This window comes from Homalodisca vitripennis, chromosome 4, assembly GCF_021130785.1.
Source record: "Homalodisca vitripennis isolate AUS2020 chromosome 4, UT_GWSS_2.1, whole genome shotgun sequence".
Classification (NCBI taxonomy): Eukaryota; Metazoa; Arthropoda; class Insecta; order Hemiptera; family Cicadellidae; genus Homalodisca; species Homalodisca vitripennis.
The window spans coordinates 99722599-99847343 of NC_060210.1; the positions used below are offsets into that span (position 1 = coordinate 99722599).

At 32.6% G+C, this 124745-nt stretch overlaps 4 protein-coding genes across 11 annotated transcripts; 3 read left to right on the forward strand and 1 right to left on the reverse strand.

Moving 5' to 3' along the window:
• Positions 1–213: 213 nt before the first annotated feature.
• LOC124359835 (1-acyl-sn-glycerol-3-phosphate acyltransferase beta-like) lies at positions 214–80513 on the reverse strand. Its single transcript, XM_046812910.1, has 6 exons — positions 80481–80513; positions 8377–8611; positions 7189–7322; positions 6347–6528; positions 3643–3811; positions 214–1331 (listed from the first exon to the last, which is right to left on the reverse strand). The coding sequence occupies exons 2-6, from the start codon at positions 8607–8609 to the stop codon at positions 1174–1176; spliced, it is 876 nt and encodes a 291-aa protein (XP_046668866.1). The 5' UTR covers positions 8610–8611; positions 80481–80513; the 3' UTR covers positions 214–1173.
• Positions 21259–47592, forward strand: LOC124359833 (1-acyl-sn-glycerol-3-phosphate acyltransferase alpha-like). 3 transcript variants are annotated; one of them, XM_046812909.1, is made up of 6 exons: positions 21259–21361; positions 38666–38871; positions 41288–41421; positions 44276–44457; positions 45432–45600; positions 47114–47592. In XM_046812909.1, exons 2-6 carry the CDS (start codon positions 38666–38668, stop codon positions 47278–47280), a joined length of 858 nt encoding a protein of 285 aa, XP_046668865.1. In that variant the 5' UTR covers positions 21259–21361; the 3' UTR covers positions 47281–47592. The 3 variants fall into 3 exon arrangements, with proteins under 3 accessions (XP_046668865.1, XP_046668863.1, XP_046668864.1); XM_046812907.1 differs by lacking the exon at positions 21259–21361 and adding an exon at positions 23786–24116; XM_046812908.1 differs by lacking the exon at positions 21259–21361 and adding an exon at positions 35735–35901.
• On the forward strand, positions 57405–96394 carry LOC124359831 (1-acyl-sn-glycerol-3-phosphate acyltransferase alpha-like). Of its 6 annotated transcripts, XM_046812903.1 has the most exons (6): positions 57425–57555; positions 69234–69340; positions 87042–87238; positions 89013–89328; positions 93367–93532; positions 95614–96394. In XM_046812903.1, the coding sequence occupies exons 2-6, from the start codon at positions 69332–69334 to the stop codon at positions 95760–95762; spliced, it is 837 nt and encodes a 278-aa protein (XP_046668859.1). In that variant the 5' UTR covers positions 57425–57555; positions 69234–69331; the 3' UTR covers positions 95763–96394. The 6 variants fall into 6 exon arrangements, with proteins under 6 accessions (XP_046668860.1, XP_046668859.1, XP_046668862.1 ...); XM_046812904.1 differs by lacking the exon at positions 69234–69340 and having other exon boundaries at positions 57405–57555; XM_046812906.1 differs by lacking the exons at positions 57425–57555; positions 69234–69340 and adding an exon at positions 58819–58937.
• Positions 96395–110203: 13809 nt separating this feature from the next.
• LOC124361134 lies at positions 110204–112484 on the forward strand. Its single transcript, XM_046815171.1, has 3 exons — positions 110204–110441; positions 110790–110991; positions 112308–112484. Exons 1-3 carry the CDS (start codon positions 110290–110292, stop codon positions 112482–112484), a joined length of 531 nt encoding a protein of 176 aa, XP_046671127.1. The 5' UTR covers positions 110204–110289.
• The last annotated feature ends 12261 nt before the right edge of the window (positions 112485–124745 follow it).

Genomic DNA, 124745 nt, shown 5'->3' on the forward strand with positions numbered 1-124745 from the left:
ATTTCGTTTGTGATGGCCATGGATTCAGTGGTCAATATAATTAACAGAAACAAAAGGAAAACTGTATACAAAGGCAGACTTGAGTTTTGCAGCAGATTCTCAAGTCTTTCAATCAAATTGGAAACCCAAACTAACCAGTTTACTCAAGGTTAAATAAATAATTAAGCATGTTTTATTATATTTTATACAAAATTATATATATCACAATCTGTTATTGAAATAATACTAATAAATTAATACTGTACATCAAAACCAATTATTTATAATACATTAAATGAAGTATTAATACAAATACATAATAAAAATAATTTACACTTCTATTCATTACATTTCTAAAGATTTACAAAATTGAAACATTATATGCAATGGCAAAAATTGAAGAGAAATCTATAATTTTAGAATTTAACCTATTACTAAAACACACTTATAATAGGTACTAATTTGTTATTTCTCTTAATGAGGAAATGTATCATAATTAATTAAAATATTGTTTGTGTATAAAAGGCAAGAAAAAATAATAGCATTTATTTGATTAAGTTAAAAATAAGTAGCACTACTTTGTTTCTTTTATATCTCCAATATAATTATCTTTTTAGTGCAAGTATATCCTTCCTACCAAGTATATCCTCATCATACCATCAGTGCTATGAGTAGTGTAACAGTTATAAGTATTATGTAATAATGTATAAGTATACATCCAATACCACCAAGAATGAAAACCTTCTAGAGAACATTAATAATGTTGAATAGTTTTGATTTGGCATTTCATTCTTCTCGTACTTGGGCTCCTCGTTGGACATATCTGTAAAAGTTCATGATCTTTTTTATTCTCAAATTGATCGATGAAGAAGACATTTAATTGACCAAGAGATCATTGAAAATGGCAATGACTTTATTGAGGCATCTTGTAACCAATTAATTCTTATTTTAATGTTCAATTGTATCATATTCAACTTTCACATTGTTAATTTTATTGCACAAAAGCAAATAAAAGCTATTTAACAAACATAGATGGCTCGCAACAAAATATTGATTAAGTCATAGATCATTATCAAAATGTGACTGGTGTTGTACAAATGTACTAAGTATTACATACAAAATAATGTCTACAAAATGCACATTATCTTCCCATCTTGTCGTATAATAATACATTTTAAACTGTTATGTCTGGAATCACGTTTTAAAAGGTCCATATTTGAGATCGATTTCTATTTTCAACTTTTGAAATTCTTCCTCCATAATTGCTTGTGTTTTTTCTAACAGCATGTCCAAATCAGCCATTGTTTTCCCCTTAGTGGAGATAGGCGGCAGAGTTGACATGATAATTTTACCTGAAACAAATGATACTTATGTTTAAAATTGGATTATTAACCTAATTTATATTTAAGATAGTAATCTACCAAAGAAAAATACTGATTTATTAAGAAAAAATTTAAATGTTTCTTTGTGATTATATCAAAGATGAATGGTAAAAATTTTGAAAAATATATGTAATGCATGTTCAACATTAGTTGAAGATCAGTTAGAACTTTGTATACAAGAAAATGTTAACGTAAATCGCTTAAGTAACTTACAGATTATCAAAGCATGATTTCAGTTATAAGTTCTGATAATGCAAACAGTAATAATGTTTAATGTAGTTAAGTTACTAAATGAAGTTTCATTTTCCATTTAATTCTTTTAACTGTAATCTCTTTACACTGAGCGTATGATTTTTTTAATGGAATACTTTTGATGCAGTTTAGGTACATTTGAAGACATATGATATTACAAAAAAATATGCAATAAGTGGTATAATAAAAGTTATTAAAAATCTTCACAAAGCTGTACATAATTGGAAGCCATATTAAATTTGTATCTGTATAAAAAGTTTTACCAACTAATGTTAAAAGCTGCTACAATAAAAATAAAAATTAATAACTGAATGACATAATTTAGTGAAAAACGTCATAATGTAACGGAAAAATTGAAATTCCACCATTTATATAGACTGAGATGAGACCAATGTGATGTCTGCAATATTATTACTAAGAGGTAGCAATGATATCATGGTAATGTTTTTAACAAATACATTTTAATTTTTGTGACGTGGATATTCTTGTATTGGTAAATATAGAGAGTTCTAAAGACCTAGTAGAAAAACTATGCATTGTATCAGTTTAATAAAACTTTTCTCTGAATAAACATTGTATCTGTATTTTTAAAGTACAACAGATTAGTTGTTTTCATAATTATTTAAATAATGAGTCTGAGGTGAATATTTTCCTAAACATTATACATCATTATAAAATTGAGTTTGAGGTGGCTTTTTGCCCTCTCTTAATATATGAAAGCTGGACTTCCAATACATTGGTATTTTGACTTTACCACAATCAGAATTCACATAAATTTGATAGTGCAGTATCAACTTATAGAGAATTAGATGGGCTGTAGCTCAAAAGCTATTGTAATTATATTTTTTGGAAAATATGTTATTTTGAATGGTAAGTTGAACTGTTTAATTCTCTCCCAGAGCTTTTGATAGAACTGAATCTTCCTACTTGTGTGATAATCAATATATTTACTCATAGATTTATAATATACATGGTGTTGCAGACCATGGCTACTGACTACATGTACCTGCCAAATCAAATTGAAATGGGATATTTCTTCTAACTGTAACTTCACATTTTTAACTCTGAAGAACTTAATTAAATTATTATTATTGTCATTACAGTCTGATTTTCTTTTATTTCAAGTTTTGCCACATCTCCCACTGTTTTTAAATGGAGAAAGAAAAACGGATTTTATACAGATTTTTTATAGTCTTTTTAATTATTTAAGAACATTGTTGTGACACAGAATTATATGGTGCAGTGGTTTAAATGATTTGTAACTTCAATATTATCAAAGAAATTAAAATATGACATTGTCATATTCCCACTAACAATTATAATTTAGCTTTCTTCATTTCTATTTTACCTTTTTCATTGAAACTGGTGGATACCACTAGATATATTTCCTTTGATCTCTTTGATGTATTTTTATTTTTCATCTTTATGATATGATACCAGTTTGTGTTTAAATAAATGTAAAATGCTGTTTATTGAAATTGGAATTGATAGATAACATTATCCTAAACGAAAGATATTAGAACACTTATGACTGGGTATGTTACTGTTATCATACTCAAATGACATTTTCAGTTTGTCTTTGCTTCAGTGCTCTTCATTATGTTGGGGATGCCTTATTCTAATGCTGAGACATCTGATTTGCTGATGGTGTTAAGAGAGAGTGTTTAAAACTTTTCTGCAACTGCTAAATTGTAAGCAGAATGATACCAAAAGAGAACATCACTCACTCAAGTTGTTTCAAAGGCTTGCAGATTATTTTTGAGAGACTGGGGTTGTTCATTCTGATAATAATAAATGTAATTCCACAGTAAGGACAGTTGTGGAAGAGCTACAGATACTTCAGCTACTATTGACCAAAACACAAGATTCAACCAGAAGACTAACACTGACCCTGACTAAATAACCTTGCTAATTAATTGTCTTATCTTTAATTTTTTTATGAATTGCAACAATTCTTTATCATTCAAGAAATAATAGTTCTTGCAATACATTTGTATTGTGATAACTACATTATCATTATGTAATGTACCTTTATAAAATGTTTTCTTGGCAGAGTTGATAAAGTAGTATGGAGAGTATACTACTGGAATAATGGGTATCTGAGCTTCTATTGCCATTCGAAATGCTCCTTTCTTAAATGGCAGTAGAGATTCCCCCTTCCTGTTGCGCGTCCCTTCTGGAAACATCACTATCTTCATCTGTAAGTACATTACCAAAGAATAATAAAAAATAACAATCATAAATATTATTTTATACAACTTGATACTGCTGAGTCAGAGTGTAGTTCCGTTATTACTGAGTAGAAGATGGCAGGTCAGAAGCAAACCTGTGATGTTAACCTATGTAATAAAACATTTTGTCTTTTACCTTAGTGTTGGCCTTAGCCAGAGTCAGTACTGCTGCTCCTAGAATATACAGAATGCATTATGAAAGTAATGAGCGTGTTCTGGCAAAAAACAGATTTATTCATCCGATTGTTACAAATGGTTAAAATTCTTCAAAATAGTCTCCTCCTGTATCAATATACCTGCGGAGACGATTCTACTACGCCTGGAAAGCACCCTGGAACTCCTTGACTGGAATGCCTCTCAGGAACCTTTTAACTTCATCTTGGATGTTCTCCACAGACTTCCGTGCTTCCCTTCAATTCTCTCTTCACTCGGGGGAACAAAATAAAATCACACAGACCCATGTCAAGGCTGTAAAGAGGCTGGGGCACCAAGGGGGTCTTGTTCTGGGTCAGGTAGTTAGTAATGATGAAGACCATGTGGCTGGGGGCGTTGTCTTGGTGTAGCTTGAAGATGTCTTTGATCTCAGGTTGAACACGCGTGATCTGGCATTTCAGTCTCTTTAGCACCTCCAGGTAAATGGCTACGTTGATAGTTTATTCTTGTGGTAGAAACTCAAAATGGACGATCCCTCAAACATGTACTGAAAATGTTGACAAGTTCAGGGTGTCAGCGATTACCTGGATTAACCAACGGTCTGAACTCAAAAACTTCGTGCACACACTAAATGTTTTCATCAATTCGAGCTGTTGTTGGATGTCCAGAATGAGGCTTGTCGGTGAGCTCCTTGAAGGTCTTGTGCTACTTTCTGCATTGAAATCTCAAAATGTATTCCTTCTTAAAGGCCTCTCAAAGCATTTGATAACTTTCCGTGGCATTCCTCCCAAGCCGCACACAAATAATCGTGTATTGGTGTTCAAGCAAGCGCTCCATCGTGCTGTGACACAATAAAAAAAAACAGACTTCGTGCAAAGACACGTCCTACCACTCGAGAACAAAATGAGATCGGGCGCGTTTGGAAGGGATGTGCTACAAACATTTATTTTTAACCAATATATCTTTATTGTAAGCCTCTAATACCACAATTAAAATCTGTAATAACAGTATAAAACAGACAATATAAATACAAGACATACTCAAATAATTCTTTTTTTGTACTACTTCTTGCTGTAAGTGAAAGAATGATAAGTAAAATTTTATAAACAAAGTTATAAAACTCTATATAATATGAAAATCAATAATCCATATTTTCCAATGAATATTGGAGATGCCAGAAATTAATTGTGGGCTGAGAGTTGAGGATATATCAGCCATCAACACAAGCTGCACCTGTGTGTAGTTCATTAGTGGCATTATTTATAACTCATAATTAATTTTGTCAACTTCGCTATTATAGGCTTTATCCCAAGAAACAAAAATGTTAGTACAGCCAGATGTAAGATAGAATTAAATATCAAAAGTGCAAAGCAATTACATCCCATGCATGTGTAATCATGTCAGGAATTTACATATATGTCTAGAATATTGTTTTTAATGTGCAGTGTAGAAGACTTGTATGTTATGAATTTTAATATTTTGTATACATCTACTTAAGGCACTCGTATGCTTCTTGACTATTAAATAGTCATTAATGTTTTAAAAACTTTAAAAGGGAAGAAACTAACATAAATTACCAACTCTGTATTGTACATAGTTTTGAGTGGGGGTGATCCCTGGGATCTGTCAATGATAGAGGACCTACAGCATTTGAGTTTTCCAGAATATAAATTAGTTGCTGGGGTTAAGACTTGGATTTTGCCATTTCCCTCTTAAATTTGATGTGTTTATGTACTATATATATATATATATATATATATATATATATATATATATATATATATAAAACATACATGAAACAATTTATTTTATAAAACTGTCATCTTTGATACATTAATACTAGTTTTCCAATACATCCTTGTAATATCAGAAAGAAAAACAAGTTCGCACTTTATCACTACAATCTTGAGTTTTACACTACCTACAGAAAAACTACCTATGTTGGGGCAAAATTTCTGAACAATTTACCTGACAGGATAAAGAATGAAAAGAATATTTTTTATATTTCAGAAAAACTTAAGGAATTACCTAGTTAATAGTGTACTTTATTCGATTGATGAGTTTTACAATTAATTGTTTTATGCATGCATTAATTTGTAAAACAATTATTTCAGCTTGTTAATTAAGTTACCATAGTCCTAATTTGATTGTAATAAACCATGCACAATGTGACACTACTACCTTTATAACTTTATACAATGTATGGCTAAAGAGAATTGAAATTGAAAACTGAAAATAACATTGAGAATCTCTCAGGTGACCGATCCTCTTTGTGAGTTTTGGGTTCAATTTGTTAAGGTGATAATCTTTGATAGATAACTCATATTATATCTATACCATTTTACTTACATTGTTTTTCTTTACTCTTTCGATTGACTCCATGAGCTTTGTGTTTGACTGTCTCCCATTTTTTCTGTCTATGAAGATGACACCAGAGAGCCAAAGTGTGAGTCCAAATGGCCAGTAGTAAAAAACTTCTTTCCTCGCCACGGCCCAAGCTTTCTGTAGAGTCGGCCCAATCACTAAGAGTCCTGAAAGGAAAAAGATTAACAGAATGTTAATTTATTGTTCTTTATGGTTTCATTTTTTGCATACCCTTTTATAGAAGTGTCTGATGTAAAAGTCTAGCAAACAAAATAACTTTCCAATATATATGTGGAAATATCTAATTTAAGTTACACCCGCACTTGATTCTCCATGTCTGATCTTTGATATGTAAGTGTTTAAAAGCAAGTTCAAAATAAAGGTACTTTTATTTTAGTCATTAACATTTGATACATTGAAATTGATTGAAGTTAAAGACATTAACTCCATTATTAACACATAGACTAAATTCTGAGATTATAAAGCTACTCAGATAATTAATTACTGTTTGTTAAAAAAGCAAAAAGTAACAATTAAGTCATATATTACTCTATGGTTATGATCTTGGTACAACTTAGGGTTACGAAGTGCATTAGTATGTGTCAAGATTATTGTTTTAAAGCTATTAACTACTTCCAAATTTGTTTAACGAATTTTCAATTTTCAATTACATTGAATACTCACATGCTCATAAACATTAAAATCCAGATTACTGTGTCTTTCACTATACTTCTCGGTTAGAATTCAATTTTTCAGGAACCTTGAAACGTTCTCGGTAATGTAATAAACTACATTCACTTCAAGCCATAGGAAAGCTCTGTACGTACCCATCACATCAAAAATAGATTGGTGAGTAGCTGTAATAACAGCAGCCTGATCCTTAGCGAGGTACTTGCCTCCTCGTAGCTCCCATTTGATGCCGAGCAGTCGTGCTAGCATCACAGCTGGCTGAGAGGCAAATCTAAGTGATTACAACACTCTATGAGTACAATATTGAATTATATACAGAGTGTCCCACAAAGAGGTTTAAACGTTTGATTTTATATTACTTGCCCATTTATGCACCGAACATTTTCAAACTCTACACAATTAATAAAGTAGGTTTTAAAAATATTCTCTAAAAATTAAAGCTCCCTAACAATTGTAGAAACAAATTGGTGACATACTGAAAATTTTACCATTTTCCTTCCTATAAAAATTAATTTCTTGAATTACCTGATTTGATTTGATTACAATGACTGGGAATAGTTATGAACAGGTTTGAAATAAACAAGTCTTGTCTCATTTTACGGCTCCAGAAATGGATCAAGCAATCTTCCAACAAGATGGTGCTTCTCATTTCGCAAATTCTGTCAAGTGATTACTAAATGACAGCCTTCATGGCCGTTGGATTGGTCGTGGAAGTGATTTTTTAGATTGGCCACCCCGATCCCCAGATTAAACTGTGTGTGATTTCTTTCTATGGGGTTTCTTAAAGGAACAAGTTTATACTCGTAACTTCAATAATGATGAGGAATTAAAACAAATTGAAGAGGAATTTCTCCGTGTACCGCAGAATTTCCTAGTAAGAGCTTATGATTCATTTGTTAAAGCGCTGTTATCAGTGTGTTGATGTGGATGGATTAGAGTTTGAATAATTGTGAATTGTAATTATAAGTAATAAGTAATTTTTTTAAACCAAAAACACTGGTTTTTTACTGTTTTTAAAGTATAGTTTTTTAAAATGCCACCATTTTGTTTCAGCAATTGCTAGAGAGCTGAAATTTTCACGGAATATTTTAAAAACCTATTTAACGAATTGTGTACAGTTTGAAAGTGTTCGGTGCATAAATGGGTAAGTAATATAAAATCAAACGTTTAAACCTCTTCGTGGGACACTCGGTATGTGTCATTTCCTATATTAAGTAAAAATAACACTATAATTCTTAACATTAGTTGGCCTTATCTGTTTTGGAGAAACTGTATATTCTTATTACTGAAATTCTAATTTATAACAGATTAAAATATTGTCTTACAATATGTTTGCGGGATCATGAAACCTCAGAAGCAAGAAGGGCATATAGATGACAGAAATGGTAGAAGCAGTCATGATGTAACAGAAGTAGCAACCATAGTACCGGAGTTTGGAGTTGTGGAACAGAGATACTAACAGGTCTACCACAACCACAGCAACTAGAAGCTTTAGGTACCATGACACCAGGCTGCGGCAAAAGCCCACCATGTACACGTAACATGTTTCTAACTGCATTTCTGCTGGAACAGACATGATCATGAAATTTATGATGTGTTGACAGTACTGTAGTTGATACAAATTCAAAGTAGTGTTAATATTAATATTGTAGTACTCTGAGAATACAGTAGATGTATTATATGAACGTTACTGTCCCTTCAGTTTACCAAGGTAATACTTTTCCTGCCAAGTGGTCTGGTCTCAGTAATGGTGGAGTAGAGTCAGCTTGTGCAAGCTCTGGTAATATGTGTGTTATATCAACATCTCCCTCACTACAGTATATTAAAACGTTCTGATGTATTTCTAATAATTTAATGAAAAACATCATTTTTTTTCTTTATTGGCGCTAACTATTTGTATAAACCCTTGTTTTAACGAAGAAGTGTTTCCAACTATTTTAAAACATACAAAAGTCGGCTCCATTTATAAAAACTGTCTTAGAGATAGACCTGAGAGCTATAGGCCTGTCACATTGATTCCAGTATTGTCAAAAGTATTTGAAGTTTTAGTATAAGCCAGCTAAGTCCTGGTCTTGGAAATTTATAGAATTCTTTGTCTGATTCCAGACTTATGCGTGTCACAACGCTTTGGTATGATTTCTTTATTTTAACCTAGTTTGTAATTATGTGTTAGGTTAGTTATTTACCTGAAGAAGAGATCAGATTTCAGATCTTGAAACATAGTGTTACTGATTTTTTGTATCACTGAACAATGGCAAATGTCCGGAAAAATCCTGTTTCCTTCACATTGAGTTATTGTCAAAAGAAACAGAAGTTAAGTGTTGTAGCCCAAGGCCTCTGTTTTGGACCCTTTTTTTGTTTTTAATATCAATTAACAACTTGCATTGTTAATTAAATACATTAAAAACTTTATATGCAGATGATACCACTTTTTTAATCAGCCAAAATATAAATCAACCAAAAGAAATTGTTCATAAAACTGATATTTCACAGTTTTATATCAAATGGATTCCTATTAAATAAAGAAAAATTAAAAAGTTTAGCTTAAGATGAGTTGGCGTTGAAGATGAGGGTTTAGCAAGTAAAGTAAAGTTTTTGGGGATTTTCCTTGATAATAAATTGAGTTGGGATACACATGTGGATTATATAGCTTCACAATTCTCAAGAACAACTTATTTTTTAAGACGTCTTATGGTTTTTGTCGTAAAAACTATGTAAGAACTGCCTAGTTGTCCTATTCCAGTCTATTCTGAGGTATGGTCTCATGCTATGGGATAATATTGCAGTAGGATAAATAAAATTTTAACCGCTCAAAAAAAGCTGTAAGAATTATTTCAGAGTCAAACCACTTATACCACTTTAGGCCCTTTTTCATAGCTCAGGAAATACCTACAGTAACAAATTTATATATTTTTTATTTTGTAGTGTTATAAAAAATTCAGTTAAATTAGACTTCAGATCCAATTTTATAACTATAATACCAGGAATCTAAAACATCTAGTAATTTGATTTAACTGTGTTACTTAAACCATGAACAGTCTCAAAGTAACTTCATTAAAAGTTTTAAATAAATTAATGCCATTGTTTGAAAAACAACCTGACTTAATTTTCAGAAAGAAGCTTTATAGGTTCTAGTTAATCGTTTCTACAGCCTTCAAGAGTGTCTTGCAGTTGGTAAAATTGCTTTTTGATAATGGTTTACCCTTTAATGTTATTAGTCTTCACTTTTTACTAGTTGCTTTTTTCATGTTATTTTAAATTACTCTATAAGCTCTAGTTGTTATTTTTTCATACTTATTGTTAGTTAATTTATAAATATTTATTAATTGTTGAACTTGTTGCTTTGTTCATGAATACTATTGTTTTAAATATTTTAATTACCATTTAATTCTGGTAATAATTTATTTGAACTAATTAATACTGTTGTTTCAACAACCCTCTTTATATCTTAACATATATGAAATTATATAAAGTATAAATTTTAAATGTAATAGTTTATATGTTTGTATAAACCATGAACAATCTCTAGTGCATGAAAGTTATAAGTATATCTAGACTTGGCTTTGTGTTGTAATGCTGACATTAATACTTGTAAAAAGGCTCATAACAACAAATTGATTGATTATACAATATACTAAGTTATTACTTTGTCTCCCTAGTTGCAGGGGTTCCTGTAATGAGTGATGCAGTAGAAAATAAATGTGTTTTATCCATGCTACTCTAACAATACTATACCACGTTAACACTCCCCCTCCCCCCCAGTGGTACAGGTCTCATGGTGTTACAGCAAAGTCAGCATATGCAAACTCTAGGAATGTATGTACTATAAAAATATTTGTAAGTTGTAGTATAATTAAAATATAAACGTTTAAATCTATAGTATACACATTGTGTAATTATCAATAACAATTGAAATCTTCTAGCATCTGCCTCATCACTTTGATATCTTTAAAAAAAATTTCTTTTGATGTTAAACCTAAACATTTTCTAATTCAATTTATTAACTCTGACAATTTTTGCTATGTTCAAAATGTTTGCTCGGATCTTCAGAAACAATGGGAAATAAGTCATGAAATGGAAAGAATGCAAGACACGATTTAGTCTAGTGAGTACGTTGTCTGCATTTCTCTGGTAGATACAAATAAATCTCACTTGACCTCTGGCTTTTCTCCAAAAGCCTTGACAATTTGAGGTCTACCTTCAACATTGCAACAAAAGTTCTAACTTAACTATAACACAAGATAATAACATTCAATAATACAACTAATGGTAAACCTTTTTTACAAATCTAGTACATTTTAAAACTAAATTATTCACTGTAAGATGCATATGGCAAACGCAGGACTTATTTTAAACTATCAAGTTACTACCAAACACATTCTGTTGGTCATAAATTTTCTGAGTATCATTTACAAAAATTATATTTTTGGAAATAATAAATTCTGTACTCAGAAAAAATAAAAATAAGTTTAAAGTTAAAATATTAAAAGTTAATAATTTTGAAAATAAGTTATATTTGATTTAAAGTATCATATACACATTTCAAATATTTCATTGTGAAACCACAGACTACAATTTATAAAACAACAAACAAAATGTAGGTACTTTAAATTGCTTTTTTTATTTTTCGTTTGTAAACCTCAAACCTATTGTAAAAGAAGCTGAAGAATTTAGTAAGGGGTATAAACAAAAATTACTTTAAATCAAGATGACTTTAATTAACCATTTTTATTTAATGGGTGTATTATTTATTATCATTACATAATATTTCTAACTGTTTGAATACAAAATGTTGATCTACTGCACAAGATATACTCTGCTAATGAAGAATGGTATGAAGGAGACTTGTGAAATGAATCACTGACACATCATCCACAACAGACTTAGCCGTAACCGATTGTCATTCATGCCAATATCCACATTACTTATGTAACAGTCCTGTCCTTAGCTCAGACAATCCTATTGTAGACGATCTATTAATACACTCTTGGTTCTCAATCAATTAATATGCTCTGGAAGCTGTCTCAGCCAAGGAGATCTGATGCTTGTCAAGGCGAGAGTACTTGAACCATTAAAAACTGTTTATTTGAAAGATGAGAATACCTGGAAGAACATCTTTAGAATTTAACTGACCACACTATTTTAAAATCAATATATAGGTGATTCTGATTAACATTTTCCTGATAGTTTGAAAGAATACACAAACATTAAAGTTTCGATAGATTTATAAGAAAGTTGAACTTATTGGTTAGAAGGATAGCTTAGTAAACAAACATTAAAGTCTTTCATCTATTTTTTGATGGATTTATAAAAATGAAAGCTGAACTTATTGGTTAGAAGGAGAGCTTAATACAAAAATATTAAAGTTGTTCCTCTCTTTTTTGATGGATTTATAAAAAGAAAACTGAAATTATTGGTTAGAAGGAGAGCTTAGTACACAAACATTAAAGTTGTTCCTCTCTTTTTTGATGGATTTATAAAAATGAAAGGTGAACTTATTGGTTAGAAGGAGAGCTTAGTACACAAACATTAAAGTTGTTCCTCTCTTTTTTGATGGATTTATAAAAATGAAAGCTGAACTTATTGGTTGGAAGGAGAGTTTAGTACACAAACGTTAAAGTTGTTCCTCTATTTTTTTGATGGATTTATAAAAAGAAATCTGAACTTATTGGTTAGAAGGAGAGCTTAGTGACTAAAATTAAAGTGTTCCTATCCTTTTTGATGGAAAACATTTTTACACTTCTTTTGAAGTAATATATAACTTTTTAAAATTAAAAAATGTATTTTCTTCACAATTACAATAGAATAATATATGTAGCATGTTTTCATTTTGGAAATTTGCTTATGTAATTATTTTATTTTACTCTACTTGTCCTACATACATAAACTGATCATTATTTTAGATCTGATTCTAGTGTTCTCTTGCTGATCAACAATGATTTTTTAATACTCTCTAAATATTGTTCGGCCACAGTTTATACTTTAGAAATGTGGGGTATAAAACTTGTGGGTGTACAGTAATAGTAAGATTGACTGAAAATCATAGAGAACAAAAAATGAGTAGGATTACAAAAGAATGCACAGTTGACCGGATGTGTTAGATTTCTAGCTGCAGTTGTCATTATGTGTTGATAGTATGCTATAAATGTTTTCATCCATCACTTTTATCAAAATTTAATTTATTGTAAAATTTTATAAAGGTTTTCCATTATGTAAAAAAAGTATTCATTATTATGTATTTAATCCTAAAAGAGTCTTTTAAACTCTTTCTGTATATATGTGTGTAGTTCCAAAAACCAAACAAATCTTCACATTTTTGTTAAAGTTAGCATATTATCAGTTAATTTGTTAATATATTTTATTTTATTTTAAAAATATTTAAGTTTTGAGTCATTTAATTGGTAGTGTGATGATAAACAATGGAATGTAAATTGTGCTATCCTTGAGATATATGCTACAAGGAAACCTATTTCAGACTTATTTAATGAGACTGTAGTGGCTCGAATCGTATGTGTGTGTGTGTGTATTTTTACCATTAAAACGTTTATTGTAATATTACTTTATTGAATTAAACAACATATTCATACAATTACCCTAAAAACTGGATTTTTTTAAAGTTTCAGATTACCCGTGTCATCTCTCATCAAATATTAAAAGGTACAATCATCTTTAAAAAATAATGTTCGTACAGTTTTAATCACACAAACTACACACATAATAATTATTTTTATTACCAAAAGCTAATAGTAGGAGATGCTATTTATCTCAAATAAACCCAACATAATAGAGCAGTAACATATTTGATGTTTGATCAACTTTTTAGAAATTAGATGCACATTATTTATTAACCCCAATTTCCAGTAATAAGAGCTATTAATCAAAGAGTATTAAATTTTAAATTCTTTAATCTGGCAATAGTTATCTTTGAATGAAAACCAGTGGTACCAGTTCTGCCTGTCATATTGCATATGCTGATCTTGACCTAATCTACATGACATGAAAGTAAGTAAAATGGATGTAATTGACCTGCTTTAAGAGCTTCACTGCAACAAGACTCTTGGACCGACTTTAGAGCAGACAGAGTAGTGGTGATGTACTTCCGCCACAGTTAATGTGTTGTACTATAATACACCTCTGGCTATATTATACATTGTTGACATCATCATTGTGGTACGACTCTTATTTCGACTTCTAGCAGCCGGAGTAGTGGTGATGTGCTTCGCAGTTAATGTGTTAAACAAACAGTTTGAAGCTTAAAGCAATCTCAATCCAAATTAATTCCACCATTGATTGGGTGTCTCATTAATGTAAGCACATTTCATCTTTATTCTATAACATAAAACATATAAAAGAAAGATTTTAAGAGGTTTCTGATTTTTTTAATAGAAATTAATTTTTTAAAGAAACCATACAAATTATGATTTTTTTAAATAAAAGAAAAGTAAATCAAGACCAATTATAGTAAATCAGTATATGTAGATCTATGTAGTATGTAGTAGTTTATATGGACTTATGCAGGTTAAAGTTTTTGTGTAGTAGTACATATAACCCATATATACCCTAAAGTGCTAGTAATTCAAAAGAAAGCTGTGAGAACTTTAACGGATACAACTGTGTTAGATCATTGTAAACCTTTGTTTGTAAATATTGGTGTTTTAACTGTTAAAGTATTTATGAGTTAGTAGATGTAAGAAAAATGTCACATATGGTTTTGAAAAGAAATTATATTCATCACTACAATACAGAAATAAAGATAAGTTAAATAGAGATGGAGATAGATTAACCATGAATTACTCCACAACCTTGGGTATTGAAATGTTTAATTTGTTGCCTTTTGCTTTTCAAATTTTACCATGTCAGGTTTTTAGTAATATATTGTACTGGAAAAAAATAGGCCCTTCTGTAATATTTGTTAGCTATGATATTGTTTACAAGGATTTTTAATTTTTGAATAGGCTAGTAATTTAAGCTTTAATATTTGATGAAGCCTATTGTGATTTTATTGAACATTATTAATACCCGATAGATTGTCTACTGTCTATTCTTAAATAAGTTTTATCATTTGTTCAGTTTATAATGACAAGAACATTGTACAACACATATTTATGGGAGGGGAAGGAAGTAATAATAGAAATTTTAGTAGAAGATTGAAAAATCTAAAAAAGTGATTACAACAAAGGTAGATTATTTACAACTCCAGGTCAAAGTCAAGTGTACCCATCTATATATGTAATAGATATTTTTGCTTATATCCCCAAATACCAAAAGAGATGCTTAAACAATCATAGCACCTATTTTAATGCGTAAAAAGTATTTAAAACATAAAATAAGTGTAATACCTGAGGGACATAATTATTCTAGATTCAAATTTCACTACTTTTTCCACATTTACCACTAGTAAAGTCTTTTTGGGGACATTTTAAAAGACTAAAAAGTGGAATCACCCTGCAGACCACCCTTGCGAATATATTAAACAGCTGCTAAGTAAAAATTTCAAACCAAGATCTATTTTCCTATGTTATGTTATAAAAGCAAAGTATAATCAGCATTATAAAACGAAATATATTTAGTTTTTTGTAGATGTTCCTTGTTTATTGGAATTGTCTATTTAAACAATTATAAATAAAAAGGGAATCAGCTTCTTAAACTAAAAATCAAATTTTATTTTGGTGAGGCTTTTTGCTCCCAAGGCAGTATCATCGGACCCATTCAGTTATGTGATTTCACTTCCTCGAAAGCAAAAGGCTTCACAGAAATAAAATTGAATGTAGAAGATGAAGAAACTGTTTGATTTTTTAGTTAAAGAATTATTTTTTTTATTTTTCTTTTAACACAAACCCTTCCTTTATAACTCTTAACAGAGACATAAATTTGTGGCTTAGATGCCTATTTGGACATGCTTATACGGGTTTGTTTCTTATTTTTTGACTGGCATTTTATAATTACAGTTAATATTTTTCGAAATTATAAAATAAAACATGAGTTTCTGTAAAGAGTTAAATTGGAGTTTTGATCTTGAATATCCAGAAAACAAATAAGGGTAAACAATGACCAGTTTGTGTCAAAATGTTTGTTTTTTGTTTCTTTCTCAATAAAGCATCAAACTGTAAGGAGAGGAGATTGCCGTGTGAAAAGTTCCATTTAAGGGGATGCCGTTCTTTCGAGAGACTTTCATCAAAATATTATATATGGCAAAAATTAAGTCATACTGTTTGAGATAAATGACATAGTTTTACTTGTTTAAGCTATCAGTGGAAAATTATTATCAAGAGATCGGAATTAACTTGTATACCTTTTGTGTCGGACTAACTTTTGCATGCGATGGTATATACAAAACGGCAATCTTAACTGAAAATAAATAAAAGTCTTAGAAATACAACTGAACTATTGTTGAATAGGTAAAGGAATGAATGTTTATTGGACTCTGGATTGTTTAAAGTATGTGATAAAAAATTAGGGTACGATTTTAAACATATTTAAATCAAAATCACAAAATTAGAATATGTGATATCAATGGAGTATATACAGTTTTAAACAATGATGTTATGTTGGGTTATATTTATATTTTATTTAAATTCTATTTTAACATTATTAGCAACTCTGCAGAGGAAACACATTTTTTATACTGTTCTAAACATGGCTGTCGATGATGTTTTGACACTGAAACCGGTTTGGGCATAAATAATACAAGATAATAAAAACAAGGACTGGGTAAGTTATCCTTTAATCGTATTTATCGTTGTAAAAAACTGCTTTCAATAACCAGTCTCATTGAAAATAATTTAAACATATATACAAACGCAAATAATAACATCAACGCTAAGCTAATAGTATGCCAAAAGTTAATAATGCTAATAGTATCCCGTCTCGCGGATCCGGTAGCTGGCTGGACACATTGATCCTATCAGAGTAAAGATGGTTGGTTTCTCTTGGAATAGGTGTGGTTGCCGCGGTAGGGTAATGTTTTGCTTGAATCCTGCAATTCAAGAGATGGTCGCAGGCACCTATTGGTGGTTTAAACAATATTACTTTCATTTCTACAGTGCCACGGTACGCGCTGCTTTTAAAGATTGTTGGAACTTTCTACTGAATTATACGTAACCGATTATCTTTCCGAACTGCACTCCGGCTTAGTAAGTAAGCAACAGCCGGCGGGTGTTAGTGGCGGTTTGTTTTATTATATAAATGTTACACCCAGCCCTTTTTATCGTTACCGGTACCCTAAGTAAGATAATACGTTTTCGCACTTTTGATATGTTATTTGAAATTATTATTTTTTGACAAAGTAAAGCTTGTTTATGTTCAAAGATGAACTATAAGAATAAATAGGAAAGGTTGAATCGGGTCTTTTACAAAATTGATACTCTTAGTTAGCCATAAATAAGTGCAAAATAAATAATAGAACACATTCGAAGTCAGAAATATATATATATATATCAACAAACATTGAATCGCAAAAAGTACTTGCTCCGCCGGGAGTCGAACCCGGATCTCTCACTTGCCGGGTGAATGTGCTTTTATATATATATATAAGCGACAAATATTCTAAAATTATGATATAATCGTTAGATTGCCGCTATTGTAATAATCATTCTCGTCGAGAAAACACGTAAGGGGCGTTTACCCTCTAATTCTTACGCGGGACTTTTCGTTTGGGAAAGACATCACTGCGTAGCACATTTTTTCTGAACACGTGTCGAACGTATGTTTCTTGTTCTACAGGCCAGTAAGGATTTCTTAGTAAGTTTTGTTTTGGTGTAAATTAGTTTGCACAGGACGATACTGTTGGCGGTAAATGGGATATCAGATTTTCAACAAATGCGTTCCAAATTTCTTTAGGACCCAAAAGATATTATCCAAAGAACCAATATGTCTTCCTCCTTGCTTCTGATATACTGTCACGACATTCCTCTGCTAGATATACCCTTGTGTTTGATATTTGTGTACCACATCGACGTGTAAGATGAACCCACATTTAACAGTTCTAGCTGAGAGAAAAACGTATCTGATATACTGTCACGACATTCCTCTGCTAGATATACCCTTGTGTTTGATATTTGTGTACCATATCGACGTGTAAGATGAACCCACATTTAACAGTTCTAGCTGATAGGAAAACGTATCTGATATACTGTCACGACATTCCTCTGCTAGATATACCCTTGTGTTTGATATTTGTGTACCACATCGACGTGTAAGATGAACCCACATTTAACAGTTCTAGCTGACAGGAAAACGTATCTGATATACTGTCACGACATTCCTCTGCTAGATATACCCTTGTGTTTGATATTTGTGTACCACATCGACGTGAAAGATGAACCCACATTTAACAGTTCTAGCTGATAGGAAAACGTATCTGATATCCTATTGTGTAATACTGAGCATCTAACTAATTATTTTAACTATTGAAGTCAATTTATATTAGTTTTGAATTTCTCTTCTACTTTGAGCATCATACTTCATCATAAATCCTGCTCGTGTTTAATATAAGCAGGGCAAGTCATTGAAGGTATGAAGCTTAAAATAAAGAGCGTTGCCCTTCTTGGACAAAGCAGGTTAAGTAATCATAATCATAGAGAAAAAATAAGATCATAGTGGCTCAGGGCTAAATCGGCAATACAATAATATGTTGGGTTTGTCAGACATATTTTGTAGCGACAACTGATACTGACCATCCGCGTACTTTGCTTATCAGTTGGGTTGCCTATTGCCGATTCTGATAAAAATTCTGACCATTGCATCGGTGCAAATGATATGACCTCAATTTTACTATAAAGGTAATCAACAGTTTTAGTGTTATTTTACAAGTAATATACCAGAAACTTTATTTTGTAAACAAAATGTGTTGGCAAGTGATATATTTTGTCTTAAACCTAATTTAGCATACTCTTTATTTTGGGTTTTCCCATCCATTTGTTTGTATTTTTTCTAAGGCCTTACTTTAGAACTGTGATTCTCTACTTTTAGTTTTCTTTGTTTGTAATGCGAAAAATAAATAATTCGAAAAACTTGAAGACATTGAATTACATATAAATATATCCTGTAATGTACTGGAAAAAGTGTCTAACAATACATTTTGTTCCAATAATTAATACTGTACAGGCGTTAAAATAATGATGTGCACAAATAGTCTGCCAGTACTTGATTTTCAACTGCCAGATCCAGGTTAACAACTTTAAGGTAAGTTAAGATCAATCAACACTGTTAATGAATATACAGAATTCTTGAAATAAAAACCTTTCGTAATTTGAGATTATAATCGTAATAGTAATAGTCTGGACATGTGGTATCAGAGATCAAACTAAATCAGAGAGGAAAACTACACCTGTCGGCATTACAGAGTTTTCAAGTCACTACTTTGCATTCGATCTTCAAAAAGTTAAATTTCAATGTATTTTCTAAGCTAATGCCATAAATATTTTTCTCAAACTGTGCCGGATGTGACATTTTGAAACAAAGCGTAAAAAGATAACCGGTCATGTGTTTCCCTAATATTATTTTTGTATAAACATGTTATTATAAAATACAGCCTTTGACTTTACAAGAGATATACCTTGCATCCAAGTAAAAATTATTGTGTAGCAGCAAATTTGTGCGATATAGCAAGTCCTGTGCGGTGATTTGGGAATAGAGCCAACATCCTAAATATTTTTTTTAGAATAGTAATCCGTTAGCAATGTTAGTAGTTACCTACTTTGAATGAAATAAATGTAAACATTGTACGTACTTTTTTATAGTCGGGGGTTACTCAATATTGACCTAATCCTAATAATATTATAAATGCGAAATTGCATTTGTTTGTTTGTTTTGTTTTTAGCGTAAACTACTCAACCCATTGTACTGAAATTTTACATGGACATTCTTGCGGTTCCTGGGATGAATATAGGCTTATTCTTATTTTGAAAATCCCTCCGGATTACACTCCATTGGTCTTCAAAGTAGCAAAAAGTCCTATCTTGGTCTCTTAAGTTGTGAGCCTGTTAGCCTGTCATTAATTGAATGAGCCTGTTAAATGAAATCAACTGTTCTGTGTAAACATTGTTAAATTTTGTTTATACTTTACAATGAGTACATTTTCTAATAAGTAACTATAATTTTAACGCCGTTTTGGATTTCATCGATTAGGTAACTACTAATATACCTTAGAAAATATCTTAAAACATAAGAAGGTCAGAATTTGACTCCGAAAACTCCCTTTCAAGCAGTCGACAAGAACTATGGAATATGAGATTTTTATGGACTGTACCAATTCCAGCTCTAAATGTTCTGAGACATTTAACACTTTTAATATAAATTAAAAGACTGATATAAAACCCATCTTAGTTCTCATTTGACAGAAGTAGGCTTCTCTGATTTGTTTTATTTGTTTTCTTGATCGGAAAACAAGACAAAATCAAGTATTAAACTAATCATACTAAGAACGGAGTAAATTGCAATGACCATAATGATAAAATTTTAACGTATTTTCATGATCGTGGTACCAAGGCAAACTCAAAAATTGGTGTCGGAAATATAATTCACTCGAACCAACAGTGGTCATGAACGTGCACCGAGAACTAAATTGAAAAGCAGTGGGTAACTGCTAGCAGTGCAGATATAAGAGGCAATGTGTAACTTTTATTATACAATTAAAGACTGTTATGAAACTTATCTAAGTTGTCTTTTGACAAAAGTAGGTTTCTCAGAGCTGTGTATACTCGTATATGTGTATATATATTTTTCAGCTTTGGAAGAAATAATATTAAGACCGGAATAAATTAAAATTACCATAAATACACATTTTTTAACATATTTTCTTGGTAGTGGGAAGAAGGCAAATATAACTGTTAGTTTATTATATATGTGTAATAAGTTTCTGCAATATAGTTATAAAGCCTGCTTCTATTGTTTACTTCTGTATAGCGCGTAACTAAACGTTTTATGTGACAATAGATTTTACCACTGGATGATGTATATTCTTAGACTGTACCTCCGGTATGAGATACCGAAGAAAGGGTGTTAACGCAATAACACCCCTATGGGCTTCGATTGACAGGAGTATTGATAGTGTAGGTGTAACTCGATAAAATCTAGGTAGATCTGTTTTGTCAACGAAACGACAGCGACTTACTTACCTCATTTTGTCCGAGGCGTCTCTCAATGAAAGTTCAGCAGTCACTATCACTATCTGTCAGCTGGTATGGTGGTGGCAATGGCCTCGCAACGCTACCATGTACCAGTGTAACAAGAATCTGCCTCGAGTTCACATGTGACATCAACGTTGCCACCTTTGTTTATTTGTTGTGTCGTCGCCTTTATTTAATTACAGTGAGTCATCATTTTATCGTATTTTAAGAACAAAACTGTTAGGTTCTTATTGAATTCTAATTTTAAAAATACGGTTTAGGCAAATCATAACGTCTCCTTATGTTAATCATTAATGCATGCATAGGTTATAAAAATGCCAATATGAATTACTCATGTAGTATGGTGGATACAAAACAATGCATACTCAAAATTACCAATGGAATGAATTTAATAATTTAAATTTACTTAAATTATGCACTAATATCTTAGTCAAATGTGTTATATTTCTAGAAATGATCATTTAAAAGCACAAAATCGAGTCGCAATACAGTAGTGTAAGTAAGGCTGGGGCACACTGGAGGAGCATTCTGTCTGAGACAAGCGTCGCGAGTCATTTTGTTGGAAGCATTTTGACAGTTTGTTCCTCCAGTGTGCGGTACCTCCGGACAAGCACCATTTTGACTCGAGAGTTAAATTAAAAATTAGTTGGTGCGCTACACTTTGGCGTAGCAACACGTACAACATGAGTGCTGAAGAAGTAAATGTTCTTTGTTTGAAGGTTATTTTTGACGATGGAAGGATTGTGAAGGAAACAGGATTTTTCCTAGTTTGTAATTATGTATTAGGTTAGTTCTTTACCTGAAGAAGAGATCAGATTGCAGATCTCGAAACGTAGTGTTACTGATTTATTGTTTCACTGAACGATGGCAAATGTCCAGAAAAATCCTGTTTCCTTCAAGTAAATGTTGCATTGTGCTTATGGGAGTTTGTAAAAATGTTGGATATGCCTCCGGAAAGGAAGTATTGGGTTCACCCAATTAATGAAAAGAGGGATGTGAAATCTCTTATATCAGAACTAAAGAGTTTTCCAGAAAAGTTTTACAACTATTGCAGAATGAGTGTAAAGAGTTTTGAGGAACTGTTGGACATAGTTCAAGACCACATTACGAAGAAGGATACGAACTGTCGTAAAAGTATAACAGCGGAGGAAAGACTTTTCATTACTTTAACGTACAGTACAATACAACATTTTTATTGCTTATACAAAAAATTGGATTGCAATGCTACAGACACAAAAGATTTGGAAATACTAACCTAACAATAGTAATTGAATAGCCTAATGTATCCTCTGGAATATGTTTTACGTAATAATAAAACATACCTACATATGTAGCCTATAAATATTGAATTAAATTGTGATATTATTTCCCAATTATTATTATTGATACATAAACTCATCCACACTATAAAAAGCATTTACCAACAAAAACTCTTTTAATTTCGATTTGAATTGTTTCACATGACATGTGTTTTGTAATTCATTAGGTAATTTACTGTACAAACAAATGCCTGCATGTTCAGGAAGATTTTTTAAACAAATTTAACCGGTGTTGAAGAGGACGGTATTTAGATTTGTTTCTTGTATTGTAATTGTGAGTATCATTACCCATAATCAACACACATCTGAACAGGCAACATTTTATCGTTTCTAAAATATATATACAAGGTAGGGACATTAATTCTAACTCCTTAAAAGCATTAATGTAATGTTTCTATTAATATTAATGTATACATGTGCAGTAGATATAAAAGAAATGTCATACTGAAATTCTTAAAAGTTTTTATTGAAAGAAAAATACAGTATCAGGTAATAACATTTGGTTTAAAATATCGCATTAGAGGCAATACGGTACAAGACAATTCAGTTAGCTCATTGCAATTGCTGAGTTTGATAATTAACAATGTCCATTGCCGTCTGCAAAGGCGCTAAATGCAGATTAGATCCATGATTTTGTACAGACTTCAAAAAACCACTTATACTTGAGTTTTGTTGAAAATGAGAATACAACTGTAATTTATTTTTAGCAACCGCTTCAAAAATCTTACCCATCGTATTTATAAGAGAGACAGGTCTATACGAAGATACTTCATACCCATCACCAGCCTTAAAAATAGGCACAACACACGCAATCTTAAATTTATCAGGAAATATTCCTTGCTCAAGCGACTTATTAAAGATATTACTCATTATAGGAGCAAATATGTTTAAATTTATCTTTATTGTAATTATACTCATACCATCAGTTCCGCAACTACGCTTGTCCTGCAAATTACAAATCACTTTAAGAATTTCATAATAATTTATCTTTATTTCATTCAAAAACACTTCATATTCTTGATTGTCCTCGAAAAACAAATCACTTCCAAATGATTCAGTTCTTAATTTAGCTACCAAACTACCAAAATAATTATTGAATTCATTCGCCACCACATACTCATTACCTTCCACCAAACATTCTTTACCATTCATCCTAATGCTACTCAATGACGATTTTTTATTCTTTACAATTTTCTTTATAACCCCCCAGTATTTTTTTGAATCCCCATTACAACTGTCTTATCAAATGAGAATAAAAGGTCCTTTTTGCATATTTTAGTTCTCTATTTACCCTTCCAGATAAGCGTTTGTATTGCATTTTAATATTCAAATCATTTCTGTGTGAAGCAAAACACAGATCATGCGCATGCGCGGACTCTATTGCCTGCGACGGCTGTCGCGAGGCATACAATTTCCACTAGCAGTCTGACACTGTTTCGAGTGACTCGCGACGTCACGAGGCGCCTCGCGTCATGCGCTCCCTAGCTGTGCGCCGGCCCATTGAAACGCAAGTAGAAGTAGGTGTCCGACAAATTTGTGGAGTCAAAATGACTCGCGACGCTTGTCTCAGACAGAATGCTCCTCCAGTGTGCGCCCAGCCTAATTCGTACAAGAGCGGTTAGTACCCGTTACAAGCTCAGCAACACCAGGTGATTCAAAACCGCTATTGGTGCTCATTCTATTAATCAGACTTTGTGCATTGATAAACTTTTAATTCTTTTAGCGATAGAGGACAACAAAGTTGGCATAAATGGTTGCTTTCGTTACTGCGACGAAACTAATTAATGAAACATTACGAACTTTGGTGTATAGGACATATTTATGTATACAACTAGATTTATTCAAATCCCCTTCCTACTCTCTTCCTTTGAGTGTGACTGGAAATTTTAAAACGAATAATATAATCTGTGAAATTGTTCTATATTGCGCTCAATTATGAATTAACACTATAAAATATTGTAAAGTTCAGCAAAAGAGTTTTGTGTAAACTTTTAGAGGAAGGGGATTTTAGAAGCCGATTGACATAACTCAATGAGCTGTTAGGTCGGTGAAACTCCCTAATAATAAAATAGTTTAAACATTTGACTTATTTTTAAATATTTTGACTAAGATAAAAACGCCTAATAAAAACTAGGTATCATCTTTCTAATTAAAAGAATTTCTTAATTTTCTGTCATGATTTTAGGCAGCTAAAACAATTATTTTATATAAATAATTAGACTCAAACGATAGCTATTAGATTCTAAATGTTCCTGTTGTAGATTTGGAAAATACCCGACTATGTTAGTCATCAGAAACTGTGTTAAACAGGGGACGCCACTGTGTTAAACTGTGTTTGGTTAAAGGGACGCCAGACTGGAGAATTCGTGTTCGCTCACAACAAACATCATGGCTCGGAGAACGACTCGCTATGGACCGATAGTTCCCGTTTCTTCTTTCAATATAGAGTTAGTAACAATAGAGTTCTACACATATGTGATGACTTTGAGTCATCTGTGGAGTGTTTGTGTTCGCTTACAACAAACATCATGGCCCGGAGAACGACTCGTTATGGACCGATATTTCCCGTTTCTTATTTCAATATAGAGTTAGTAGAAGTAGAGTCCTAAACATATGTAATGAGTTTGAGTCATCGTGGGAGTGTTCGTGTTCGCTCACGACAAACATCACGGCCCGGAGAACGACTCGCTATGAACCGATATTTCCCATTTTCTATTTCAGTATAGAGTTAATAGAAGTGGAGTCCTATACATATGTAATGACTTTGACTTGTGATTACCATTTTTGATGTGTGTGTGACATAGGATCAGTCGAGATAAAATGTCACACTAAATTTGAACAGACATCCAGACTCCCTATAGACAGAGGATTCACATTTTCGATATTTACATAGGGTCAGTCGAGGTACAATGCCACAATAAATGAACAGACGTCAAGACTCCCTAAAGACAGAGGATTACCATTTTCAATATTTACATAGGGTCAGTCGAGGTACAATGCCACAATAAATAAAAAGACCTCAAGGCTCCCTATAGACAGAGGATTAACATTTTCGATATTTACATAGGATCAGTCGAGATACAATGTCACGCTAAATTTGAACAGACATCGAGACTCCTCATAGACAGAGGATTGATTACCATTTCCAAAACTGATGCACAGAGATTAGAGGTCACACTAAAATTAAACCCTCTAGGTTCATTCGTTCGATAGTGTTATCCGTAGTTTATCCATAGAGTAGTAGATTGGCTCATATACATCATGCATAAAACAAAATAAAAGAAACCAGGACATTAGTGATATTGGTGTTATTGTAATTTATTGATCTATCTATATATATGTTATGGTCATTCCTATGCTTATATCTACTATTTATTGGTAGTTTCTTTTCAATAAAAAATGTTTTTTAATGTGCTTAAAAACTTCATTTTTGGTTTGTTAGGTTCTCCAAAGCTTGTTTTATATAATAAATTATACTGTTAAAACCAAAATAAATTTTAACATTAGAAATACGCGAATACTTTTTATAATATGAGTTTGACACTATAGCTTAATTTTCCGCGATATCTTTGTCGGCTCAGTGCAGTTGTAAAAATGCCTTCTTGATTTTGTACTTTTGCAGTTTTAATACTTGTCAATACCATTAACTATACATTTTATTCGTACGTGTTTACATGTTATTAATAGTACAATTAAAATAATTATATTAAAATTGTATTCAATTCAAAGCATCCGTCATGTTTAATAAAAACCACAAACAAGCCTGGAATGATTGGTATCTATGAAAAGTGTCAAAACACTTTGTTAGATTTTACATGCAAACTATATGCCTGTATAGGTTAAAGTTTTCCAGTGTTAACAGATAACAACGAGTGTTATAACATGAATGGTTGTCCATTTATACGAGCACTTTTTTGTAAGATAACTGAAGGGTTAAGGTTCATCAAATGACATAACCGGCCAAAAACTTGAGGTCAAATGAAACGTCAGTAGTAATTAACTGGGGTATTCACATCAACAGTTAGATAATTGATTGGCCTCGGTTCAACTATAGATTTCTCCTTCAATGTATATCACATATTATGTAATTGTAATTGTTTCAAACGAGACTACTGTAAATGTGTCATCCATATAACTACATAAAAATGTAATCATATTCTCATTTATTACTGTAATTTTTTATATAACAATACTAACTACTTTTTGTGTTGTTAGTGTAATGTCAATTAATAAATTTCGCAATGCACACGACGTGTAATGAAGTTTAAGGTGGAATTTGTCAATTGGTAATTTGTTACATTAAATTACGTTAGATTTTAAAGGGTGGTGTCAAATAGTAAATCTTGAATTCTATACATGTAATGAACTGCAACGTGGAGTTTGTTGGTTGATAAATCACATAATGATATCATAATATATTACATCATATTAATGATATTAGATTTGATTTGAAAAGGAGGCATAAGGACTCTTGGTTCCTAGTGCGTCAACCTAAGCTTATTGCACACCGTAGGTGCTGTTAACAAGTCAAGCCTAATCCTGTACCATCAAAGAAATCTAAGAGCTTCTTCCCGATACTGGCATCACATTTATCACCTGTCTGAGATCAGGTCTTTTCCAAACCTCACAATTCTCACAATCCATGATGATGTGTTTAGTAGTCTTTTCGGTTTTGCTGCAAGATGTACACTTGAGTCTTCAATGGTGAGTCCTAAAGGGTGCAAATGTTTCCTGAAAGATCGTCTCCTGTAATGAAATAAATTACGAGTTTCAAAGGTCTCTACTGATATTTTTAATCGGTACGTGATCAGGATATCGGTGTCTTTAATGGGCTTCTTACCAAATGTTTGTAGAAAAACTGTGCCAACAATGATCATATTTGTCTTTGAACCGTTTCTCAGTGACTGAAAGTAGATTATTTACATACTGTATGCCACAAGCAGGTTCAGGCCAAAGAAACTGCTTTTATGAGCCAAATAATAACTTGATTCTACTAAAATGTTTGACAACGCAATTCTTTATACTTTACTTAACTGAAAAGTATAATCGACTTACAATCATTATCTCTATTCTGATTATTAAAAAATCGATATAAACCATTTATCGGTTTTAAATATGTAATTTGTAGTAGCATTCCTCTGCTCTTTTTCCTATTTTTTTTTAAATTTTGATGGAATATAATCATAAAGCTAAGTTTAAATTAAGGGGCTTCCGTACAGGTTGTGACAGTGGTTATTTTTACCACAGTAAAATAGACTGATGCTGTAAACCTTCCAACAATTTGACACATTTGTCTCCTTTGAGAAACTTTTAGCCCAAGCTTCACATGTATTACAGCCCCATTAGACTTTGAAGTACTGGTACAACAAAGTTCTTACTATAACTCTACAGTGTTAATTTACAATACATAACAATGCGGTTATAGTATAATTTAAAGACAGACTGTAGAGAGATTGTTACTATTGTAATGTGATAACTACGTCTCCGATGTAGGGCTGTGTGCAACCACCGGATAGGAAATTCAACTCCGAGGCTGTGGACAGTGGTTATTGTCACCGCGCGAGACATACAGTACAATAGGAAAGTTGGAAATGGTGTACGCCTAGCTAGCCAACAACGTGCACCTTTGCATCATCATTCGTGTTTGCCAAAGTCTTTGTCACCAGTGGGGTCATTAGCTGTTATGTCAATCCCACGGTACATTCGTCCTTTATTACCAAACTTTGGAAAGGATATAAATTATGTTTCTATGACAAAGACAATATTTAATTACTAAAAATGATAGGAGAGGACCCTGTCCTCCTATCATTGAATGGTAGGGGTACCCAAAACACACACTCATTTCAGTTTACCTTATTTCCTCACGTGTGTGTTTGAACTGTCTACTTGACCCGACACTGCTTCCACCAATCGGATTGACTGTTTTGTTCCATCTAGGAAAATCCATAATACTGTCATGAACATTGGCAATTCTCTCCTCTAAGCAGTGGAAATATTATAATGCACAACATTACCTCTGAGCTTTTTGATAGTCAGATTTCTTGCAAAGGTAGTAAATGTGTAGAGCGAGAAATTATTAGCATTAACGGCACTACTGGGACAGAGTAGGCCAAAACCATTGACTGCGTCCAAGTAATGATATCCCAGCACGTATAAATAATTTGAACTACGTCATTAAAATTTTATGAGATTCTTAAAAACTTGATTCAGTGTTGAGTACCTAAAGTTCTATGCTCATTTCCAGATCTTATGGGATCATTGAACAATGTGGACAGCACTGCTCTTGTATCTTAGACCAGGCACCATCGTATAAAGCCCCAGCCACGTTTTGTCATATAACGCCACTTTTGTACTTATCACGTAGTATCATATACGTACAGTATCGTGGTAACCGGTACGTTGCTGGGCATATCTTCTCTTCTTATCGTATTTAAGAAGTTAACCATTACGATATTGCTCTGAAATCCTTGGACTGAGCCAAAGAAAGTTATGACCACCAATTTTGTTCGGATACTGACATCAGAACCGTCAAACAAGGTTTTAGTGACTCCTCCGTCAGGTACACAATAAATAGTTCTTATTTATCGTTACAAATAACCCAACATTCCGAGTCCGAGGAAGCGCAACATATAAGCATCATATTATGAATGGTAAGAAACAAAAGATGGAACACCTGGGTCACCACTTTCCATTAAAGTATATCAAAATTTAAAGGCAGATACTTGAACAGTAGCAGCCGCAGACGAACTAAAGAACGAACAGTCGATCTCAACTTTCCTAGAGCTACTTTACAGAGCACAAAGGTGTGATAACCAATATTTTGTTACATCTTCAGATATTGTGTGCATAATAAATACTTTAAAAATTCGATACATATTTTCATTATTTATACACAAAGAAAGAATATTTAGACAATATAAATTTAGACAAGATATATTGCGATGTATAGTGTTGCTTGCGTTTTACGTTAAGGTTGAATCTGCCTGTACCAGATAGCTTGGATTTGATATTCATAATTGTAAGCAGTTTACCAAGGTAAGACGTTCCATTATTTATACACAAAGAATGAATATTTAGACAATATACATTTAGACAAGATATAATGCGATGTATAGTGTAACTTGTGTTTTACGTCAAGGTTGAATCTGCCTATCATTGTAGGCAGTTTACCAAGGTAAGACGTTCCATTATTTATACACAAAGAATGAATATTTAGACAATATAAATTCAGGCAAGATGTAATGCGATGTATAGTGTTGCTTGTGTTGACGCCAAGGTTGAAACTGAATGTAGCTTGGATTTTATATTCATCGTTGTAAGTAGTTTACCAAGGTAAGACGTTCCATTATTTATACACAAAGAATGAATATTTAGACAATATAAATTTAGGCAAGATGTAATGCGATGTATAGTGTTGCTTGTGTTGACGCCAAGGTTGAAACTGAATGTAGCTTGGATTTTATATTCATCGTTGTAAGTAGTTTACCAAGGTAAGACGTCCCATTATTTATACACAAAGAATGAATATTTAGACAATATAAATTCAGGCAAGATGTAATGCGATGTATAGTGTTGCTTGTGTTGACACCAAGGTTGAAACTGAATGTAGCTTGGATTTTATATTCATCATTGTAAGCAGTTTACCAAGGTAAGACGTTCCATTATTTATACACAAAGAATGAATATTTAGACAATATACATTCAGGCAAGATGTAATGCGATGTATAGTGTAGCTTGTGTTGACACCAAGGTTGAAACTGAACGTACCAGATAGCTTGGATTTTATATTCATCATTGTAAGTAGTTTACCAAGGTAAGACGTTCCATTATTTATACACAAAGAATGAATATTTAGACAATATACATTCAGGCAAGATGTAATGCGATGTATAGTGTAGCTTGTGATGACGCCAGGGTTGAAACTGAATGTACCAGATAGCTTGGATTTTATATTCATCGTTGTAAGTAGTTTACCAAGGTAAGACGTTCCATTATTTATACACAAAGAATGAATATTTAGACAATATACATTCAGGCAAGATGTAATGCGATGTATAGTGTAGCTTGTGATGACGCCAGGGTTGAAACTGAATGTACCAGATAGCTTGGATTTTATATTCATCGTTGTAAGTAGTTTACCAAGGTAAGACGTTCCATTATTTATACACAAAGAATGAATATTTAGACAATATACATTCAGGCAAGATGTAATGCGATGTATAGTGTAGCTTGTGATGACGCCAGGGTTGAAACTGAATGTACCAGATAGCTTGGATTTTGTATTCATCATTGTAAGCATTTTACCAAGGTAAGACGTAATAACATGTTTATGTTTCGACAATCTGTGCAATTGTGCTAGCTTTAACTTGTTACGTTCAGACCAATAAATTGTTTCTAAACTTAGAACACTACCAATATTATAACCTTTCGCGACGTTATCTATCTATTTATTAACAGCGTTATTCTACTGAGGTAAATGTACTTCTATAATCGATTATAAAGGGTGTTTATATAAAATCAGCACTTAAATGGCAAATATAATATTTGATCTTTACTATTTAACTTTTTACATAATATAGAACGACCTAAATTTAAATTTCAGTTGAAATCAACATTGTAACTTCATGTTATGGATCTCAGAAAGAAATGTGATTATCCATTACGACCCCCATCCTCATGCTGCTAGACTGACGCAAGAAATAGTGAATGATGGTTTTGGGAGGCACTGCCTCATTCTTCTATAGCCCTGAGTTTGCACCATCTGATTTTAATTTGTTTTGCGCAATTTAAAAACTGCCGAGTATGTCTAAAATGAGTGGAAAATTAGCTGTTTCAAACACAACGGCTGTTTTGTACTAGGTAAATAACTAGTATTTCGTTGTGACACTTACATAAATAGATGTTGGAAGCGGTTATATAGAAACATAAAAAAGGTTTTAATTTGCAAATGTCGCATACTTTTCTTTGTACGACGTTATTTATGTAATAGTAAAATACATAGTAATAATCAAATATATCATTGAAATAATAGAGATAGACAGAGAAGAGAGTTAGTGAAAAAAGGTACGAAAGTATGAGTAAACTATTTTTTGTGGTTAAAATATTTACATCTAAAGTATGATTATTTTACATAATGGAGGTACCATACATATCACAACAAATATTTATGTTCACGATCTTGATTATTTCTCTAATTTGACTTCCGATGAAAAAGCTGAGGAAGATTATTTTGCTTCCACAATAAACTAGAAACAGTATGCACAGTAGTAAACAATAGTGACCAATAGTTCGGATACAAATTACTTAATGTTGAATGCAAACCAGGGGTTCGGACATTTGCCATAGTTCTCCATCGCTAAGAAAACCCATGCAACATTCAGGCGTTTGTTTGACGTGTAACTGTTCTCTGCTGGTAATTTTCTTGACGTTGGCAATTTTGTTTTACATGTATTAATTCTTGTTAGCCTAACCCTACGTATTGAGCTTTTAACACCTGAAGAAGAGGGCAGATTGCATTCCTCGAAATGTAGTGTTGTACCATTTTCCCCTTCAAATCAATCTTTGTAAATAACAATTTAAACACTTAATATTTTAAGAGAATTAGTAAATTATTTCCCTTCCTAATAGAATCATATTTGAAGAAGAAGCGTACTAAAGTGATAAAAATGAACATAACTCTCATTTAAGGATACTGGTCATAAACGCAGCTTGAGAGCCATAACAGCTGCTGTTTGTGTTCGTCGGTACAATCCAAGGTCTCTGGGCTGTAACAAGTCCGGAGTTCGTTTTTTATTACCTATCCTCCTTGACGGTATACCACTTCCTTTCTACCAGGTGAATGAGATAAAGTGCTAATCAAACATCATATATTTGTAAATATTATGATACTAATGGGAGTTTATCAGAGATGATCAGTGACTTACGTACGTTTAGGAATAAGAAATAAAAGAAAGCATAGTAGTATTTTTGGTGGCACAAATCAGGCAAGGGAATTTGGAAGAATTTTCAGAGAGAATTATTAAAGTTGTAATGGAAAATAATAAGTTTTGGTGCGTTCGAGAAATAAATATCAACGGTTCGTATATGCATAGAGTTAAAGTACTTTCATGACTCCAGGAAATATATATGTTGACCTTTATAGCGCTAAATAAGTACTATATAGTGACTCTAGAGGTTCGGTGTACCCCAGGTAGTCCGCTTACATAGGGTTAAACATTTTTTAATACAATTTACTTTAACGATTACACTACGTTAAATATTTGCAAAGTTTGTACAAAGCAGTTCAAACGTGTTCTCCTGAACGAAATAGTCTTAGCCTTATACGAGTAGTTTTTGAAACTAAATTTAAATAATCTAATGCAACGTAAAAAGCAAAATAGTGCCTTGACGGTATCTGAAATTTTAAATATATACACCACCTGATTATTTCATCTTGTGATAACAAAGGGAGTACCCGGTAGTATTATGCCGTATGATACTGTATACGACGCTGTGGCACATGGCGGTACGTTTACTCTATCCTGGGTTGACCACGAGGTTCAAGAGTTGTTCGACACTCATGTAGGGCACTGTCAATCTTATATGAGGCGATGACCTTTAGAGGCGTATTGTATTGTCTCTGGATATGCGTATTGTATGAGTAGCGTACGAAGAACCTAGCTCTTTGGCTGGACGTGTGATTTATGAGTGGACAATTAAAGGACAGCCTGTTGTTGGGGACGTGAATGCTAGCCTAAGGAGGGAACATTTAAGTGTGTTTTGGCGGACCTAACCGAGTGCTTAGGATGTGCTTAAGGTGGCTAGTGAAGGGACAGCTCGTGGCTGAGGGTTGATACGTGGTAACTAGGACTCCTTGAATGTGGACAGAAAGAAGGATGAAACATTGGTTTGTAAGAAGCTGAAGTCTGAGTAAGTGATGAAAATGTAAGAAGAAAGAACGGGAAAGTGGGTGAAGAGGAAGACAGTTAATTCGAATGAAGGAACAGAATAAGAATTAACAGAAGATTCCTGGTAATCCATAGCTTATTAGGGAGTTGGTGAAGGAGGACACATGCTCCTAAAATGGGGTGCCAGGCAAGAAGCCAGAACAAAAATTGAGGGGGGGGGATCCAGACAACTAATATTTTCCCGTAGTAGACATAGAGTAAGGCCCCATTTTGTTTTACAAAGTTCTTGACCCATTTCTTAGTTGTGAACGATCTTACAGCAGTACATGTCTGCAATACTGAATTATTTTAAAATTATTGAAAGTTTGGGGGGGGGGGGTCCGAACCCCTTAGACACCTCGCTGGGCTACGTCTTGGTGTCAGGGTTGCAGAAGAAAGTCGATATTGGAAAGAGGTTAGAACAGCTTTGGACCGATATTACTTTCAAATTATGACTCAAGGTAATGACTAATGATGCCGGTGAGCTTATAATAAAACAGCAAAGGAAAAAATGTTTCTTATTTTACCAGGTAAATTTAGGACTAAGAAGATCTCTATAATATTTATAAGGCAGAGACTCCCTTGCTCTCTCTATAGTCACAGGTGGCAGTGAGACCTTGGGGGTAAATCCCAAACACTGTCAAAGAGGTGAAGACCTGATGTTATTTGGCCTATTTTAATTTTATGAATTTCTTTAACGTCATTAGATAACCAAAGTTTGGTTACTATTGGTTGATTAGATTAAAAACGTAACTTTGTAAATAAAAACACATAGAGACGGATGGATAATAAACTAAAAGAGATAGACCATTACATTTATGTTTTCCATAGATCCATAGAGCAATATCCTAAAGTTTATAGAGAGAGTTCTGAATCACACTGTACATGAATGATGTAATACAAGCTATAACAGTTTTAATTGGGGTAAAGTAATAACAACAAAATTAAGTAATAGAAATTGATTTTGTTTTGAGGAGCGATAGGTCACATCGAATATTACTTGCTTGTCAAATATTTATATTGCATAAGTGATTGTAGGATATTTATGAAATTAAATATAACTGAAATGTGTAATAAGCATACGTCAACTGAAAATAAACTTAAAGTAAAAATAATCATTTAGATAACAAGGGATTTTATAGACTTGACTTAATGGTAAATTAATAATTAGTGAATTGTTTGTTGTAACCCATCTATCAAATAGATTGTTCACGCAAAGCTGGAGGATCCTTTATGCTATTGTGGTATACCATTAATTTCATTGTATCTAATAGTTTTGTATCTCTTCTTCGCTTGGAAAGTAAGACACTGAAACCAACTACAGAGAACACATAATTATATTTGGGTACTTTGGGATTATACCGACCACACCCAGACATGAATCGTTATTTCACATTTCGTTTCTACTGATTACTAGATTAGCGTAGAACAATATTTCGTCAATATAAAACAGGAATTGTCTTATCGCAAACCCCTCCCCATCCTCAGACAGAGGTCAAAGTCGAGCGTCTAGTAGATAACGTGATTGCAGTCTCGCCGCCCGTTCAGCTGGTGCATCGCTTTGTTGTACTTCCGTGTTTTACCTCTACATTTCTCCAAACACAAAAATTCAACAAAAACAATCATTTACCAAACTAAACTCTTTATTAAAAAAACACTAAAAACTTGTTTTTATTCTTGATCACATTCCGCCACCCAAAATGCGAGTGCCTCCGGCCATCAGCGCGGGGCAGCACCTTCGGTGCTGCCCCGCGCTGATGTCGACGAAAGAAAAACATCCCTCGAGATAGTACCTATCAGTAAAATATCAAATTCTAGAGGGGCTAATCAGAAATATAAATTGAATTGTAATGGAAAGGCAATTATGTACCGTGCAAATCACGTGATGCCGCGCGGCCTGCCGTAATCAGGATTCTCGAGAAAGATAAGATAACAGCGACAACAATACCGATCACAATACCTGGAAATGCTTGTAAGTTTGTAATTTTGTAATTGAAGAGTTGTTTTTTCGTTCTATCATGTTTGTTTCTATAAATTTCTATTTTTGTGTTCTTCATACTAGTGTGGTCGGTATAATCCCAAAGTACCTATATTTGAAATAATCGCAAATCTTAAGATTTATAAAATTACAAAATAAATTAACGATTAGGCAGGCCGACGTAACTTGACGCGTAGGAAACTTGACCGTACTTTGAATTTGTTACTGTAATAGCAAGCATTTTATACTAAACAAACAACTCTCAATCATAACAATACAATCCCTTCTATTTAATAAAAACGAACCTACGCTGTCACCTGTTGTATGTCTAGATATAAACACTAATGCATTTTTAACTCAGCTGTAGACTTGAATGACAAAATTTCACTGTACATTATTCAACGTATGATTTAGTTTCCAATTCATGAGTCAACATGTCAGTTAGCGATGTCTTCGAAATAGTAATCAATAAATCATAATCTCTGAAATGTCTACTACTGTAAGTGTTCACTCATTACTATTCAACTGTTAATATTAAAATTATGTATCTCAAGAAAACGCATTCCACGCAAATTTTGCTCTGTGATGAGTTATGTATTTTAGTGACTGTTGTCGATATTAAAATAATAACTTTTTGGTTGGAAAATATTTTTATTTATATTACAGTCACAGACCTTTAATTTCCTAATGATAGAAAATTAAGGGAAATTTGTTTTTATTACTCTTTGAGTAGTTTACAGGCATATACTGTAGAATATAAGTCAATTTCTTGCTGAGCCAAAATAAAAACTGCTAAAGATAAAATGTGAATCTTTTACAATGAGTATCTGAGTTTAAGCTTCAGGAAAGTTTTTAAGTAAGTAATACTTTTGCGTAATTTTTACGTATTTTAACTTGAGGAAATTACAGGTTTTTAATAAAACCTTTCAGTGATTGTTATTGTATAATCAAAACATTACATTCCATCCTTATTGAACTGAATTTTCAGAGAGTCTGGTTGGTTAGTTAGGAGACAGGGCCTCTCATAAATGACAAATAATCAAAACAACGAACCAGAATAAGATTATTAATCTTATTTATTGAACTGAAACAATGACCATTAGAAAGTGAAGTGATAGGTTGAATCCGTCACCATCCCAGTGACACGACCAGGAGACAATAGTATCAGCAGGGTAAGCAGCAGATGGTATCATTGTTTACAGTGACTCCTCGATGATTAGAAGGAGAAGTGATAGGTTGAATCCGTCACCATCCCAGTGATACGACCAAGTAACAATAATATCAGCAGGGTACGCCGCAGCTGGTATCATTGTTTCAAGTGACTCCTGGATGATTACAAAGTGAAGTGATAGGTTGAACTCGTCACTATTCCAGTGACACGTCCAGGAGACGATAGTATCAGCAGGGTACGCCGCAGCTGGTATCATTGTTTACAGTGACTCCTCGATGATTAGAAGGTGAAGTGATAGGTTGAACTCGTCACTTTTTCAGTGACATGTCCAGGAGACGATAGTATCAGCAGGGTACGCCGCAGCTGGTATCATTGTTTCCAGTGACTCCTCGATGATTAGAAGGTGAAGTGATAGGTTGAATCCGTCATCATCCCAGTGATACGACCAAGTAACAATAATATCAGCAGGGTACGCCGCAGCTGGTATCATTGTTTCAAGTGACTCCACGATGATTAGAAAGTGAAGTGATAAGTTGAACTCGTCACTATTCCAGTGACACGTCCAGGAGACAATACTATCAGCAGGAGGAGACAATAGTATCAGCAGGGAACGCCGCAACTGGTATCATTGTTTACAGTGACTCCTCGATGATTAGAAAGTGAAGTGATAAGTTGAACTCCACCGTTCATTAGCTCACAATGCCGGTCACGCTCGTATTGCTCAACAATGCCGTAACACCACTGACCGTTGCTCGCCCCATACTCACTAGAGCAATCATATTTCCGGAATATCTTGTTTCAACACCAGGAGACGTATATAGACATAGGTAAGCTTGAACTGTGGTTAAATATGAATGATTACCTATATATTACCAATTGGCGTCTGTAAGTATATAATCTTATTGTCAAACAACACGGTATTTCCGAATAACATACTAGGATAGTGGAAAAAAAGAATTTTGAAGTTGTTAAGCTCATGCATTCTCAAACGGCAAACTAATACCATCATTTATTTACAATGTCCTCTGGTGCATTGAATCCGCAATCCTCAAATTTGAGCTCAAGCTTCCCAGAACAGGTGTGATGGAATGGTAGTTGCTCTTTAAACGTAAACTTGGAGTGCTGAATCCTAACATTTCATAGATCAAGACAAAACTGAATCCTTTTAGGCAATTTCCAAATGACTCAAGCTCAAAAGTTGTATCAATTCAACGACCTTGCACAAAAGCCAGAAAATAATAATTTAAGCTAGTGAATGTCTGTATCAGCACTCAGTTGCAGCGGTTTAGCAACACTAGGGAGGTCATTGCTCTGCACCGTTCCTCTCCTGTTTAAATCAAAACAACATTGCATAAAACAGTAATGTTGACCACATAATAGCACCACACCGTCTACAGTTCCTTTCCCTCTTGTAATCATAGGTCTTACCAAGGTCGACTATATGCTGTTCAGGCATTAGTTTTGAGGAGAAAGTGGACAGACCTTCAAGCCAATTCATGCGCACAGCTTAATATTTTATAATGACATTGTTTATAGTTATATTTTGAATGTTTTCATCCAGCTAGCTCCACTCAATTCCTTGACGAACAGTCCTGCGCATTTTTCATGACTTACCAGACCAGAATAAATACTGTGACATACACGGTTCTATTCGCCAGTAACTCCAAAACTGACTGCCTTTTTAACTCGGTCTATATTTGCTGATGCGGGAGTAATATGAGCTAATTTCTGCATAATGTGTTTTATGTGACACTATTTATTCAAGATGATTTTTCCAGAGCTCATAAGAACCTTAGTATCTATGACCTTTATCGTTTTACACTAATTCCGAATTGGATGAATGTTTTCTTGCACTTGCTTGCTTGCTGAAGCGTGTGTTTAGATTATACTGTCTCTGTTCATGTTCCTCAGAAAAGAAGAAGTAAACTCGTTAAATGCTATGGCTTTTTAGCTTTAATTACTGCCTTTGATTAAAATATCTTCGTAAAAACTGCATTAGCAAGTAACTGCCATTTTGGCTGATCCTTACCACACTTAATCCAAAGGTGTATGGGTTTTGTGTTGTATAGTTCGTGTGCTCTGTGTGTTTCAGATGATACTGTCTCTACTGAACATCCTGCAGTCTGAACTACACATGGTTCCAGCTGCCATCCTGCTGATCCTAATACTTCCCCTCTCCTCAAACCAAAGGGTGCGCTACTATGGCTGCTTCATCGTTTATATCTTCATTGTGTCTGCCGCAGCTCTAGTGCTGCTGCCAATCTTCTTGCTTAGGCCGAAAAATGTCAGAAATTGTGTGTGAGTAGCGTATCCTGTAAGCCTGTCACGGTCACGTGACTTTCTCTCAGCAAATAAGTTACGTATAATTGTATATCTCTCTAGAGTCTAGACTAAAGTCAGAAACTGAATCTTGATTTCCCAGTAGTCAAATATACCTATAATATTTATTATAGGTTATTCGATCTGTCTTAACTTTACTCCTCGTCCTTCAGTGAAGTATTTTTTTAACGTATTTCGGATACCATTTATATCAGATTGGATGGATTGGCGTGAAATTTTGACTGTAACTAGGGAGTAGCACAAGAAACAAACGTGATTTAGTGGCGATGTGTGCTTTTACCCTAGAGGTGGATGTCACCCTTTCTAGGGGTTGGAAATGTTTTATGAAAAATAACTTCATCATTCGAGAGAGGGACAAATTCTAACAATGCGAACAATAAAATTACCCGTAATTCATAGCCGGTTCACTTTATTAATATAGATATCAACAATACATTTACGGAGTTTGGACATATTTAGAAGCTTGTATATGAAAATCTTTAGATTCAGTTTTTAAAGAAGAATTCATTTTTAAAAATCGACTTTGTCAAATATATTTAAAACTATGATAGTTATCAAACATATGAAAGAACACATAATTGTAGGTGTTTCTGAAGAATTTCCGTTTTTATTTTTGCAGCAACAGATTTAGCTCAAAGCTAAGTACGACGACTACTTCTCGTAAGCTTTTCAAATATTAAAAGTAAGTGCAAAAATTATTAATTATAGGACTTATAGCGCGTCACATTCCCTACAAAATGACGCGCGAGCTCATAACTTATAACTCATTTTGGGCGAGTTCATGACTTAAAAATTAATAAAGTTGCTATAAAAAACACTATACTTTTTTGGAAAAGTTTTTTGAGCAGTTAAATTACCATAATCTTTTCGTAAGCACTCGCAAATCTTTTAGCTAGTATCCTAATTACATTTAGGTAGTATCCTAATTAGAATATCCCAATTTATTCGTATATATGTATATATACAGGGTGTCCAAAAAGTCCCGGGTCGGTTAAATATTTTTCAAAAATTTCAAATAGAGCTACAAAACCTTACACAAAGTTACTGAACATAAAAATCTATTTTATCACATATTCAGTGATCCGCTACTTCCTCAGGGGGTCGGCCCGCTAGGAGTTAGAAGAAAATCTTAAATATAAGCATAGGTTGATATGCATATCAAATAAAAGGTCATAGTAGAGTACAGAGCCGCAAACCCGACCTCAAACGGATAACCGAGTCAAAAATGACAGCCGTTCAAAGATGTGTATTTTTTACATTAACCTAAGTTGCAAACTCTAGCCATCTTTGATCGGCTGTAATTTTTGAAGTTATCACAACACCTTAAGTGATAAAAGTTAACTTAATTGAAACGATATATCTGGAAAATATTCAAGGGGAAATATAAATAGTGTACCTATGGTAAACCCGTAATAACGGTAGTGAACATATATAGGGTGTCCCGTAACTCTCTAGACAAGGTATACCAAGTTATTGCTCAGGTCAAGACAAACACATTTCACTATATGAACACCATATTATTCTGATGCTTAGATTCCCATCTGTCTGTCTGTATGTGTTTTATAAAACAATTAGTCTTAAAAACTAATAGGTTCAATTAGGTCAAATTTGTTATTGATAATGAGGCCAATTACGGAAAACACTATCACGAAATTATCTTTAGTATTTTAAAATGGTGGCAATTAACACTTTTAATATTTAAATATCTTATTAACCAGCAGTTTTCCTCAAGAACTATAACAATAACAGTTTTTAGAGGATGTTATCAAAAATCTAATGGCACTAAAGTTATTTAAATCGAATAATAAATAATTAGAAAAATAAATAATTAGTCTTAGAGCAGATTTACTGTGACAAGACATGGTCCAACCTTGAGGTTCTCAGCGAATAGAGAACAATACAAAAACTAAACAAATGGCAGCTCTCAATGTGGGTCATGTCTTGTCACAGTATATCTGCTCTAATTCAATTACATATTAGTAACAGCCTTGTTATCATAAACATTTGCGAAATTTGGTATAATTTAATATATTGGTTTTTGAAATATTAAGTTTAGTTTATAAAAAACACATACAGACAGACAGATGGGAAACTAAGCATCAGAATATGGTGTTCATGTGGTGAAATGTGTTTGTCTTGACGTGAGCAATAACTTGGTATTCCTTTGTACATTGAGTTACGGGACACCCTGAAAAGATATTAATGAACTAAATAAAGTAATACATTACAATATTTTTTATTTTCTTTAAGTTCAGTTTATAAAAAACGTTCTGTCTGTTTTAATACTAGCTAGATTGTAGGTTTCCTTAGTGTTTTTACAAGATTTCACGTTTCTTAATATCCTGTAAGTTATGAGAATAATGTTTGCCTCTAGACTGACCGGATACCTGCTGAGGCACATATCCAAGCTGGTAGGTATCCAGTGGGAACTAAGAAGAAGGGATATTCTGGAGGTGGAGAGAGGAGCTGTTATTGTCGCCAACCATCAATCTATGTTTGACATTTTAGGTTAGTTCTGTACTAACTGAGCATATTATAATATTACCCAATTATGTTCTTGTCTTAAAATAACAGTTTTTGTCTAACAGCAAACTTTACACAAATGTTGTATAACAATGAGCACATTTTAGTTGTAAATAACATTAGTATATTACTATAGTGTAATTTGTTCAACGTCGATGTGTAATAAAATACACTATACACAGTCATGTCTAAGCTAAGAATTGATCACCAATTTGAATACTGCTCAAAAAATAAAGTACCAAAGCTACACATGCTGAATAAACTCAATTCAATGACTGTAAACATGAATTTAAATATTATATAACTGCTTAACGTTAAATACGAGTAAAATAGTAGTAACATTTTTGTAAATTTTAAATATTTTTAATAATTCGCTATAGATATTCGATATTGCATTTTATCATCAACCCGCAATGCCGATTTTGAGATAGTTATTAACTTTTTATTCTCCAATTAATTCTCAGATTAAAACTTTAGTTGTATCCAAATAAATGAATTGTATAGCAGCTAATAACAAAAAAGCACAAGATACCACGTTTTTTACATCCTATATACCTTAATTTTCATCACTTTGTATAGCAATAGATTCCTTTCCAATACAGCTAAAATCTGCACAAGTTTCCCTCGTAGCTAAATCAGCAGATTCCATTCCTCCAAAACATTACTTTTCCTATGTAATCAATTCTCTTCCTACGTAAACATCTCTTTTCCTGTATAAACGTCAGTGTCATTCCGATATTTGTTTTGACAGTTTTATGATCAAACAGCTGATTTTAACACCAGATTGAATGATAAAATAGTTTTAAGTTTCCTTATGGATGGATCATTACTAGGGAATGAAATGTCAGATAATCAAAGTTTCCGTGTGTTATTTTGCATCGTGATGGAAAGAATCGTTCTATACTCGTCTCGAAAGTTCTATTGTGGGGCTCGATAGCATTTTCACTCTCGGTTTCGCCTCATACGTAAATTCATACGTCATTTTAGACACTAGAAGTGATATGTACTACTTCCCTAAGATATATTAAACTGAAAAATGTATATACTGCGGACAGAAGTTGCGCAGCACTCAAGGTTCTCTTTTAAAAACTAATTAAAATTATTTTTCAACAATTATAATTTTGTAAACACATACTTATCATTAAATTCTTTAAACAAAAAAAAAGTTTCAAATTGTAAAAGTTTTTGAAAGTAGGTTAAACTATATAAAACAAAGTTTAGTGTTCAAATGATTATTCCCCAGTAAATTATCATTCGGGATTAATTAACTTGTACTCATTCGGTATATAAATTAAATGAGTATGTTTGGAACACTTTCGTTCCGAATTAAAATCTAAAACCGTTACAAAGCACTTGTTATTTATTTTGAAGTATGTGAGTACGAAATCTAAGTAATTTCTATGAGAGTTGCACTATATATTATACGAACAGTACTCAGGTTGAATAACGTGTATTGAAAAGTCTCGTTTCAGGGATAATAAATTATTTTTAACCGCCTTCGCTTTAACACATCTCTTCAATATATTTAACGGTCCACATTAACTCTATGATAATTATACAACTGCATACTAGTAACTATGTTCAACATGTATTTTTTTGTATTAACAGCACATTGCAAAAGTTTATTATATTCTGATTTCATAATGGTGATTGTGGTTTATTACAATGTCTGATTTTTATTCGTTAAGTTATTTTCAAACTATATATAATTGAAACATTTTTGTTATAGAAATAAAATACTGTAAAATTATTAATACAGTAGAGAAATTACTCAACTTCGAGTACACAATATAGAGTCCAGTCTCTGGTATTAAACGGAAGTTGTGTGGAGTAGTCATTGATATTTTATAAACCAGAAATAAGCTTTGTAAGCTCCTTCAACTCAGAAGCTGCTGTTTCATAACACAACTAGTTTGAGTACAGTATCTAGAGATTTACAGGCGTCGTTATCATTAAAGACGGTTCCGTTCAAAACGACGTTTCATAACAAAGTATAATTAAATCAAAATTCAAGGTCAAAACGCAAAGATTCATAACGCCAAGATTTAGTGTTGTTCGAAGTAAAATAAAATGGATTTACAAACGTCCAGTTTCAAATCTTAAAGGTGTTTTTTATTAATTAAGTTAAACTTCTATATGCAATATTAGACAGGCCACGTGTTGCATTACGGGTTTTGTTTTCTGTCAGTCACTATAGACATAATAAAGTTCTTAGTTCTTGTGTTACATTTAATGAAGAATATACTAAGTTATCCGAGTATAAACGTGACCAATTCAAGTTTATAAATATTCATATTATATATATATATAATATGAATATTTAGAAAATCTTTAGTAGTCTATACATTTTATAAATTTTCAACTGATGGTAAAATTTGTACAATAGCAATATTTGTACCTTTTTGTAACAGTTTAATTCAAAATATTATATATCGCTTTATATTTATAAGTATAAAAAAATGTCTTTGATAGACATGCAACGATGCGTAGTTTGCAAGTAGGCTACGTCTTTTCGAATTTTAGACAATATACAGTATAGATACCATACTGCCAAAATAACGAAATAATACTGAAATTTAAAACGATAGTATGAAAAATATTATTTTTTTATAAGATTTTGCATATGATTTCACAATATAACACTAATATTCGAGATAATAGTTTTTACTGAAAAATATATATTTTCTGTGGTTTGTGGGCAAAACTGTCAATATAAGGCCTTTAGTTTCTTACCGTACAAATAGAAACTTCACATTAGTGGGATAGGAACCTCCCATTACTGAATTGTTTACAAAGGTTGTGTGGATTGCTGGGACTTAACCATATACTTCCACAACAGGTATGTTTGACTTCTGGGATGTGATGGGTAAGTGCGCTGCAGTGGCCAGGAAAGAAGTGTTCTACGTCTGGCCGTTTGGCCTGGCAGCCTGGGCAGCTGGAGTCGTGTTCATCGACAGGAAACGTGGCCGAGTGGCCAACCATCAGCTGGACGAGGCCTCTAGTCTCATTAAACTACATAAGGTCAGCAAACAGCCCAAATGTAATAAAATATGCGAGTCAAAATTTTATTAAATTTTCTAATAATATCTATCCCAGTAATATTACTCACATCTACATTGCTAAGCCTAACACCACCTACGGAAATAGACTAGAAGCATTATCCACATTCCTGTAATTTGTCTGCAGTTATAGCATACTGATTATGTAGTGGTATTCAACCAAGAATTTGATTTAGTCCATGCATTTATTTATACATTAATTCGTTTATTCATTCGTATAAGTTACGCATCTGTTAAATAAGCGTGTCCTTTCGTGCTATTCTATTTCTTAACAATTGAATAAACATCTGACATGCTTATATTTAAAAAAATGTTTTGCTATGCAAAAGAACACAGATTGCACAAAGAGAGTCTTATACATTGCCACCATCGTCTAACTTATATTATATCAATCTACACATTTAGCTTAATGCAATTAAAACAGTTCCTTCTATGTCCATACTATATTTAGCATGCGTATATAAGTTTTATGGGTTCATGGTTTCATGGGTGTCGCTGATTGTTTAACCAGTCAAACACAATAAATAACTACTACCCATCCGAATTCCTCCCAGTAATAATCACAGAGTTAGCTTAAAATGTAAAATTTATGCGAGAGACTAGTATGCAATAAGCTGGTATAAAATAATGTACAATTGCATCCTTGTGATTTTATTAAGGAGTGGACTCTACTAACAAATCATCTCGACTTAGCAGAGAAAATGATTTATTTTTATTTTTTTGAATAAAAATTTGAATTGTAAACGTTAATTTCAATAATATCAGTTGTTTGCCGGAATGAAATGACCAACTAAGATCCTAAACACTGTAACAGTGTAACAAATTAGTTCCACATAAAGCCATCATGAAAACATTGTTACGTTCCAAAAATAATTTCCAGCAGTTTAAAATAGGAACATTACTGTCAAAAAGTGTTATTGTTGGGTTTGTTACCAGACCAAGCTGTGGTTGTTCCCGGAAGGCACCAGGAACAGAAAGGGAGACACATTGTTGCCATTCAAGAGGGGAGCCTTCCGGGTCGCCGTTGCCTGCCAAGTTCCTATCATTCCTGTTGTTTATTCGCCGTATTATTTCATGAACGCAGAAAAGAAATATTTTGGACATGGTAATGTATAATAAGTTTAATAATTGATTGCCTATCAGTGTCCTATTGCTAGTGATTTTTCTAGTAAATCCAAAAATCATTCTACATGGTACAAACAATATCTAGTAAGTTGATAAACTATGTTTGCCTATTGATTCTTTGAGGAATCAGTTAGGTCATTAGATATTTTTAATACGCTGATTTTTTTACCGTAGCGTAGGGTTAAACTGAGGTTCTTAAACCAAGTCAGTGGTTCTATTCCTGGGTAGGGTTATGAAAGTTTCAAATGCGTTTGGGCCATTTCGCTTACAAAAAGTTCAGTATTGTCAATTAAGTATTGCTATTACGTAGATTTCATAAATCATTATAATCGTGATTACCTTAAAATGAAGATATTTTTAATACTCTTGTGGACGAAACAGGATTTTTCCGGAGAACATTTTCCATCGTTCATTGAAACAAATAATAAGTAACACTACGTTTCGAGATCAGCAATCTGATTTCTTCAGGTAAATAACTAACCTAATACATAATTGCAAACTAGGTTAAAATAAAAAAAATCATACCAAAGCATTGTGACACGCCCAATTCAGGAATCACAACCACCATGTTGTGTGTCAACTTCCACAAAAAACTATACACAACACTAATCATTACAACTGAACTACAGAATACATGTCACAATACGTCTGCATTAGTCTACCAAACACCTACGACTGACTAGAGGCCAATAGCAAATGGCAATCGTCACGGCAGAAAGAAACAAGATGGCGGAAATAAAAAGGAAGGGGGCAGGAATGGGCCTTTTTTATTATTATTATTGGTTCATGCTAGATGAACTTCTCAAAACCATATTGTGACAGCGTATTGGTTTATATTTGTATTCGATCCGTTTGATACTTTTGGTTTTCTTTTTAGTTCATTTTTAGAATTGGCAACCAAAGCGGCATAATCTCGACTGATGATTGGTTGGTTGATTTTTTTGTTTCACTGAACGATGGAAAATGTCCGGAAAACCCTGTTTCCTTAACAATCCTTCCATCGTCAAAAATAAACTTCAAACGAAGAACTCTTGTGGACGTTTGTTATTCTTATTCGATTTTTGTGGTAAACGACAATAAACTTTATTATGTCCAATATTCTCATGTACACAAAAGCTACCAAATATTAGTCGTATTTAAAGGCCTAAACATTTTAATGTCAATTTTTTTTATATTCTTAATGTGGAAACAATGGACTTTGCTCTTAGTTGGGCAAGTAGAACAATTATCTACAAAGAACAATGCTATTTACTCATCATTGTTGTAGTTCCTTTTTCCTGAACGTCATAGAAAGTTAAATAAATGAACACAAATAAGATTATGGTTTTCGTACACTTCAAAGTCGTTTAATCATATATTCTATAAGAGTAGTTTAAGAATAGTATATTCTATAAGAGATTACATAATTCCAGAGTCAGAAACGATGGAAATATACACATTTATGCCAATAATGGCGTGATTTATTGTAAAGTTACTGTTTCTGGTTGTTTCAGGCCGAGTAATTGTCCATGTGCTTGATCCCATATCGACGGAAGGGAAAACAGAAAATGACATTGACGCGTTAATGGAAGAGTCTAGGGAGTTGATGGTGAAGCAATACGAGGTATTGAAGCAAGAAGTTCTCACACTTCCCAATCCGGAGAATGGGAAAATACAGTGATCTACACGCTATACGCCGTCAATAACAAAACACAAGAGTGACTGTGCTGAACATAAAAACACAATTTGGTTGTTACTAGGCTGATCCTTGAATTGCCATAAACAGTGGTTGTTAATTTTGTGAACAGTGTAAATGTTACTATTAATATTTTTAATAACATTTGTATATATTAAATTAATGTAGTTTATATGAGTGTAATTAGATTTTGCCCAGATATTTTAAACAGTGTAATGTTAATGCGAATGTACATTTAACATAATTACAACGGCTGCTATCTATAGCAAATGAATTAAAAATAAATTATTAATTTATTATGGTTAATAATTTCCCTTAACTTATCTAATAATGGTTAGATTGACACACGTGATTAGACTTCAAATCTAGTGTCATGTATAGTTGTGAATAGTTTATGAATGTGAGATTTATTTTCTTAATTAAATAAGCAACAAAATACAAGTTGGTTTAAATAAGTTTATTTTATTGTGTATAGTCCAATTAAACGTTATTTATGTAATAGATATACATTTAAATACTCAAGACGTAACTATAATTTGAATATAACTTTTTAAAGGCCAATTCCAAATATTTTTTATGTAATCAATGGATTTTTGTCTACGAAGTAATTTGAATTGGACACTGAATAATGTTGAATACGTAAATATTTCAACTTTTATCGGTTTCACCGGCTTGGTTATCTTACACATAGGTGATAATGACATAGGTTTTCCTTTTACATATTTAGCTAATGGTTGCGTGCAAACCGGAAAAAGCGTTCTCAACCAAAGTTATCTAGTTTTTTTAATTGGCCGAGAGTACAATTATAATGTTAATTTCAAAGTATCAGCTGTTACAAACGAATTAATATTGATTATCATTAATTATTCATTATTTACTATTTTTACTGTTCTTATTATTGTACTTTATCATTAATTTGCGTATTGAAACTGTGTTTTTAAGATAATGATATTATTTATCATAGTCCTTTATCTAACTAACATCATGTGTGTTTTGTAATATTTAACGAAATAGCAACAGAGAAAACAAACAAAGTTGATCACTTTGGAGCGAAATAATTTAGAAATCAAATTCAGCATAACAGTAATTATAGTCTTCTAGTGAAACCAACGCTATTGATTAATTTGAAATTGGTGTTACGAGGTTTATATTGAAATTAACGCCACCCGTGTCAGGTCAGATATGGAGTGCGAAATTGTCAAACCTTGGTATCGCCTTTTAACATTGTCTGTTCACTCTATATTTATTGTTTATTATATGGACTACGTCTACTCAAGACATATGCAGATATTTTAAATTTAATAAATTTAGTTTTACAATAATGAACATAACAACTTCTGAAGTCGTACTCCATGAATAAATCTCAGTGGTACTTTTGCCGGTTATATGTACAAATTATTTAAGCACGAAATGCACTTTCCAACTCGAAAAACTGGTAGTAAAACACTGTCCGTTTGGTCAAAACGGCAATTACCTTGTCAGCTGGTTTGTCCGACAAATAATGAATTGTTTATTGCCACTTTAACGAGCACTACCAAAGACGTCCATTGATAATTTGAATCAAAACACTAAGAATCATCTATTATCTGTATCTGTTTTCTGTTGCCAAGTTGTTTCCTAAAAGTTACATACCATGGCCAGCAACACCTAGAAGTAAAATGCAAGTGCATTTTAACAAAAAACATTATTACATTTGGCGGCTCGAGTGAAGTCCATTGATAACAGTGCGTGATTGCGAAACTTAACAGTTGTTGAATTTTATATATATATATATATATATATAATCTTGTGATTATGTTTGCGGGTCTTGATTAAAGGAGTCACGTGTTTGAATCACGGGGAGATATCAAAAAGTTACAAACACACAGGACATTTGGATTATGAGCGTATCATAAAACAAGGTACGGTAGTAATATACTATTATAATTTAGAAAAAATTCTTGTTTTTAATCGTTACATGTTTTTAATTTTTCTAGATTGGATGATAAAATGTATCTGTTTTCTTAGACTAGCAGCTACCCGCGCTTCGCACGCAACTTCCTGCCAAATAATAAGGGCGTCATCGGCATATCCTGTTAAAAATGTTTTTAAAACAATATTTTACCAAAAGTCTGCTACAAAAAACATTAAGTAAATACTTTTGTGGGTAAATTATTATATGAAATTACAAAATGTTGATAATATTGATGCACAACAGCATCACTTGTTAAATTATGCCGGTTGTTTTGATAAAAACTGGTCACGAAGGTCCAGTTTATGACATCCTTGAAGTCTAGTCTTATTCAGGCCATTGTCTAAGAAATTAACTGCCAGATGGTTAGGGTGATTATTTAATTTACCTACATATTTATTTATTTAGTGGTTTCTAGTCATACTGTTTGAACTATTAATTCTCCATGCAAAGTTTCATTTGAAGTGTACTATGAAACATCTAAATTTTGTCCTAAAACTTTTAACTGACACCTTTGAAAGATTTCTATGTTGGGGTTGCTATCAGTATGCCGTAATTCCACTTATAGGTATAGGTTTTTAAAATTTGCCTGTACAAGAGCAATTTATTTTCCACGGTCAGTTTAGATGTTTTACCAAGAAACCAATTTAACTTACGTGAATTTAGATTTAGTTGTATTTTGGTCCATATGCAATGACACTATTTCAGTCTTCTGTCAAGGTGCAGCCCTAGATATTTAACACTTTGAGCTTCTGAAATTACAACATTATCGAGGCTGATTTGTGGACACATTCTATGACAACGAGAACGTAACATAGGTTGACTTATTTTCATTGACACGTAACTTCCACTTGTTTAACCACAAGGAAATATCATCAAGAACGTTTTGTAGATTTGCAGAAGCAGATGCAGCATCTCTATGGCAAGAAAGTATAGCAGTGTCGTCGGCAAACGTAGCCATCATTGTCTTAATCGATCTTGGATTTTCCGCTGTAAGTAAACGTCCAAGAATGCTTCCTTGAGAAATGTCTGACTCAGTTGGTGCCTTTTACAATACGTAATACTTTTATAAAATTTAATTTGAAAATAACTTTTATTTAAATATGATGATTTAAATCAGAGTGGCATACAATGAGTATGGTAAACGGCGTTTCAATTGTAATAGCAGGCCATGATCCCATACCTTGTTAAAAGCTTGGCTTATGTTTAAAAAAGTTGACGAAAAAATCTCCTGTCTTAATGTGTTTGCTTGATAGTGCAACAAATTGTGAAGATTTGCTCTAAATTGGAATATTACCTTCGAAACTAGATAACTGGTATCAGAAACTAAATAATTAGTACTGACTAAGGAAAAATTCAATCTTTTAAGGAAAACTTCTCGAATAATTTTGAAAGGATTGGCAGCAAACTTATTGGTCTATACGATTACAATTGGAATTTTTCCTTGCGTACAACTAATTTTCATGCCACTTTCCATAATTTCTGAACATATTATAGTCGTAATGTTGCATTAAATATAAAGGTAAACAGAACAACACCTTTTATTTAGTACCAAAATCATGAGTTTTTAGTACATGAGTACATCACTTTTTAGTACCTGCCCTATAATCAAGTGAAACCTAGGAGGATTTTGCGGATATCTATCCCAAATTATCTCGTCTATAACTTCAGCTGGCGTAAAAGATGGAACAGGCAATATCACCTGATGAGGGGAATCTGAAAAGGTATACGCTTTATCCCATGAGCCATTTCCATTTTGCATTGATTAAAAATGTGAGTTAGTGGTCTTTTTAAATAATTGGTAGCTTTCCACTGAGAATAGTCAGTCGCTTTAGTAGCAGCAGGATTTAGTGTATTGAATTTAATTCTTTAAGTTTATAAATTTTTGAGTAAGACTTCTTGTGGCTCGGTTAAACCTTGTTTTGACTTCATGACTTCTATTAAAGGCACCTAAGCTTACGCGTTTCTGCAACAAGTTTCCTTGTAAACCGGATATATTATACATGTTAACATACATATTATATACTATAACATGTATAACCCGGTTGATTGTGAAAAATATAGGTTTTGATCCCCAAGTGGCGTTTTGAACAGTTGTGTTAAAAGCTTCTTCTAAGTCACCAGGGGATTTCAAGGGAATCTTGAGTTTAACATTAGAATTAATTTCTTCCTAAAAGATTGTTCCAGTTGGTATATCTCTTATTTAAAATAGGTATTCTTGGGTTAGTTAGTACCTCAAAAAGTAGAGAATAAATAATTAAATTGATTTGAATGGTGCAAGAAGGAGGACAATATACTGCTGTTAACGTGAGGCCCATTTTGAGTTTCAATAACAATACTGGAAGTCTGCATATATTCCTTCTGCAACTTCGGAAGTTCATAATGTTTAATTCCCTTATTGATCAGACGATGACACTCCAAGTGCTCTTTCGTTCGGATTGGTTTTTAGAACAAGTTGGGAATATTGAAATAACTTTTAGATGTAAAATGTATTTCAGAAATGGGCGAAATATCTATTCTGTGTCGAGTTAGAAATAATTTGTTAATTTGAATGTCTAATCATGCCATTAGCATTACACAAACCAATTTGTAGCATGGAATTCATGAATTGTTTAATTTAGAAATGAGTGTTGTTGATAAGTTTACAAGAGTGCATTCGTGGTGAATGCTGCACGTACACATTTTTAAATTTATCAAGACAATTACGCTTTTTGTTAGCCAAAGTGAACTGACCAGCAGAGTAAATGGATCGACAACCTTAAGTTTTGGTGAGAACAACAATTTCTGTCTTTAAGCATTATTCATAGGAACTCTAATGAGAGGGAGCCCAGAACGAACTCTAGGCAATCCATTCCTCACTAACGAAAATGTTACGAACTGTTACTTTGATGATAACGATCTGGTGTGTGGACAAAACCAACATGATTCCTATAGATAGCCTTGAGCAGCCTCAGTGTTATGTTTGTGTCCAGACATTATGATGTTAATCCCGGCTGCCCTCTGCCAGGACCAAAGCCTAGAGCTAACTAGGAACATTTTAGTTCCAAACTAGAGTATCTCATTTTTCTCAGATCTCGAGCTGGTATAGCCAGTCGGATTAACCGTTAAATCACGACTGTCTTACCTCCTAATCAAAGGACACATTTTAACATTTAACATCTATCTTTAACCCAGAAGTTAACATTTATTTCGGATGTCCCAGCCAGCAAAGTCCAACAATATACGTTACAACATGCCTTGTTGTACAGTACAAACTTGAACTCGCTTACGCGTTCCGGGTTCGAATTAAACATGTAAACAAACAAAAACATGTAACATATGCTATATTTTTTAAGTTTTAGAAAAAACAAAAATTTTAGTGAAATATGATATCAAATATATTTTACCGTTTTATCGAAATCAAAACATAATCAAGTTTTAGTTTAAAACCTGGTAATTTCCACATATTTTTTAATTATGAAATCATTAGTATTTCCAATGCATTAGATAGTTTAATCGTCACCGGTGCATCTTAAAGTAAAAATTATATAGTAACTTCGTTTCTACTATCTGGATTAATCTACTGACCAAGGACTGTATAAAAAATGTAAAAATTAAATTTAATTAAATTAAATTTAAACAAAATATATTTCTATCTTTTTGGTGAACTTCAGTTTTTTGTTCAAATTTGTTTATTCTAAAATTTGTTTGTTGCCGTAGAAGTTGCCTATAAGATCAATGTAAATATTTAAACATGTATTCCTTAAAATTTAATATTTTGTTTCTAAATGTAGAAGAGTTCTTCTTTGGATCAAGAGAAACTTATGTACCAAGTTTCAAGTCTGCAGAAACTTTTTTATCAATTGTTATCGCGCGGAAGAACAGATAAACAGGCAAGTAGATGGACAGACAACGGAAAGATTGTAGAAGGACTGTTAGGTCTTTAATACCTGAACTAAAAACTGATTTCAAAATAGCGAAACAGTTAAGTGGAACAATTGAGATTTCCTTCCAAATATTACACTTTATTCCTTAAAGCAATCAAATGTAAATATTGTTTAAAATCCTAAATTATTTTTTTTAAATGCACGTTTTCGTCAACTGTTACTATAAAATGCGGAATTTTATTTAATGCAATCATATATTCCATCTTTATGAAGAAATGAATTAATCAATACAGTCTACAAGGTATTCCTAATGCTATTTTCATTATAGGTCAAATTTCATAATACTGTTTTTTTACAATCATAATCTTCGTTGCCTTTTTTGTGAGAAAATTATTATTACTGATTACATTAACAGAGTTTTCAATCCGATTAAGCTACATTTTTAACTGTTGACTTAGACTTCTTGATGTTTAGTTTTACCAATAATATGTTTGTCTTGGAGATATTTTTTTGGACAAATCTTATTTCTAAATTTTACATAAACACCAACACCATTCAAGTCACCTGGGTAATTTGAAAAATCGGATAAGGCGTTAAACATATTAAACTAATGATATACAAAAAGAGGAAATTGTATTTTTTATATTATGAGAACATGTTTAAATAGATACTTCTAATATAGTTCTGTATGCAAACGTACATAAGTAACTAGACGCAATCTTTTTAAAACATAATTAACTTTAAGACAATGTTATTTAAATAATATACATCACTTTAACATATAATGTCCCGTTTATTTTGCATTTGCAATTTAAGTTAACAAAAAAATATATATAATTGAGTTGCTTATTTGCCACAGTGCTGGATCAGAAGTTACTTCAACACAACAATCAAGTAGTTTAAAATATGTGTTATATTAAATCAATAATAAAAAAAAAAAAAACATCTACAATAATGAATCTTTCGGCCTTTCCGACTCTTATATTCGAAGTTAATATTTAATGCCACTACATTTTATCCATCCTTCAAAATAAATCCATTATCATGTCTAGAAGAAAAACTCAAGGTCGATTAAACGTATATATAAAACAAAAAGTGAAGAATAGACTCACCCCAGGCAGTGAAGTGGAAAGGCAAAGCAAGAAAGCAAGAACAGCACCTGACACACGACAGTGAAGGCGAGATCTCGGGCGTCAGGCAGATCACCTTGCTGCTGAACTTCCTGTCACAGATAACGAACACAAGGGCGACGATAACATTTTGTAGGCAGATTTATTGCAGATTTATTCATCCCCCAAGTGTTCATTAATATTGTTTCCGTGCTGTGTCGGCTTCAGGTCTACCGACATAGAGCTGCAGTGGCGTCTTGTTATGTTGCCAATTCTTGAACAGATTTATTTATGCTTGATATTCATCTCCCAAGTGTTCATTAATATTGTTTCCGTCCTGTGTCGGCTTCAGGTCTACCGACATAGAGCTGCAGTGCCGTCTTGTTATGTTGCCAATTCTTGAACAGATTTATTGATGTATTCATCCCTGTAGTTTTCAGTAGTATATTTTCCAAAAATGTAATGAAATCTGTTTATTGCAATCACCTCAAGAATGTTTTTTGATCATGACCCACAAATCCTAAAACTGTTATAATCCTAAAACTTGTATAAACCAGCGAGCTTGTAAATAAGATAACTGCCTTAATGTAAAATGCTGTAGTTTCTAGTGTAGACCCTAAACACGTTTGAAAAAAATATTAGATAATTATAATGAAATGTATTCCAGCACATTTTCGATGTCTTTAAGGTTTCGAACTGGCGGCCGTTAAAATTAAAACAGATTTGATGGTGTATTTAAGTGTTTTATATTTTCAGGTAATTTACAAAAGTTTGTCCTTAGATGTTTTTTTATATCTCTTAAGATTTCCCACATAGCAGGCTTGCGAAATTGTTTTTGAGTAGTAAGCATACTGTAATATTGCGGAAACAATGATAAACACTATTATCTAGCCAGCTCTAATTAAACATGGTGCTAAATGCAATGCTTAGACATTGCTTGGATAAGTTCGTTAACTAATCTCACACATTTAGCATTACGAAGACTAAGTTAATTAAAACTACAGACAGGTGTATTTTTCCTACGCGTGTAAGCAAGAATACATATTGACTTCGAAGAAACTCAACTTCAGTAAAAAATATTGTTGTGATGTATCCTCTTAAGATACGTGATACCTTAACTTAAGAGTCCTGTTAGTATCCTGTATTTAAGTGTGTTCAAGTCAGTATCTCCAAATATGCCCGTTTACAAAATAATTTTATTTGTGCTTCCACAAAAAATTGTCATGTCACTGGTAATAAATAAGAACGGTGTTGGATAAAAAAATAAAACTGAACATATTAAAATACGCTAACATCTTGATAGTAAATTTACGTAGTTGTTCAAAAGAAATATTCATTGTGTTTAAAAAAAAAACTTACTTTTATATGTTTGCAGCACATAGGAAACAATCACACATAAAGTTCTAATTTAAGTCTTAGTTTGTCAAGTAACTACTCTTCTAACATTGTAATGTCGCCCATAACTAAACTTTAAAAATTATAAAAATCAATTTTGGCAAATTTATTTTAGTTCGCAATGATAACTTTGAGACAATATCAAATTTCTTTAAAAAGCGGACAGTATACACTTATGTTGTGATAAAATAATTATATTAAATAAAAAAAAAACTTTTGGAAACAAATGTGTTCCCGGATTCTAAACTTGAATATGTTTGAACAGAAATAACATTTTTCTTCAAGTATAATTGTGCTATCCCCCACATTTATAGAATATTGAGTACAAGCAATTAGTTGAAGAACTTATTTCGAGCAATATTCACAACTATGATAATAGATGGGTAGATTAGTGTAAACACTAAATATTTCACCACAATTGAGATATTAGTTCAATTGGTCGTTTCTCATCTAAAAATTAAATGGATAGAAGCCCCCATCCTTCAGTTTAGAGCTAAACTCTTGTCTGGCTAATATTTATTTTGCTCTTAAACCATATCTAAAAATAAGTAAAATTAGTTACAGAATTATATTGGTGAGTTCAATACATTATATCTTATTGCTTGCACTTACCATGTAATCGGATTGAGTTATTTTTCTTTTAATCGCCTTCATAGAAGTTTCAATTCATCGGCAAACACATAAGGCCAATTTATTGACTATTGGTCTTATTGACCCTACGCGTCCAAAATTTAAAAGGTGAAGCATAAAAATTAGTGTTTTATTATCAGTTTAATCCTTTATATAGTACGTATCTAGTTACGTGTGCAACTGCTTAAAAAACTTCCATTTTTTGCCACGTAATGTTAAGGAGTACTACTTTTTTGGCTACTTTAGTAGATTCCACGTAAGTATAAGTTTTGTGTGTGTAGAGGTATTGGAATGCAAAACAAGTACAAATATTTTTCTTTTTGTAAATTTTTATTTTTACTATTAATAATATTTTTATTCAATTTTTTGTATAGTTTCTTTTTTGAAATATGTAATTTTAATTAAGTTATAAAAAAGTAACCTTAGACACGGTCCTTGATAAAAAATACATGGTTTATGGAACCCTACAAGTTCCAGCAATACTCTAGTTATGCATTTTCCAACGATCGGCATTTCATTTTTATTTACGTATGCCATTGGGCATATTTAGGCATAAGAAACGTTTGTCACACGACATAACAAGCTCTATTAGAAATGTAATAAATACAGGAGGAAATATTTTTTAAATAAATTTCAATAGTTCCAACTCGATTAAAATGATGCTTGTGTATTGAAATATGCTTTTTATAATAACAACAAACAAATAACTATTATGATATGTGTGTAATTTGTATCAAGACACAAGGAAAATGTTTTTTAACAAGTAATAATTTTTAGTTAGAAATAGCCATATGACTATAACTATTATTATTAGAATCTGCAATAAGCTTTGTCAAGAAGACAATTAATATTATAACAATGCAATAAGATTTAATTTTGTTGAATATTTTAAATATTCCAAATATTGCTTGAGCCTTATTAATTGACCTTATTTACTTGAGTTTGGATGTTTTTACAATGTCCTTAAGCCTAATAATTATTATAATATTTATATAACTCGTTACAGTTCTTTATTGGCCAGGGTTTACTATGAAACAATGAAAAGAACCACGATTTTTCTCGAAAAGTTAACATTAACACAAGTTATGCGATTGGTAAGACTGGTAAATGAGCAGTTAACAGTGGCGACCCTGGTGGCGTTGGATCGAAACTTATGACAGACAGCTGTTCACTGATTGTCGTGGAGGGAGTTGTGTGACTTGATTTGTTTGATTTTGTGGTTAGTTTACAATTTATCAGTGTTTTAAACGTTGCGTCTGAAATCGATCTGTCATAAGTGACTGTGCTGTGTACCTCAGGAACGTAATTGGTAATTTTATTTATATATACAATTTTTATTTCTTAACTAATGTGTTTCCGAAATAATTGACTAAAGAATAACATCAGTGTTATTTGTATACACTATGGGTACAAACATCTAATTTTGACTTATTTACATTCAAACGCATAAACCAATATTTAAAACTTTTTTAATATTTTTTTAAAATTTAAATAATTACAACAATTACAATGTTTATTGCTTGTTAGTTGTGAATCGTGACCTAATATAAATGTATCTAGCTAACTTATTTAACAAAGGATAATAAGCCTCTCAGCCGAGATTCTGTAATTATAATTAAAACATTAAAAAATATAAGCTTTCCATATTTTAGAGAATTTGAACTTCGTACACCATGTCTTTATTTTAGCTCTAAAGTCAGTCTTTAATAAATAAACGTAAACTAACTAAACTATAATAGTTATGAGGAATGTGTAATGGTTTTTTTTTCTTATTTAAAATATGGGTAAAAGAAATAATTAATTAGAGCTCAGGGATTATGAACACAAAGGGACCTACAGTTTAACACAAAATTGGAACTATTAACCAATTTGGTTATTTAATTGATTGCATTAACTCATCGATAACCTAAAATTGTTTATTATAGTAAAACAAAACTGGCCAATCAACACGTTTTGCTACGCAATATCTCTTATATTAATAATTAATATCTGAAATAATCTGCAATAAGTCTACACCAAATATTTCAGGCGATTGTTATTGAAGTTTTTGCAGAAAAATTTAATGACGTAATGTTTGTATCACATGGTCACTTTATCAGTACATTGATAAACATATATTGTTTTAAACTGAAGTAATTGTTAGAGAACAGTAATTTTATCACAGATATATTATTGTGCAATAAACGTGTAGGTTTCTTATTAGTATATGAGTTTGTTCCAGTTAACCGTCGCTTTCCTTGCCTTAAAATATTTGAAAATAACAACGAAACTCAACGCCACCAAATAGCCTTGAGAGTGTGTTTGGGTAAAAAGTGCCAAGTCAGGAAGTCAAACTCACGAGGCATTATTCTTATCCGAATACGTTATTGCATTTGAGAGAACAATCAATTACACTTTTTTTCTATTTTTCAACTCAAATCAAAAAGTTGATGTACATGAAAAACCTAATTGAAAATATCTTTATTTAACGTAAGTGCTTATTGTTTGCAACTATCACAATTTTTAATATCCAAAGCATTTAATTGTACACAAAAGATCATGAATGTTAAGTTAAACGTTGCGTAACATTTCGTTGTAAGTTGCAATCGCCGCGTCAGTCAGGACAACTAGCTTATCAGTTTGGTAGATAAGCTAGAAGTAGCTGAGCAATGACAATACACGCAACAGCTGACTCACTCGCCTTACGTGACAGTAAGTACAACCACCATTGGACACTCAACCGTATACATCTCACTGACATATGTAGTTGTTTTAAATATTTTAATGTTTCCAGCAGAAGCCAGCAACCCGATGGAGTTAAGTCTTTGTCAGTCGATATTTCTAATATCATTATGTTTTAAAACATCACCACTTATGCTGATCGTTTTGTTTCAAATTATATATATATATATATATATATATATATATATATATATATACATGTATGTATGCATGTATGTATGTATGGACTCTTTGGTGGCTAAGAAATTATCTAAATACTACTATACAAGAAGTAAAATGGAGTTATTGTACTCCATATTGGATCAAGGTAATATTTAAAGATTAGTTCAAGAACGGACTAAATAATTGAAATGGTCGTACAATGATGTACAGCCATTTATATTTTTATGTACATGTTGTCTTAAATCACGATTTTGTAGATGGAAATCACGAATAACATTAACGCATATTTTACTCTAGAAGGGTATAAAATTTCACTGCAAGAAACTATAGCCAAAATACGTCACGCTCTGCTGTAATTCAATTTGTATTCACGTGCAATATAAACACATTAGGTTGTCCATATACGTGAATAAATTACTCTGCAGATATTTTGATTCCTTAGTATATACTATATCAGAGTTGGTGAATGAAGCCTTGAACTTGTACTGTAGACCAACGTCACGCCACAGTCCCATAGCTACAGTGAGTGGAACTTGAATTGCCCCTGAATGATACTGATGTAATACAGCAGACCATTATCAGCAAAGCGATGCACTCTTTGACTCTCGTCTTGATCTTGAAAGCTCTGACCTTACCTTGATTGTACGTTTAGCTTTATGAACGTTAAAGTGAAAGTTGGCACTCTCCTCTGCCAGATAATTAATTGTGTTGTTTCGCTGATGGCACTGATAAAGAAACAAAGGCCACTGTGCCATTCTGTAATTGGCTAATGCTTTCACCTTTCTGTACTGCTAAAGAAAGATTTACTATTTGAGGCAATTCTTTTAATTAGATGTCAGGGAAAAGACGTTTGAATTGTCTTGATATATCAATTCTAAAACTTACAATTAGTAAATTCACTTATTTATCTTCGAAAATTGTTGTTTAAAAGCATAAACATATGGAAGGAAGTTATTCGTGCATGAGCTTAGAATATTTCCGGGAGGGATGCTAGAAAGTATTGAAATGCACTTTATGAGTGAAAAAATACATTTTTTGAACAAAAGTCAGTGATTATTGCAAACCGAAGCAACGTTTTATTTGAAGCCTTTTTAGATAAAGTTGGGATTTTTCTTCGTTACTGTCGACTCTGTAAATTATACAGATGATTGAAGATTCCAATGGTTGACAAGGGTAATGAATAAATCATGCAGTCACCGTCGAAGGCAGTATTATGTCAATAGATCTCCAGACTTCTAGGTGTGTGAAGAGGATATTATACCGGTTAGCGTGTGTAGGGCTAGGCTCAATGAAGCAGCAGTAGCAGTGGTCAAGGCCTCTTTGTCAGGAAGTCACCTTGGTGTGAACTCGATCCTGGACCTAGACCACACTATACCGGTCTCAGGTACATTCAAATGTAAATCAACATGCACGATTTCTACTTGTATTTGGAAATAAAACTAACGCAATTCTCATTCACTCAGTTCTTATTTTTTCTAATTGGATGTTTTTGGGTGGGAGATAAAACAAAATCTACGGAAACAGTCGAAGATTTTAAAATTGGAAACTGCTATATTAAGAAGAGTTTAACTTTCTATACTAACAGTTGTTGTATAAACAAAAAAATGTAATATAATAAAAACCCCTTTACAGCATAATAAATGCTAAATGCCATAGTTAAATAATGTTGCAATGGGCTCTTATTAAAGTATAAATTTATTTATATAAACAAATGAGAAATATCCAACAGAATTTTGTAATGCGCATTGTAATGATAGTTAAATACTTAATGGCTTTAAACCAGTAAAATGTTTTAAATGCCACTTTGTATTGACATTCTGTTGGAAACATTTTGTATTTTGAAGGACTTTAAACCATGATACAATATTGAAGTAAAAACGTACAAACGTGATTCAAGAAGTACAGGTTGTTCCGTGTGTCCTAAACTTGACTAATGTTGAAATCCCAAATAGTTGGTCAGAGAGCACCACACGGTCCCAATAATTCGTGTCTTATTATACAAAACAATGTTTAAACGTGGAACGCGTGTAGACAAATTCAAATAAATACTTTCAAGAATATACTAGCTTATTTGGATGTAAAAAAATAATAAATAGTTCAATAGGCAAAACAAAACATGTTAATTTAAATGTAAAAGAGCCCCTCTTAAAAGCCTAACTAGGAAAAACATATATTAGGATATATCAGGATATCTATTAGAACTAGATGCAAAAATAATGTGTTATGACATACACGGCCTTTGAAGTTAAAGATCAGTACTTATTCTTTTTTAATTGAATTGTAATAACTCTACAGTAAATATTCAAAAATAGTTTCTAAAAATTAAAGTACGGTATATCCGCTGACTTGTGTAATATAATAATTCGAAATTGTGGGACAATTTTAATGTTTTGTGGTAGCGTTTATTCTAAAACATTGATAATATTTTTATTTAATATTCACACAATCTAATAATAAAAAAATAAAATTATACCTATAAAATAGGAGGGATATTTTTATTCCATGTTGGACATAAGATTCAAAACTGTGGGACACATGTGGTTCAATAATAATATAACTCACACATATATTGCCTGGTTTTATATAGTCTGTGCCAATTCGAAATATTGATGAATAGAAATAATTATTAAGAAATATGAAAAGTAAATTAAAAAGTACTAAATGCTTGAAACATTTGATTTAAGATAAAAATACAACTCAGAAAATTCATTTCTAATGTGCAGCCTTAGACAATTTAAGAACGTGTACACAATAATTACACTTTCTTAAGCAGTAAAAATATATTTACTCTTATATTTTTACCAAATTTTAAATAATTTTACTTGTGGCTCGATTAATATTTTGAGATTGGGCCAGTTATCATGAGACATTAAAATGATAAAATGGTAGCTCTTAAAAAAAAAAAAAAAAAAAAAATACTTTTCTTATCGTAATTAAGCCTTAGTAAGACTTAATAATATAGCTAAACTTAATTGTACCGCAATTTAATCCCTGTGTAAGTTGTGATTTTATAAGTGAATAAGCCATATATCGATAGAGAGACAAAAGCTAAACATTTCTACAGTACGTATGATTGAAGGATACTTTACGTCTGAGTGGAAATAATTTCTTAAATTAGCCCAGAGTTCTAACACACTCTGTATTTCGACCACTTGGCAAGTCAGCCAAACAAACACAGGCACTCCCTCCTCTCAGGACCTTCACTGTCAGGGACACAGGACCATCGTGTATTTTGCAAATCACATTGGTCATGACTATCATCTTAGTTTTTCCGGTTCACACCGCATCGAAACTTGACTGACGACATAACACTATCTTTCCATCGATACTCCCATTGATAGATATATACTACCATCCACAGAGAGGTTGAAATATACACGGTTCCCAGTAACTCTCTGGACAAAGGTATACCACGTTACTGCTCAGGTCAAGACAAACATATTTCATCATTAGAACATGGGTTTCCGATACTTAGTTTCCCAACTGTCTGTCTGTATCCGTTTTTATAAAACAAATTATTATCTTAAAAAGTAATAAATTAAATTATACTGAATTCGGCTCAAATGTTTATAACAACAAGGCCAGTTACTGGGAAAAATAACGACATTATCTATAGTATTTCCAAAATGGCGGCCATTAGAATTTTTAAACTGTGAATATATATTTATATTAGAACTGCCGATAATTCAGTTTTTGTATTGTTGGCTATTCGCTGAGAACGTCAATGTGGACCATGACTTGTCACAGTAAACCTGCTCAAAATCAGTGATTTATTATTCGATTTAAATAATTTTGAAATAAATAGGTTTGTGATAAAAATTTTTAAAACCTATAACAGTTTTGCAATGTTTGAGAAAAATGCCAGTTGTTAAGATATTCAAAGTTTAAAAGCTTTAATGGCCGCCATTTTGAAAATACTAAAGATAATTTCATGATATTCTTTTCAAGTAACTGGCCTTGAATTTTTTTACAACAAATGTGGTATACCTTTGTCCAAAGAGTTACGGGACACTCTGTATAGAGATTTACTATCATCCTTATGATGGAATTCCAGAAGACTGTCCATTCTCTCCGATCTTGGTCCCCATAACCCAAAATCACCATAATGCGAACAATATCCGTGTGTTTATGGTATTATGCGAGTAGCACGGGCTTGTGACTATGAAAACTGCCGTAATTCTCAAACAATTCAGACAAAATTAGTGTAGAGACAGTATTTGCAGATTGTTTGGATGGGGCCGTTAGCCAGTATTAACCGTATAATGGTTTCAAAATGACAGCGGTTTGCATCTCTACAAATTGCTTTCTCGATTGTTCCCCGTAATGGATCCCAAATAACACGTTTTTAGAAATATTAAGCAATTTTAACCGGTTAGTTATGCTGGAAGGGAGGACTCGCGCATCGGATTTCGAAACCGAGTTGTAGCCGTCCCATTAATTTGGACTCTTAGTTTATAAGGTAGGAGTGCGCCACACCCGTGTAAAAAAGGCTTTGATGAGTTGCTGTTAATGCAAAATTTCAAGTCAATATATGTACGGCTAACGATTAGATGGCATGTGTTACTACGTAACATGTTATAACATGCATTCGGTTTTTATACCAATTTTTCCATTTACGATTAAAGGTTGGGACACACATAACCGCACCGCGCCCGACACGTCAGTCGGCCGTATGCTGGCCGTCATACGGTGAAAAGAATTGCAGCGCAGTTTTCAACCTGCAAGTCCACACATGTCCGCAGCGACACCAGACCGTCGTGGCCGCACCGTGCCCGCACCGTCACCGATATGTTTAGTTTGAATTTTGACGGGCACGGTGCGGTCTACGAGCGGCATCATATGTTGTTTACTGTTACGTTCTTCTTTTTAAAAACTATTTAAGTAGTCTACACGTTCTATTTTAGTGAATTATTTAGTATAGCCTACTAACGCTAAATCCTGTGTTCGCGTACAAAATCATATTTATTATTATAAGTATTACATTTTCTTACTTTAGAGTAAAAGTCATATTTTCTTATTGTGCATATTTTCTTATTACAACAAATTTGAAAACCATGTTGTACATTAAGTGATTTTAAACAACTAAATTCGAATTATGAAAAATCTATAAACATTTTTCATTAATTAAAAAATAACAAGCATGTAATTATTTGCGCAAAAAATCTATTTTTTCTTTGATGTATTGAAGTTACTTGACAAATTTATTCCGGTATTTTGTAAGGGTCATATTTAGTATGTTTCTATGACATTTTTATTTTTGTATTCTTTTCACTTCAATAAAGTAAAAATAAAAATATTTTATTTACAATAAGATTTTCAAGCAAGAAAAACCCATGTTAAAAATAAATAATAATAAATTATTTATTTCCCCCATAATAACAAACTGAATATTACAAATAAATGTTATTGCCAGTGCTTAGTAATAAATAATACTATAACATAAACGTATTTTACAATAGCAGTAAATAAACAAATACAAAAAAATGTTTTCTACTTACTTTATTTCTTAATTTATTTACTTAGAGTAATAAAATATAAAAAAGTAGGTTACATCCTTTTAGATTTTTCTTTCTTTTTTTTTAAAACTAATAATTAGGCCAATAGATTTACAAAATAAGGGAAATTTAGGTACCCCATAAGAGGCTGTGCCTGTGTTGGGGATACTATATGCAAAAAGGGTACAAAATAAAAATGGCGGAATCGAGCAAGAATAAAAATGATAAAAATTAGTTATTGTAGCTTATGTAGTAAATAATGTAATATTTACGTTTCAAAGTTTAAATTTAGTATAAACTAGTGTGCTGTATTAAACAAAAAGGATTTATGCATGATTTACAATTAATTCAAATATTAGGCTTTACACATGTAACATTAAATATTATATTATAAATAATTATTTTATAATGCTCTAACGTGTCTATTTAAATATTATTATTAACTTAGCAGCCAAGATTAACCATACACTAATTTATTATCTTAAAACATATACTCAATATCATTTTGACCGATCAACCATACTCTAATTTTTTTAGAAAATATATTTATGTTTCTACTATTTTTGACTAATTCTGGCAATAAATTATTTGTCATCGGAGCTATGAAATAAAAGCATTTGGTAAAATCTGTTTTTTTGTATGTTCTCCAGTATATATTTTACAAAATATTTACTATGTTTTACAAATTATTATAAACGGGGCTTGCAACATGGCAAACTCTATAGCTTTTGGGTTTAATACAAAAAACACCAAATATACTGTTTTATAGTGTATTTGACCAAAAATTCACTGCAATGAAACACAATGAACAAGAATTATAGGGGATAAAACATATAACCAAGATAAAGATATTTACAAATTGTACATACTAGCTGATTGTACAAAGCTTTACTGTAGCATTGCAATAATTTCATTCACCACAGCGATTAATAAAAATAACAACAATGAAATTAACAATTATCTCCAGCAATACTTAATCTTTCCGAATATTTTTTAAGTATCTGTCACTTCGAATTCAAAAGAAACATGCTCTAGTACAAACAGTGAGATTGTTTGCGCTCGGACTGCATACGGAAATGTGTGGCCTCAACGGTAACCGAGCCGAGCCCGCACCGATACCCGGCCGACTCACGTGTCGGGCACGGTGCGGTTATGTGTGTGTCCCAACCTTTAGTCGTTGTCATCAGAGTTACGTATAAGACCAATTTAAAAATGTTCACTAATGCTCATCAAAATTCCATAGAGTGCAAGCACCACCATCGAACTCGATGTCACTCGTATAGATATTGAGCGGACAGACAGAAATTAAATTTCTCAAACCCCTCGAATGATAGACTTCACTAATGCACAGCCAATTATTCGGTTGAAACCCTCCCACTCTTTTTATAAACTTGGTTACAAATATATGAATCTGTAGAATTGAAATTATTCACCAATTTAAATGTAGGATTACTCACTCATTATCTGCTTGTTTGACTTGATAAGCTTAGAAATTGTTATTACTGTCAGAGATATTCCCAGTATCGTGTAAGATAAGGGAAAATATACATGTTGGTTATACAACGGATTCCATAGCAAAGTATTAGATAGGCACATTGTTCCATGCACTCGCTTTAAATCAAGAGGTAAAAGATTTATAGACTAGTCAAATTCTTTTATAAATTTCTTCTTTTAATCCACGCTTTTTGAAACATCTTGCTTTTAAATAAGCAAGATGTTCTGCATTAAATTGCATAGCATTAAAAAGAGACAAGGATGATCTAAATCCTAACCTCGACGAAGTATGAGTGGGATGGTTAGAACACACCATCTCAAGCTGCTGGTGCACCATTGCTTTCACATTCAGCTGTCGCATTTTTTGAGTAAACAACGGTTTTGTGTATCAGTATTAAAGTTTACTTTTTAGATTATGATTTGTTCTGATTTTGTCGCAAATGAGATAATAATAATAAATGTTGTGAAAGCACTTTTTAAAATTATTGTTAATTGAATTATAGTAAATCTTCAATGACAATGTTATAAGAATATTAATTACATCATTCCCCGTCAATGTTATAAGAATATTAATTACATCATTCCCCGTTAGCTATCAATTGTGACGAATAAGATAGTTTACGACACCTTCGTTACATATAAAGGGTGTCCCAAAAATTGGTGTAGAGTAAAAGCCCAGAGATAGAGCACCCCTAAAGGTACTGAAATAACCTAAAACATGTTAGCAGATCTTTTCGAGTTATTAATTGTTTGTGCTTTTTACTAAACTCTTGCATGTTATAACGTTCTTAGCTATAGTCACGTAAATAGTTAAGATAATATCTTGAATTCTTTCAAAACTACCTGACTCGTAAATTTATCTGATGGATATAAATTTGTCACTACACATCTATCCATGGTGTTTTGAAAAATCATTGAATGTTAGAAAAAGTGAAGTCTTCAACGACTTTAAAATCTTTGAGAGCAAATTAAACATTAAAATCTCATTACTATTTCTCAGGTATTATTAAAAGAAAACCCGAGGGTTTCAACTTTACAATGCAGTTACTGTACTTACGATATTATACACTTAACGAAAGGGGTTAATATACAGTTCCCTTAGCCTGAATTGTGCCTGAATTGAAATCATTTCCACTCGATTAATTCTGCGTGCATCACAATATTGAGTACAACCACTGACAGTCTTCAGCTAGTTGTGTGATACTGTACTGGTTGTGTGGATTAGATATTGAATACTGCTGTGAAACATTGTTACACCTATAGGTAAACCCCTTACAAAAGTACTCTGGGTGATCAGTTCACGCAGGGTGGGGTAAATAACCCTCCGCCGATGAAATAAATACCCCAAACACGCCACGTTGAACAACTGGAAATACAAATAAATATACCTTCCTGTGCAAACGGAAACAAGCTAGAATCTCGAATTATTGAACGGAAGATGCATGATTCATCTTTGGATAATTGAGTTTAAGAGTTAACCACAGACTAAACAGCAGAGTTACATTAACGAGAGTTACATGAATATTTAGCTTGTTCATTTCTTCCTTTGTAAAAAATTATTTACTAGTGTTTATGTCTTTTTGGCGTTTTAACAAAACTGCAACTTAGAACAATCATAGCTCTGAAACTTGTTATCCTATTAACACCAAATTTGCATATAAGTATGTGTTTGAGTGTGTAACTTTAGCCAGTACAGTAGCTGATTAACAGTTTACATAGCATGTATCAATTTAGATACACCATTCCGACTTTGCATACTATTATTAGCGTATCTCACTCACTAAATACTGCCATATAAAGAGTTAAATGACCATTTTACCGTTATTCTCGACCGGGTGGTTCAAAAACTTTGGAATTAGTCATGTAATGGAGCTCTCAGCTATTATATTATGCGTGTAAGTTTGTAAACCACTATTTAAAACGTTTAATTTTTAACATCGCATTAGATGCCGATTTTAACACCGCAAGATTAAAAGTTGCTTAAAATTGCTTCTCATATTTAAGAACGTGTTATGAGGGATATATTTTGTAAGTGACCTCTCCTAAAACAGCAGAGGTCTGAATTGTATCACGTTGTGATGTAACTAACTAATGCTTGTAATGGGGATTTTTGCTATATTAATTGGCTAACAAATATTGTGTGAAATATATTATACCGTATAATGCAATATTTGATATTACGATAAACAATTCATGAACGGTTTTTTACGTGGCTTAATTGAACACCCACGTCCGATATGAGTGTGGTGATTTCCGTTTAACTAAATTGGCATGTCTCAGCCAGAAAAATAATTCAAAATTAGGGGTCACTTGAGAGGGATTTAAATTTAAAATTTTTTGAGTTGCCCCCAAATTTCGCATTTAGGGAGGACATAACATTTTTTTAAATCACCACATGAAATTTCATTTTCACATTGTACCACTAACCAAAGCATATCTTCTTATATAAACTTTAGAAAACATAGAGAGAGGTCCTGACTTTTTATTCACCCTGTATATGTATAATACGTTGGTATTGTGTCACATGTGCTATACAAGGTGAACCAGTCCACCTGGAACACTGATTGTAGCGGTATAAACAAGTGAGGGTAGAAAATCCGTTTCATCTGTACTCGCCTCCCCTATTTTGTAGCCAAATAATTTGTAAAATTATTTTAACTGTAAGGAGTATTTCTGGAGTGTGGGAAATTTTTAAATGTAAAGGGGGCGTGTGGTACCTCATTTTAAAGGTCTTTTTGCGCATGTAATTTAAAAGGAAATTTTTTAATTTATTTTCCTGGAGATGTACAGGGTATTAAAAATTTTAAAAATCACCTTTAACAGGTTTTTTATCGTTACTTTATGTAACAACGTATGACACTACAAATGGTACCCAAAATAGTTAAAACAAAACTAGTGTAATTGTACGGTAAGTAACTTTCTTAAACCGATTATTAAAGCTGTTGTAAGAGTAACAAACATCAGAGATTTGTTTGTTTAGTGCTGAATTGGTAGTTTTAAAATTAGTACACAAGGTTAAGTTTTATAACGATGACAAAACCTGCATTATTGTTATTGTTTAGCAGGAGAGTAATGCTCACCTTATCATCTGAAAAAATTTGACCTTAAATTCCAGAGAAGCTGAAAATATAACAAGAACATGAAGATAAGACAAATTACCGTGCATCCTCATGGACAGACATTGAAATTGGGCTGTGGACTTTGGGTTGGAGTATGATAAGGGTGTGTGGCAACATTTTTACGAGTTTTATAAGGATATTGTTTAGATGGTGATGATTTTTTGGATAAGATTGTTTGAAAACAAATTGGAATAAATTAATTGAAATTGTTATTTTTGTCTATAGAACCAAAACTGCTTTAGATATATCAAGTTTAATTTTTTTTAATGAGTTTTACTACCTTTAATTTGGTGCAATGCAAACCATACTGTTATATTTAATAGTTTTTGTTATAAACTTGTTAAAATTTAAAAATGTAAATCATTTTTAAATGTAGAAAATTTTGAGATCTATACTTTTTTAGTTATTTTTTGGAAGGGTAGGTTCTCAAATATTTTGGGTAATATTAGGAGTTTCATAAGGTGTTTTGTTTTCTTTTTAAGTGCACTTACGGATTTAGCACCTCCTAATTGTTTAATTTATTTCAAAATATAATAGTTTTTAAGTGTACTAGTTCAGTGACTCTTAAGGTTATATATTTTTTTCATGTATGACTTATAAGTTATTATTTTAAAAATTAATAAGTTTATATTAAATGTGAAATTTACTTACTGTGAGACTAAGGCTTGTGAAAATGAATGAACGCATAGTGATGCAAATGAATGTATTACCACGGGGGCACATTTATAGTGTATTAAAAAGTTGTCAAAAATAAACAATATTTATAAGGAGTTTTTCAAAATAAATAATTCAAAATAAGGTTTTATGACTACTGACTGATTTGAAAATTGGAACGTTCATGCAAGTCAATAAGGTATTGTTTGAGCATGTTTGACAGCGGTATGTAATGATGGAATTAGGAACATAATTATCTAATTACCTTGTTTGTTGATAAATGACAGTGTCTACTATTTACTGATAACAAACACAAACAACTCTTTGTTTTTGGACTTTGATTTTGATTTAGATTGTATTGTTCTAAAATTATTAATCAATAATAACCTTATTATATAAATTGAAATATAACATTAATAAATAAATAAAAATGATTGGAGAAAATGAACACTTAGTTCCCCCCAGGGTGCAGTAGAAAGGAACTTAGGAAAAAGGCCTTAGTGCAGGAAAAATTTACGTATAGGAAAGCTCTAAAAAAAAATTATCTTAGTACATCGTAAAAAATTAGCTTCCTTTAAAAGTAGAAGATTTTAACTTTAGCTTTATTAAAAAGGCGTCTAAAGCTAATGAAGAGGTGACACAGAATCCATTAACTGGTTTTTCACGCAAGACCTCTCCAATTGCTTCTGCCCTGAATAGTTCAATATATTGTATGGTCTTTGAACAGCCCTTACGAGGGAATTTGGTAACACCAGATAAGCAACATCACATGACTATGAGTAAAATATCTGATGATAAAATTTCTTGTATTGTTTCTCTATTGGAAGGTGAATGGGTGCCAGATGATGCTATCTCGGCCTACTTCAGTAACATTAATACAGTTATTGACAAAAAATATCTCCTAGATTTCAATGTATTTAATGTTTGAAGTAAGAGATCAGAGTTGGCTTTAGCGATTTATGGAAGTCTGCAGTTTTACTTACATAAGACTGATTTCATAACTGAAATGCAAAACTCAAAACTTGTCGATACCACTGTCGAGGATTGCATTAAAAGCACAAAAGAAAATTTTAGGCAAACTATCTTTGGCTCCAAAGCTAAGAGAAAATTTATTTATGACAATACTTCAGACTATGAATTAGTTACAACAAAGATATCTCATAAGTTACACTATTCACCTTCCGAGAGAGCTGTTCCTATAGTCACAAGTTATTCTGAACTCTTTGGATAAAACCTCTCAATACAATTGTTACAATCGCAGTTGCTCGTCGTATTGCAATGAAATTACTCTGCACTGCAATAAAAAAAAGAAAAACAAAAAGATGAAATCATACAACAAAATTTGTTAACAAAAGATTATGAAACACAAAAAATTGAACTATATGCGGATATTCAAAGAAGAGATATTGGTCTGTGCAGTAAAGGAAGAGTTCTTGTAAACGGACTTGTTAAAGTCAAGCGCTGATAGTCGTGAATCGTATAGTCAAGCTACAAGAACTATCAAACACCCTCTAGTTTTATTGGCTGGGACAAACGACCTATCAAAATTTGGTAAAAAACATGTATTGCATCCAACAAATACAGGTTTGAAAACACAATTTGAACATTTTGTATGGCCGCCATTTTAAAATCTGATATATTTTTCTGACACTTTACAAAAAAGGTTTAAATAAAGAGATAAATTCAAAGATTTTTTAATACAGTCAGGTAGACCGTAAACTAAGCGATATAGGATTATAGGTTTTATGACATTTCTTACTTATTTTAACTTGATAAATGGTGAAGTTTAATAGAATAATTTATGAGTGGCCTGCCCTTTATGTAAAATAGACTGAAACTGATGTAACTGTCCAGATGTTATACATTACAACTAACAATATTACTATATTTGTTCTACAAATCCAAATTAATGTACTGTTGTAAGGTTTATATCATGTAGTAAATTGAGATACTACTTAATTTACTTTATCTAAAATGATAAGCTAATCTACAGAGCTGTCTTCTCTAGATCTACGAAATACTTGTTATTAGCGTAGTTATTCGTTAGGTAATCAATACGTTTTGGAAGTTATCTATACATTCCCACACCTCACATGCTAACTTACCAAATCATAAACTTGTGGATTCTAATATGTGTGACATGAGCATTCTAATTTCAGTCATCCCTGAGTTCTGTTATGATCATTGGTAGAAACCTCCGAAGACATTCATTCTTTTACATTTTGGCCAACGTTAGGTTATTTATAGCTTATAGAAATGTTTATTCCATAAATGTCAAAGTTAGAATGCTGATCTTCTTAGATATAAAGCAACAAAAAAAAATACCCAGCAGGGATCACTTCTGGCTGGTTTATACATACCAGTTGAACCCACCACTGGGCACAGCAAAAACCAATGTGCCACTTCAATCTGTCCAACCTTATGGATGTCCAGTAGCGGCACATCACTAACCGCAAATGTTGAGATTCTGGGGTTCGTGGGCAATTCGATAGGTCTACTCTACTGTGGAAGATGACTGTTGGAGTTGGTGGGGATTGTTCCCTTACTTCAGAGGCTCTTGTTAACCTCAACAAGGGTGTGCCACCCCTGCCTACTTTGACTGGAGAGGCTGGTTTAGAGCTGGCCTCCCCTTCTTCCGGGATGAATTTGAGATGTAGTGCCCTAATTCTTCCTCATGGATCTCGATCGGAGGCGGCCCCTACTCCCTAACCTTACCCATCCTGAATATCCTATCACTCCGGAAGCAGCGCAAAGGTTCTTACAGGGCTAAGTGCAATTTATAAGCTTCTTGTCCTAAGAGAACAACTAAAAAAATGAAATAATGGATTGTTAATTTATTTAAGAGAATACTCCTAATAAAAATAACCACTATATTTCAGTTTGATTAGGACAGGTCAATAAAAAACGCATATCAAAATTGCGTGGCATCTAAGTATAAATCAGTTTTGGATCTTACTGACTGTCTTCATGAGACAAGAGCAATCATACGAAATCAATTAAAATTATGACTTACCTAAAAAAATAAAAAGGCTATTTGAAATATTTTATATTTATGTGGTTTACGAGAAATAGTTCTATTTAAAATTTAAATTTGGTCCTAAATCTATCACTATGTTTTCGATACTGGAACAACTTCCATTTAGGGCATCATTGATGATCATTGTTTAAATTTTATTTTTGTTCGTATTTCTTCATAGAATGTCAGGTTTATTTTCTCCCCATCCACCCAAGATTACAAAAAGCGGTTTAAAGTTTTATTAATTTAAAAATATTACTTTGAAAATCAAATTTGAAAAAAACATTCACGCAAATACTAACGTGAAATGTACGCCCTTTGGTAAAAACTTTGCATTAAACTATTTCATAAACAAACGAGAACTATCATGAGAACCTTTTACAGCAAGAAACAGCAGGAGATTGCGGAAGATGAGGGCTCAACAGTCAGTTCGGAAGATTAGGGGCTATCTCATTCATGAACACCACAGTACTTAATGAGACTAAATTCCAGAGGTGTTAACTAAAGTAGTTATGATTTTTCTATTTATTTACAATGGAATACGAGCTTGTGTATGTTTTAAATGTATATTTAAAATCACATCCGTTAATCAGAAGGAAATCACACCGCCCAGTCACAATACTGATTGCCAACTCTAGACACGTAACACTACTACCGAAGGCCTCGACATCAATCAGGTGTGAAAACGTCTGCCCTTCAACCTGCTGCAACACTGTCGCCCTCGCCCTCGGCTTCATGTTTGCATCACACTTTTTGAAACCTTTCAACAAAACCTTTGTAACGGTGACAGAATGTTTACAGTACGTGTGAAAAACTATTGCCGTGACCTTTTTGAAAGAAATTTTAAAAATTGTAGAAACACATCTTTCTTATTTTTCATTAATGAGATATTTTGCACTATCGTGCTACGTTTCCAAGAAATGTAAAAGCATTATATCTATCTATATTTTAATTTGTTAATTCTCGATTTCATTAATCGAAAAATAACTATGGACAACAAGTAGGTCACAGTTCTCGCTGTGGGAGAAATGCGGAACGAAGGATGGAATACATAGCTATAATGTATTATATGATGTGGTACTCTGCGGTATAGCAGAGTAGCCAATGCCTCGAATGATGTAAGATACCCCTGAATAGTGCTGTTGGCTATCGTACAACATGAACGTTAAAATATTGGAATACACGATCCACAACTTACAGTAAACATTGTTATCTCACACAATTCTCTATTTGCTCATCTCGTGTAGGACTTTCAGTATTAGCTACAAGCTAGATTTGAAGGAGGAGGAGGGCATGCTGCATGTCTTGTTTCTCACGTAGTCAAGAGCGAAACTGGGTATGTGGTAATTTTATTCTGTAGTTTTATTTTTAAAATAGACTCACGGAGTATGTTATAATGGCGTTCAACGTGTCCTTAACATTAAAATCTACCCGATTTATTTAAATCACGAATAATATTTTAGCAGATGTCGTGACGATTTCATATTCTTGGTGTTAATTAAATATAAACATTTATAAAAAATAACGGATTTTTAGTAGGACTTTGAACGTGAATAATTTCCTGAAGAATATAGTCAAGTTGCATTTTACCTTATTATGATTTTGTAATGGCTGTTATTTTATTTGGCAATAAAACGAAGCCGACTTGACAATGAGTATTGCGAGGATATTATATCTAAGTAAAAACAGCTCATATCCCTATTATTCGGATTTTCATTTTCTGTTGTATGACAATACATTCCAAATTCATATTTATATACGAGGGCGGTTTGATAAGTCAGTGACTTTTTGAATTTTCCGCGCAGTTACTTTCAATGTAACAATGCTGCGTCAGCTGTAATCCATTAATGGACAACTCTCTAATTTTGAGTAAGCTGCGTAGTGCAGTTGGTGTTTGATAGCCGTTCAAAACAGACAACCTCGAGAATTTTTACGAAAAATGACGTGAATTTCGTGTGCTGATTAAGCATTACTTTTTACGTAAAAGTCCATCACTGATACTAAGGAAAGGCTTGATAAATACTACGGGGACTCGACATCTTCAATTTCGGTGGTTAAAAAGAGGTTTACAGAGTTCCTTTGTGGTCGTACCAGCACAAGTGATGCTGAACGTTCAGGTCACCCAAAAGAAGTGACCGCGCCGGAAATCGTCGATAAAATCCATGGAATGATATTGGACGATCGGAGAATGAAAGTGCGTGACTTGGCTTATGTTGTATCTCAAATGAACGGGTACATCATATTTTACACGAATCTTTGTATATGACAATACTCTCATCGAGATGGGTGGAGCGATTACCCACACTCGACTGTAAGCGCAACCGTGTGACCTTTTTTTAAAGAATGTTTAGCGATGTTCAGCCGTATCCGGACGATTTTGGCGCCGTTTTGTAACTGTGAATGAAACATGGATCCATCACAACACGCCAGAGACCAAGGAACAATCGAAACATTGAGTTCCTCGGGGTGAACGTGGACCAAAGAAGGCCAAGGTGAGTCTGTCAGCCAACAAGGTCATGGCCACAGTTCTTTGGGATGCACGGGGTGTCACTCACATATATTACCTTCAGAGGGGTAAAATGATCACCGGCGTATATTATTCATAGTTTTTGGATAGACTCGACGTTAATTTGAAGCAAAAACGACCGCATTTGGCGAAGAAGCAAGTGCTGTTCCATCAAGACAATGCACGTGTGCACACTTGTCTAGTCACAATGGCAAAAAACCATGAATTGGGCTACGAACTGCTATCCCATCCAGCATATTCTCCAGATCTATGGATAATAAAAAATTATAACTTAAATGGCGAAGTAATTGCAAGAGTTGATTCAATAAAAGATTTAGGTGTTGTAATTAGTAGTGATTTATCATTTTCCAGTCACATAGAAAATTGTGTCAATTCAGCTAGTCGTATGTTGGGGTTTGTAATAAGACAGGGGGTCAATTTTAAAAACATCAGGTCGTTTATCACATTGTACACATCTTTAGTCAGGTCAAGACTTGAGAACGCCGTCATTGTATGGAATCCAATGCATTTAATTCACGAAGAACTGATTGAACAAGTTCAAAAAAGATTTTTGAGATATTTATATTATAAATGCTTTAATATATATACATATTTAGTGCCATACATTGAGTTATTAGAAATGTTTGGGCTGGAGAGTCTGAGTCGGAGGAGACGGGTCCTGGCGCAGGTGTATCTCTGGGGCCTGGTCCGGGGTCGGGTGGACGACGCGAACTGTTTGGGAGTCCTCAGTTATCGAGTGCCAAACTTCAACAGCAGGAACAAATGTTTGTTTCATTTGCCCTATTCACGCACTGCGACGCGTGCATTCTTTCCTCTGTTGAGGATGATGAGGTCTTATAATACAATACTCTTGGGTGGGTCCGACATTGACATTCACCATGACAGCTTGAATGTTTTTCAAAAAAAAGATTAAGCCATTGTTGTCATGAGATCCGTAGGTCAACGTTCTCCATAGGTTTCTCCCCGGGCTGTTTTGTTCTCTATGTGGGTTGGTGTTTAGTTATTTATTTATTACTATTATATTATATTTATTGCATTGTTATTATATTATATTTATTGCATTGTTATTACATTATATTTATTACATTGTTATTATATTATATTTATTGCACTGTTATTATATTATATTTATTACATTGTTATTATAGTATATTTATGATATTACACTAGTTACTGTAAGAAAAGTAAAGTAAAGCCAAACGTGAAGAATTGTGCTATGGACTGAGCTATAACTCAAACCACTGATGTCTGTTTTGTAATTTTTCTTGAACTGCTATAATGTTATTAGGGTAAATCCTGTTTTATAGCATGTAAATAAAATAAAATAAAATAAAATAAAATCTAGCTCCCTGCGACTATTTCCTGTTTCAAACCTAAAGAAATGGCTGGATGGTAGGAGATTTAAGTCAAATGAAGAAGTCATTACTGAACCAAACGCCTATTTGGGGAGCCTTGAGAAAACTTATTTTTTGAGGGAATAAAAAATTAGAAAACGCTGGACTACATGTATAGAGCTAAAAAGAGATTATATTGTAAAATAAAATGTGTATTTGGTAAAAAAAAAATTGTTTTATTCAAAAAGTTACTAACTCATCAAACCGCCCCCGTACTTCAATCACACAAAACATAGTAAAATGATATCCGTAATATCTCGAGTATATGCAACGTAGAGAAAGCGTTGGGTAGAGGCACATGAGTTAATCCGAAAGTCGTAATATTGTCACCAGAATTATTGCATATAAATAATACAAAAATGTAATATACAAATCTCCTTTAAAATTAAATAAATAAACGGACGTCAACTTTCACGACCAGCCTACGGAAGAGGCTTATTTAACTAAATAAATAGTACCTAACAATTGTTCTATGTATACATTTCAATTTATTCACACTTTTATGAAGCTTGCTTAGGAGATTTTGACGTATTTAATTATAATGTTTCATAGACCTTCATAAAATGTCCTCATGATAGCTAATTGAGTGTAGGTATCACGAATAGATAGCACGATAGTTACTGTTATTCAAATTCAAATGACTTTATTTGTATTATATATACAAAAGGGCGAATTTAGTTATCGTATCTGAATAATATTCGATTAGTTGTCATTGTAACTTATTAACGCTCAATTATTTTCTCTTAATTGTTGTAGACCCTCAGTTTATATAATCTTAATTGGTTAACGTTTTTTGCACGAATACATTGCAAATAAACAAATCAAACTTACGGGGAAATTGAAATTGAAATTGTAATTATATTCCAAATTTCTTTTCTATAAAATCAGTTTTACTGCAACCAACATCCTAATAACATCATAAATGTGAAGGTGACTTTATTTGTTTTGCTTTCACGCGTAAACTATTCAACTGATTGTACTGAAATTATACACGGACATTCGCAGTATCCCTGGTATGAATAAAAGGTACCCTCTTATTTCGAGAACCCTTCTGGGGTGCGCTCTACTGGTATTTAAAGTAGCAAAATATCCCATCTTAATCTCTAAAGTTGCTAAATATTAATTGAAAGAGACTTTGAAATGTAATAAACTGTTCTGTGTAAACATTCTTTATGGTAGCACTACCATATGTTTAATTAATTTAACCACTATTTTAATTATACTATTTATGTTTTACAATAACTGTGAACGTTTATGTGCAAGAATGTCTAGATACTCAAGACGGGTTGGCTTCCATCATAAGTACAGTAGCTATAACTTTAGGAATTTACTTTAAAAATTACGTTTGAAGCAGTGGATAACATCTAGTGTTAAATATAAATAAAATAATATTGAATGGACATAATGTTTAAATATCAAGTTATAAAAATGTTGGTCTAATTCCATGAAGGATAACATCACTGCATAGTGAGTTTTTGGTTGTCTTTGTTTTTGTTTGCATATGCTCGGCCCATAATTGATTTAAATCGAGCCTTCTTACTCCGCTCACGCACTTGGCAACTTTAATAAGATTAAGTTTATCGCAAATGGTTCAAAATTCTAAAACCCTCGCAATTCGTAGGATTTTGTTGCCCTCAAAGTGCTACTATCGCACTGTGCGATATGTTCGTTTTTTTCATATCACAGACGAACGGTTCGCTCAATAATGATGTGGTTTATAAGGCAACATGTAGGAATAAATTCCCTATCTATTAACGTAATTAGAACTATGTAATTCAGAAGGTTGCGAGGAAGAGTAAGAATAATAGTCAGCTGATTTCGATGCGTGTTTGTTTGTTACGGTCGTCTCGCGGCCGCAGCTCTGTGACCGTGACGTTGTTTTGCTTCGTACATTTGATTTGTAAGTGACATATTATTGTTTATTGAGTAATTATTTGTGCTATGAGTGAACTTAGTAATTCAAGTGCCATTAAGCGCTGTTTTGATGACGATTTGAGTGAAAATGATAGCGATGAAAGCAGCACCCCCACCAGAGAGTGACTCAGACTAATTTTTTTAGTCTAATGTAAATATGTATATAAGCCATTTTTCTGTATTTTTAATACTTCATCTGTCATTCTTCTTACTTTTACTCATATCATTAACTAAATATGTGTTTATTTTGAGACAATACTCACTATTCAACTACCTTACTGACACTTGTTGATGTGGTAAACATTTTAGTAAAATTTGGGCGAAAAAACATTTTTTGTTTTTTTACCAATTAGTATTGTGATATGTTGTGCAAAAGGTTATGAAGTGATATTTTTCTTATTCAGCATTAAATTTTGAACATTTTGCATATTTTTTAGAATTAGGACTACTGCATTTTGTAAAAACTATACGTCAAGGATTTTGAAAAATAAAAATATAAAAAACTACACAACCGCTTAGAAGGACCAGATTTTTTTTATGATAAAAGATAAGCATTTTTATTTTTACTTGATCTTGTAGAACATATGTTTGTGAAAAAAAACCATATGTAATACATGCCATTTGAACATATATTTGTATATAAAAAGTTGTTTAAAAAAAGAAATGTTATATGCTCGAAAATGGCCTAGCACTTTGAAGTGGTTTAGTCATCACTTGGAGGGTTTAAATAACGATTTATCTAGACTAGTGTATCATTACATCAGCCCTTACGCAGTACATCCTGATCAATGCAGTACTGCCTAAGCGAATTCTGTCAAATTCGAGTCACCAATTATATAATAACAGTATTATTACAGGATGTGTCTTAAATCAGTTCGAAAGACCTCTATCGAGTTATTGTTACAAGTCGTTGTGTGGTTATCTTTCTAATGACAACCGGAAGTACTGTCAGGAAAAATACATTTTTTCGAACATGTCAAGCAATTACAATGTGGTCCCTCATTCAACATAACCGTGCAATACGTCCTCTGACCCGGGCTCTCTAAATAATCTGCTTTTGTGGATACGGTAGATCAGACCACACACACAGTTCCCCCCAATAGCTCTTTGAGTGTCCTCTTGTATAATAAATCACGTCTTTGCTTACTTTTCCTAAATCGTACGTCCTCAACCTCCACCTTAAATTGAACTTAATGGATCTAGATTATTCGCAATTGTACGACTAATTCTGTAACAAACATCTTTTACTTTTAATCCGAGTAAAACAAGAAACTTAAACTTCAGTTATTATGAATTTCATAGAACACGGGTTACTGTGTATATCTGAATGTCCTTTACTTCATTTACAGAAAGAATGATCAGCTAAGTTTAATTTGCCGATATTATCATGCTCTGGCTAAACACGTTGTACTAGGTGATGTTGGGTCTAATAAACTTATTACACCAGACGTAAGTACACGTACCATACATACATTTATAAAACTTTCCTGAAGATGGGCGATCACTAAGGGTTCAACACTGACAACCGTGTATACTTGATTCATGTAGTTATATGTCTAGGTTTAATCAGTAATAGATATCATTAAACATCAGACCAGACTCCATTCTACAGTGTACTAGTCTATTGGAAAGTAGTTTATCATTGGTTAATATATATCTGGTCACATTCATAGGACTTTCAATTAAAAAATATATACCGTGTTGCTGATAAAGCAGCGATAAGATAACGAGAACTCACCGAGCCGTGCGAGACGAGGGCGGCAACAGTCGACTGTAAACTGAGCAGAATGTCCAGTCAGAGGTGCTAATGGAAGTCAAACAGGTGCCGGTCGCAGAGCAAACATCTTGGGAAACGGTGACGTCAAGTTCGGTTTGTTTTGTGGTTTGCAGCCTCGTACTTCCTCCACTCGAGAGAAACTCCGGCTTTAAGGTGGGTACGTCTGTAGGAGTAGATGTGGGGAACATTGAGAGTTCTTGCAGGTTGCAGAGTAGTGCAGGATGTAGGGTAACTCCGAGAGGAGATATCGAAGAACTGATAATTTTCTATTCTAAGAATTAAGGCTATCGCATGGAAAATCAGTGATTATAGATTATTTTTCTGTAACAGTACAACAGATGCTACTAAAACATTTCTGCTAAGCAAAGACTTAAGATTAATACAAAATATATCAATGTAAAACTCGTATACACGCTCTTGTGTTTCACGAGCCCTTCATCGATAGAATATCTCTGGTTACCGCTATTTAGAATAGCCTTATTATTATTTGCGTGTCTTATTTTATTGGTTTGATTTAAAAATAAAGTATCTTCCTCAATACTACCAGTTAGCGCGTTGATGGAGTATTAGAAGTTTAAAAATGAGACTCTTCATATCTCGTTTTCGTGTATGTTTATCCTATAAACATTGGGTGAAAGCACCTTAACCTCACCTTTATCTGTACTTTTGCATCTGACGGGAGTTTTTACCGAAACATTATACAAACGCGATTATTTTTGTAATATTTTGAAAGTATTAGGAGTCTATATCACCGTTGCGGTAGGAGTCATATTTATGTTATAGTTTACCTTCAATTATTTACTTATTTTAGGGGATGAATGATAATGAATTTTGAGTCTTAATGAGATGAGTGTGGTAGTTCTTTATTTCTTGTGGCCTTCAAGTCACAGTTGAGTCTTGGATGTTATTGAACAGTTCAATGGGGTTGAATAACATGTTTTGAATGTACAGGTACTCTTACCATTCACGAAATTATGTTTCAAACTAAAATACTTATGAGTATGTATTACGTATAGTTTATTTTTTCGTCAGCGTATCTGGATATCGTAGATTTGTAGACATTCACCTTCATAGTGAATATATAGCTGAGGTCTGAAGTTGTTTTTATTCGGTTGGATTACACCTCGACTTGAGAAGGTTTCTCTAAGTGCACTTGCGCCACTCGACTCAGTTATCAGTGCCAAACACTGTTATCTCCCTTATCATATCAGGGTACTCCCATTCTCAGGTGATTGGGTATTGAGGCTAATTGTCTTGTTCTTTGGATGAACGCAACCAACAAAAACTAATGGAATAGTCAGTAACGCACAAGTTTCCCGCTCTTAGAAATAGCATCGAACGTTTACGAGTATGATGTAGTATGTACACACTTGCCACTACAAACGGTATACTGTAAGTACTTTTAAAGTAATGTCTAATCTTCATCATATGTCAACAATGAATGTTAACATACACACAGTAGGCCACTGGTAGGCGCGAAATCGTGGGTTGGTTAGTAGCTTCTTATAGGGGCTTCCAATTATGGGCGCAAATACGTTAAAAGTCGTAATAAATTGATAAGATTAAGCTAAAAAATGCCACTTGTTTTCTGTTTATAATTTTATATATGTAGCTAAACTATAACTATAGACTTTTAGAATTAATCACAAAGAATTAAAGTATTATTGACAGCATCCAATGATTGGATTGTGCTAATGGTATTACACTTTGGTTCAAGTAATAAATTTGAAAACTACTTAATTTTTAAATTATGTGTTTAGAAACATTTTTTTAATTATTAAGTTCTTAACACACACAAAATGGCAAGAAAACAAACGCAACATGTATGAAACAAGTTTTACAAAACAAGGCTCCGATCAAATTTTAATAATATTTCTTATTACATGCTTTCATATTTCGAGGTAATTAATAATCGCTCCATTATTAAATTGTTGACAGTCGTTGAAGAATGTAACAACACTAGTAAACAAGACCCGTAAACATTTAAATACCTGGGATTGATATAATGCACACACTCATCTTTTTACGTGTAAAATTATATATACAACCTCTCAAATGTTAGTAAAATGCTATGATTTTGTAAAACAATGACTTGTGGATTCAACTTATACTGAGGATAAATAATACTTTGAGATGAGAATAAACAATTTTGTAAATGCTGAAAACATGAGGAAAGAAACTGAAGCAAAACTCAATGTTGCAAATAGATAGACCGAGTGAGAAAAACAATCGAGGAGTAACTCAAAGTCCAAATGTTCTAAGGAGAAATAGGGTAGATACAAATATCAAGATTGTGGAGACGAAATCAATTGACAAATTTTATCTCATGCATCTAAACGAACCAGAGAACAAAACAAACCGCAAGGAGCACACAGTAGTAAAGATATTATTTCAAAAATGTGTAGTTATATATGAAAAAACAGTGCGGTTGAGTGTTTATGAAAATTCAGGAAGCACGAGATTTTAGGTTTTGAAGGGTGTTGTATAACATCTGCTCCAACTAAAACTAAGACTATACCTTACAGCTTTTGAGTTGATTAAGAAACCAGATTCCTAGAACCGAAGGAGGATTAGTGGCTCAAGCACTTACAAATATATTAACCAGCACTCGTGATATGGATTTGCAATAGTGTTGTGTGCACCATGAGGCACCTACAGTGGTTAGGGCACTTACACAAGAAAATCTTACAAAACAAACCCAAGAATTGAAATATAAATTGTCATTATTGGTAAATGTCGCAAAGGCTTAATATCGCCCTACAAGAAAGGGAAGTGTAGGTAAAAGGGACAAAACGCCTTTTAAATAGTGGGTGGTAACCCATTAGGAATGAAGCCTACAAAGGTTTGTAGTAGATTTAAGATATTCAAGGGTTGAAAGGTTCGTACTATTTCAGAGTCAGGATTTGAGACTAAGATTTCTGAGGCATACGATGGATTTGAGATTTTAAGGTCCGCTGGCCTACATGTATGATTCGAGAGATGGAACGTTATTAATCGATACCAGAGATTCAATTAATAAATGCAAGTTGTGCAATCAGATTTCAGCAGGATCGAATAATGTATGGCTCTTGGAAGTGGTGCCTTGAGAAATATTTGTGGAGAAAATACGCGAAAGAGAGATTTAGTCTTCCAAGGATTCCAAGAAAATAACCTTCTTTCTCAAACAATCCAGATTCTGGAAGATTCAGCGGAATAAAATTTCACTGTCGTGCTAGTTACAATGTTAGGTTTTATAATAACTGTTTTAATTCAAGTAACGCCTTGATCTTGTAAACTTTCAGTAGTTCTAGTAAAGTACGATATTCCACGGTAATCGTTCTGGGTGGGGGAGAAATAGAGTCAGTTTTATTGCCGAATTAAAACGTGTCTAATACAGCATGCCGCGTCTATCCTAGGACTCTATTTTCCTTGTTGCCACATCGTATCTGAATATAAAACAATAACATGATTCATTACAAGTCGAAGTCGGTGTAATCCGCACGGAGTGGTGGGGTGCCCTCTAGTCGTATCAGTCTCGGACAGTTATCAGTGTCGTGCCCGTCATCACACCGACATACCTCCGCCGCCGTAACCTAGCCTGCCGCCTGACCATGTCGCTACAACTACAACCTTGAACTATGCTGGGCAAGATTCTCTATCTCTCTCAGTTCGTCAGCGATTGTCTTTATTTGTTTGTGTTGTTCAAGGTACGTGAGTTAAGTGTGGTTGTTTTAAAGACTTACTTTGGCACTTACTAGGATTGCACCTCCTGTGAGTTTAAAAGAATGTAAGGTCTATTTTGCATTTATGAGAATCATGCTATCATTTTTCATTTGGCTTCTAATGAACATTTAATTTAAAATATTCATTCTTACTTAAAGTTGTGACAACTCTCTTTCGTGGGTAACATTGAGTAAATTTACATAAACTTTGCGTTATGGTGACTTGCTTCTTTTCCCAATATATCTAGATACCTCCACTAACTCCAGTCACAATTTGGAAGTAGCTTAAAAGTAATTTTAATTAAGTAAATCTATATTGGTTGTTGTGATTAATTTGAATAAATTCTGAATCTTTATTCGGTAATTTTGTATCTTTTCTAATCTAGTAGTTTTAAATCACGTTTTTCGTACTGTTGTAGCTTTGTTACAAACAGAAGGTGCTCAGTAAATTTTGAGTTCATGGATGTATTTGTGCCAAATTTCAGTGCCAAAATGTATTTCTTAAATATTTATACTGTATTTATAATTTCTTACTGTGAAATCAGATTTTCTAATTCTTACAGTTATATGTGGAACATAAAGTAATTCATAGGAAAGGGTATCAGGCCAAAAGTACAGAAATATCCATCAAGGAGAAAAGAATCGGTGTGTACAGGAATATCTTCAGGATTTAATCGTTTTTAATTCAGACAATAAACATTAGGTGAATGGGCTATTTTTAACCTGTCTTGCTATTTAAGTTTTCGTCTATTGCAAAGTAATGGGTGGGAGAGTGTGATTAAAGGATTGTTTTATTAATATAATGCTGCTTTGACAAATGTTTCAGTCCATGCCTTTAAGATATATTTTATACATCATATACGTTTGGTTTTATGATAAATTATAAGATATTTACTACATTATTTTGTTTTATATAATAGTATAGTATATGCCAATATTGCTTATTCATGTTATTATACTTGACTTGTTTGTGACCCTGACTAAGAATTGATACAAACAGTAGTATTGTGTTGATTGCATGCTTGTGATAAACCTAGTTCCGAGAATGCTGGTGAAAGAAGTCACAGTGCTCATTGTCTCTTGTATGCCAATCTTGCTTATGCATGTGAGTCTTGACTTGTTTGTGACCCTAACTAAGAATTGATACAAACAGTAGTATTGTGTTCGTCTTTTGATAGCACTGGCTCTGGAACTGACAAGGAAACCAGGCCTCACGTTCATCTCTGTCTCTACTCGACCAGCCTTATATGCTCATATATTTTAGAGTGACTTATGAGAAATCAATCTAGAACTGATGAGACCAATCCTTGTGTTCGTTCTGTTTCCTTTTTTGCCAGGTTATTTATATGTATGCTTTAAAGATTGCACACCTATGTGGCTGGTTCCAGAGCTACCATAAGAGTAGTTGTCATGATCATATTCTCGATCTGTTCACTGTGTTTATGTGTACTTTGAGAATGGCATATTTATAGTAAAATTAGCACTACACCTGCTAGAAACACAGTCAGTCCTTATTTTGGGAAAGGGAAGGATGATAAAGATAAAATTATCAAGCCTCTTTCGTGGTTTAGAGGTACTTTTGACTTGGAAAATGTATCCATAAGAATATTGGAGGTAATAGTAACTTTGGCTGCCCGAGAGCGTACATGTAGTACATTTTCTTGGTGCATTCCAAGAAAAGCAACCGTTTTTCGTCTGAACGAGCAATGAAACTGACATTTCTTTCTTACAACTGGAAGCTCATGAGTGCTCCACCTCCAAAAGAGGAGGAGAAACAAGCTGGGTTAGATGACAACCCAGAGGAAACAGGGGGACTGGAAGAAGGCAACGCATTGAGAGATGATAAGATCGAGTCAAGTAACAAAGACAATGTTTTCAATTTTGAAATGTAAAAGAAGAAGATCATGATAATCTAATGGACATCTGACTAGGGGTCTTAAAAAAAAGGATTGCATATTGAAAGTAAAGATGCTGTATAACCAATTAAACTTTTTTCCTTTTAGTAGTTTTAATTTGATTTTTATAACATTTTACCTATGTTTCTGGTGTTTTATTCAATCAATAATAATATTTTTGATACATATAAGAGTGATTGTATTTTATTGTATCGCACAATAACCATATAATCCAATTAATTTGAACGATTTTCCTTTAAAATGTATAGATTCCCATGAATTTTTGATTAAAATTTTATTTAAAAATGTATTTAAACTTTTTTAAATTTAATTAACCATATAATTACTACATTTACTTATTAGTTTAAAGTTTTTTAATTATCCTGGTAATTAAACATAAATTCTCTGGAATTTATGAATTTTGTGAATATTGCCGGCAATGTTCTCTGAGAATATTTCCTCGATTTAAATTCCTGAAAATTTTACATTACTACTTGTGTTAGTTATCTATCTTCCATTTGTCACCCATATTGCAGAGGAGAACAAAAATCTGCCTTCAGAAATGATAGAGGTCTTGCTCATTATATTCTGTCTCTCACATGCTAGTTATGTGTTTTTATCTTTCGGAATGGAATGCTCATGAAGATTCTGCCTATAGAACTGCTAGGAGGAAAATTTTCCATGTTTATCCTATGTTTATACTGCAGTCCTCTTTCAGAGGGGTTTGCTCTTTTGTGTCTCTCTACGGAATTGACTGTAGGAACTGTTCCAAAGTTTATCCTATGTCTTTTACATGCCAGTTACTTTATCCATTTCTATGTTTCAGAATGGAGTGCTCGTTGTAAGCCAGCCTACAAAACTACCGGGTTCCACTTTTGCCTTATGTACTTTATGTATCAGGTTCCTTATGTGTTTTCATGTTTCAGAGTGGTATGCTCGTGATGAGCCTGCCTACAGAACTGCTGGGGGGAGCAGTTCTTGTGTTTATCGTCTGCCTCTTCTCTGCCAGTCATGTTTTCCGGTATTACACCAAGTTCATTATCTTCATATTGCTCAGCATGGTATCAGCCACTGTATTCATACCTATAATGCTTCTGAGGCCAAGAGACTACAGAAATGCCTTGTGAGTAACTTTGTGAGGGATAACTCTTTAGTTATTGCTGTAATATTTACTTCAATGCCGCTAAATGTCATCACTAATTGACTGGTTAACCCATTCACTAGCCTAAAAGATTAATAATTCCAGATTTTTTCCACACTGAAAATTTGATATTCTGTTATAGTTCAGAAAACTCAAATGTAGTATTGAGTATACATTATAGGGAAAATCTGAAATCATCACTTTTTATATTGAGTCTTTTACGATAGTTAAAAGTCCCTCATATTGTAAATAAAAATATATTAGAATGTTCTAAATTAGTTATGAAATTATTAAATATATATGATAAATAGAGTAATGCATGATTTTGTATGCCTATTGAGGTTTCTTCATTATGGTACATTACTATAATTAGAACGAGGAAACTAAGCCAATGTGTTTGGTATATGAACATGAAATATTCACTTCTGTCTGGTTTATAATTTCCAGTTGAATCTATACTGGGTACAACAAACTTACATCAGGGCAACCTTGTGGATATCAGGAGCCGCATATCATTAATCACAAATGTTGAGACATTAGGATAAAAGGGTTGATTAGTAGGTCTAGTTTACTGTGGAGGATATATACAAACCTGGGAATATAAAGGGTAGATATGCTCAAACCTATGTTTTCCTTTCTTCTTTTAGAATAAGAACCTGAAAAATTGCACTTAATCCTTAAAGAACTTTTGTGCTACTTCCGGAGTAACAGGTTATTCTGGATGAGTACAATTGGGAATAGGGGCCGACTCCTATCGGATCCATGAGGAAGGATTTTGGGCATTATTCTCAGTTGTGTCTCCTTGGAAGAAGGGGAGACCAGCTCTGAACCAACCTCTCGAGTCAAAACGGGCAGGCGTGGCATGCCCTTATGTCTAGGCTAGAAACTGCCTTTAACGTAACAACTCCAACTCGATCTACCCTTGCACCCCAAAATTTCGACATTTGCGGTTACTGAGGTATTGCTACTGGATATCTATAGAGTTGCACAGATTTAATAACACATTGGTTTTTGGTGTACCCAGTGCAGGTGCAACTGGAAGGTATAAACCAGCCAGAATAGTGTACCCTTCAGATGTACATATATTCCTCAGTACAGTTTTAAACAGTAATTAGAGCATCCCTGAACAAAACAGTCCGGTGATATTTCAGGTGGTTATATACTGTCTGCTTGAATTACATCTCCTCTGTAAAGTAGACGAAATGAAATTAAACATAAATATATTTGTTTACAGTTACAACTGATGATGTTTGCTTACTACAATATTGATATTGAGACGGATCAGTAATTTTCCTTGTACATTAAACTGGCAACAGTGATGGATATGGAGTGGAGGGTAATTCATATAGACCAGACACAATCAGACTATTTTTATTTAGGCTGCTCTAGTAGTGTAATTGTAGCTACTTAGATTCCTTCCCAACAGTAAAGATCATATCCTAATCTAGGTCCTACGAAGTATGCTACACAATTACTAATAATTTTTGTGGATAAGTATTGCTTGAAAATTGTTTATGTTATATAGCTTGTTTATATTTTATATTTGAAATTTTATTCTCATGTGGATTATGGTAATGATGATAAAGTATTTCATTTTACTTACTTGATAGATTTTAATACTTTTGGCACCCACATCTCATGAGTTCATAACGTTTGGCATGAACCTTCCTTTTCAGCTTGTACTTATAATTTAGTAATGATTTTGGAACAAATTCTATTAAATTTCTAAAACTGATAGAAAAGTTGGATGTTATAGAATGCCGGCATGGGGAGCTCGACAAGTGTCTCGGTTGCTGGGACTTAAGTGGGAGATGCAGGGGAAAGACAACATCGTAAAAGATTCGGGCTGTGTGGTTGTCATAAATCATCAGAGTGGTCTGGATCTGTTGGTGTTGGCAGAAATCTGGCCAGTGATGCAGAGGTGTACAGTGATCTCCAAGCAAGAGATATTCTACTTGTGGCCATTTGGCTTAGCTGCTTGGCTGTGGGGAACCATCTTCATCAATCGCTTGAACAATGAGCAGGCTCAGTCAGCCATCAATAAGACTGGTGAAACCATTCGCACAAAACAGGTATAACCTAAGTTCCCATCCCTCTCATGTATCTTTCTTGTAATACAGTGTCAGTAATATAGTTCTAAAATGTTACCAAAATTGTAACTTTAATAAATAATATTAATCTAAGAGTTTCACACAACATTGCATTGCATACCTTACTAATAATTTTAGTGACTATAATGTAATAAACCAATATGTACTTTAGTAAATGAGATTTAACAGAAAATTGTTACTAGAAGAAACAATAAATGAGAAAACTCTTCAACAAATGGTTGTAACGTTCTGAATATTATCGTAATTTTCATCTTCAGCTATCATTTATCTTTTTATAAATGAAAATGAATCACATTTATTGATAAGCACGAATCAAGATTGGAAAAGTTACCTGGAGTATTTTGCAATTCTGAAAAACCGGTATCAATGTTTCATAATCATAATTTAACTGACACTAAACAACTGTTGACACTTTCAGCCAGTTTGACGAATTACCTGAAACATCTTTATACATTTAAACTTTATAAAGTATTAATTGTACAATGCATGATCAGTAGTGTAATGCAGATAGTAAATACAAAGTTAATATATAATTTTTACTCTAGATTGCACCAGTGCAAGGATGTAGTCAACAAGGGGGTCCAAGGGGTCTGGACTCTCCAAATTTTCAATTTTTTTCAATTACTTTTTTAGTAAACGATTATTATTATTTTAATCATTTAGTATTACTGACATGTACTGCTGAAAGATCTTTCTCAACAAAGAAACTGGCCGAAAACTTTTTTAAGGAACAAAATGGAGCCTTACTCTCTGTCCACTATGGGAAAATATCAGTTGTTTGGGGTAAAACATTATTTAAACATTGATTTAAAACCAACCTTAATAACAAAGCTGTGGATGTTTTCACATAAGGTGCTCTAAAATAATGAGCTTCCTTGACATTGTGATATGGCATTTTAACATTGGCCCTAGGTAAAATGGTGACATGAACAATAACGAGACTCAACTCGATCGATTCTTCTCAGACTACAGTCTGAAAAACAACAAGACTTCTATAACGCAAAACCTTATAAACGATTATTTTGAAATGTTACCATAACTTAATAAGTATTTTCCCTGTATAACGGAAATAGATATGTTAGTTAGGATTTTCCTCTAGACAGTAATAGACTTCTCAGTGCTACATGAATTCAATGATTACAATAACGTAACATGATATTCATCTGGTAATTTTTGCACAATAAACAATGGTATTAAACCGTCTGTTTGGTTGGTCACTACATTTAAATATATATATATTTTATATATATATATTTTTTTTATTTTATATATATATATATATATATATATATATATATATTTATTCGGCTTGTAGAACAAACATATCTAACAAAAGTAACAAAAATAAATTAGCTTTACACTTTTATATTATTTAAACTTAAAAATAAATAAAAATAACAGCAGTGTAATTTATTACTATAATTAATTCAATTGTTGTCTTTGTAAATATTTTTATTTCCTGTTGTGTACAGACTTTACTAACTAATCATTCGCACCAATAAAATCAATATACATAAAAATAAAGTACAACGAATAAACTGTGTGTAAAATTAACTTTCGATCTTGTATATTTATATGCATACTTATAAATAGCAAATATGGTAATAGTGGCAATAAAAATAAAATAATTAACAAAAAATAATTGGAATTTTTGCAAAGTTAGAGACTTTTTTGTTGACACGTATGTTTTCTACGTAGTAATATAATGTTACACAAAAATAACTAAATAAAAAAGAAATTAATAAAATAGAAATAGATTCCGTAGAAACTAAAAATTAAATTCATCAATGAGCTCCCACCTATACTTCCAAGCTAATTTCATGTATTTCCGTAAACTTTGCCAATCCATTCCATTTAAATAGTATTCATACTTTTTTTTATAATGTACATTTTCCGAGATGATATTTTCTAATATGCGATAAAATCAGGAAGACCGCAACGTATTGAAACACGTTCTCATTTTCATGCATGTTGCACAATGAACAAGCAATTTCCTTCCCGCAACCATGGCTTGTAGTTGAGGTCAAGTTTTTGATCATAGCCATAAGCAAACTCAACTGTGGTACAGTAAGTGATTCTATGCAATTAGAAAGTAGACTCCTTTTAACCAAAGTAGGTTTCTGAGATGTGTGTATTTGTATTTTTAGTTAGGGAAACAAGGCAGGCTCAGGTGAGGTGTTTAAAATAGAATTAGTTTGAACCAGAGATGCTCTTACACATGAAAAACACGATGTAAGAATTACGTTAACCTCTGATACTCTTAACCATGAACACTGAAATAATATGTACCTGATGTTTGCCTTCTTATGTTTGAAATATATCATAAGACTCGATCATATTACATCATAAGTACTTTTACTAAGAGCATCACTAGCGAAATCTATTGTCATCACAGAAAAGACAGTGCACACAAACGTCACTGAAACACAGTTCACAGTACAAATCCAACAGCCAAACCCAGGACCCACCATTGACGAGACATACAGCATCGCTAGCGAATTCTGTTGACTTATCTTTGGTTTGTTGTTATCAAGAATATCTCATTAAAATTCTGAACCATTAGGAAATCAAAAATATACCATTCGTGACAAGAAAAATATCAACATTTACACTCAAAAATTTAGTTTTAACAAAAAAGGAATTAAAAATGATAAGAAACATATGGAGTCCACTGCCAGGGGACATTGCAGTAAATTTAGACAGAACTCTAGAGGTATATAATGTCAGAAGCAGTGTCAAATTCTCTTCCTTTTGATGTCTGAAATTTTTTACTAACCCAAGAAATTTTGGGGTTTGTATGTTTATAACTCATCAGAGCAACAGGTTTTCCACAAATCTTTACCCAATTTTTATTACAATAATCTCCCACAGTCATTTTAAACTTCTTATTATAAAATATAAGGTAATAAACCCAAACAAAGGAGTATCAAAGGATCTGATAGAACATAATGAAATTCTTTTTTAAACTGACTATAACAACTGACTGGAAAGGCATCTTTGACACCCTTTTACCTTTCCACCCTCATACATTTTTGTAGGTGAGATGATAAAATGTACATAGAGATGTGCATAAATTTATGAAACAAGTAAGTTACATACGTGGCTGATCAAATTATATTTTACTAGCTGTTTCCCGCGGCTTCGCACGCGTCTCTTAAGCTTTGCCCGTATATTTCTTTGCCTTCAAATAGTGTTTGGATATTTTAATATACGTAACTACTGTGTTGTAATTGCAGTTTATAATGTGCAGGCGCTTTGATAACTTTTATATCTTGCAGTACAGCCTGGTGGTTAGTTACATCAATGGGCATTGCGTATAAACCTTCTACATAGAAAAATACAAATTTTCATAGTGATCGGTCCAATAGTTTCTGAGTCTATAAAGGACAAACACACAAACATTCATTTTTATATATTATGATTGCAGAAACAGTTTAAACAAAATTTGTCGTTTCTCTTAAGCTTACTCTATGCTTTAAAACTATAAGTGTAAAGAAATTTATATATAAATATATTTTTTGTCGCATTATATATGTTTACAAAGAACAGCTGATTAAAAATTTGAAAAGACTCTTTCACTTAATAACATATGTTTGCTGCAATGCATTTCTTACGGGTATTTCTGTAACCAGTGGGGCGGAATCCTGAATCGGGAAAGGGATAAAAAGTATCCTATAACCTTCTACAGATCAAGACGAACAAATTTAAAAAAAAATTAGGCGAATCCGTCCAGCCGTTTGTGAGTGATGCTGTTACACACGAACAGTTTCATTTTTATATTATAGATATTCCATTTCAGGCATTATAAGTACACTTCAGTGGTTGTAGACAGAAAAGTGTCAATTGTTTTTTTTTTTCATGTACAGTTCTATTTGCTTCTTTCACCTGCCATTATCTTGTGATAGCTCTTTTCCAAGATATTTTCAAATAGAATTAAATTACATATGTTTTACTATATGTACGTATTCATAAGTATATAGAAAAGTCTTTTGCTTTCAGGCAAGACTGTGTATGTTCCCTGAAGGCACAAGACATGGTGGGAAGGATCTCTTACCTTTCAAGAAAGGAGCATTTCACGTGGCTATTGCTTCACAAACTCCAGTTCAACCTGTTGTAGTATCACAGTATCATTTTCTAGATTCAGAAAATCATATATTCAACTCCGGTAAGTAATACAGACCAAATAGTTCGTCTAAAAAGCATGTTAGAAAATATTATGTGTGAAAATAAATATCAACAAACCGAACTTAGCTTGGTATTTATTCTGGTAAATCGTGTTTTGGGATTTGATAATACTTGTCCATCATAAACGACAAAATTGTAAATGCCATGGCTATTTATTGTTCTGTCATCTTCTGCATTAAAGGATGCTAGAGCAAAAGATGTTTATGTTTCTTATTTTTTATGAAACTCTTCCGAATATGGGTGACGGTTTAAAAAAAGACGTACTAATTCATTTGAAAATGTTGGTTGCTCCATTAAAATTCTTCCATGCTAACAATAGTCACCAAAAGAACTTCTATTTATGCGATTAGAAACCCGTTCCTCAGGGAAATGAAATGCACTGCAATGGTTACACAAAATTTCAAATGATATTGCATAGCTGCTGTAACGTCACATTTATATGTCGGTAAATAATTATTAACTTGTAAAGCCCTATGATGTCTTCCGTCTCAACATCTTTTTCTTCTAATCAGTATTCTCGTTGCTCATAATTTCCGGTAGCTACACGTTGTGCCACATTCTGCCGCATATCTTGCAGACGTCACTCTTGTTGTTTGTTATTTTCGTTGTGCCACATGCTGCCGCAAATCTTGTAGATGTTGAAACATTTAAATCATGAGGCCTTTCTGCTTGTATAATGTTAGTTAAGGTGTGCAGGCATTTGACTTTAGCAGTATTGTATGTGTAGGATGAAATATATGATAGATAAATAGATTAAATTTTTAAAGGAGTGAAATTATTCATCAACATATATTACAATAAAAATGTCCTTTCAGTTTGAATCTTTGTTAATTTATACAAACATTTTTATTTTTACTCTTTGGCATTTCTGATGAAACATCAGCTGTGAGGATTGGCTTATTACTCTTGATATGATAATGTCAGATGTAATTTACTATAGAATGTAAACAAAGAAATATTGACTTTGTAACAGTTTTTCATTGCTTGAAAACATGATAAAAACCACGTTTTCTAAAAATGAAACCTAGCCAGATCGATTTATCGCACCCAAAACCTCCTGCATACTAAATTTCATGAAAATTGTTGGAACCGTTTCCGAGATTCAGATTATATATATATATATACAAGAATTGCTCGTTTAAAGTTATTAGAGACAAGAGACATACGTTCAGTATCTAAATTAAACAACATACGAGGGTCATACAGAGTGTAAGGTCTGTTCGCTGTAACTATTTGAGCGGCTTGCGAACAGCGCATTGCACATGCATCAGTTATCAGGTTTTTGACAGCAAGGAACATTCTAGCAGTGGATATTCATAGACAGATAAGTGAAGTGTTCGATCCTAATGGGATGAGTGACAGCAAAGAGCAGAAGTGGGTGAGAGCTTTCAAAGATGGATGGGAAAATGTACATGATGAACCACAATCTGGCCGGCCATCAGTGATGATGGAGGATTTGATCAATATCGTTGATGAAAACATTCGTGAAGATTGGCGGAAAAGTTACTATTTCATCATTAGCATGTTGGCCATTAAATTTAAAACATGTTGAATATAAACCTTTTCATGCCTCATTTCATTGACGAACAAAAAAATATATATATATATTTCATTAAACAATATTTTTTTTTTTAATTTTAATTTAATCAAAAATATATCATTCCTTGATGTTATTTTTATATATTCTGTAGAAATTTTATTGGTTGAAAGTTGCCCAAAATTAATACTTTAAATGCCTATAAATTACTTCATGGTGTAATCATTAAAATTTCCTATTTCTCATGTCTCCAGAGAAGGCATATACGATACAGGCTGTAACAATTAAATTTTAAAACATGATACAATCTAAATCTAATTTTTTCCCCTTGCATAGGATTACTGACATCAGTTCTTACGTAAATGAAGTAACATGGAACCTTCTATTTCTGCACCTGCTATATATAGATCCATAGATCTCATAGACGCATCTGATTATATGTTTCATAAACACCACTAATCAATGTTAATTAACATTTTATTTAATTTGTTTCAAAATAATGCAATAAACCCATTTTTGTGCAGGTAAAAGTGTGATAAAAATTCTTCCGCCAATACCAACAGAAGGGCTGACCAAATCAGATTTGGAATCTCTCATTGCCAGGACACATTCAATTATGTCTGAAGAATTCACCAAACTCTCAGCTGAAGTTCTGTTACAAGCAACCAAGTGATGAATGATACAGTGTAATAAGTGTCAGTTACCTCTCCGTCGTACTGGAGTTATTATTTAGTTATAATAGTTACTGTTTTATATTTGTATTTATTACAGTTTAGAGCCATAGTAACACATGTATATAAAAAAAAACTGAAATTATAATTATTTATTTGACAAATGTTGTTGTCATATAACAATAGTCATTTATGCATGTTTGTTTAGTATGACTTTTTTACGAAATGTTTGGTTTCAATTAATTTGTGTTGTTGTCTACTAATAGAAAATTGTATTGTTGTATACCACATACACATTTCGCTTTTCGTGAAGTTCTTAATCTAATTTTGTTACAGTTGTAAGAAGTACTGTATATTTGAAAGTAAACCCAAAACCTAGATGTATAGTATTATCTATTATGTTACTTTAAGACTTGTTAACAATGAAATTGTGATATTTTATTTTTAGAAACCACAGTTGTTACATACAAAGCAGATCTTTGTCGTTTATTGATTACATTGTTTTTAGACAAGTTACCTTGTGGACCTTGTGTGATTATTTAATTTTTTCTTCAATTAATGTGGAAAAACAATTAAATTTAAATTACAAGATTTTGTAAGTATGCTTTAAATAAAATTGTCTGTCTAAAAAGCTGAAGGTGCTTTTTTAAGACTATACTGTGTGGTCTAGAGGTATTTTGAAGGACGTGATAGAGCAACATAGATTTGACTCAAATCTACAAATTTAAAAAATATATATTCCACACACTTACCTAAAGAAAATCTATTTTGATTAAAAGACTGTACAGTATTTACCCAAAGATGTAGAATTTCTGGGATATTTTGATACACCTCTAACTCAGTTTTAAACTTTGACTCTAACTTCATTCTACAATAAATTTCAAGTAAAGATGGACAGATTTTGATGTGCCTGAATCTACAGAATAACTAGTTTTAAAGTTAACATTTTCTTTTAAATGAAATAATGGATGCATTAATTAATTAAATAAATAATACATTACACACAAATTACTAAAGAGTAACAAATCTTATAAAGACTGCTTGAAAATCAGAACATAGAACCTGATAGAATATTTGATTTGTTACCATTACTTACAGTTTGCGAGTTTGAATAGTATAAAATGCGGTTCGAGAAAAATAATAAATTAACTCTATCAAACTAAAAATACACACATGAACTATAGTTTTTATTATTATAACTATGAAATAAGGGAACAAGACAAAATCATAAACATTGGATGGATCACACTAGTTTGCAACTGTATATCTGTTTATTTTCAGTGTCGTCAGTTCTATTATATGCCGTTGTTGTACTCACATATCTGTATTTAAACGGTAACAAATAAAATGTATATAGAATGCATCTTTTCTTTAAGAAGCTTAGATTAGGAAGCAGTTTCTGTAACATTTGTTTTTTGCCAACATACACTTTAACCCTCCGAGTGTCGGCCGACTTGTTTTAAGTCGACGGCACCTTTCTCTAAACGTCGCCGTCTTAAAATAAGACGGCGGGCACTTGCCAATCAAATTAATTCAACCCGCACTATTATTGGCGTAATATTATATTAATATATATATATATATATATATATATATATATATATATATATATGTATATATATATATATATATATAATATAACAAAAGAGTGTTTATTTTAGAAGAGGGCCTGTGTTAGCAGTAGGGTACAAACAAACAAAAAATCCGAAAACCAGTATACCTTTTGTCAACAGCTTGTCATGCCCAAGACCTACGGGTTCAAAAGTCACCGTGAGGCTGTAAAGCCATACATGATGCAGCAGTATAATTTATACATGGGTGGAGTGGACATGGAAGATAAATCCATCTATCACATATCGTGTTCGCAGACCACCACTCGCTATTGGAAAAAAATCTTTTATAATCTCCTTGACATGGCAATTTTTGACTCCTTCATCTTATATTCAAAAAACACATACAAGCCTATGCCCAGAAGAAAATTTGTGATAGTTCTAATTGATGAACTCACAAGAACAGCTCAGCACCAGAAGAAGTAGCCCCTAAGCCTCCTCCAACATCAGTAGAACATTTTATTGTTATGTTACTTAGCAATACCAAATGGGCAAAAATTCAAATTTGTGCATATCCATGTAAGTTTGTATAACATTATGAATATATTCACAGAACCCTATAACCCTGTATATTTATGTGTTCATGACTAAATTTGCTATAATTTGCCTATTATGAAATTGTTCTAGAAGTAATATAATAATAACATGTGGATACTTTTATATTAAAAATATATTTCTAAAATATTTTTTCCCCTTCTCAGGCTGTTGCAAAAAGAATTTTTTTTAATTTCAATTTTTATATACAGTAATCATAATCTGTGATTCTTTACAAGAAAAATGATGTATAATACTCTATATTTAAACCATTCTTAAGATTTTTTATGAATTATGCAAAAAGACTGCAAAACCTATAAAAACAGGTGGACGTTTAGGGAAATATGATGGACGCTCGAAGGGTTAAAGAATAACATTGTGTATAATAATTGTCAAGTGAATTATAACTTCACAATTGTAATAAATTTAATTAGTAATTTTGTAGATCTAGACTTGTAAAACTATCCATCCTTTTTTTAAATTTAATGTTCTTCAATGGTAGTGAGACAGTTTGAGGGATGTATCAAATTATATCCTAGAGGATCTAAATTTTCTGTGCATGTTAAAGTTATTTTTAAATCAAAAGGTTTCTCTTAAGTGGATGTGTCAAACACAATTGTATATTTGAGTCACAACTATGTTGTTCTATCACCCAAAAACTTTATGCTAGTTCTAAACCACCTTGTATAAAAATAGTGACCTTAAAACGGAATTTAAAAAATAAGTTAATAAGTTATTAATTTAAGTTGAGGTGTTAACTTTAATGTGATATACTGTGACATGAGTGTATAATAAACCAAGGACACTTAATTTGTATTCTGCCTAGTATTTATTTCCCACTAATCAAATTAAAATGTGGTAAACAAATGACATAATTCAAAAGTCTATTTAATGAACAGTATAATTGTACGACACTTGAGTTTAAGATCAGCTTTGTTATGGGTAGCAATAAAAATTTCATTAAAAATAGGTCTTTAATGGAAATATGATATAACTCTTCACTATATATTGCTGTAGAGTACAATTTAAAAATATAAAGAATCCATCCAGCTGTCTTTCAGTTTAATTATCCAGAAATTTGTCTTTATCTGTTGGATTCTTTGAACTGTGAATGTCTCACACTCTTCAATAATGTTAGACTAAAGAGATCATAGAATATCCAGATATACCATTTTGTGCAGGTTTTTATTACTGAATAGAATAATTTTCATTAAAACTTTTCACCAAAGCATTTTAAAATATATGTTGATTTGAATAGTAGTAATTTACTCTTCAGAATCAGAATCAATTTTATTGTCACTCTCTTTACAGAATGGGCAAAGTCAGCCATAAAAAATAAGTGTTAACACACATTACAATAAAGTATAAAACACAATGTACATACTAATCATAATAATCTATCTCTGAGTTGATAAATTCATTCACTGAGTAAAAGGTTAGGGAGGTGAGCCAAGTAGAGATTTGTTTTAAGTTTGAAAATCTAATACTCTCTACGTTTCAGGGAGTTTGTTAAAGAGCTTGATTTATAAATATTTACAACTCTTTATGTATTTAGTCAATCTAGTTGTAGGCAGAACTAAGTCATTGGCATGTCTTGTGTAATAATTATGTGTCATTGAAGCTTTTAAAATAATCTAAATTCTCTCGAGAGGACAAAATATACCACATACATACTCGCCAAAGGTGCCTATTTCTGCTATATAATATAATTCTGCATATATAAATAGTTTGAAAATGAAATGAGAAAAGCGAAACTAAAATAGATGTGTAAATGTTGGTGTACCGATGGCCAAGCAGTCTTAAGACGTTGGATCCAAGTTAGAGATAGCGCAGGTTCAAATTCTATCTGTGACCATAGCACTTTTTATCAGTCCCATTGACTTTGTACTGTATCGACTCTCCCCCTTATTTTGTTTTATAAGATGGTCGTTGTACAGGCCAGTGGCCCAAGAGGACAGGCAGAATAAAACTTAAAAGAGATCGGCTTCTCCTTTAAAAAGGAAAAGCTCCATTTCACCTTCCGCTTAGTGCAGCATCTGAAATCTGCATCTGTTAGAGATTTGACTTCTGAAATCTGGAGTCCTCGTGTAATGAGATAAAAAAAGTCAGTCATAAATAAATTTAAAAAATAAATTCCTTGCATCGTTTCGATATCAAAGGAAAAGAATTCTGTCTGGTTTAGAGCAGCCATCCAGTGTAATCCAGATGAAGAGGTGTTCTCATTGTTTCATCAGTTGAACTTGAGCGCACAACAATATTTTAGACATGATTCCAAACCACAGCAGACCCACAATTGGTTTTACACATAATGTAGCAATGGTGGGAAGGGTTGAAAGTTTTTTATTATTTCATAGTTGCCAACATTTTTGTATCTCATTAGACGTTGACTCCAGATTGCAAGAGTCAAGTCTCTGACAATTTCACATTTCAGAAGCTGGTGTAAGCAGTAGGTGAAAAGGAGTAAAACAGCATTCACACTGAATCAACCTTTCCCACCTTAGCTACTACGCTATTTGTAAAATAGATGTGGTTGTAATTTAAGCATAGTCAGAGATGTTACTTTTAACTTACGACTTGTGTGTCTGTAAAGTTATGGCTTTTTAAATGAAAAATACTGTTTCTTTTTCTGTCAAAATACTTTACACACAATATCTTGCATTGTTTCAACATAACAGATATCTAGGCTACAAAATGAAGTGTATTCTAGAGATTAAGAGGTATTCTTATTGTGTCACGGGTGCATACAAGTGCATACTGTATCGTGTTAGTACTAAATATCACTCAGTATAAAGCCGCAGTGAAGGTTTTAACAACATATATTATAGCTAGTCAGTTATTTTACAGTAGTTTAACAAGTTCACTGCGGCAGATGCCATAGTACATACTGTATCGTGAGAGTCTCAAGATTACTTGTAGCAAAATATACTAAAAGTCTTCAACCCTAGGATTGCACAAGAATGAGAGGGAGTGTCAAAGGTTCTTTTATTATTAGCGTCTACAACTCAGTAGGGCTAGGTCCTAGACAATTTTTTCAAGTTTACAAAATTAAAGCTGATAAAATGTTCTATGTATTTTTTTTATATCTGTTACGGTTCATGACATAAAAGCTCTTGTATATTAGTAATTACAAAAAAACCTTTTGGCAGCACATTTTTGCCAAACTTCTGATTCCTCTGCTTCAAGTGTTCATGCACAGAAAATTTGTTAAAGAGGAATTTGTATAGAATTAAATTTACTTCAACATGAGTGTTTAATTTATCACTTTATATTAATTTAATGGAAAGTTTTAAAGATTTACACAGGAATGAGTGACTTCAATACAAACCAACACTTAGTAAACAGTAATTTCTTGTACATTTTCAACATCTTGTACATGATAGTACTTAATCTTCAGTAATGATCAGAAGAGGGTGGGGTTGATTGGGATTAGCAGAGGGGGAGAGACAGATGGAAAAAATGGAAATGAAGAGTAATTGTTAAATAAAAATATGTCTTATTCCAAACTGGTATTTATTTTAATTACAATAGTAAATCAATATCTACAAGTTAAAAATAAGTGTGTGATGATGAAATCGGTTGAAGAATTCATGGTATTGCTTGAAAGTGTAGACCTCATGGAGATCTTCGATTGTAACAGAAATGAGGCAGTTAATTGCGCTCCCACCCTCATTCCTGTAGGTGAAGGCTGGTATTGCCTAGCCAATGTTGTATCTGAAAGGAGGCACTGATAACTAATGTTTTGTTCATCCTTCAGATGGCGGGAGTAATGAGATATTGGGCTACTAACAGAGCTTCACTAAATACCTTATGAGTATGTCAGAGGTATTTCTTGAGAGATTTTTCTTTCTTCAAGGTACTGTAACTTCGGAAAAAACAGTTTTTACCTAGCTCTGCAATTTTCTCATGAGTAACTGAGGACTGTTGAACTGTTGACTTCTGCTGCATACTTTACATCAGCATCCATTTTGAACAGTTCGGCAAATTCAAGTTTGCTCTTGTGAAATTATGCTGATGTGGTATCACATCCTGAAGGTAGGGAAGAGCATAATGCCCTAATAATAATAATCTGTGACTTAAATTTTTACAAATCATTGACAATGTCAAAAATTACAGCACATAACCCAGCCATCACTACTTAACTACAACAGTATCTTAACTACTACTTAGAACTAAAAAAAAAATGTTTCAACAATTTAAAAAAAATATTGAATAAAAATGAATGTTTCAAAAGTAATTATTTATATTAAAATATTCGTGTATGCTATAAAACATGTTTTTAAAGAGCCAAGAATAATACTTATTTTCAAATTTATACAAATCAATTTACAAAGTAATCATAGGTCGCAGCACATTAAATATTTTAAAGACAAAACAATATAACTATTTAAGGTTCTATTTAGGCATTAATGACCTGACAGCATCATTTTTCCTGGTATCATGTTTATGACAGTTTTAATAAAATTTTAGACTATCTTGATGGTTAAAGATGTATTTTGTTAATCGGTCATATCCAAGAGACTTTAAGAACATCTACGAAAATGCCTTTATTTAATAGACTGTTAGTATAATTTGGAACAGGAAAATCCAAACTGGGGTTATCTATTTCAATAGATTATTTGACATGTTGTAAACATGAATACTTTCAGATCTTTTCAGTTTTCTCACAACAGACAGAATATCTTTTGGTGTAATTTTCTTCCAGCTACAACTTAGTGTTATTGTTATTTTTCTCATCAACTATCGAAAATAGAGTTGTGTTTTTGTTTTATATGACCTTACTAATGAAATATTTACTAAGAAAATCGGGCTCCATATCTGACATAACTTTTTCTTTATATTCTGTATTTATTATGTCTAATAAAATTTCAAGCTGCTTTGCATTTATTAGAATTTTGTTCAATATAATAATATCTGATTTAGTAAAACTGCATCTTTTATTGACGTTTTATAATTGGAATTTAATTTATCATACTTACACTTAAGTTCTTTGTTATTATTATTGTTGTTAGTGGCAGCCTTCAGCAATTTTTAAGGAATAACAGTTCATCATTCATTTCTACCATATACTTAGTTTTCCACTTTTGAGTGAGTTTCTTTTTTGGATAGGACCTATCATCACACACATTTATTATTTATTTTTAACTTGATAACATTGATTTACTATTTTTAATCAAAATAAAACCAATTTGGAATAGAAAATATTTTTATTTAACAACTACTCTTCATTTATTTCCATTTTACCCTCTTCCTCTCTTCTTCCATCCACCACCAAACCCAACCATGATCTTCTTCTGATCTTGACTAAAGTTTCAGTACTATTATGTACAAGGAGTTGGAAATACACAAACAATTGTTTGCTTAGCGCTGCTGGCTTGTACCAAATCTTTCATTCTGTAAAAATCTTTAAAAATAGACTTATTAATTAAATTTATATCAAATTATTTAAAAAATATTTGTTATTAATAGTTTTTCATCTCCATCATTCTGAAGTAAATTTAATTCTCTAAACTTACTTTTTGAAACTTTTCTGTGGAATGAAAATTTGAAGTGCTAAAAACTGAAGTTTTGGCAAAAAATGTGTTGATAGGAATTTTTTTTAAAATTACTAACTTAGGAGAACTTATATTTCATTGGCAACAACCGATTGAACTTGTTGAAAATATTATCAGCTTTAATTTTGTATGCAAGTACAAATTTTATAGGGCTAACCCCTACAGAGATGTAGGCAAAAATTAAAAAAATAAACATTCAACCACCTCACTCTCTTGCGCCACCCCTAGGGTTGATGGCTTTAGTATGTTATATTTTATACAACCAGATACCCAGAGCAATGTCCCATAGTTGGTCTTTATTCTTATTGACTAATCTTTTAAACCCCTTTTTTGGCCATTCGTTGACCAATAATATTTGGATACTGCTAAAAATATCATGAGGATTAAAATTCAGAAAAAGAATTAGTTTACAAACCTCAGCAAGTTTCTTATTTGTACAATATCTCTTGTCTCTTTATAAGCCTCAAATAATGTAAAAAAGATCCTACAAATATATTTTATCTTGTCCTAAAATAACCTCTAGATATAATTAAATATTTAGAATTTATGTCCTTTAACCTAATAAACAAAATAATATGTATAGCATGTATTAGATATGTTTTATTTCTGAATCAGAAGCTGTAAGGAGTTCAAATATACCATTAGAAAATCTTTTTTCACTATAGCCAGCGGTATTCTTATATTGATTATTTATATTATTTAGAATATTCTTTTGTGAGTATTCCTGATCATTGTTGATAAATTCTTTGGTATTTGAAAAAACTGGTTTTCTTGTAACATCTTGTTCTCCTGAATTACTTTCTTTAATACTTTCTACTTGATTTTGATGGTACTTTAATCTTGGTTCTTCCATATTCAAAAACGAGTTTGAATACTTAGAATCAGTTTTCCGAATTACATTGCCATCATATGAAAGATCCAACTGCTCATGAATATTCTTTTCGTCTAGAGTTCTTTCTATTTTATTCCTATCTACACGTTTCATGTCTCCCTTAGCACCATAACAAGATATGGAATCAGAGGTATGCTTTCCAGGTTTTTTTGTGTACCTTACTATTTGAATAACAACCTCTTTCACGGAATTACTTGGTATATACAAACTTTTCTCACAAGTTTGATCTGGTTTACTTTTGGGCTTCAGGTCTAAACTGGTTCTAAAAGAAAATTGTTCGGTAGTTACTGAGGAATGGGTTTCAGTAGGGTAGGTTATCTCTTTAGATTGAGCTTCATATTTTTTTGTGTTGCCTTTACCTGCAATATTAGTTTGTGTATGTAGTAAACCATCAATATTACTGTCATACTCTTTAGATATTGATGGTTTTTGTGTGGTAATAGTTGCAGGTAAACTAATTTGTGATTCTGTACTTTCCTCCTCAGATTCATTAATTAGTGATTCCCTTATTGTGGTTTTGTCAATTACCAAAGAAGAAGATTGTTTTATAGGTACTGAGAAAGACATTTCACTGGAATGGGTTATTTTTGGTTCTGTACTTTCATCTTCACATTCATCCAAAGGTAATTTCTTTTTTGTTGTTTTACCAGCCATGGCCGTTTGTAACTCTGAATTTTCATTTGTTGATGATTTTGTGGATAATGATGATATTTTCTGTGTGACCATTCTTGTCGACAAAAATTCTGAACTCTCTTCAAGTTGTAATTCTGTAGATGATTTATGCACCATAGACGTTTCCTCAAAATAACTTGAGGTTGACATGCCATAAATCTCTTTCTCAGAACTTGACTGAAGCTGATTTGTTGTAGTTTTCATCAGAGATTTTGTTTTCTGTGATTCTGTTGATAATTTATGCATAATAGTAGTTTCTTCCAATGGACTCAATGTTGATATATCATAAATATCATTTTGATCACTTGATCCATGCTGATTGGTTGTGGTTTTCACCTGTAATTTTGTTTCTTGTAATTCTGTAGACAAATGATACTGTATAGATGTGTCTTCTAATAAACTTGTTGTCGTGTCATGAATCTCCTTTTGTTCACTTGATTCAAGCTGATTTGTAGTTTTTATTTGTGATACAGTTTGCAATGTTGTACTTTTAAAATTGTCTGATATTTGTGTTGTATGCTCCTTTATATTCTGTGTTACAGTTATTTCTGATAATAATGATGATTGTGTTTCTAGGTCTTCATCATCAGGTTCTATTTCAGAATAATTTTCAATTTCTGGTGTAGGTTCACAATTTTTTTCAGGTTCGACATCAACATTAGTTCTTAATTTTTGTTTTGAAACTTCATTTTTCCCAGCAAAATGTATTTTCAATATTTTATTTACATCCATACTATTTAAATCTTTTTCTTTTACTGGAATTGAGCTTTTTGAAACTATAGTATTTTTTCCAGAATTTTTCACTACAGTTGGATTCTGTAAAGCATTAAGTACTAAATGGTTGTTGTTCTGTACCTCAGCAACCCTTTCAATCATGTGGTCACTTTTACCATGTAAACCTGTCATTCTTAACTTGGTCAATGAACTGTTTATATCAGTGGGAATATCAAATTCTCTGAGAGGCTCATTATTATAGTATAAGAACACAGGTGATCCTTCTAAAGGTAATTTTAAATCATTATCTTCAAGTTGACCACCACCACTGTTATCTTCAATTTGTTTTGGAGTAGTATGTGTTTCGGTTTTTGCTCCAAAAATAGTTTCACATTCATCTTTTGGCTCAAGAGTTATTTTTGTTGGTATTGCTTGTTTGGCTTTTTGTGGACTTCCACCATCACTGCTCTTGACCTTACTAGGAGATTCAGTTTTTTCAGCTATCATATCAGATATTTTTTCAAAAACTTCATTTGATTTTGTGGAATTGCATGGTACAATTATTATTTTTGTACAAATATCTGAACTAGGAGATATATTTGGCTGATCTGTGCCATAAGCTTGGGTAATAATTTCACTTTTCATTTCTGTAGGGGTGGCAGTTGGTCTTAGAAATGGTGAGTTGTTTGGTTCATTTAAATAAGTAGTATCTGAAGGTCTCACTATTGTATTTGTTATGGCAAGAACAACAGGTGAAGACTTTTCTTCAGTCATACTACTTTGTGTTATTGCAATACTGGTTCCTATGTCCGCAAGAGTTGTTTTACTAATCACACTTGATAGTACAGGTAGAATTTGCTCAGATTTTGACATTGCATTGTCACCATCTGAAGGTTTTACAGTACCAGAACCTTTATCAGTCTCATTATTTGATGATTTTTCATATGTTAAAACAAGTTTATCAAGACTTTCCCCTGGGTTTGGGCTTGTTGGTATTATATTATGTGTTTGATTATCATCAATGATAAAAAAACTTTCGCAGATGTCAGGTGTAGAAATTTTATTAATACCAGAATTTTCTTCAATGTTTGAAATATCTTTTATGTACACTCCAGGATTCTGACACTCTTTTCCTACTATTTCATCATCATCTGTTGCTAATGCCAAATCATCACCCTTTAGATCTTTAAGTTTTGTTTCATAAAATCTTGGTTGTTTTTGTTCTCTCTCATCTCTAATATTGGTATGAAAATCTCCATTTAACTCGTTTTTGTAATAAGATGGATTCTGTTTCAAATTATCAATTATCGTGAGTGCTTCATTCAGGAAACTCTCCTTTGATGGCATTTTAATGGAAAAGTTTGTATTGTCATTGTTACCTTGAAATAATTTGGTATTATTTAAAATTTTGTTTTCACTTCTTTGTTCCATTGCATTATTTAAAAACGCAATTAAGTTTATTGTACTTTCAGTGGATGTAACAGAAGACTGATCAAGTAGACTTACATTTTTGTCGTTGGTGTCAATAATGTTTAAAAAGTTGTATATATTTAAAGTACTTTCAGTATGTGTTGTGCTAAAATGTACATTGGTTTTATTTGAATGATTCAATACATAATTAGGATTGGTTCTAATTAATAAATTGGAAACATTTATTGTCCTTTCAGTGGAGAGATAATCATGATTGTTTTTGTTAAACTGATCTTTATCAGTATTAGAACCTGATATGTCTACTAAAAGTTGATAAACATTAATTGAGCTTCCAAATGATTGAGTATTATTTAAATAATCATCTGTTCCATATAAATGTGCCAAGCTTTCAGTAGTGTGAGACAGATTGAGTTTGTTCTTTTCTGTCTGAGGTTTGTCACCACTAGGAGTAGTAAATTTTAAAAACTCAAAGATTTGCATTTCATCGGCATAATTTACCTTTTTATTCTCTCTGCGAGGAATGCTATTTTTATCTTCATCATCAAGTGGATTTGATGAAATTACAGAGTGGTTTTTAATTTCTTGAGGAATGTTCTGAACTTTAGATTCAAAATAGTTTGCAGTGTTCAGACGTTTTATTTTGCTGTTTGGTTCTTCATTATGTTTTGAATTTACACAGTTCTTGAAATCACTACCATAGTTGGTCAAATTAGATTCGTCATTTTGTCTCTCATTAACGATTAAGTTTAAAAGTTGTGTATCTTGAGACATTATCTGATAGTCAGATTTTACTGCTACTATCATATCATCAGAATCATTGCTACTTGAATATCCTTGTGGAACCATTATCAAAGTTATATTTCCTTTGCCAGTTCCTTTTGGTTCAGACCACTGAATACCTACAAATTAACATAAGAACAATTTATATGGTTGTACTGCACATATACATTATTTAATCTAGTAATATATATGTTAAAAGTCATCTGATCACTATAAACCTATAAATAATGGATTTTTGCAAATATAAAATACACACAACATTTAGGTGGAACAAGTGAATTAATATTTAATAATTAATACATCGCACTGAGCAAGAATGAGAATCTGGCACTTCTGCAGAATATGAGACTACTATGGGCAGAAAAGTCTATCAGGAAGGATGATGAGAATTATGTAATATCCTACTACTATTATTACTTTAAATAAATGGTTAAACTTAATTTGTATTCTGATTATAGTTAGAAATAACAAATAACTCAGTATGATATAAATGTGAAATTTAATGATGATAAATTAATTGACATACAAGTTTGAATTTTGAAACAAGATGGAGGATACAATAATGGTAAATTTTTAAATACAATTCTTAATTTTTAGGGCAGGGTGGTTCGTGTTGGCTTAATGAAATATAAATATTGGGTATTTTATTTTATAAAAGATATTGTAATTATGAAAAATAATTATTGTTAAATTTTAATTATATTAAAATTGAATTATTAGCCAAATCGAATGTTCCTGGGTTTTATGTTCTTCCAATGAATCACTAGTAAACTTAAAAGGAATTTTCTCACCCAATGTCTGTCTTCTGCTTCTTTGTACTTCAGTGATAATAAGAATTTAATAAAGTAACCTTTCAAATACTGCTGAATAAATGTAACCAGTTTCTTTATAATAATAATCTTGCTTCACTTCTTCCAGATCCCTCTCTCCTCTTCACCTTTCAAAAATCTGCTCTCTTCACTCTTCAACAATCATCCCTGCACACTGTATCACTGACTTTAGTTCACTTTATAACTTTTGAATTTTATATGTAATAAGGTGGATTTTGATTAATTTTGATTTCGTATTTATTATTGTTTGTAGTTAAATTTAAGACAATTTATAAATAATTATTCCTTAATTATTATTACTAAAAAAATTTCTAAATTAAATTAGGCCTAAGTATTGAAATGAATGTGAGATGGGTGTATGAAATGAGTCATTACAATTAGCAAATTGGTTTTCAGTAAAGGCCTGTCATAAGTACAGTTTATGGAACAATTGCAATCTTATTTACTATCACCCTTTTTCCAAATACATATTTTATATTTTATGTATATATACAGTGCTTGATTTCTAGAACTAGAGGTGTTGGAATTGTACCTCCTAGGGGTATGAAAGATATGGAATATCTCCAGAAGAAAGGGAATTTCAGGAGGCTCACGTTATAATTGTTTGAAAATATGACGTCTCAAAACATTGTTTTTTATGCATTTCTGAGATACAGAGAAAGTTTCCCAACAAACCTAAAGAACTTATTTTATAAAGGGAGATATCTGAACGTTGTTTCAACTCAAATCAATCACTGTATGTTTATTGGATGATCCTAACAAAATTTTTATTGGATTTATTTTATTGTTACCTTTAAAATACTAGCATCCTGAATAAAGTATTGTGCTATTGCCATGTGTAATATCAACTAGAGTATCCCCTCCAAAAAAAAAACATGTTTAAAGGAGTTTTAAATATTTAATATACCGTGTGACTCATCAGGTGAAATTGGCCGGTATGAATATTGGTGAAATGTAATGGTGAGTGATTTGAAAATATTAGATATATTGTGTGTTCCCAATTTTATGCAAAGATTAAATGCTCTCTTTGCACAAAAAACGGTTTTAACAAAATCTTCAAACTTATTAGTACCTATATTGTAACATTTTTTATATGAAATCTGTATGAAATTTGAATCGGTTTTTGTTTAAATTTTTTTTTCAAAAATTAATTTTATGAAAGAATATTGGTTCTAATAGGTAGACACATCAAACTGAGGTTAAAAGGGCGTTCTAAATCCAATAGTATATGGGAATATAAGCATAAAAACTTTTCAAACTTTTTTTTAGAAGGGCGTATGTCCATCTGGTGACTTTTTTAAATGGGCGTAACTCCAAAATAATGAATACAACAGATTTGTCAGCTGTGGAGATACGCCTGTTTAAAAAAAACCTCTCCAACCACCTGTTTCTTCTTGTATTATTTTTTCCATCAGTTTTTCATATCTAACCTCAATGTTACTGAACGTGTTGTGAAAAGAAACTGTTTAGTACTTGATTTTCATTGTTTTATAGTAGCATCTACAATCTACAATATGAGTAATCACCCAAGCCCTCGTAAAAGGAAAGTATCTAATCCTGACTCATATATACGGACCAAAAATAAAAATGCTCGGCTGAAAGGGCAAGAATATGTAAGTCCTAGTGGGAAAACAGTTGCATCAAAACAGCCAGAATTTGATTGCAGGTTAGTACTTATGATTATATTTCTGTATATTTTACAAAATAAGCCAAGCATAACTTTTTGTTATGAAATAGGCCTATATAGGTATGTTTGTCTCTAGGTCCATTTTAGTGATTTTAACGTAAAATAAGATTTATGCAGGCCTACAATAACCAAAATTAATATATTAAATTACTATTTATTAATATTTTGATTGAGCAACAACAATCCAATTTTTATAGACGCTGCAATATAATAAGCGGCCACTAGTTATGCTGGTATTCGACCGGCTCGTAATAATTATTAATGGTTTTGTTTGTATCTTTGCATTAAACTAATATTGTTTAGTTTAATGATGTTGTTTGTTTGCAGATGTGCTAACCAATGCCTGAAAAAAATTGGGGAAGATGGGTGTACACAAATGTTTTCAAAGTTTTATAACCTATCATCAAAAAATGAACAAGATTTGTTTCTTCAAGGTCAAGTTGATGCCATAGAAGTTCAACGGCGACGTCCATCTACAGATACTCCTCCTCAAAGGGCACAGAAAACTGCTTCTTTCAAGTACCATGTTGTAAAACGGTAGTAAAAGAAACTGAGGTATGTTTCAAAAGGCTTTTTATCTCTGTATAATATTAGTGAAAAACGAGTCAGAAGAATCCGAAACTTAAAACTAGTAGGTGAAGTACCATTAGACAAAAGAGGGAAAGGAATAACCAATACTCTTCCTACAGAAGTTAAAGAACTGGTTGGAAATCACATAAAGTCATTTCCCTTAAAAGAGTCACATTATTGTGGAAAAAAATTATATTACATGAGTGCTAATTTGTCATTGAAACAAATGTGGCGAATGTTTTGCCAACAGAATTCCAAACAATAAAGTCAGCTACTTCTTTTATTGGACATGTTATCGTGAGAATTTTAATTATCGATTTGGTAGACCACAAGTAGACAACTTGTGCAGTATGCGAGGCACTTAACGTAAAAAATCAAGTCACCTCACCTTAATGACACTGCTAAAAAGGTTTGCCATAGCAGAGCAGGTAGTTCATCTTAGGAAAAGTAAGAAATTTTATCATAAACTTGATGCCGAAAAAAAATAGCACAGATGACCACGTCTTAGCGCTTACGTTTTGACTATATGAAGACAATCATCTTCCTAAAATACCTGTACAGGAGCTTTATTATATGAGGCAGTTGTCTCTTAATCTATTTTTGCATTCATGAATTAAAAAAAAAATACAAGCTCTATTTACCTTTATCATGAAGGAAATGGAAGAAAAGGTCCAAAATGAGGTTTGTACCTTTTTTAAGAGAATATTTAAAATCAGTCCCTGAGCATATTACTGAGCTGCATTTGTACTGTGACAACTGTGCAGGTCAAAACAAGAACCAACCATTATCAAGATATTGTTTGTACCTTACAGAACTGTAAAGTGTTTAAAAAAGTTGAACAGTTTTTTTTCCCAGTTCCTGGTCATAGTTTTTTACCTTGTGACCGGGATTTTGGAATAATATCTAAAGCCCTCAGAAGACATGACCGGTTATTTACCCCCTGAGGAAGTGAAAGAGGTCATTGAGAAGAGTTCTTCAATTCCAGGTAAATTCTCAGTAAAATTTAATTACTGCAGATAAAATTCTTGATTTTAAAAACTGGATGAAGCACTATTACAAAAAAAACATGCATTTCAAATGAAACCAGAGGCAAACAGGTTGCTAAGAAAGATAAAGTTACCTTTCAAATAAGTACGTTATACCACTTTGAATATGACTCTACAAAAAAAGGCAATATTAAAGCATTTACCATGATAAATGGCATTATATGTCACAACTTTTTTTATGAGCAAAACAAAACTGGTTTTTCCTCCAACTGAACCTGCTTATCCTCAGAATAAAGTCCCCATAAAACAGGCAAAAATCGAGGACATATTGAAACTAAAGGAATACATCCCTGATGTCTACTCTGCTTTCTACAATGAAGTCTTCCAGTGGCTCACAACCACCAACAATCAAGGTCCAGACAGTGACTACGAGATTGAAACTGACAATGAAATCGAAGAACACTAGAGAATAAAACACTGAAATAAAAATAGTACTCTAGTTTTTTGTGTGACAGTGTTAATATTTATTATTTTAACTTCAAACTTTTTATGCACATTCATCTATGTTCCCTAAAACTTCAGAAATTCCAAAAATTGTAATATGTTGATTATAGTACATACCAAGCTTCTTTTTTCAACTGACTTATCATTTTTTCCCTAGGATTTACGCCCTTTTAAAAAAAAACCTTGCCAAAAACTGAAACATTTTGCTTAATTTATAGCACTAAATCAAATCATAGCTTAGCAAAAATTTTGTCAGAGTTTGTTATAAGTTCCATGTTAAATTTTGTACAATATAAAAAATTTTTATTTAAAAAAATACAAAAGTTATAATGTTTTTTATGATTCCTGAAAAGTTTGTATTTGTGGAGTTACGCCCCTTTTAACAAAAATCGATTCATTTCTTCTAGCTTTTAAATATTATAATGCAAAATCTTTCAAGACCAGCAAGCACGGGGTGTAGGATTTGAGTCATTTTTTTTTAAATGCAACAACCTATTTTTTACTTAATTAAAAGAAATTAGAATTTTTTCTGATTTCAAAAATACCATGCATGTTATACTTTCCTTGTGTTTTTCATAAAATAAATAATAAAACCCATATTTTGTTTATTAAAAAATTAAAGGAGTATTGTGTAACAGCAGATCCCAACAATAAGTGCACAAGTGAGTGACCGACGCCACCAATAATTGATTGATCTTGATTTGTTGGTCTTGTTAATTTATCACGCACAACTTCCTCCATTTAATCTTTCCCGTATTTCTTAGGGTTACCAAGATCCCTTTAGTGTGCATAAAATTGGGAACACATGATATATTGAATATTTTCAAATCACTCCTACATCTCACCAGTCTTTATACTGGCCAATGTCACCTGATGAGTTTAACTCCAGTATAAAAAGTATAGTGTCCAAAACAGCCCTAACGCCCAAGCATGCATCAAAATTGATACTTATCTGAAATTTACTTAAAGGTGGTGGTGAGAAAGTTGCATCATACTTTCAAACTAATTATTGAAAGTATCTACCACTTACACACTGGAATTATTAGACCTACACTTTCTAATGATGTAATTTGAGGAGAACTCAATAGAAAATAAAATTGAGTACATTGGCTTATCAAGGATTTTTGTTTGGGGAACACCTACTCAGGGCCACCGATAGGATTTGGGGGCCTGAGGAACATGCCTGTATGGGGGCAGCAATCAGTCTGTTTAGTCATAATTTTGGAAATTTACTGTAATTAATTTTAAGAATGTTAAAATAGCTGTACAACTAAATTGAAAACTCACTTCTTAGCATTATTAAATAAGTCAATACAATTTCATTCCAAAAGTATTTTATTTTCAACTACCATTTTAAATACAATAACCTTAATAATTATTAAAATTGATGTAATAGGGCAAAGTCATATTCACAGGACCTCATTTAAGACATATTTATCACTTGTTAACTCTTGAGTTACTCATAATATATGAGTATATGAAGAGTGATTCAAAAAGCATGCCGGTTTTGATATATTAAATTCAGAGATTTATTTTAATAAAAAACTAAAAATAAATCCATCAACATGTGTATATAGACTTACGCTGCCTGCGAAACAATCGTGTTGCTCCGGGATCGCGTCATTATTTATCGGAATTCCGAACATTAATGGCCACCAAGATCGTGTGACTTGATACCTAGTGACTTCCATGTTTAGAGTCATCTGAAGTCTTTGGTGTGTGCCAATAAACCGTGAAACATCAGTGACTTGAAAGAGGAAATTTTACAAGTTATCAATGAAATGGAAGTGAAAACTTTTCGTGCAGTCATTGCGAATTTCATGGAAGTTTTTGCGTGCCAGCGCAGTAGAGGAAGCCACATGCATGGCATTATTCTTCATACGTGAAATCGGAAAGTTATACGTACATGTAGAGGTATTTATTTTTAGTTTTTTTATTAAAACCGATTTCTTAATTGGATATAACAAAACCGCCACTCTTTAAGTATCGTCCTTTATTAGGCTACTAATGAATATTCGCTAAAAGCAACTGCAAAAATATGTACATCGAATACGGGGCTGCAATTTGTTTAATTTTTCTAGTAAAATAAAATGTAAATTTTTTGGTCCATCTTTTATGAAATTAACGATGCGGAACTGCCCCAAGCCTGCTGCTACAACTGTATTGGGTACCACATACCAGGAAAGCCAGCATAGCGATGAGCAGTTTACAGACAACAGACGAGAGAAGCACTCTTCCACCACTCCAGCTTTAGGGTGAGACCGTCCGGCTTTAGGAAGACGAGTCCTCCTTTTTAATGTTTGCTCTTCTGTCCTCCCAGCTTTTGAAAATTATGTAATATGTCCGGCTTTTAGGCGAACGCTTAAATTTTCAAATAATAGCATCACGTTAAACAATTCTCTCGATTTCGGAAGTCCCTAAGCTAGACCATGACAAATTATTGCAGCGCACACGTAAAGCTATGGCAATGTGAACTACTATTAGATTCGGTTGTATGTTGAGTGTTGTCTATAATGTCACTGACTCACTGTTGCTTCTATCCGCTCAGCTGCACTGGCACTACTACAACATGATTTCCTATCTATGTATTACGAATGATTAATTTAATTGTTAATGTAGTTAATTTTGTTATAATACATTAAATATTTTTCTTAATTTTCATTTTATAATAATTTCTTATGTATGTCTGTTAGTTTACCTTACTAATAATGTAATGAATCAATGCAATGTATTAATTTCTATTATTTCACAAAATTTATTTTTAATATCATTCTAAACATTTGGGTTTGAATCAGTTATAATGTTTAAAGAGAAAATTTCTAGCAATAATTAATTGAACTCTATACCACATATAAAATAATAGCTTCAAATAATTATTTTATCTATCAATATACACTTTATTAATATGAATTCCTTTTTTTCGATTTACATATCAAAACAAATTCAATTTCAGTTCTTTTATTTGTCTTACAAACAATACAGTAGAATTTATATTGGGCGTTTTTTTAGTTATGTATAAATATAATATGATATTCGCAGTTTGTAAAAATATTTAATATTGTCCTCCTTTTTGCTCTAATGTGCTCCTTTTCACCTCCCAAAGGCCTACTTTTAGGAATTCCCGTCTGGCCACCCTGCTCCAGGAACCAAGCGACATGTCTCAGACATCCCCTTGATTGGTGTTGAGGCCAACACTTGTAACACTCTGGGAAAGAGTGCCTTAGAGGAAGCCAAGGTACACGGTCAACCGAATCCCCAGCGGAGGGCAACCGAGTTCGAAACTACACGGTCAAACCGAATCCCCAGCGGAGGGCAACCGAGTTCGAAACTACGGAGGACCAGCCGATGGCTCAGAGGCTCCGAACAACTGAGACATGTTGTGAACGCCAAGGTAATGCCGGGATGACAGTCTGGTCGCTGCCATGGTAGTGACGTTAGCTACACTCGTTCAGCGATCTCTGCACTATGTTTAAATGGTGCTACTAGTTATTTAGGACTACGAATTTAAGAAAAAGAAACTATTTTCAAGAATAGGATGGATGACCAGTGGTTGTGTGTGCCGTTGTATTTTACGAAGCGCTAGCAAACTGTGTAAAGTGGTATAATTAAAAGAAGTGTCCTGTTTGTTAATTTTTTTTTTGTGATCCTACCGAACAATAAAATTGACACCAGTTTTTTATCAATAAAAGTAGTGGAAATAAATTAACATTTACAATTCAAAGAGATATTCGTTCTGTTTATAAATGCGCGCTGCGCCTAATACAGATGTGCGACTGGTAATGATTCTAACCTTTTCGCGGGAATTTGTCGCCCCCCCTCTCTGTCTAGACAGGGTTTAATAATGTGCGCGCCCTCTCTCGAAGGTCCTGTTATGTATCAGTTGTGATGATAAGGATATCTCATATTGCCGATAATCGACCCTAGAAATAACTGGGGTCATGCTATCGTCCAGATAGAGGTTCCTGATGACACCCCATATGCTGGTGCATCATCAATTAATAGGGGGAGCCTTGTTAGTTCCTACTAATATTTGACGTGTGATCAGTAACATATAATTCAATAACACCATTTATAATGTAATATAAAATTTATCATATTCAGGGAATGGCCTTTACAATATTCTAATGAATATACTTATGTGACTGAAATACAAAGATATTACAGTAAAAAAAGTATACAAATGTATATATTAGTAATTTGGTCTTAATTAGTATTTTACAATCGCACTAATTGTTTATACACAACATATAGGTATACACGGAAACGCTATAGGATCTTAAATCGATTTACCTGAAGTTTTGATGATTGGGGCACTTGAAACTCTAAGGACGCAACAAAAATAGCACAGGGCGACAACAAGAACTGTTATCATTTATAAATGATCTTTCGAAAAGAAAAATGAAATTTAGTTTAACCTTAAACATTACGCCAAACGTTTTCTTTACAAACAACAGTTTATCAAAACACAAACAATAAAAGCGACAACGAAGTATTAGGCGAGGTTAAAATCACCTGATGCAATAAAATTATGTATATAGGGAAATTACAAACGTTTGCTCACACAGATCACAGACGATTCAAAATCTTGCATTAAATTTTAAATTACCTCATTAGAGCACACCAACGTCTCGTACTGAGTTATTAATTAAATGATTTCCTCGTGGTTTTCTGGCCGAATGGTTAATAGCCAGGAAAATATTTACTTCTTTTTATTTTCTCTGATGAAACTATAATCTTCCAGAATTGACAATACGTATTAGTACAAAATGTGTTTATAACATCATTAACTTTCAGTATTAATATTGAATTTAAAATAATTATTTTTGAAAATAAGAACATTTTAATAATTCCTGTGCGCTTTGTAACAAATTAACTATATCAACACGAACAAAGTTAAATTAAATAACTTTTAAATTATGTGCTAGTTTATGCAAATTTTAATTACTACGGTACAGGTTAACTTAAGAAGTGAATTAGTGTTATCTTTATATCAATGTATGTTTGAAAGTTATTTACCTTCTTTTAGTAATTTATTAATAACCAGCACATTATATTTATTAGAACCAAGTATTAACTCTTCCCACGCCGGATATATCGTAATGGAAGACTTTTACCAAAACGCCAAATACCAAGCAAATCCGATATTACACATTGTGTCTCTCGAAGAGTTTTTTAGTTCACAAAAGACCTTCGAAATGGGAGGTGCAAACTCCGTGCCTATCACGGTTGATAAAGAAGTATTTTTAGACGATCTTCACTCCTCGGTAAGGAGAGGGGGTGCCCTTTGTATAGCGCCGTCCAACTACTAATCTGTTCTGTGTGTCCTACATAACCACAACCAAATATATCCGTTGTTTACCCACATGATAAGATAGGATGATAGCTTTTATTTATGAAACCTTAGATAAGGAAATGCTCGGACAACTAGTTTTTATATAATTTATTAGTTTGTACCAAGAATTTCAATTTAGATCAAATTCACAGTATGGTAAATGGTAAAACTTTTTACTACAATTCCCTGTTTAATATTTTTACGTTTACCTCGTATAGCATAATTACAATAAAAAAATTAGTTTCAAACTTAAAGAAAAATATATTTTATAGATGTCTTAGCGTTATGGGGAAATCGACGGTTTTATTATCAGCGTGCGAAGGGTTAAAACAGCAGGTATGAAAATTGACGTTTTCTATGAAATGTATATCGTTAACTGCAATTAAATGATTTGATTTGGTTTGAGCAGCCCTTCATCCTGTCTATCCACGTGTGCGCTTCCTCTTTCGGTATGATCTGTCGGGTCGCTTGATACTTCGTTGTATCGGTTTACTGATATTTTGCTTAATTTTGATATTGTCAATATTTTTTACCACTTTGTCAGCCATTAGGGAATTTTGACAATTAATGCACAGAGAGTCATAAGAAACTGTTTTTATACTTTTCTACATCTTCAACCAAATTAATATACGTTATTAGTTTGTAAATAATAAGTATCTAACGTCGAAAATCCACCACTGGGCACAGCAAAAACCAATGTGCCACTTCGATCTGGGCAACCTTATGGATGTCCAGTAGCGGCACATCACTAACCGCAAATGTGGAGATTCTGGGGTTCATGGGCAATTCGATAGGTCTAGTCTACTGTGGAAGATGACTGTTGGAGTTGGTGGGGTTTGTTCCCTTACCTCAGAGGTTCTTGTTAACCTCAACAAGGGTGTGCCACCACCTGCCTACTTTGACTGGAGAGGCTGGTTCAGAGCTGGCCTCCCCTTCTTCTGGGATGACTTTGAGATGTATAGCCCTAATTCTTCCTCATGGATCTCGATAGGAGGCGGCCCCTACTCCCTAACCTTACCCATCCTGAATATCCTATCACTCCGGAAGCAGCGCAAAGGTTCTTACGGGGCTAAGTGCAATTTATAAACTTCTTGTCATAAGAGAACAAAAAAAAAAACGTTGAAAATAGTAACAATCATAAGTACAACAACAAGTTCTTACTTTTTATGTACGAGGATTGTTTGTAAAGCAATTAAGTATTTGTTTACTTTCTCGTACTCGATATTTGGCGATTTGTAATATTCGAATTAAGATCAGTCATCTGACTAATAAATTCCAGAAACTCGGAACCAGCTGATAATGTAACTGATAATGTGATGAAATGGAATAGCTAGAAACTTTTGCCGAATCATTGAAACCATTACTGGTGAATGCCGATTCGTGGAATTATCTCGTTCCATAAAACATTATAGCGCCAGTAACTTTCAAATCTGACATATGGTAGGGGACAATATTGCAACATCCTCCATGAAGTCTTATTTTGTCTCCTGTCTACCATCTGTACCTTCCCATACCCGGACACTCTTGGGCGATCAGCGATGTGAGTACTCGCATTCATAAATTTGTTAATAACTGCATATCTTTATTGACGTTAGATTAACATAAATATACGAAATGGTGTTTAAAAGCGACTAAAATTTTGAAAATAATACTTTAAATTAAAATTATTTTCACCAAATAGGATCTTGGTGACATTTTCGTTACATTTTTAAGAAAGGAAAAATGTGGAAGTTTTTTTTAACTCTATTACTTTTTATTTATTACTCTTTGACTATTTGTCATGTTTATTTTGTGTCTTTATGATTAGTCCTGTTGACGTTACTAACGTTAATAAAGTATTAATTTTTAATTCTATAACATCTTAATATTGTCCTTTGTTATTTTTATCAAGATGACTAGTGATTCCGTCAAAGTTGCATTTGTCTATCTGAATTATTTGAGCTCTAGAATTGTAAAAAAATCATTAGCTTCAATGAAGTTTCTTTAGTTCTTTATGAGCTATAGCTTAGGCTGCTGATTAAATTTGTCGTCTCATTGTATAATCTGTTGATAAGTTTTATTGCAATGAATATGTTTAAAACATTTTATGAGAGTTTGCAAGAAAACAAATTTATATTCATTATTTTTCTTTAGTGAAAATACGAAAGTCTACTTCGAGTATTCCACAGTCTTGGTGGACCTCGTTTTATTAGGCGTTGGTATCTGATATCGTATTTTAGTTTCTCAAATTTTATATTGAGAATATAAAACATCCAGGTAATAAATTACGGATATTCTTAACAATAATTCAATTTTCGATTGACGAAAGAGTCCACGTAACTATCTAATTGGAGCGAACCAATATATTTTCAACTTCTGTTTCTTTTTATTTATAAATTCTTTCAGAAAGATTGTTATTTGAACTCCCAGATATATATTATCAAACTCAATACATTCTTTTTTCAATAAAGGACCGATCCAATGGTCTAAATCATCCACACACATGACCATTCAGTAAAGTCTAGGCCCTATCTGGCCTATTGCTGCAGAAAACGATGAACACCAAGTCTTATGCAGAGAGTTATCTTGTCTGGTAAGGCTAAAAAATCTTATGAGGTTCAATTAAAAGAAACTACAGAAATTCTTCGTTAACAGCTTATTTTTCTGGACTCCAGTTAAAATAAAAATTCATTCAGTTATAAGTAATTTGTCATAATAAGTACTGAACTATGGGATCAATTCGTGTATCAGGAAAAGTATTACGATAACTGTTTGGTATAGGAACTTTATTGTTAATTTTTTTTTGAAACAAAATTTCATTTCAAAAACTTTTCCTACTCAAGAAACAGACGAGAAACATTTTGAAGCAGTCGGAACTAAACTTAAAACCAAAAATTCAAAATTAATTGTCATTGGCATCTACAGGTCTCCTAGTGGCAACGAAAACATGTTTTTTTACAAAATTAGAATCCTTACTAACGGACCTGACGAATCATCGCCTTGACTACATCCTGATGGGTGATTTTAATATAAACGTCCTTGGACAACAACCAGCAAACCACAAAACGATTAGCAGATTTATTCAGGTCATTTGACCTCGAGTTGCTTGTCAAGACCCCAACAAGAGTGACAGCAACGACAAAATCGGCTATTGACAATGTTATCTCCAACCTTCCTAATGTCGCAGTGTTCTGTGGTGAATACAGCGATTTCTGACCACTATGGCCAAGAGGCCGTAATTAGTGGAACAAAATTCATTAGGGAGCCCAAAATTTTCCAAAACCGTAAGAGACACAAGGCCAGAAAATATCGCTCTCCTCAACCACTTTCCTTTCGAAAGAAAAGTGGGACTTTCTAAATTTTATCCAAACCAGTTGAGCAACAGTTTGAAACTTTTAATAGGTATTTAAACTTTTATTTAGATCTATGTTGTCCAAAAAAAGAACCATCAAAATTGGTCAAAAAATGACAAACAATAAATGGATCACTAAAGGAATTCTCATCTCGAGAGAAAAACTTAAGTTTTACTCTGAAATTTATAAACAAACACAAGATGACAATTTTTAAAAACATTTTTCCGGAAATATAAAACAATTTATAGAAAGGTGATCCATGCAGTAAAAGCATATGATGTCTCAAAAGCGATTATATCTTCAAAAAAACATTTCTAAAACTATTTTGGGGCATCATTAACAATAAATCAAATCCTTCAAAAATAGCACAGATCAAAATTGGGGATCGGCTTTTGGATGATGAAACTGAGGTGGCTAACGAGTTTAACAAGTTTTTTTGCAACTGTGGCTTGTGACCAAGGCCCTCGGCCATCGGCTCCTGTAGTAAAACTCCACGAGAAGACAAATTCCATCAGCCTCTATGTGCTTGGCACCGGTCGACGAGAAAGAACTCGTCAGTATTATTCAGCAGCTCCCAGCCAAAAAATCGAATGATCTTAATCAAACTCAATGTGGCTCATAAAAAAATGCTCGAAGCATTCATTGGGTGAGGCCTCTGACCGCCTTGATAAATTCCTCATTTCAATTGGGAGGTTTTTCCCTCACTCCTGAAGATGTCAAAAGTAACCCCTATCTTTAAAAAAGACGACCCTACACCCATGAATAACTATCGGCCCGTCTCTATTTGCCTATCTTAAGCAAACTATTTGAAAAGTTGTTTTTAGTGCGAATGCTTCAGTTTCTGAATAAACACAATCAGCTCTCAAATGACCAATTTGGCTTCAGAAAGGGCAAATCGACAATAGATGCAATTGTGGGTCTTGTCGATATGATTGTAGAGGGATTGGAAAGTCGAAATCACACTTTAAGTGTGTTTCTCGATTTATCTAAAGCTTTTCGATTGTGTTGACCATATTACACTGCTTGACAGACTGGAATCGCATGGGCATTCGAGGCGTGCCTCTCACATGGCTTAGTTCATTCCTAAGTCATAGAACTCAAGTTGTCCAAATTTCTAATCATATTTCAAATTCTGTAAATATGAGTTATGGAGTTCCTCAAGGATCCATTCTCAGTCTAATTCTCTTCCTGCTTTATGTTAATGACATAAAATCATCACTACCACACGGTAAAATCGTGCAGTATGCTGATGATACGACTCTTTATTTTAACGAATCTTCGAAATCAGATTTGGAACAAAACGCATTTGTTGGAATGAACAGTTTGTGTCCAACATTTTCATAGCCTCAATCTAAATACAAACTCATCTAAATCTAACGTTTTAAATTTCACTTTAAACCCAGTAGACTTTGAGTATGGACCTAGCGTTATGATAGCGGATACAATACTAGAAAGAAGTCTATTCCTCAAAATTCCTTTGGAATTTACCTTGATCAAGGTTTGACATGGAATGTTCACATCGATCACGTTTGCTCAAAAATTAGCCTCAGGCATTTATGTTCTGAGGTCTCTAGCCAAATACTGCCCAAGTCAAGTTCTGATAACGGCGTATTATGGCTTGAATTTATCCACACCTCACTTACGGAATTGGTATAGTTAAAGGAATTTAGCTGTGCTCGTAGGGCCCAGATACTACCCTCTTAACAAACAAACGCTATCTGTGTGGGCGGGTTGCGTTTTACGTGCTAGCCGCTGAGATGAAGGCGCAACAATCTCTTTAAACGACTTTAAACTCACAATTTTTGATTTACAGATAAAATTGACAAATACATTATTTTCAAAAACACGTTATACAGCACTATAACAACTGAAAAACAAGGATAAGTCCTATTATTCCTATTATTTTGGTTTTCTCCTATTATTTAATTCCACCACAATCAGCACTTTCACAAAACAGACTGATTTAGCGAGTGCGATGAGTTATTCGGGCCAATACGATTCCTGAAAGGAGGGTTTTTTACCCATGAGTCACAGGAAATGTTTTCGGGACGCAGCGCATAATGCTACCCCGCCACCCCTCCCGCCTATCACCACACACTCAAGGACACGCGCACAGCTAAAGTCCTCGAACTGTACTATGGGGTGCCTGTGCAAGGAACCAATTTTCAAGAGTGTTTAAATTACAGAAGCGAGCGAATCCGCACCATTGCAAAATTGAAGTTTAGAGAGTCGTGTAGGTCAACTTTCAAAAGGTTGCAACAGTTAACTCTGCCTAGCCTCTACATTTTACAAACAACGTTGTAATTGTATGTCTAAATGTGCCTTGATTACGGGCCGAGACATTCACTCGTACGGGATTAGAGGCAGAGACAACTACCGAACTGGGAGACACAGGACGGTGGTTTTATGAACGCTTGCCTTCACAGGCAGGGGTTCATTTTATTAACAGATTGCCTAATGAATTAAGAAAAAGCCTCGACGCTCAGGCGTTTAAAAACTCGTTTAAAACGCTGTTTAGCGTCAAATGCATTTTGCAATGTAAAAGGGTTTCTGGAGTATGACTGGGAGACCACACAATAACAAGACTGACTCTCGAACGAAGTGGGAATTATTGGCGATGAATGAACGCGGAATGAGTGATCAAATGTATGTCTGAATGAGAGCTCGATGTGGTATGTATGTCCAAATTTTAACATATTTGACGTTTGCTATACAAATATATTTTGTCTCCGCAATAAAAAATTGACTATTGACTATTGTCTATTGACTATAATATGTAAATTATCAAACAGCATTGCTAAAGTGCAATTAGTATGTTATTTACACTATATTTTTTATAATTAAACTACAGTTTTTACTAACAATTCCTTCCCAATTGTGCAATTCGGTCAATTCTTTTTGTAAAATGCCCATTGAAATCCGAGGAAGGTTTTTATGAAGAAAAAGTTAAGAAAAGTTACCTGGAATATTTTGGAATTCAGAAAAAATTGTAGTTTTTATGTTTCATAATTCAAATTAAACTGGCACTAAACAGCTGTTGGCAGCTATAGTTCGACAAACTTTCTGAAACATCTGTTTACATTTGAATTTTATTAATAGTAAATAAACAGTGCTTGATCGGTAGTTATAACGAATTATAACAAAGTTTATAACAGTTTGTATAAGTTTATTAAAAATTCACTGGATACTTTACAAGCAGAGTGGCGCAGTCAATATAACGACTTGGATTGTAGATATTAATATTCCAGAGTATCAATATTTAAATTATTAATGAGACATCCAAGACGATATAAAATATTTTTTGATTAGTAAGCTCCTAGTGAATATTCAGTACAATTTATTACTAAATTGTTTAACTATTAAATACTATCTGGTTTGTCTAAAATAAAAATCACAGTTCTAAATAAAAACAATGGATTTATTGTAAACTGGCAAATTAATAAGTTCAATGTTTCAGAATTTTTATCACTCTATTTTCCACAATGAATTGACAAACCTTTTAGTAAATTTAAAAGTTCCTTTGGCAAGAAATAAAAATATTAATAAAATATATCAAACA

What these genes read in the sequence shown, in the direction of transcription:
- LOC124359835 (XM_046812910.1), bottom strand. Translation starts at nt 8,609, where the DNA reads ATGCAGTTAGAAACATGTTACGTGTACATGGTGGGCTTTTGCCGCAGC. An exon ending in ATCTATTTTTGATGTGATGG is followed by an intron (nt 6,529 to 7,188) that starts GTACGTACAGAG and finishes TTTTCCTTTCAG; the next exon opens with GACTCTTAGTGATTGGGCCG. An exon ending in AAAGAGTAAAGAAAAACAAT is followed by an intron (nt 3,812 to 6,346) that starts GTAAGTAAAATG and finishes ATGTACTTACAG; the next exon opens with ATGAAGATAGTGATGTTTCC.
- LOC124359833 (XM_046812907.1), top strand. Translation starts at nt 24,075, where the DNA reads ATGCTCCTCCAGTGTGCGCCCAGCCTAATTCGTACAAGAGCG. An exon ending in AAAAATGTCAGAAATTGTGT is followed by an intron (nt 38,872 to 41,287) that starts GTGAGTAGCGTA and finishes GTTTGCCTCTAG; the next exon opens with ACTGACCGGATACCTGCTGA. An exon ending in AAAGAAATATTTTGGACATG is followed by an intron (nt 45,601 to 47,113) that starts GTAATGTATAAT and finishes TGGTTGTTTCAG; the next exon opens with GCCGAGTAATTGTCCATGTG.
- LOC124359831 (XM_046812901.1), top strand. Translation starts at nt 80,550, where the DNA reads ATGGAAGTCAAACAGGTGCCGGTCGCAGAGCAAACATCTTGGGAAACG. An exon ending in AGAGACTACAGAAATGCCTT is followed by an intron (nt 87,239 to 89,012) that starts GTGAGTAACTTT and finishes TGGATGTTATAG; the next exon opens with AATGCCGGCATGGGGAGCTC. An exon ending in AAATCATATATTCAACTCCG is followed by an intron (nt 93,533 to 95,613) that starts GTAAGTAATACA and finishes ATTTTTGTGCAG; the next exon opens with GTAAAAGTGTGATAAAAATT.
- LOC124361134 (XM_046815171.1), top strand. Translation starts at nt 110,290, where the DNA reads ATGAGTAATCACCCAAGCCCTCGTAAAAGGAAAGTATCTAATCCTGAC. An exon ending in CAGCCAGAATTTGATTGCAG is followed by an intron (nt 110,442 to 110,789) that starts GTTAGTACTTAT and finishes GTTTGTTTGCAG; the next exon opens with ATGTGCTAACCAATGCCTGA. An exon ending in CTTCTTTCAAGTACCATGTT is followed by an intron (nt 110,992 to 112,307) that starts GTAAAACGGTAG and finishes GCTTATCCTCAG; the next exon opens with AATAAAGTCCCCATAAAACA.